Here is a 121,896-nt window from a genome sequence, read left to right on the forward strand (position 1 = left end):
AGAGCAGCAGAAAATCTCCACGTATCTAAAAGCCTGTGCTCAGATGTACACCACCTGGTCATACTCATTTGGTTGAAGCAGGTCACGTGACTAAACACAAAATCAAAGGTACATAAAAGGATATACATATAACAGAAATGAAGAAAGTGAATGATCATGAACAATAACATAACCTACAACATACCTGGTATTCAGGTCAATGCACCTCTAACTTAAGCAATTATTAGTGGGTACTACTACTATTTGCCACACTTTTCTATGCTTTTCTAACTAATCCACCTGCCTTTGGATTTATCCACATATACACACTTCAGACCTCCCACCTCCTTACTCTATCCCTGAGTGTTTGTTTCTTGGTTTCTCTACTGGAAGACTCTTTCTGTACTTCTAAGCCACATTTCAAATGCTACTTCTTGCTTTACTTGCAGCCTATAGTAATTTGCTTTTTATGAAATTGTACATAATATATTCTGCAACTTGCTTATAGTACTTATCATTTCCCATCTTGTGTTCTATGAATTTTACCTATCTACCAAAATATAAATACCTTTGAATCAAGAAATATGCTTTTAAATTTTGTTCTATGTATTTGTTGTCTTCTTTTACTTCTTAACAGAATACCTGCATAGCACAGAGATTGAGGTTGTAGGTTCTGATGCTGGACTACCTAGGCTCAAATTTCCACTGAAGCACTGCTCAGGGTGTGATTTTAGGCAAGTTTTCTGACTACATAGTACCTCAATATTCCCCTCATGAAAATATGGGTAAGAGTACCTAGCCCATAGAGTTATTGTTAAGAATTAAATTCACTTATATGGGTAAATTTGCTTGAAATAGTGCCTAATATAGAGTAAAAACTCAACTATTGTTAGCATTTCTTACTTTCCATATATTAGATACTCAAATCGTATTTAAATGAGTAAATAAGTTAAACTCAAACTTTAAAAAATTATTATGAAAATTTTCAAATATAAACAAAATTAGAATTATCTAATGGACTACCATCTCTTCAACAACTTTCAAGATTTTGCCATACTGGATTAATATGTACCACATCTTTTTTGCATGAAGTGTTATAAAGCAAATCCCAGACATCATAGTCTTAATTGAGTTCATTTTTTAAAAAGCTAAGTCATAAAGTAATGATGAGTAAAAATAATCATTGTCTGGAAGGAAATTAGGAAATATTACCAAATCTCTTTTCTCTCAATTATCTGATACTATTAGAGAAAATATGTTGGCCTCAAATATTTTGAAAATTTTCATTTCACATTAACATACTTAGTCTATAATTAGAGCCACAAATCACACAACTTTTGAAAATAATCATAAGAAATAAAATGGGAGAACCTGGGTGGATCAGTCAGTTAAGTGGCCGACTCTGGATTTTAGCTCAGGTCATGATCCCATATGGTCCTGGGATTGAGCCTCATGTCAGGCTGCATGCTCAGCGCAGAGTCTGCTTGAAGATTCTCTCCCTCTCCCTGTGCCCCACCCCCTGCTAGTGCTCTCTCTCTCTCTCTAAAATAAATAAATAAATCTTTTTATTTTTTTAAAGATTTTTATTTTTTGACAGAGACACAGCGAGAGAGGGAACACAAGCAGGGGGAGTGGGAGAGGGAGAAGCAGGCTCCCTGCAGAGCAGGGAGCCCGATGCGGGGCTCGATCCCAGGACCCCGGGATCATGACCTGAGCCGAAGGCAGACGCTTAACGACTGAGCCACCCAGTCACCCTAAATAAATCTTTTTTAAAAAGAAAGAAAATGATACTTTTAGTTGAAAAACTCATTTTCCTTTGCTTTTAATTTTGAATCCTATACATACAAGTATAAAGTTATTTAGTAATTACTATATGCTTTTTAAATATACACAGAGAAAACATAAGACAAATACAGACACAGGCACAAATATACATACATACATGTGTACGCACACGTTTTGTAGAATGATTTATTAGATTATAACTTCTTCAAAAGCAGGCATAATGCTTCTTTACATGTTACATGGTACCAAGTATATTAATTTATTAATCAGAGTCTTATGAATTGATGTTGCAGGCATCAGATATTTTACATTACATTACATTACATATTTACATTACATTTTATATTACACATTATATTAAGATATCCTGCTTAATGGTTTTTATCCATATTTTAACATCAGATTGATTTTGGACAAAGTAGTTATGGATGCTGATCCACTGATACATATTGTAATTTTATGTTCTTTCAACCAAAAGTTATTTATCTGTAATTCACTTTCAAAATCTTTAAAAAATTTTTATAGACTAAATGAACACTGTGTTGTTCACTAAATGGCAGTAAAATGATATAATACACATTTATTTTGTGATATCTGGAATAATGTATGAAACTTATGGGGATAGATATTTCCTAAAAATGTATTAGAATTTGAAGGTATTTTTTAAATTGTTTCCTTAAAATGTAATAAAACTAAATATGAAAATGAAAGTATATATGAAGTGTGAAAATGATAGTGAATATATATGGTTTCTCCAAAGACTTATTGCTGGGTATTCAATTCTGACCTTGAATTAATAATGTAAAATATATGTAAAAAATAATGTAAAAAATACATTATTTTTTTAATTTATGACCAGATACACAGTAGTTGAAAATACTACTGAATCAAGTATAGATGCACAAAGAACTTAGCAATTTGAAACATGAAGCTAGGGGCCAGAGTACCTGAAAGAGTATCTAAAAATGATAAAGCAGAAAATAAATCATTAACTTTGTGGTTAATCAACTCTACCTTTCCATAAGTCATCTACTTTTTCTTAAGATTACACTTCTTTCATTGGTTGGCTAATGTATGTTTCTTAAATCAACACAGGACCAGTGTTTCTATTTATTTTATGCAACAATTCTACCTACGCACCTATGACTGATAGCTCAGTGTAAATACTGTATCTTGAGACATGCTGTATCTAGAATTGACCCTACCTTTTCTTTCCTGAGAAACTGAGGTGAACGGTAGACATATAAATTTGATTGAACAGTGAACTTCAATTCTTTCTAGCTACATAGGAAAACAAGCCTATGCAATAGATCACTTACTAAAACTCTTTTGTTCACTCTGAAGTTAACCACTATCATCAAAATGTTCTGTGGAGACTATGTAAGTATAATGACTATTTCTATAAAACTTTTCCAGTCTTTGGAGATTTGAACCTTATTTATAAAATTTCATGTGTGGTGCTTGACATTTTCATCAGGAAATATTGATGTTTTAATTTATTTTCATTAAATTTTTAATTAGTAGATGTTCAATATAACTATTAAGCAAAGTTATATTATTAAATCTCAAACCTATGCTAATTTTGAAGTAATTTATTATTCCATAAAGGCAATTTAGACGCCATTACTTTCATAAGTAAACTGACTTCGAATTTTCACTAAAGTTATAAGATTTTTCCCCATATGTATTTCTGTAAGAAACCAAAAATAGGGGCACCTGGGTGGCTCAGTCAGTTGGACGTCTGCCTTCAGCTCAGGTCGTGATCCCAAGTCCTGGGATCGAGCCCCGCATTAGGTTCTCTGCGCAGCAGGGAGCCTGCTTCTCCCTCTCCCTCTGCCTGCCACTCTGCCTACTTGTGGCTCTCTCTGTCAAATAAATAAAATCTTTAAAAAAAAAAAAACTAAAAATAAATGTGATTGTTAATTTTTATTTTAAATCTATGATCTCTTCAGAAAATACTTTATTTTTGAATGATTATCTGTTGAATTTAAGCAATATATAACTCAGTTTAGTATTTTTTCTTATCTGAATCATTTTGATCCAACTGCTCTAATAGTCCACAAACTTTCGAAGAGCTGACATATACACTGAGTTATCTAAATGTACATTTCAAAAAAGATAGCCATTTCACATGGTCTTAGAAATTATATGTAATTGTGTTCTGTGTTGATGACAATTTTTTGAATCTATATAATAAAAAATACTTTCAGGAAGCTTTTTATTTTTACTGCAATTTTTTATGCAAAAAAAATCACAACAATTATTTGGTTAAACTTTGGCACAAAAATAATATTATTTACTCATTTAAAAAAGTATTAATTTCCAAGAAAATTTTATTTATTTTGTTTTTCAAATTAAATATCAAATGAGGATCAAAAAAGGGGCCAATTTTCATCACTGTTGCCTTAAGAAGCTTAATTTCATCTTGAGATTCTAGGATCTCATAGGCAGTTGAAACTTATCATTACTGTTTTATTAATTGTGCAGCAGTTACATTTCATCAAAGAGAAATGTGTCATGAGGTAATTCAGACCAGCATGGTAAATGATTTAATTTGTAAAAAGTTACTGTTTTCTCCCTTTCTATTCATTCAAGTATAATTATTTGGAAATAATATTATATCCTGTATGCTGTATATGCCAATTTATCAAAGGAACATTTAGAGAATATTTAAGTTATATTCCAGGGAATATTAAAAATTATGACCATGACAAGATTTTTATTTTTTTTTTATTTTTTATTTTTTTTAAAGATTTTATTTATTTATTTGAGAGAGAGAGAATGAGAGAGACAGCACATGAGATGGGGGAGGGTCAGAGGGCGAAGCAGACTCCCTGCCGAGCAGGGAGCCCGATGTGGGACTCGATCCAGGGACTCCAGGATCATGACCTGAGCTGAAGGCAGTCGCCCAACCAACTGAGCCACCCAGGCGCCCCGACCATGACAAGATTTTTAAAAAATGCAATGATGGGCTATGGTTCTGGAGCTGATAAAGAATATGAGAGACTAAAGAGTTGGATTTGAACAAGCTTAAATATTCATTTTAAGTATTTTTGATCATTTAGGAGATAAATGTTAGGTTTTATGTATTACCTAAATACATAGATATTTATCTATGTATTTCAGATATCTATCAGATATCTATCCAAAAGCACATTTTGGTGATAAAATTGTTTTACATAATCAATGTTATTATATTTTAAGGCAATTATTTATTATCTTGAAATATATGGCCCAAGTGATTAGAATTTGGTATTAAAGAGACCAACAGTTGAGGTTAAGTTCATCTGTTTAATCTCCATTTTGAGTCTGGTGTTCTCAAGCAAAAGACAAGCTCTTCCATAGGCAATAAAGCAGAAGTTCTCATATTTATCTATCTATCTAGCTATCTAGCTATCTATCTCTTTGATCCCCAAAGAGCACCAAAGCCAAACAACAGCAATTTAGGCAACGTCTAGTGTGGGCAACATAATGGTCTGCATTTTAGCCCAACTAATATGGAGTAAATGCATTGGTACTCATATTTTGGTGTGGATTACTGACTAGGTTGCTTCTTAAAAATATACTCGTAGGTCCTCTACTGAGAAGTTTCTATTCAATTATGACATCTGAAGTTATATGCTTGATATAAATATGTGACCATTTTTGAGAGCCACTGAGGTAATTCATTAGAATCAATTAAAAATATAGAAAATTTAAATATAAGTCAAGCAAGAGGCAAGAGTGATAGAAAAGTAGTTGCATTTCTGAAAGAAATAATTATATGTAATCCTTTAAAATTACTTCCTATAATTATGGAGGTAGATAACCCTTAATGATTAAAGTAGTTTAAGTGGGTTAGTTACATTAAGAAGGTAAATTTACCTTTAATGCAATAAGTGTATTTTACTTATGTGCTTGACCATAAGACTGTCTATTGAAAGCAAGATTTAATTAAATGATTATGGCAAGCCTGGAATTGTTTTATTAATTAGTCAGATATAAATCACCTTTCAGGAAGATGCTATTACAATATGCCTCCTACATTGAGGGAAATTGCACTGTAGAATGTTAATTATATATAAATATATATTTTATATAATATATAAATTATTAAATTTATTAATATTATATTCATTATATTTATAGTTATTTAATCATATTTATATAATTATCAATTATAATAATAAATATACTTCTTTAATTATTAAATATTTAAATTATATATATAACTTTATATATATATAATGTGGCTCCATGTGCTTGAATCCCAAATATATATATATACATTTGCCAAAGCCAGGATCCAAACCCAGTCATCCCTATGTCGTTATAATTTGAGCTCTTACCCACTATAATATACTGCCTCATCCAAATATATTGGCCTGATTCTTCTAGTGAAATTGTTGGCTGTTTATGTCCTGTTTCATCATTAACCAATCCCCTTTTTTATATAGTAGCATTTTATTTACTATGGCTTGATTTATTTGATTATACTCTTCCTTTTTGACTCAAAGTAAATTTTAATCCTCTTCTTTTTCCAATCTTTTCAACAACTTTCCTATTTTACCATATTTATTGATTGATAGAAAAATATTAATTGTAGGAGTATTACAAGCAATAAAACATACTGATATCATAGTCCATATCTGGATTAACATTATGTATTATACCTAAAGTAGAGAAACAATTATTAAAATTATCTGAATCTCTACTAGACATCAGGAGCTTTGCACACTTTGTCTAATTTAACTGTCACAGCATATTTTTTCACAAAAATACCATTTAACATGCAAAAGTTTTAAAACTCCTTTTGGAAACACCAGATATTCTGTTCAGTGGTTTTATAATATATTATTTTTAGTCTTCACAACCTTCAAGGAAAGTATTCCCATTTTCCACGTGAATATAGTGAGGTTTAGAGAAGGTCATTACTTTCCTCCAAGTGAAAAACCAGGAAGTAGTGATGCAGGATCCTATCCAACTCCAAAACCATTTCTAACACACAAAAAAGGGGAAAATGCCTAAGTGTGATTATCCTACATAATTACTGACTTCATGTTACAAAGCAAAAAGTAGGTCCTTTGGGAACCCAATTAAGAGGCAGAAAATTAACAGCAGTAACTTAACAAAGATGCTCTTACTCATAAATTTGTCCCTAGAATGGCTCCCCAAAGAGCACCAAAGCCAAACAACAGCAATTTAGGCAATGTCTAGTGTGGGCAACATAATGGTCTGCATTTTAGCCCAACTAATGTGGAGTAAATGCATTGGTACTTAGCAGTGAAGGAAGAGCACTCAGTAAATCAGAAACAAATTCAGGGCATTCTATCCAAGAGTGATTGCAAGCTGAGAGGACCTCCCATGGGAGCAGAAGCTGTTGATTAGGCAAGATTATTTTTAAAGCAGCCTTTTCCTATTGAAGGGTATTCCTGAGAGAAAAACTTCCATCCAAGAAATCTGACTTTGATTATTTATCTGCAATATGACTTACTGAACAAATATTAATAAAAGGTTATTCATACTTTAGATTGCTTTCTACTATCACAAGACTACATTGTCTGAACTTTACACACTTTGATTCAACAAAAGTTATGAATCATGCTGGTTATGCTTCAACTTTTACTGAAGCCTCTGTTGAATTGGACTGGAAAAATTAAATGTAGTAACTTTTTCCTTAAAGCGATATATAATCATGCTGTTAATTATTTTAAGCCCTCTTATAATAGCTATAGATTGCTTTTAAATGTAAAGGCTGAGCAAATACAACTGTACAATAGTAATGAAACATAAAGTCTGAGCCAGCTTTACCCCTTAGGATCTATATGACTGAGAACAATTTACTTAATCTTTCTGCATCTCAGTTTTCCTGTGAAATGGATGTGATAATAGCACCTATATTATAAGAACCTCTTGAGAATTAAGTGGTAGATAAAGCACTAAGGAGACTTGAAGCATAAACAGTACTCCAAAAAGGTATGCTGGTATTAGTGTTTATTTAGTAGCAGTCCCCACGCTTTAACCCTACTCTAACTCAAAAGCCCTGGCCTTTAGCAACCCAATGCACTACTTCTAGAAATGAAGTTAAGTTTGTTATTTAAGTTTACATATACACACATACATGTGTTCAATCATTCACATGCACATATACACATACACACATATATGTATGCAACTATTCATAAAATTTATTAATAAATTTGAATAACATCAGAAATTTCATTAATGGAAATATAGTTTCTTAAACTCAGCATAATCTTTATTTGTAAATAGCTTCTACCATGCTAAAATTTTCATAATCCCACTTTCCTCCCTCACCAGTTACTACCAGAATCACCTTTTTATGGCAAAATTCCTCAAAAGTGCAATGCATTCATTGTATTCAATTCCTCTCCTCCAATTCTCTGAATCCACTTTAACTCGTTTTCACCCAAACCCACTTCACCTAAACTGTCCTTATGAACATAAGCAGTGACTTCCATGTGCCTGAATCCCATGCCCAGGTCTCATTTTTCATCTTATATGTGAGTGTTGTTTGACACAGTCTCCTTTGCCAAGAATGTTCCAGGTTTCAATTCTTGAAACTTTTCTTTTTCCTATTTATAGCCTCTCCTTTTGTCATTATATCCAATATAATGGTTTAACTGCAACGTATACACACAGTCTTCCTTGAATTTGTATCTCAACTCAGCATAAGTTATCTCTGATTCCTCTCTTTCTCTCATATCTTAAAAACAGACTATTTATCAAAATCTTTTGGCTCTACATTCACAATATATTCATTATCTGACCACCTCTCACCACTTTCACTACAACTACCCTGGTCCAAGCTACCATTATCATCACTTACCACTTTATGAAACAGCTTCCTACCTGGTCTCCCTACTTCCATCTCTGCACTCAATTCTAGGTACTAGGGATACAACAGTGAATATGATTGTCAAAACCTCTGCATTATTGAAATCTGTATTCCACTGATATGTAGGAACCATCATTATTCCAGAATTAAACAAAGTCATGAAGTAGGAAGTAAAAACATTAAAGAGGCGATTGTGAGAAAGATTTTGGTCCTGGTTTACAAATTCTTAGAGCATTCACCATAATAGCAAGAACAATAATAAAACTTAAATTTGTAGAATCATTTCCATTTTCAAAAGTGCTTACAGTATACAGAACATAGGGCCTGTGGAAGATATGACACCACTTTTTCCTCTCTAGATCTGTTGACTTCTCTTACATGCCAGAGTGTCCAGATGATTTAAAGTTATTCAGAAAGTTATTTTGGCATTATATTTCTACTATTAACATACTACTGTACACTCATTTAAATAAATATTAGGCTAAATCCAAACCCTCTTCAAGTTTAAACAACTTTGGAAGCTGTAAAAGCCACAACAGAAAAAATATGACTAACTATATTTTTATTTTTTCTAAGTAATCAACCTATTTAACAAACGGCACAGGAAAAAAGTCATCAGATTATCACAAATCACTTTTAAAAACTATACTTCTTTTGTTAAATCACAAGACTAAAGTCAAGAAATTATGTTTGAGCAATAAGACTCATAGTTATTTTAATGAGTCATATATTTCTGGGACTAGGTGGAATGGAGAAAGCAAATAGAAAGACACTATTTAGAGGGCATTACTTACTGATTTTTCCTTTTGTATTACCACCTCTCAGACCAACACCCAGCCCACTATCCACCATAGATTTCTTCTATCAGCAGAAAGTCCTTGTAATCAGGAAAAGCCTAGCTTGATTCACCAAAAAAGAATGGATTGCAGGGTTTTTTTAGAAAGTATTTCAGAGTTGATGCTATCAATCTCCCTGACTCAGCTTCTTTTGAATTGTCTCCAAAGATTCTTAAAACTCTGCTTATAGGGGCATCTCTGTGGCTCAGTCAGTTAAATGTCTGCCTTCGGCTCAGGTCATGATCCCAAAGTCCTGGGATCAGTCCCGTATGGGGCCCCCTGCTCAGTGGGTAGTCTGCTTCTCCCTCTCCCTCTGCTGCTCCCCCTGCTTGTGCCCTCATTCTCTGTCAAATAAATAAATAAAATCTTAAAAAAAAAAAAAAAACTCTGCTTATAATTTGTGGACATGTTTTTCTCATTCAGGCATTTAAAAAACTGCCTCTTAAGACCTATTTTTCTTTGTCAACATCCCACCTTATCACAACACATAATTATGAATATATTCTTTCTAAATTACTCTTCTATTTAGGTTCTTCAGACATTCTGGTTATTATGCTAGAAGAAACCAGGAAAAAAAATGTTAAGAGTATGATAAGTATCAAGTATAAAACATAAAAGTAATTAATAGGCTATTTATACATAAGATGTGTTTCATGTACTATAAATATTATAGATAAAATGGGAATCAACTTTATTCAGAGGTTGCTTTGGATGGATTTTCCTCTTCATTTTGAGTCAATTTATAATAAAGCAACAAGATGGGGGCGCCTGGGTGGCTCAGTCGTTGAGCGTCTGCCTTCTGCTCGGGTCATGATCCCAGGGTCCTGGGATCGAGCCCCGCATCGGGCTCCCTGCTTGGCAGGAAGCCTGCTTCTCCCTCTCCCACTCCCCCTGCTTGTGTTCCCTCTCTCACTGTGTCTCACTCTGTCAAAAAATAAATAAAATCTTAAAAAAAAAGAAAGCAACAAGATGTCTTAATGTATTTTATCATCGTATTTCTTAATTGCAACATTTGTGCTATTTTATTTTTAAATAAGCCAGAATTGAAAGCATTGTAGAAATATTTTTTAAAGTTAAAATAAAAGACACTTTAACCCCAGTAGACACATTGTTCTAAGTAATGTGTATCAGTAATGGTTTAAAAATATATATGAACCATTATATTTGATAGTTGAATGATTCTTGTGTTGATGTCATCATTACAACAGTAATCTTCTTGAATTATTGTTCAATTCTTTAGAGATGTTGAATATATATGCATATTCTTCTAGGCTGTCATTTAGCTGTCAGTCTCAAAATGTCAGTGTTTTAAAGGATAAGTAAGAAGACAGACAGATGTGCTGTACGATAGAGGCATCGGTACCTGGAGGTACACACCCTCTGTGTACTTTTCATCACCTGCTGTGTTTAATCATGTAGCTTGTATATAGAAAAGTAAATATTCATAGTACAGTAGTCCCTTCAAAGCAAAAAAAAAAAGGTCAGATTTATGAACCCTCAAGATAGGCGAATTATTGGCTTTGAAATGAGAATTTTTTTGTGCGACCAAGTTCACCACTGAACCTTCACAACTTAGTGTCCACTAGAAACTCTTCGAGATCTCACTTCCCTACAGTCCTTATTTTGTTTCATCCCAGATATTGTGAATAGTAGGATGATAGTGTATGGATATGATACTCCTTCCTTCAAGATACTAAATGTCTTCTAATTTTACAATTTGGTGGACTTGGTCTTTTTCTTATGTATAATACTGATTTGGACTAATTCGAATGCTTAAGAGATGGAAATGGTTTTAGAAAATGTTATTTAACTTATTTAGCAGAGGGAAGTAAATATTAAATAACACCTCTTCTCAGAATCACAGGGTTATCTATAACTTGTCTGCCAATAACAAGAAACAGGTGAGTCAGCTTCCCTTTCAAATATTATGCTTCATCCCCTCTCCTAAAAAAGATGCAAGAGTGCAGCTTTATGATCTAGGTTTATTTCCTTTTATTTCCTATTTAATTATCTTTGTATATTTAGAAAGTATTCAAAAGCAAATCCATGTAATCTAAAATTTGATGTAGGAACTAATTGCTAGAATAGATATAATGTACACTAGTGTGCTAAATGGCCTACTGTACTTTTCCCTGCCCCAGTCCTGGAATCAACCACTCCTCCAAGGAGCCCTGATTCCCTTAGTTGAATAATAATATTTAAAAACTGAGATCTGGATGCTAGGTGTGCTCATTTCTACAGTGGAATCACTGTTTATAAGCTCTTTAACATGACAGAGCAGTGAAATACGTGAAGATACTAACCCATATATCTGTACACATCTATATTTATGTCTGTACATATGTATATGTGTAGCTCTATCTACCTATCCACCTATCTATCTATCCATCTATCCACTACCTACCTTTCTGTCTGTGTGTGTGTGTCTCTCTCTGGCTATTATCTATCTTCATATTGATAACTTCAATCTAACCCTGCACCAAAATTTTATCCTCCTCTATTATTTATAACTTCTCAAGCAGTAAAAATCATGACTATCAATACCTAAAATGTGCTTATTTGTTGAACACTAGCATACATACAGTTTAAAATGTGCTAAGCCACAGCCCTGTGAGAAACAATTTTGCCAAAATCAGGACATTGTTTGGGTTCTTTTCATCTTTAGCTTTACAGTATCCAGTTAAACCCTATTTGCCAAAGTTAAGACATGTCTCTTCTCCCAACCCACTTTACTGTGGTTATAAGATTCATTTGTAATTTAGATTTGTTTGCTACGATCTGCGTTCCCTGTTGGATTCCCTCTACATTATATTTGATCTTGTTAAATTTAAATTTATGTGTGGCAGAATATGTTCTTTGTGGTATACAGTTGTATGAGTTTTGAATCATGTATCCAATACTACATTTCCTTATAGAAGACCTTCATCAACCAAAAATCCCTCCAGTTTCCACTTATAGTCAACCACTCCCCAAACCCTCAAATCCGGGCAAATATTCATCTGTTTTTCCATTCCTCTAGTTCCACCTTTTCCAGATTGTCATATAAATAGAATCAAAGACTATGAAATCTTATGAATATAGCTTCTTTGACTTAGTAGAATGCATTTAACACGTATCCAAGTTTTGCTTGAATCAGTAGTTCTGTCTTTTTATTGCTGAGTAGCAGTCTGTTGTATGAATGTACCATAATTTGTTTATTCATTCAGTTTGAAGGACATCTGCGTTGTTTCCAACCCTTACCAATTACAAAGAAAGCTTCTATGAAAACTCAAGTTAAGGTTTCTGTGTGAAGATAAGTTTCCATTTCTCTTAGAGAATTATCTAGGAGTGGGATTGCCAGGTTATATGGTAAGAGTATGTTTAACATTATAAGAAACTGACAAACTGTTTCTCCAAAATGGCTGTACAGTTTTGCATTGCACTAACAATGTATTGTAGCAGTATCTCATTGTAGTTTTACTTTGTATTTCTTTATGTATAATGGTATTAGTAGTTTTTCATATGCTTATTTACCATACCTTCACTGGGAATATGTCTGTTTATAATGCTTACTTATTTTTTTAATTCAGTATTTTTTATTTCTTTTTTTTTTAAAGCTTTTATTTATTTATTTGACAGAGAGACACAGCGAGAGAGGGAACACAAGCAGTGGGAGTGGGAGAGGGAGAAGCAGGCTTCCCGCGGAGCAGGGAGCCCGATGTGAGGCTCGATCCCAGCACCCTGGGATCGCGATCTGAGCCGAAGGCAGACGCTTAACCGACTGAGGCACTCAGGCGCCCCAGTATTTTTATTTCTTATTGTCCTTTATATATTTTGAATAAAAGGTCTTCATGAGAAATGTGATTTACAAATATTTTCTCTGATTCTGTGACGTTTTTCACAGATTGAAAGTTTTCAATTTTAACAAAGCCCAATTCATTTTTTCTTTACATATTATATTTTTATTGTCATGTTTAAAAATTCTTTTACTAACCCAAAGTCACGCAAATTTTCTCCTATATTTTCTTCCAGATATTTTATAAAATTACATTTCTATTTAGGTCTATGATCAATTTGGGGTTAATTTTTGTGTAAGGTGTGAGTGTAGTTCAAGTTTAATTTTTTTTCATATGGACATCCAGCTTTTATAGCACCGGTTCTTGGGAAAACTATTCTTTCTCCATTGAATTGCTTTACAACTTTGTCAAAAGCTATTAGTTTATATTTATGCAGCTCTATTGCCAGATTCCCTATTCTATTCCACTGATCTATTTTTTCTAGAACATTAATCAATAGCATACTATTCATTCATTCATTCATTCATTATTGTGGCTTCAAAACAATTCTTAAAATCAGTTAGCATTATTCTTCCAATTTTTTTTTTTTCCCAAATCTGTTTCAGTTGTTCTAGGTCCATTGCATTTCCATGGGTATTTTAGAATCAGATTTCTCAAATCTACATAAAATGCTGTTGGGATTGTGACTGGGATTGAGTTAAATCCACAGATCAACTTGGGGAGAATTGACATCTTAACAATATTAAGTTTTTCAGCCATGAAAATGCTATATATATCTCCATTAAATTATGTCTTCTTTAACTGTTGTCAAGAGTGTTTTGTTTCTTCTCTTCCAATATATATGCTTTTTTAAAAAATATTTTTATTCCATGGGGTTCCTGGGTGGCTCAGTCAAGCATCTGACTTGATTTTGGTTCAGGTTATGATCTCAGGGTCCTGAGATTGAGCCCGTGATGGTCTCCCCACTCAGTGGAGAGTCTGCTTTCCCTGTCTCTCTCCTTCTGCCCTCCCCCACCCCACTCATGCATTTTTTCTCTCTCTCTCTAAAATAAATAAATCTTTAAAAAATATTTTGATTCCTGTGTACTTAACATACAGTGTTATATTAGTTCCAGGTGTACAGTATGGTGATTTAGCAATTCCATATACTACTCAGTGTTCATCAAGATACGTGTACACTTAATCCCTTTATCTATTTCACCAGTCCCTTCACCCACCTCCCCACTGGTAACCATCAGTTTGTTCTCTATATTTAAGAGTCTGTTTTTTGGTTTGTCTCTTTTTCTTTCCTGTGTTCATTTCTTTTGTTTCTTAAATTCCACATATGAATGAAACCATATGGTATTTGTCTTTCACTGACTGGCTTATTTTGCTTAGCATTATATTCTCTAGAGCCAACCATGTTGTTGCAAATAGCAAAATTTCGTTCTTTTTTATGGCTGAATAATATTCATATACCACATCTTCTTTATTCATTCATCTATTGATGGATATTTGGGCTGTTTCCATAATTTGGCTGTTGCAAATAATGCTGCAATAAATATAGGGTGTGCATATGTCCCTTTGAATTAGTGTTTTTGTATTATTTGGGTAAATACCCAATAGTCTGATGGCTGGATCATAGGGTAGTTCTATTTTTAATTTTTTAAGGAAACTTCATACTGTCTTCCACAGTGGCTGCACCAGTTTGCATCCCCACCAACATTGCATGAGGGTTCCTTTTTCTCCACATCCTGACCAACACTTGTTGCTTCTTGTGTTGATGATTTTAGCAGTTCTGACAGGTGTGAGGTGATATCTCATATGGTTTTGATTTTTATTTTCGGATGATGCGTGTTGTTAAGTATCTTTTCATGTGTCTGTTGGTCATCTGGACATGTTCTTTGGAGAAATGTCTGTTCATGTCTTCTGCCCATTTTTTTAACTGGTTTTTTTTTTTTTTTTTTGGTGTTGACTTGTATAAGTTCTTTATATATTTTGGATACTAACCCTTTACTGGATACGTCATTTGCAAATTTCTTCTTCCATTCAGTAGGTTGTCTTTTAGTTTTGTTAGTTGTTTCCTTTCCTATGCAGAAGCTTTTTATTTTGATGTAGTCCCAATAATATATTTTTGCCTTTGTTTCCCTTGTCTCAGGAGACATATATAAAAAGATACTGTTACAGCTGATGTCAGAGAAATTACTGCCTGTGCTCTCTTCTGGAATTTTTATGGTTTCAGGTCTCACATTTAGGTGTTTAAACCATTTTAAGTTTATTTTTGTGTATGGTTTCAGGAAGTGGTCCAGTATCATTCTTTTGCATGCAGTTGTGCAGTTTTCCCAACACAATTTGTTAAAGAGACTTTTTCTCATTGCATATTCTTGCTTCCTTTGTCAAAGATTAATTTACTGTAAAATCCTGGGTTTATATCTGGGCTTTCTATTCTGTTCTATTGATCTATGTCTCTGTTTTTATGCCAGTACCAAACTGTTTTGATTACTATAGCTTTGCAATATAACTTGAAATCTGATATTGTGATACCTCCAGCTTTGTTTCTTTTTCTTAAGATTGCTTTGGCTATTTGGGGTCTTTTGTGGTTCCATACAAATTTTAGAATTGTTTGTTCTATTTCTGTGAAACATGATCTTCGTATTTTGATAGAGATTGCATTAAATGTATAGATTGCTTTGGGTAGTATGGACATTTTAATATCTGTTCCTCTAATCTATGAGCATGGAATATCTTTCCATTTATTTGTGTTGTCTTCAATTTCTTTGATCAGTGTTTTATAGTTTTCACAGCTAACAACATAGTCAATGGTGAAAAACTGAGAGCTTTTCCCCTAAGGTCAGGAATAAGACAAGAATGTCCACTCTCACCATTTTTATTCAACGTATTACTGGAAGTCCTAGCCACAGCAATCAGACAAGATAAAGGAAAGAAGGCATCCAAATTGGTAAGGAAGAAGTAAAACTTTTACTATTTGCAGATGGCAGGAAAATATATATAGATGGCATAATAACACCTAAAGACTCTACCAAAAAACCACTAGAACTAATACGTGAATTCAGTAAGGTTGCAGAATGCAAAATCAGTGTACAGAAATCCAATGCATTTCTATACACTAATAATGAAGCAGCAAAATGATAAATTAAGATAATAATTTAAATAATAATAATACCCAGGAATAAATTCAACCAAAAAGGTGAAAGACCTGTATAATATATATGCCTTTTTTTTTTTTAATTTTCTTATTGCACTATGATTTTGAGTAGGATGTTGAAGAAGTAATGAGAAAAGACATCCTTGCTTTGTTTCCAATATGGGCAGGGCAGTGATGGGGCCAAATGGGTGGAGTACATCCATATTTCACCATTAAGTATAATGTTAGCTTGAAAAGTTTTTATATATGTCATTAATCAGATTAAAGAAGTTGTCTTCTAAAAAATAATAATAAAATAAATAAAAATAACCCTAAATTTAAAAAAATAAGTTGCCTTCTCTTTCAAATCTGCTGAGATTTTTAAACATGAATGAATGCTATACTTGAGTTTTTTTATATCATATTTTGATGATCATATGAGTTTTCTTCTTAATTAATATGACAAAATAAGTTGATTAATTTTTTAATGTAAAATCAGCTTTGCATACTTGGAATAAACCTCAGTCATGCTACATTATTCTTTTTATATATTTTTGCATTGGATTTTTTTATATTAGGTTGTGTGTGTTTGCATCTTTGTCCATAAGGATTACTGTTGTGTAAGTTTTGTTTCTTGTAATCTTGGTTTTGTTTTTGGTATTAGTGTAATTATGGCTCCATAAAATGAGTTAGAAAGTGTTATCTTCTATTTTCTTTATTATTTTATTTTATTTTTTATTTTATTATTTATTTTATTATTTTATTTTATTATGTTATGTTTCTGATGTACTGTTCCATGATTCATTGTTTTTGTATAACACCCAGTGCTCCATGCAATACATGCCCTCTTTAATACTCATCACCGAGCTAACCCATCCCCCCCCGCCAAAACCCTCAGTTTGTTTCTCAGAGTCCGTAGTCTCTCATGGTTCATCTCCCACTCCGATTTCACCCCCTTCATTTTTTCCTTCTCCTAATGTCCTCCATGCTATTCCTTATGTCCCACAAATAAGTGAAACCATATGATAATTGACTTTCTCTGCTTGACTTATTTCACTTAGCATAATCTCCTCCAGTCCCATCCATGCTGGGTAAAAATTGGGTATTCATCCTTTCTGATGGCTGAGTAATATTCCATTGTATATATGGACCACATCTTCTTTATCCATTTGTCTGTTGAAGGGCATCTCAGCTCTTTCCAGTTTGGCTATTGTGGACATTGCTGCTATGAACATTGGGGTGCATATGGCCCTTCTTTTCACTACATCTGTGTCTTTGGGGTAAATACACAGTAGTGCAATTGCTGGGTCATAGGGTAGCTCTATTTTTAAATTTTTGAGGAACCGCCACACTGTTTTCCAAAGTGGCTCTACCAACTTGCATTCCCACCAACAGTGTAAGAGGGTTCCCCATTCTCCACAACCTCTCCAACATTTGTTGTTTCTTGCCTTGTCAATTTTTGCCATTCTAACTGGTGTAAGGTGGTATCTCGAAGTGGTTTTGATTTGAATTTCCCTGATGGCTAATGATGATGAACATTTTTTCATATGTCTGTTAGCCATTTGTACGTCTCCTTTTGAGAAATGTCTGTTCATGTCTTCTGCCCATTTTTTGACTTGATTATTTATTTTTTGGGTGTTCAGTTTGAGAAGTTCTTTATAGATCTTGGATATCAGCCCTTTGTCTGTAGTGTCATTTGCAAATATCTTCTCCCATTCTGTGGGTTGCCTCTTTGTTTTGTTGACTGTTTCATTTGCTGTGCAGAAACTTTTTATCTTGATGAAGTCCCAAAAGTTCATTTTTGCTTTTGGTTCACTTGCCTTTGGAGAAGTATCTTGAAAGAAGTTGCTGTGGCCAATGTCAAAGAGATTACTGCCTATGTTCTCCTCTATGATTTTGATGGATTCCTGTCTCACATTGAGGTCTTTCATCCATTTTGAGTTTATCTTTGTGTATGGTGTTAGAGAATGGTCGAGTTTCATTCTTCTGTATATAGCTGTCCAATTTTCCCACACCATTTATTGAAGAGACTGTCTTTTTTCCATTGGGCATTCTTTCTTGCTTTAGTGAAGATTATTTGACCATAGAGTTGAGGGTCCACATCTGGGTTATCTATTCTGTTCCATTGTTCTATATGTCTGTTTTTGTGCCAATACCATGTTGTCTTGATGATCATGGCTTTGTAATATAGCTTGAAATCAGGCAATGTGATGCCCCCAGCTTTGTTTTCCTTTTTCAACATTTCCTTGGTGATTCGGGGTCTTTTCTGATTCCATACAAATTTTAGGATTGTTTGTTCCAGCACTTTGAAAAATGTCATTGGAATTTTGATCGGGATGGCATTGAAGGTATAGATTGCTCTGGGCACTCTCGCCACTATTGTTCAATAGTACTAGAAGTCCTAGCAACAGCAATCAGACAACAAAAAGAAATAAAAGGTATTCAAATTGGTAAAGAAGAAGTCAAACTTTCTCTCTTTGCAGATAACATGATACTTATGTGGAAAATCCAAAAGACTCCACCCTCAAATTACTAGAACTCATATAGCAATTCAGTAATGTGGCAGGATACAAAATCAATGCACAGAAATAAGTTGCTTTCTTATACACTAACAATGCAACTGTAGAAAGAGAAATTAGAGAATCGATTCCATTTACAATAGCACCAAAAACCATAAGATACCTTGGAATAAACCTAACCAAAGAGGTAAAGGATCTATACTCTAGGAACTATAGAACACTCATGAAAGAAATTGAAGACACAAAAGATGGAAAAACATTCCATGCTCATGGATTGGAAGAATAAACATTGTTAAAATGTCTTTGCTTTGAGTATAATTTTCTATTATTTTTCTAATTTATTATGATAAAAGCTTAAATTTTTTATTTGGAAACTTTCTTTTGTTTTAACATATGCATTTATGCTATAAATTTTCCTTTAAGTACTGTAGACACCAAACTTGCATGATGAATGTAGATGGTTGATTTTGTTTCTCTTGTCTATTTTTTTTTTAAGATTTTATTTATTTATTTGAGAGAGAGAATGAGATAGAGAGAGAAAGCATGAGAGGAGGCAGGGTCAGAGGGAGAAGCAGACTCCCTGCTGAGCAGGGAGTCCGATGCGGGACTCGATCCCGGGACTCCAGGATCATGACCTGAGCCGAAGGCAGTCACTTAACCAACTGAGCCACCCAGGTGCCCCACTCTTGTCTATTTTTGATCACAAAAAGTCCATTTGGTCTTGAAAGCTGCTAGGATCTGTGATCAAGTTCTTAATGTTGCACAGTATAAACAATTTTAGATCAATAATATTTTAGAGCATTTATTATGAATTTACAAATTTCTAAGGTACCTAAGAAATGGGAAAATACTATAAATATATATGTGGGTATCTAAAAGACTGCAAGTTTTAATTTTACAACTCAATTATTATTTCTAATTTTGTATCTAAATGATTTTTGAAAATGATATTGTCCCATGGAACTCTCATAAGAACAATTAAAACCTAAGCGGGATTATAAATTGAAGCTAATGATAATTAGGAAGAGGAAGAGGAGGAATAGGATTAATAAAAACTATTACTGACTTGAATATATATCCCATTAACCTCTAAACAACTTAAGTGTACAAAGTATCTATGACTGTAACTCCACAAAAGGTGAATCAAGAGAGTTTAGATAATGTGCTACATTGTCCAACAAGGGATAATGATTATTTGAAATCAAGCCAGCCTTATTCTAGTGAGATATATGTGTTCATCAACAAGGGAAATGGAGAGAAGGCCCTAACTTTTACTGGCTACCTTTTATTTTTTTATAATATCCAGAAAAGGTAATTATCAGATGTTTCCTAGCTATATGCTACATGATATTTGCTTCACTTTTTCACTTATTTGATAGATGTATGTTTCTCCTTACCCCACCTCCTCTACTCAGGAATATGATAAACCATAGAAAATAAAGATGCATTAGATATAGAGACGGAGGTATTTAAATTAGTGGCATAAAGCACTGACAACTTCATGCAGTTCCTAGTATAGTTAACACTCCATGTTAGGTGGGGGACCTCTTAACTTTTCTCTGGAGAGTCATCTAAAGACCAAAATACACCATGAAATCATTGCCATATCAGTATTCTTTTCACATGGACCCCACTAGCACTGGTATAAGCAGACCAATCAAAAAGAGAGTGTGGATTTACTTGATAACAAACCAAAGACTGAATAATTCCATTTAAAAAAAACAGGAAGGACAAAACTTTGTAATTTGTAGTCAAAATGGCTATTAATTGGTTTCACTTCTCACTGTTAAATATTTCTTTAGGAATGAAATAAATATAGACTGAAAGTCAATTAAGGGGGGTAATGGAGTGAAGCAGAACAAAGAATTTCAGTGAAAGATACAAAGCAAATTAAGCTTCAGAGTTTTTTAAAATGAGTATCTCTGACACATTGTTAATTTAATCTTCTGATGATATAAACTAATGCACTATTACATTATTTATCTTTTTTTAACAGGTATTTTTGGAAAACAGCAAAATAATTTTTCAGGTAGTTAAGTCTGGGCTATTAATTAAAAACAAAAATATATGTGGCTTTTTTTTAATCCTACACTATCCATTTAAACTCTATAGGGCTAGTTTCCCAGAGGTCCTGTCTTAGGTCAGGTTGCTGTAAGAAAATATAATAAATTTGGTAGCTTAACCAACAGACATTTATTTCTCACAGTTTAAAGCCTAGGAAGTTCAAGATGAAGGTGACAGTAGATTCCGTTTCTGGTGAGAGCCGTTTTTCCTGGTTTGCAGAAGGGTTTCTTCTCACTGGGTCTTCACATGACAGAGAGAGACTCTGTTCCGGTCTCTTCTTCTTCTTACAAGGATATTAATCCTGTCATGGGGGCCCCACACTTATTACCTTATCTAAATCTAATTACCTTTCAAAGCCTTCACCTCCTAGTACCATTACATTGAGAATTAGGGCTTCATCATATGAATTTGGGAGACACAAACATTCAGTTCATTGGAGATACCATGACTTGATGACGCTCACCTAATTAAATATTAGTAAGTCACTTCTACTCACAAAAATTTATAGAAATTAAAAAATGTCTATGTTTGTGGAGGTAAAATTTTGAACATTTCTTTTTAGTTAAAGCTTCTTTCCCTCACCTGTTCCTGCCAGCTTCAGGCCAAACTCCTACATTAGAAAAGAGGGCAAGATTGACTTTTTTATCCTTCTTTGGGTCAGTCTTTCACGCCTGAGAGCAGTCTGACAGGCTTTCAATACCTCCAGGATTAGGGAAGCGTGAGTATGTGGGAAAATGTTCAGGAATGTCTTTGGTCTTATTTAACAGGTATTTTAGTCCCATAGCACTGATGCTCTCTGGTCAAAGATGTTTCTTTGGAACCACAGTAGGTTTTGGGGATACCTCTCATTGCCAGGAATCTTCTCCTCAAGTTTATCATTGTGCTCCTAAAGTTCTTATCAGTCCTTCCGAAAGAAGATTTGGAGCCAGATCCTTCAAAATGACTTATGACTAACTCTTCCTATCTTGTGGCTCTCAACTGGCCTATGATAAACATTCAAGAAATCCTATGTCCCAACAAACTCTGGGAATGTGACAAACTCTGGATGTACATAAATTCTTGGGAGTTCAGGCATTCATTGTGAAGCCACCCTTCTTCACGTAAAGCAGCTAGTTATCCATGCAGTCTCACCTTCAGTCTTTCCCATTGTGAGTCCACTGTGCTCCCCAAATTCCATGAACATGTATCGGGTTCTCTATGTGGTCTCCTTGATGATATTACCATCCTTCAGCTCACCTCACTTGCCATGGCACAGCAGAAAGGTCTCACAGAACACTATCATTTCTACCACAATAAATCCCACCTATAGTTTTAAATAGAGCCTCTTCAATCCTCTAGGTTGGTGAGCGGCTAAGAGTTAGAAAACTGGTTTCTAGAATTTTCTTTGCAAGCCCCACCCAGATGGTTTATCCTTCACTTTGGAATATGGATGCACTTGGCAGCAGGTTAGAGCCTCAATGAAAACTGAATTTAAAGGGAGCAAAGTTAAAATACTGTTATAGTATTATATAAACATGTTGACTTTTTGCCCCTTCTTTTCTGGTATTTGTCTATCAAATGAATATTTCCATCAACCCTCACTTTCCAAAAAGGAGATTAATATATGTCTTGTGTGGAGCAACCCATAACTGATTCGTATTCAACACACCATATTTATTTGGCAGAGATTTTCCCTTAAGATACCATATGAACATTGATGAATTTTAGCATATATTCTCAATTTTTGTAAATTATCTAAATACTAGTACTGCTTTAGCTCTTACATTTAGCTATTACATTTTTTAAATGAAGAAAGGAATGTAAAAACATTCCAAATGCAATTTAGAACAGAAAAAGGGATTGTACTTGAGTACATATTACAAAAATTTTAGGTGCATTACCAATGCTTTGAAGTATAAAAATAACCAATTATTATTTTTAAAAATAAAATAACAAGATTGGATTCCCCCTTTATGTGGATGACTATCATTTCCTGAATCGATCCTGGTATCATTGTGTGGTTTGACAAATGGTTGACAGATTACTTCAAAAATTAAAAAAACAGTTGGGGGGCACCGTACCATATAATTTAGTGATCATCAATATTTTATGAATCATCTTTTACTTCCTAAACATTTGATGACTTCGGAGATGTATACTTCACAATGAAATCACTTATTGCTATTTATCAGAATATTGATGAACTTTTACAAGGAAAAGCATAATAAAATTTAAGTCCAATGTCCTTATAAAACCAGATACTTTTAAGAAATTCAAAATTACATTCAAATACTTTTAAAAGCCTTTAGCTATTAATAAAATTATGATATCTCACTTAGATTCTTTACTATAATGCCATCAAAGCATTTCATTAAAGTAGAAAGCTATGAACCAATTGACATAAAACCAATCAAGATATAATGTGTAATGTGCTCCTTTTGGTCTCTTTCATCCCTAGAGCAAATTATGGCTAGATGTACAACTAATGTCTATAAAGAAAACTTCTAGTAATGAATGCTTTCCCCCTTTATTATGATACCCTTTTTCTTCATTTTTTCTTTTTTTTCTTTTCTTTCTTTTTTTTTTTTTTAATATTTGTACATCTTCACTCACCAAACATAATAAAATGCCATGTAGGACATTTATTTTTAAAAGTTCAAAGCAAATAAGTCCAGCAGAGAAAGACAATTATCATATGGTTTCACTCATATGTGGAACATAAGGAATAGCACAGAGGACCATAGGAGAAGGAAAGGAAAACTGAAGGGGGAGAAATCAGAGCGGGAGATGAACCATGAGAGACTATGGACTCCAGGAAAAAAACAGAGTTTCAGAGCGGGGCGGGGTGGGGGGATGGGTTAGCTGGGTGATGGGCATTAAGGAGGGCACGTGTTGTGATGAGCACTGGGTGTTACATGCAGCTAATGAATCACTGAGCACCACATCAGAAACTAATGATGTGCTATACAGTGGCTAACTGAACATAATAAAAAAATAATAATAAATAAAATAAGCAAATATTACCCTAAACAAACTGACCATTATTTTAATTCTGCAATATATATTAGTCATATGTGTATCAAGATTAATTTCAAAGTTCTAAAACTTGTTTGGGTTAAATTTCCTTTAATACAGAAATATAAAAGTTCCTTATTATATAAAAGTTCCTTATTATATAGGTAACCACCTTATTTATGGATTACCCAGCCAAGATTTTATTTAGCTGCAAACTGGCTTTTCCTTAAAATCATATTCTCTTGCTTTAGTTAATACTAACTCAGAGAAAGGAAAAAATGTAAAACCAGCTAAAACCAAGAATTATTATAAAGGTAAAATTGGGTGGAAACAGAACACCATATATTCCATAATTGTCTTACAGTGTCCTAAGAGTAAGTAAAATGGTAGGCAAAAGAGGCTATTTTTTTCTCATTACCATTTCAAAAACACACAGTTCACTAGAAAACATTATCTTTGATTTCTGTATTAAAAGCTAAAGAAATTTTCATTACTAGGAGGCTGATTCTATTTTTGAAATAGATTACTGTGCTTTGAGAATACAGGTTAATAACGGCTCCAAAAATATCAAATTAGAGGAAAGTTGCTGAAATTTTAGAATCACTATTCATCTAATAATTGTAACATCATTTTATAGAAATTGTTTTAATAAATCCATGAAATTCAATTCTTCACCCATTAAATAGCAGCATAAGTAGGAAATCCACCACTGCATATGTTCCATGAGTATGAGCAATCACTTAGAACCTATACTGAATGCACTTCTCATTTAACCTTCCCAAAATTTTAAGTTATTATGTTTTACGCCCTCTAGATTACATTATATGCATTAGAAAATTTTAACCACTTTATGAGACATAAGCAAATATGAAAGTAGCATTAATGTTTTGAAATATGAGAATAATAATCAACAAAGAATAAAGAATGAATAGAATTGAAAGATAAGATATACTGGAAAAGCACTGGGTTTAAAGTCAGAACTCTATTATTCTGAGTTGCCAATTATGAAACCAATGGGTTTGCATAAATACTGAGTCATCTTTATATGTAATACAGAAATAAGAACACTTATCTTGCCAAATCCAACCTTGTTGATAACTTCAAATTAAATAAAAAAAAATAAAGTACTATTTCAATTACAAAGTAGCTATACAAATAGTAAGAAGCAAAATGTCTCCTTCACCTCTAGAATGCTATGGTTTGCAAAATACATTTACACATCATTTTATTTTGGGGCATGGATATGTTCATTAGACATAAATGTTATTTTAGTTCTTTTTAAATAATATATTATCAATGAAATTAAAAGAGTGTTATAAGAACTTATTATTAGACCATTCATAAGAGGTTAAGTAGTATTTTTAGATCTGCTCCATGATATTTTTATCTCCAAAGATAAGAAAAGAGCAGAATAGACTTTAATACTTGTGGAGTGTTACAAAATGAAAAGAAAAGACAGATTACCACATGATATGTAATATATGACCCCACTTGGCAAAATGTAGCTATAGGTAAAGATATGAAAAGCATAAGAAGAGTACTTGGCAGATGTTTCTGTTTATTACAATGATTAAAATAGTTAACAATAATTTGTAGACAATAAGATGACAAATTATTTTTTAACCTTTTTCTGTCAGAGATTTCCTTATTTGCCAAATTGATTATATTGAGTGTATGTTAATTATTTAATGATAAAAATTTTCCATTTGTATTTCTTCTATATATGGAGTATAGTCTAGCAATCAGACAGATCTGGGTCTGAATCTGAGAACAATTATTTACTAACCATGTAACCTAGAAACAGAAATTAACCTCTCAAAATCTCAGTTTCCTTATCTGTGGTAATAGTATCAACCTCACTTCTTTGCATATTTGTTTGTTTAATTCCTAGGAGTTAAATAAGGTAACATAAATTATTTTACCACAATTCTTGGTATATACTGAAAATTCAATGAGGGTTGATAATTTTTGAATTGTGGTATTAATAGTATTAAACTACTTTTGTTCACTTACTATGTTACACTGATTCAGATTTCACTGGGTTGTAATCATTCTTGAGTATTATAAGGACATTTAGGACATTTATGGTTTACCCAGGTAATCCAGGATAATCTCTCCATCTCAAAATCCTTAACTAAATTACACCCTCAAAATCTTTGTTGCCTAATAAGGTAACATTCACAAGCACCAGGGATTAGGAATTAGCTATCTTGAGCCTTAAAGAGTAAGTAGTCATTCAATGCTATCAATTTTACTTTAATTAGGTTAACTGTAGTAGTGTTCTATTATATATTATTAGAATAAAGTTAAAACTGTTACTCGGATAAGTTATTTTCAATCATACCTTCCTAGGAAGTTGTTTTATAAAAAAGTAAAGTCATGTTAATGAAGAAACTCTCAGATCTTAGTTATAAGGGGCTGTGTGGGTGAATTCAATTCTCTCTTTCTTAAACCACTTGACATCTATTCACTAAGTTGTTAAGACTTTACAGTGACTAATTTAGTAATTAGTTCATATTTATAAATACTTATGCATCAATTTGAAAAAATAGTGTAACTAGGACTATATTAATATCATCATCTGTATTAATCATCTGATCATCAAGTTTTATTTTGATTATATAATACATACAAATTTTCTTTGCAAGCATAACCCAGATATAAACTGAAGTCATACTGTCCTTTAAGATTCAAACTAAGTCCACAAAAATATTATCTCTGTGACTCTGTCTCCCTAACGATGCTTGTCTGAGGCTAGAGGAACACAGGGAATAAAGATTTACAGGTCTCTCACTTCAAGCTAGGTTTCTATTTTTTTTAGTCTAGCCCATGCATTCTATCCCCTCTCCATGGTTGGTAACCCTATCATGGACACAACCCTTTCACTCTTTCAAAATACCATCAACAAAAAGCCATCCCAACCAACCTTTATTGAAGATTCATGATTACAGATGTGTTATAATTGGGGTTCTGCAAATACCTTGAATTTAAATATTAGGCATTCTGTTCTTAAATGCATTTTGGTGATCCAGCCAATGGAAATCTATTTTTGGATATCTTTTTCATATTCTCTCAATCCCTCCTTCTAACATATGCATGCACACACACACACACACACACACACACACACACCTTTCTTTTTCTCTTAGGACTGACTTAAGAGTAAGAGCTTATGCTTTTAGAGTTTTGTTTTTACCTGCAAGATCCTTTGCAAATAGAATTTTTTCTTGCAAAAATGAAAAAAAGGCCTTAATAGTACATGCTATTTTATTTTACATCAATTACAGCTATAATGGAAAGGGCAGTAGCCATGAAGTTAAATTTGGATTTGAGTGTTGGCTTCATGACACACTACTTCTATGGCTTTAAACAACTTACTCAGCCTCATAGTCTCATCATCTGTGAAAGAAGATTAGTATTATCAGTCTCACAAGACTGCTGAGGTGATTACCAAGGAAGTGAAAGTGAGAATACATGAGCATAGCCTGCTTATATGAATAATGAATTTTAAAAACCACTGGGTAGGGGCGCCTGGGTGGCTCAGTCGTTAAGCGTCTGCCTTCGGCTCAGGTCATGATCCCAGGGTCCTGGGATCGAGCCCCACATCGGGCTCCCTGCTCCGCGGGAAGCCTGCTTCTCCCTCTCCCACTCCCCCTGCTTGTGTTCCCTCTCTCGCTGTGTCTCTCTCTGTCAAATAAATAAATACAATCTTTAAAAAAAAAAAAAAAAACTACTGGGTAAACTAAAGATGTCACTATGATACATGTATTTTTATACTTTGTAAACATTCCAAGAGCCTATATTATATCTAAGGCACTAGCTTAAATGCTTTGAAAAGCAAGAAAAAAAAATGTACCTGCCCTCCAGAAGATTAAAATTTAGAGGAAAAGACAAATGCAAAAACTGCAAGGCCAAGTATAATAGAGATGTAAAGTAAATGATAAATAATACTTGATACAATCTGAAAAGACTTCACATAATAGGCAGAATTTGAGGTGACTCTAGCATTTGGGTGGGACATAATCCATGTAGATGGAGCAAGTGGAGAATTTTGTTTTTTAAATCTAAGTCTAAGAAGTATGTGGTCAATGAATATTAAACAGTCTACTGACAAGTATGAATGAAACCTAAAGACTGAGATTAGAGGTTGACTAGCTTGGAGATTTTGCACAAAATCATTTATTACAGCTTGTTTTCCCTGCATCTATCCCTCTGAGTACAAATTATATTTTCAGTTTCCCTCCAAGCCAATTATATTACACATCATAAAAGGTCAGTGACCATTTACTTTCACAGAAGTGAAGGTGTGATGTCCACCACTGCCTTCTCTATCACCAGAATAACAGAGCAAAAGAAGAATTAGTACCTTCAACTATCCCAAAGTAAAAGAAAGAAAATAAATAAATTTCTGTGACTTAGCTACTAGATCAGATATGTCTGAGAGTAACTACAAGTTAACAAAAGGAACTATTTTTACATTTCATATGTTTATTATAAAGAGAGAAATTTTTTTGATTTGCAACCGCAGAATATTCTAATAACTAAGAAAAGATTCTATTATGATAAAATGGTAGTGTTAGAAATTTGTGTCATTCCTCCTAGAGGATGACTACTGACCAGGACTCAGTAAGACAAATATTTTTCCAGAAGTTGGGATAGGTTTAAGCCAAATCCATTCACATTTTTTAATCCATTCTTTTTGTGACCTATCAGCTAAGTGAAGTTTTGTTTATTGAAGCATAGGGTAATGAAACACTATGCAACTTATTATCAAAATTTTATTTTTAATTTTAGTAATTGCCTCCAGGTTCACTAATTTCACAGTATATTTTTCACCAAAGGAAAAAAAATGGGGAATTATCCAGCTATATTACTTTTCATATCATTAGTCCTGCCTTCAGCTAATTAGAAATATCAAATCCATCATTAACTGATAAATATTCAAATAGCTCTAAAGGCAATACTGAAATAGTTGCCCCCATAAGGATATTTGAACAACTGGAATAATAGTGTGTACTCCAAAATAACTTCTTTTAAAAATGTACCAGACTATTAATAAACACATGTTGTATTCTTTCAGTTTTAGCAAGAATAAATCCTATCACTTCAGGTTTCGTATAATCTTTGTCTTACCAACTAAGTACTAAGCTTCTGGTGAACAAGGGACCCACCTACATGTAGCTCTGCCGTTGTATTAAGGGCTGGGGAGTGTTGTGAAGCTATAAAAGAAAAGGGGAAAGTGCACATTTAGCCTTATTAGCATGGGACATTAAACAATAGAGCTTTCAAAAAGATCATATAAAAACACAAGTTCCTCTCTTTCAGGTGAAATAGTTATGTAGAGTACCATCTGATGATCAGTCTCACAGTGGTCCCAGCCATGTGTTTCTATTTGGGGGAGGAAGCTATTGTAACCCTGCAGGTTCTTCTTGTTCACTTTGATTTAATGCTGTGTTCCCAGGTCCTGAAAAATCCTTTAGACCAAACTGAGCGTAAAGTGATTGTAATGTAATTGCTCTCTCAGAGCAGGAGGGATTGCATGATGGTACCCGTATTCTAGCTTTTCTAATAAGTCTTAATAATAAGTGGGGAGTTGTTGCCTAAATTATTCAGAATCCTTCCGGTGTTTCACTCAGAGAAAGATACTAAGCCTTATAGATTATACTCTGTTCTACAGAGAATTTCTCCCTCAAAACCATTTCATGATGTGGAAGGAGGTTTTCAGAGATCTGCTTAAAAGAAAGAAAGAAAATATATATTAGGTGAGAAGAAAACAGTTCTGAAGATATTGTTGAAATGCATAATGATACCTTTATGGTATATTCTATTAACTTGTGGGGTTTTTTTTTTTAATTCTTTAAATTTCATACTATTAATTCTAAACTATCTGGCTAATACAGAATATTTGTGCAAATGATCAAAGATAATAAAAACTCTACTAGTTGAATACATTTAGCATCTATAATGCTTGTTTTATATTTAATTATGAATAGCTTTATTTTTATCTAACATTTTCCCTAGAAACATTATATATAATATAAATATATGGTAAGATGTATATTTTTTCCATGATGTGTAAGAATATTTCATACGTCTTTTGTTCTGTTAGTTTCAAGCATTTAATATTGTTTATAATTGTGATGAGAAAATTAGGCTAGAAATAATATGAAATAGCAAAAAATGAATAATGTCAGCCCATATATCTAAGGAAATGAGATAGAACCTCATGAAAAAACATGAGACTTCCAAACAACATATTTCCACTTGTCAAAATCTAATCAAACATGAGATTTTTGCCTCAAAACTTCTTCAAGAAAACCTCCCTTATACTCTTTCCTATTTTCACAGATTATCTCTTCCTCCAAATTCTGTGGTATTTTATGAGATTTTTATAATATAAGTTATCATCTGCTTTGAATCAGTTGTGTATATGCATTTCATTTACAGTAGTAAACTAATGATAATATGTAATATGTAGCACAATCTATTACACATATTGTTGTTTATTTTAACTTTCCTCAAAGAATAACTGAATAAATTGACAGGGGATATGATGTTATTATATGTAAAGCTAAATAAATTAGTATTTAAAGTACCTTTAATTATGTAGTAAATAGCTACATAAAAATATTTTACCTATGAACACAAAATAATTTATCTAATTATTCAATATAAGATAAATTCTGTAAGACTACAATAAGTATGAGCTACAATTATGTATATCAATATACACATTCCTTCAAGCTAATTGTCTCATTCTATCTTATGATAATATCAAAGTTAACTCCAAAATTTCATTAAAAACACATTACTGATATACTAAATACTTAGAGTTAAAAGTTGAGAACATTTGCTGTGCTACTCAACTAAACTCCAAGTTTAAGTCTTTTAGGATATTAAAGATCACAGTCTTATATTCTAGAGTATACACTAAAAATATTTTTATTTCCCATATAATCTCAATTTTTCCCCTTGAATGTGTTTTTTATACAGATTCATTCTCTTTTAGTTGCTCAACTTTTTTATCCTCCATTTTCACCCTCTACTAATAAGACCCATTCTCTAAAGTCCATGTCAATTGCAGTCTCTTGGATCAGTGACATCTTAACTTTGTTTCCAAACCTCCTAATCACATTAGAAATATAAGGGTAAAGAGGAGGGAGAGGGTGATTCTGACTGAGAGAAGGTGATTAGGAAATAATTACCATTGTATTGGATTGCCAAGTAAGTAATTTTTTTCAAGATTTATTTATTATTTTAGAGAGAGTGGGAGGGGGCACAGGGAGAGGGAGGGAGAGAATCTCAAGCGGACTCCCCACTGAGCACAAAGCCAATGTGGGGCTCAGTCTCACAACCCTGAGATCATGACCTGAGCCAAAATCAAGAGTCAGATGCTTAACCCCCTGAGCCACCCAGGACCCCTGCCTAGTAAACAATTTAACTGGGAATTTGCACATAAACTTGAAGTCCAGTCCATCACATTACATAGTGTAGAACTAAATTCCAATTGTGAATTTTAAATGCTGAGAGGCAATACTTAGAACTGATGTGAGTTATATCATATTTAGCCAAATTTTAAGTCAATTTGGTGAAATCAAAATTCTTACAGTCTATTGAGAACTTTGAAAAGGCTAAATCAGCAATGATGTCAAATCATATATAGCACCTCTAATAAAATAACACCATACAATCTATGTTTTGGGGGACTTAAAAGTCTTGAAGGAGCAGGTAGACACATAAGCCAGAGTCTGTGTGGAGGGTGTACACATGAGACTGCCTTAAACACCCTGATTATGTGATGTAAAGTCTAAAGCCTTCCCTAGGCTTCAAATTTTTAGCACCTTATGTCGTCAAGATCTTTTTCCATATGAACCTGTACAGCAACACATTATTTTTTTTCACCCGGACTGAACCCAAATAACTCATCCTTTTCCCTAGTCTGAAAAAAAATCCATATACAATACCTTTTAACAAATATTAATTAAAAATTGTGAATATCAGGGAGAAATCACAGAAAGTAATTCTCCCTCGCTGTCCATTCTTGTTACTCATCACAGCTCTTCCCAAATTGTTTCCTGGAAATCCAAATATTCTTCCTTTATTCATGAGAACAGTTCAATCTCCAAATTTGCACAACCACTCACATTAAGTTTCATTCTCAACAAAGCAAAGGAAGGTAATTTGACTCATTATTCTTAGAAACCTGGTAAAATTAGAAATGAATATTTTCTGCCAACATACTACCAGTGCTCTAACAGGATATACTACAGCTCTGGTATAGGATAAATTGTAGGCACCAGGGTAGGAGCAGACAATTCTACTAGAAGCATCAGGAAGGGCTCCCTGTGAAGGATGACACTGGAGCTAAAGCTTGAAAGTTAAATCTTGAATAGATGTTTACCAGAATCGTAAGATGGAGGCAGGAGATGAGTATGTGTGTTGTGGGAGGAAGGGGGGATATTCCACACATATAGAACAGAACAAATAATGATACAGATGTCCCTTTTAGCTGGAGTGTGTAGGTGTGTGTGTATGGCATATGAGTTGAGAGGTTCAGGAGAGAGAAAATAAAACATAAACCCACACAGATAGTGAAGGACCAGGTCATAAAGAACATTGCTTATTCTGTTAAAATATTTGAATTGAATCCCACAAGTCATCTATTCTCAGTCATAGGAATGAGTTGCAGTAAGCACTGAAAATAAATATTGCCATTAATACTAATAAGCCAAAGTATGAATGTATTTTTCTATTCCTTACAATTCATGTTTTGCCCTATAATATGAGAGTCTCATTCAGCATTACAATATACCCTCTGTTGAGTAGGCAAAAATAAACTCTCATTAAGGCTAGCATACTGCTATGTGTTCATAACCCTAGATGTTCCTTTCATGTGAAAATCATCCATTCTGTGCACCACAGTAGAAAACAAATATTGAGAAGCAATGTTTTGCATATTAAGAATTTTAGGCATGGAAAGACAAATGATGTGTTAGATCTTTTAGAAGGATCATTCTAGCAGTGAAAGGAAATTGGACCTACTTAGCAGCATATTGAAATAAACCCAGAAGAAAAGTGGTAAAGACTAAGGTAGTAGGAACAGAAATTTTAAAAAGGGGAAATACATGAAAGCTTTTGTGAGGATAGGGCTGACAGGACTGGACTGAAGGGCAGATTGGTTGTGGAAGGGTAAGAGAGAGGAACAATATGTTTGTTAACCCATCTTTCGGTGTTGTGTTTAAAGCCACTGAAACCCCATCGGCACAACTCTTGTCAGATATGAGTCAGAGATTAGGTGGCTGAAGACCTTCAGGAGAGTTTAAGGCATTTGGGACTGAGCCAATGGAGATCCAAGGACCAATGCCCCAAAGGTGAATAAATGTCTGGCTCAAGGAAGTGCTCTGTAGAAAGGGAATCCTAAGATTCCTGTAGATTTTCCTTTCACGGCTCCAAAAATCCTAAATATCACTAGAGATCTAGTCATCTCAACAATACCAAAACCAAGGTATTTCAATGATGCTGAATTATTCATTGAAACCTGTACTCTGGGGCACTTGGGTGGCTCAGTCTGTGAAGCGTGTGCTTCGGCTCAGGTCATGATCTCAGGATCCTGATACCCAGTCCCCATAGGGCTCCCTGCTCAGCGAGGAGCCTGCTTCTCCCTCTCCCTGCTGCTCCCCCTGCTTGTGCTCTGTCTCTGACAAATAAATAAATAAAATCTTAAAAAAAAGAAAAAAGAAAAAAACCTGTACTCTAATAAAGCATCCAGTCAATAAAATTGTCAACCTGCATGGCTAATAGTTCAAAGTCAAAAGTCTTGAGGCATTCAGATTCTCAATATGAGTGTAACTGAAAAGCCACATGAGAAAAAGGATTAAAATGTGGGTAGCTTATCAGTGTTGACTTTGGAGGGATATGGTTTTATGGACTCTAGCCCCTGGATTAGCTGTGAATAAATGAAATATGATCTACTTTTTGATGTACCTATTGATATGAGATGATGCAAATAATTTTATCAACTTCATGAGCAAAATATATGTGAATTTTTTTTCAGTCTGTATTCAGTTCCAGATAATAATTTTAAAAATTTTCTGTCAGTTAAAGAAATCTATTCATTATTTATTCAGGGTAGATTCTAGAACCAACTTTAAATCTACAAATTACTCATGCTCTTCTGCTTAGTGAGTTTATGAAGCAGTTTATTCTGTCTTTCAAAAAGGGAGTATTTTGTATTCTTCTGTCAAAACCTAAATTCACAAATGACTAGAAGCAAAGATTATATTTTGATTACCTTGTGGTAAGAATTTAAATTGAAATGACAGGCATTAGAATTTATTTTGCCTTAGACAAGTGATACTATTTCTAAATCTGTCAATTTTCAGAGCAAGAAAAATAAAATAATTTTACCATATGCACATTATTTTTTGTGTCACACCGGAAAGTGTCCAATTTTTCAAAATTTCCAATTTGCTCTAAGATATGAACAATTAGGAACATGTATATAAAAAATAACATTGCTTTAAAAGGCATATATGCTCAAAAACACCTGAAACAAAAGTCTCTGACTCTTTCAAAAGATTTAACTACTGTTACTGTGTTAAGTTAAAATAAATCTTAAAAATTAGTAAATTAAATTACATTCAGTTAACTAAGCAATCTATATTTATTAAGAACATGCTATTTGTCTCAGTTCAGGGGTGCACTGAATTTCAACTGGGTTTCCAAATTAGCTACCCCTGCCACCTGTATAACTCTTGTGAGAGTAAAATAATCTGTATTATTATAATATATTGCATATTGCATATTATAATAATACAGATTATTTTACTCTCACAAGAGAGTCTTGAGACACTGTGCTCCCATTTCCCAGATCACTTCAGTTCATACATATGGCTGGAAAAAATTGTGCCCTATCAAACTAGGAACATCTCTCTCCCCTGTACCCTCTTCTCCAGGGTAATTTTTGTTTGTCTGTCTCATTTATTTGTCTCTGTTCAGTTTTCCTAATACAAAGCAACAAATATGAAAAATATAATGAATAAAAGAATCTGCTTAATTCATGTATATCCCGTATTTGTAAAAAAAAAAAGTTTATCATATTTATTGTGTATAAAGCCAGGTCATTCAGCCAAAAATCTCATTTTTTTAAGAAATCATTTAACTTAAGTGACATCACCAGTAGATGAAAACATTTTATTTTTTTTTTTAAGATTTTATTTATTTGACAGACAGAGACACAGCGAGAGAGGGAACACAAGCAGGGGGAGTGGGAGAGGGAGAAGCAGGTTTCCCGCCGAGCAGGGAGCCCAATGTGGGGCTCAATCCCAGGACCCTGGGATCATGACCTGAGCTGAAGGCAGACGCTTAACGACTGAGCCACCCACGCACCCCTAGATGAAAACATTTTAAAAAGAAGTCTCACTACATAGAAAATCATGGTATAGATTTGATATACTGTAATCAAGAGACATAAAATATAATTAGAGGGACAAGAAATGTAGCCAAAGAATAACTACTTGGTACAGCACTATGTTATAAAATAACATGTACTATGTATTACACAGCGAAATTCCCAGTTTTAAGAATAGGTAGCAAATGGGAAAACATAAGGTACTGATTTTAAATACAAATGCAGTAAGTTCTAGGGAGTTAGTAAAAGAAGTGGTCAGAATAGATTCATTTCATCAGAGACTGATGTTGGCTATTAAGGAATGCATAGACTATGGTTGAGCACAAATTTTAGAAAAAAATATCCAAAGGAAAGATCAAATTACCTTAAAGTAGATGAATATATATCTATAGGTATATCGTAGTCATTTGAAAAAGTTTTATGGCCCAAAACAATCAATCTTTTTTTTTCAAATAACTGCTTAATTCAGGGAACAAAATTAAAACTGATAATTGACTGTTTCAATAGACTTAACTGGTCACTTTAGTCAAAATGATCATTAAAAGACTGGTGATTGCCAGGGGCTGGCTGGAGTGTGTGTGGGCGGGGGGGGGATTGGGAGACGTTGGTCACAGAGTACAAACTTCCAGTTATAAGGAAAATAAGTTTGAGGATCTAATGTACAGCATGGTGATTTTAGTTAACAATACCATATTGTATACTTGAAAGTTTCTAAGAGTAGCTCTTAAATGTTCTCATCAGAAAAAGAAAAGGCAACTGTGAGGTGATAAATATGTTAATCAACCTTATTGTGGTAATCATTTCATAATATATACATATATTAAATCACGTTATACAAATTAAATTTACACAATGTTATATATCAATGACCTCTTAATAAAGCTGGAAAAATATTGTCATTAAAAGACAAAATCAGGGGCGCCTGGGTGGCTCAGTCGTTAAGCGTCTGCCTTCGGCTCAGGTCATGATCCCAGGGTCCTGGGATCGAGTCCCACATCGGGCTCCCTGCTCGGCGGGAAGCCTGCTTCTCCCTCTCCCACTCCCCCTGCTTGCGTTCCTGCTCTCGCTATCTCTCTCTCTGTCAAATAAATAAATAAAATCTTTAAAAAAAAAAAAAAAAAAAAAAGACAAAATCAGTATTCCAATGACAAAATAAGTAAAAAGAACATTAAGTATGTATCTTATATAGAATTAAGTTGCTGACCTGAGCTTAAATGAAACATAATAATTGGCATAAAAATAAATATAATGGTTTACTATATTTAAATAATAAATATATTCAAATGGTTTACTATTATATTAAAAATAAATATAAAGGTTTACGATATAAGTGGGCATAAATGACAAATACTTACTAGAAAAATTGTGTTTTGTGAATTACTAAGCATTTATAATTTTCTTTACTTTGTCTTGAATTTTTTTCCAAAACATTTTTAGTGTATTATTTTAATGCCAGTTGACAAGGAAGTAAGGATTTGAAATGACAAAGAAGATGAGAACTGTAATGAAAAAAGTAATTTTTACATTATATTGTAAAAATATGTTGCACTAGTAATCTGTACAAGGATTAACAACAAAAACTCCAAAGGAAACAACTGCGGACTTTTTCTTTCACCTACAGATTGCATCTAACAAATCACTATAAACATTTACTACTTCCTTTATCTATAAATTTTAGAGGTTTTTTTCTTCTTCCCTATAAAGGTATATGCTTTTATTTTATAACACTGACTCCAATAGAAATTCTGGAAAATCCTAGTCCAGCCAGGACTGAAATGCTTTGTGGCAAACATCTGCATATTCTGTGCTTTAAAACTGCCTAGATAACTTACACATGTTTAACAATATGTCTTACTATTTTCAAAAACATTTTCTTTTATAGTTTATTTTTTTAGATTTTATTTTTTTATCTGAGAGAGAGACAGAGAGTACAGAGCGAGAGGGAGAGGGAGAAGCAGACTCCCTGCTGAGCAGGGAGCCCAGTGTGGGGCTCAATCCCAGGACCCTGGGATCATGACCTGAGCCAAAGGCAAATGCTTAACTGACTGAGCCACCCAGGCGCCCCTCTTCTACAGTTTAAAACAGCCCTTTGGCTGATGAGCAGTCAGCAAAATTAAGGTCGCCAGGCAAAAAATGGTATTATCCACACAAAACTTGTCCAAACAAGTCTTCCAAGTCCTAAAATAGGGGAAATAAAGTATCTCTTTTTCCATGCCTCAAAAAAAACTTTATTTTCCCAATGGGGGAAAAAACTGAGAAAGAGATATATAGACAAAAAGGCAGTGACAAATAGCAGAAAACAATTTTCACATTCAATATATTACTGTTCTTTCAAAAGTTTAAAGCATTCATTTTTTCTAGGATAAAAAGATTCAAAGGAAAATGCTTCAGGTGAGGAGACCTCAACCTAGGAATTTACACTAGAACCTGCTATCTAAACTTAATTTAATAAATAAAAGAAGAACCAAAGTCTATCTTCTTAATAGAGTCCCAGTGGAAAAGGTTAGTGGATAAAGGAGATAACACTCATACTGTCTAATATATAGCTCACAGAAGTGAGGATTGGCTCAAGAGAACTTAGTCTCTAGATCATCTCCAATAAACTTGAATATCCAAAGCAAACTGCATGCACTTTAGCAATGTAAGATGCAGACCATACTCTTATTTTAATTACATATATCTATCCATACAGGCATTTAAAAAGAATGTTTTATTAACATGGCTGTACTTAAGAAAATATGGATATATCACAATTATTATATGGTTTCCAGTCTACTTCAAAGAGACAACTTCATCATCATTAATATTAATGAAATGAAATCCAAACTGAATTTTTTTTTTTTTAGTTTTAACTCAAGTGAACAATGTCCTTAGTCCCCCAAAAGCTTTTCATAAATATTTCGGTATTAGTATACGTATATTTCTTGGACTAGACATTATGGTGTCATCTTCTTCTCATTAATTAATTTTCTACTGTAAGAAAATAGGCACTAGAAAACTTCATCTTCCGCTAAGAGACTATTCTTGTAGAAGAGCTTGGTGAATGCCTGAGTTCTCAAGGCCTAGTAGACCCATTGGCTATGGGAAGGCATCTTTTCCCAATGTTTCTGGGCACACTGACAACAAACAAGGGAGAGGGACCATTCTTAATAAATTTTGATTGATAGCTCTCTTGTGGTGAGTATGATGATATGGTGCCTAGTCCTGCCTGGCTCTGTCTGAAATAATAGACCACGTGAATTCAAAGTCTAACATAAATGTTCTGCTATTTTATTATTAGCAACAAAGAAAATTTAAATGGAATGTCAGTCAGGTTTTTATGTTTTCCTCTGCAGCTGCAAGCTTCAGCTAAAAAAATCTCTGCCCTATCTATATCGCCTAGATTTTTATGAATCTCACAACCCAAATTCAAATATTTTGATTTTTTTTTAGTATGATTTTAGGGCCCCTGGTGTGTGAAAAAGCTATGGTGGCAAGTGCCACTTCTAATCCATATAAATGTCATGAATTCCCGCAATAGATTTCTCCTTTCAGTTTCTTTAAATAGCCACAAATTCCTAAGAAAATGTTTACAGTTTATTACCAAGATTTGTATTTATTTGATTCTCACATTTTCTACTATTGGTTCTAGTATCTCAAATTCCTAGATGAATAATAGAGCCAATATAATAGAGGCCATTGGATTAAAAGAAATTCAACCAAATTTGCTCCATACAATTAACACACAACGCATTTGTTTAATAAATTTGTATGTATATCTTAGAGTAATTTAAACACATAGAATGTTTTTGTTTTCATTTATCTGCAAAAAAATGTTGAAATCTTTCTTATAAAATACTACAGTCTCTTTCTCATTGACTATTCCCACCAGGTGCAAGGAACCATTTTCCCAGCTCCCAATTTCAATCCCATAATGGATGCCCAAATGCTAGGGGGAGCACTCCAAGGATTTGGTAAGCCTGATTATTTCTATTATCTTTTGTTATAATTTTTTTTCACTTTACCTTGTTTTAAGATTGTAATATGGGTGTAAATAGCTGATGTCTAACAGAAGGAAACACAGATTAAAACAAAAAGCTGGGCAAAGAAATAGAATAAGAAGAAAAATAATAGAAAAGGACAATAATGGTAAACCAATTTGCTCTCTCAATTGCAACTCTGATCTTGACACGTTTTTGCCTTAAATCCTTAAATGTCTCATCACTAACTACATTAAATGAAATCCCAAACCAAAAATCGTCCTAGGAAAAAACATCCTTCTTTGACCTTGTTTGTTTACTAGCCTTTTTTCTTTTCTTTCTTGTTTTTTTTTTTTTTTTTTTTTTTTTTTTGCTACTTCCATTTCCAGCCAAATCAAACATTCTGCTGTTCCCCAAACTGGATCTGTTTTTCCACATCTCTATAAACTAGTCCAATAATCCCCTGCCTGGAATGCTATTTTCTTCTCCTGTTATTTTGCATCCAAATTCTTTTCAAGATTCTCTTCAAATAATTCTTCCTCTTTGAATCATACTTTGGGCACTCCAAACTCAACCAGCCATGCCAACCCCTAGGGCACCCTCTTCTGCACTCTTGTGTCACTGATCTCATTTTCATTGTACTTGTCCTTTTGTGTCACCTTGGACTTCAGAGAGCTCCCAGAGTGTGGTGTCTGGCATGCAGGTGCTTAATAAATGGATGTTCAATGAATGAAACTAGAGTTTAGAAAAGGACTGTAGAGATAAGGGAGGAAAACTGTTGAGTTCTTTAAAAAAAAGATTTAATCTTTAAGAAATGAAATGGAGCTGGTAAATATCCATATATTTTCCTTAACTAAAACCTGTTTTAAGACTTCTGATGAGCATGAAGATAAACATTGAAATTTTGCATAAAACATGCAAAGCCTCTCATAAGAAACAAGCTCTTAACTTTAAAGACAAAATCGCCTTTATGATAACTATGCTCTGTGTGTGTATGCCTGTGTATGTGTACGTGAGCATGAACACATGCATGCATGCTCATTTTTGTGTTTTATTCACCAGCAGAATCTCACAGGAAAACAATAAAGGACTTCAAATATGCTCTCTAAAGCTGACTTGAGGAGTTTGCAATGCTTTCATGCCTTTTAAAATATCAGTCATCACTAGAAAAATAGAGACAAGTTAACAAAAAGTTATGGATTAACTTTGTCTTCAGGAGAGTAATTTTTGCTTTAAAACTATACATCAATATATTCATTGAAAAAATTTTTCTTTGCTCCAGTTTCAATTCTCCTGTCATAGCAACTTTAGGGTCAGAATGTAGGTTCAATTTGACCATTGTAATTTTTTGCTTGTCAGTGTTTTAGACTGAAGAATTCCAGGAGGTTTAGGATTTGATCGCATACTGTCCACTCCAGCATGCCACAGCAAGAATGCATCTCAAAATGCTTTAAAGTCTATCCAACCTGATGACCCTGGCAAAGTGTAATTTAAAGATAATTGTTCATGTTTTCCTTGGCTACTGTGGGTTTTTTTTCCAGTTTTACAGAGATATAATTGATATCTAACATTGTATAAGTTTAAGATGTACAATGTGATGATCTGACAGGTATATATATATTGTGAAATTATTACACAATAAGGCTACTAACCTCCCTTTACCTGACAAAATGATAATTGTTGTTGTTGTTGTTGTTATGGTGAGAACATTTAAGATTTACTCTCTTAGCAACTTTCAAGTATACAACACAGTATTGTTAACTATAGTCACCACACTGTATATTAGATCCCCAGAACTTATTCCTCTTATAATTGAAAGCTTGTACCCTTTGACCAGCATCTCCCCCATTCCCCACCCTTCAACCCCGGCTGTTTCTGAGTTCAGCTGTTTTAAATACTACATAAAAGTGATATCATACAGTATTTGTCTTTCTCTGACTCATTTCACTTAGCATAATACCCTTGGGATTTATCCATGTTTTCTCAAACAGCAGGATTTTCTTCTTTTTATGACTAAATAATATTCCACTGTATGTATATATGTGTGTGTGAGAGAGAGAGAGACAGAGAGAATCACATTTTCTTTATCCTTTCATCTGTTGATAGAACTTCAGTGGTTTGCACTACAGTGAATATGGAGGTGCAGATATCTTAATGAGATAATGATTTCATTTACTTTAGATAAACACCCAGAAGTAGGATTGCTGTATCATTCTGTTTTTAATTTTTTGAGGAACTTCCACACTGTTTTCCATTGTGGCTGTACCAATTTACATTCCTACCAATGGGAATTCCCTTTTCTCCACATTTCTTCTTGTCTTTTTGATAATAGTCATTCTAATAGGTGTGAAGTGATATTTCATTATAGTTTTGATTTGCATTTCCTTGATGATTAGTGATATTGAGCAGCTTTTCATGTACTTATGGGCCATTTTTATGTCTTCTTTAGAAAAATATCTATTCAGGTTCTTTGCCCATTTTTAATTAGATTATTTGGTTTTTGCTATTGAGTTGTATGAGATTCTTATGTATTTTAGATATTAATCCCTTATCAGGTATATGGTTTGTAAATATTTTCTCCCTTTCTGTAGATTGCTTTTTCATTCTGTTGTTTCTTTTGCTCTTCAGAAGCTTTCTAGTTTGATGATGTAGTTCCACTTGATTTTTGACTTGGCTACTGTGTTTTACTTAGAAAAATCAGAAAGCAAAAAAATACTCTAAAGCAAATGAAAATGAGTAGTTTTAACAAAAATTGTCTTAAATTGTATAAAAATTCACCAATCACACTAAAAAGGAATAACTCTCAGTTAATATTCCTTAATAGTGCAGTCCAGTATCCTTACCATTAGAAGCTACTTTCCCAAGCTGTGCAGTCTTAGAATAACTGTGTTTATTTTGTCTCAATTAACATATGTAATTCCCAAATCATCCCTGTGAGATGCTAGACAACTGGAACTATTTTTAACCTACATGCCTAATTCTTGACAAAGCTACATCAAGTCAAAATCTTTTTTGAAACAGTCAGTGCTATTTAGAGTGGACGTCCTTGCTTTGTTCCTTATCTTTGTCCCCATTAAGTATATGTTCCCTATAGGTTTTGCTGAGAGTTTTCATCTTAAACAGGTGTTAGATTTTGTCAAAGGCTTTTTCTTCATCTGTCGATACAGTCAACAGTTTCTATTCTTTATTCTATTGATGTAATAAATTACGTTAATTGATTTTCAAATGTTGAGATAAGACTTGCATACCTGAAAGAAACACCACTTGGTCATAATGCACAATTCTTTTTATACAGTATTGAATTCAATTTGCCAATTTTTTTGAAGAATTTTTACATCTGTATTCATGACAGATATTGGTCTGTAGTTTTCCTCTCTTGTAATGCTTTCTCTGGTTTTGGTAGTAGGGAAATGCTGACCTCATAGGATGATTTAGGAAGTATTCCCTCTGCTTATATCTTCTGGAAGAGACCGTAAACAAACAAAAGAATCATATAATTTTATTCTTTAAAAGTTTGGTAGAGTTCACCAGTGAACCCATCAGGGCCAGGTGATTTCTGTCTTGACAAGTTATTTAATATGTGTTTAACTTCTTTAATAGATATAGGCCTATTCATACTGTCTATTTCTCTTTGTGTAAGTTTGGGTAGATCGTGTCTTTGAAGAAATTGATCCATTTCATCTACAGTATCAAATTTATGGGCACAGAGTTGTTCTTAGCATTCCTTTCTTATCCTTTTCATATCCATAGTATCTGTAGTAATGTACCCTCTTTCATTTCTGATATCAGTAATTGTATCTTCTCTCTCTTTTTTCTTAGTTAACCTGGCTAGGGGCTTATCAATTTTATTGATTTTTTCAAAGAATGAGCTTTCAGGTTAATTGATTTTCTCTAGCAATTTCCCGTTTTCAATTGAATTTATTTCCACTCTAATTTTCATTGTTTATTTGCTTTGGCTTACTTTAGACTTAATTCATTCTTTTATTCAATTTCCTAAGGTGGAAGTTTATATTCGTGATTTTAGGTATTTATTTCCCACATATTTATTCAGGGCCATAAATTTTCCTCTAAGCATTTCATTTCCTGCATCTCACAAATTTTAATAGTTTATATTTTCATTTTCATTTAGTTTGAATTTTTTAAATTCTCTTGAGTCTTTTTTCTGTTATTTGCAAGTGTGTTGTTTAATCTCCAAGAATTTTAGGTTTTCCATCTATCTTTCTGTTATTGATTTCTGGTTTAATGCCACTGTGGTCTGAGAGCTTATTTTGTATGGTTTCTATTATTTTAAACTGGTTAAGGTATATTTTATGTAGTCTACTTAGTATTACATGTGAGCTTGAGAACAACAACAATCTGTTGTTGTTGGATGAAGTATTCTATAGATATCAATTATATCAAATTGATTGATGACGTTATTGATTTCAAACATGTGCTTTTAAGTTTTCTGCCTGCTGGAATTGTCCATTTATGATAAAGAGGTCCTAAACTACTGATAAAATAGTGGATTCATCTGTTTCTTCTAGCAGTTCTATCAGTTTTTGCCTCATGTATTTTGATGCTGTTTTATTGGGCTCACACATATGAAGATTTATAATATCATCTTGGAGAAGTGGCCCCTTTATCATTATGTAATGGTTCTTTTTATCCCTGATAATTTTCCTTCTTCTGAAGTTTTTTGTGTTAAAATTAATATAGCTACTCCAGCTTTTTTTTCAATATGTTAGCATAGTATATCTTCCTCTATTCCATTATAATCTATCTGTGTAGACCACTCAGTGCTATTTAGATATAATTTGAAATTTCAGTAATAATTATTTTCTTGCTTAGTAGACCACTTTTACCTATTTGACCATATAATCAATGTTTATTATTCACAGATTCCACATATGCTAATTTGTCTACTCGTAAAATTCATTCATAACACCAAAATCAACATTTGCAGTACTTTCATGGTCATTAACAGGCATATGCAGAGAGGTGTAAACTTTGAGTCATCAGAGTGCATATTCCAGCTGAGATTAGACAAGATGATGCTTTCCCTTCTTGTTTCAGCTCTTACACTATTAACAAGTGTCCTTTTTGTGGTTTATTTAATGCTACAATTTTTTTGTATCTTTATGCTTTTTGTTGGTGATTGTGTTCTTTAAAATGCCCCCCAAATGTTGTGATGAATGTTCCCAAGCACAAGAAGAAATATTACGGAGAAAATATGTGCATCAATAAGCTTCATTCAGACATGAGTTCTAATGCTGTTGGCCATGAGATTAATGTTAATAAATCACTAATATAGTGCATCCAGAAAAAAAAGATAAAATTCACTGTCTATGCATGAAGCCGCCCAGAAAAATGCTAAAGTAAAATCTGATCTAAGTTATAAAGCTATGGAAAAGCAGCTAAATTTGTGAGTTCATGAGAAAAAAACTAATAATATAAAAAGTGTAGTGATCAGCTTTCTCTTGAAAGTAGTGATAGATGCCTTGCATGTTTCAAAAGGTGATACGGTGAGGGGAGGAGCAAGATGATGGGGGAGTAGGAGACCTAAATTTCGTCTGGTCCCAGGAATTCAGCTAGATAGTTATCAAACCATTCAGAACACCTATGAACACAACAGGAGATTGTAGAAAAGAATAGCAGCAACTCTCTGAACAGAAAAGCGACCACTTTCTGGAAGGTAGAACGTGTGGAGAAGTGAATCTGAGGCGATATTCGGGAAGATAGACGGCAGGGGAGGGGGCCTCCATCAGCCGCTACCGACAAGTGATAGAGCAGCGGAGCACAAAATCAGAACTTTTAGAAGTCTGCTCCGCTGAGGGACGTCGCTCCAGTGGCTAAGCGGGGATGGAACCCTCGCTGGGACAGTGTGGTCTCAGGACCCTCGGGGTCACAGAAAGACCAGGGGTGCCTGAGTGCGACAGAGCTCCCAGGTATTGGGGCACGGAAGCTGGCTGCAAAGACAGAGCAGAGGAGTGGGCTCTCAGCTTGGGGTTATCATAAACAGTGATCCACGGCACAGTCAGGCCACTGCTCTTCCAGCAGAGACCCAACAAGCTGCAGATCCAGGGAGATTCCCCCTCCTCCCCCGGGAAGAGCGGTGTGAGAGTGCACTGCAGGAATCTGCTGGGTTTGGAGACTCCACACGGGGTCATGAGCCAGAGACAGGAACGCTCGGTCACAGGCTGGGTGAGCACGGAGTGCGGCCGTGGACCGGGGAGACAGGAGTGATTGACTGCTTTTTTCTGGGGGCGCACTGAGGAGCAGGGCCCCGAGTTCTCGGCTCCTCCAGAGCGGAGATTGGGAGGTCGCCATTTTCACTCTCATCCCCAAAGCTGTACGGAAAGCTTGCAGGGAACAAAAGCTCCCGAGAGCAAACCCGAGCAGATTACTTAGCCCGGACCCAGCAAGGGCAGGGCAATTCCCCCTCCGGCAAAGACATTTGAGAACCACAGCGACAGGCCCCTCCACCAGAAGATCAGCAAGCATAGCCAGCCAAGACCAAGTTTGCCGATCAGTGAGAATGACAAAACTCCAGGACTAGGGGAATATAGCACATAGAATTCATGGCTTCTTTCCCCCCCCGATTCTTTGGTCTTTCAAAGTTAATATTTTTAATTTTCTTTTTTTAATTTTTCTATTTCTTTTTTAAATTTTTCTTTTTCCCTTTTTCAACCAACATCATATCACTCCCTTTTTTAAGAATCTTTTTTATTTTTCATTTTTAGAGTCATATTCTATCCCTTCATAGTAGTTAACCTTATTTTTGGTATATATATAAGTTGTTCTCTCTTTAAAATATGGGATACATTTTCTTCAAACAGACCAAAATATACCCTAAATCTCTATTGTATGGCTTTGTTCTAGTCTCCTGCCTGATCACATTCTCTCCCTTTCTTTTTTTTTAATTTCTCTTCTTTATTTTGTCAACCAACTTCTTATCTTATCAATTCCTTTTATAAAATCTTTTATAAATTTCTTCTTTACAGTCACATTCCATCCCTTCATCATATTTACCCTTATTTTTGTATATATATAAATTTTTCTTTCTTTAAAATTTTGGGAGGCACGTTCTTCTAACAGACCAAAATACGCCCAAAATCTAGTGTGTGGCACTGATCTATTCACCAGCCTGATCATATTTGATCATATTCTTTATTTTTTTATCTTTTTCTTTTTCTTTTTTTTCTTTCTTTTTTCTTTCTTTCCCTTTCTTTTCCCCCATTTCAAGTCTCTTCTGATTTGTTCAGTGTATATTTTTCTGGGGTCCTTTATACCCTGTTACCATTTTGTTCTCTCAATCATCTATTCTCCTCTGGACAAAATGACAAGATGGAAAAAATTACCTCAAAAAAAAGAACAAGAGGCAATACCGACTGCCACGGAACTAACCAATACGGACCTTAGTAAGATGTCGGAACTGGAGTTCAGAATGACGATTATAAAGATACAAGCTGGGTTTGAAAAAAGCATGGAAGACACTAGAGAAACCCTTTCTGGAAAATAAATTAAATAAAATCTAACCAAGTCAAAATCAAAAAGGCTATTAATGAGGTGCAATCAAAAATGGAGGCTCTAACTGCTAGGATAAATGAAGTAGGAAAGAATTAGTGATATAGAAGACCAAATGATGGAAAATAACAAGCTGAGAAAAAGAGAGATAAACAACTCCTGGATCATGAGGGCAGAATTCAAGAGATAAGTGATACCATAAGATGAAACAATATTAGAATAATTGGGATCCCAGAAGAAGAAGAAAGAGAAAGAGGGGAAGAAGGTATATTAGAGCAAATTATAGCAGAGAACTTCCCTAATTTGGGGAAGGAAACAGGCATCAAAATCCAAGAGGCACAGAGAAACCCCCTCAAAAATCAATAAAAATAGGTCAACACCCTGACATCTATGGGTAAAACTTACCAGTCTCAGAGACAAAGAGAAAATCCTGAAAGCAATCGGGACAAGAAATCTGTAACCTACAATGGTAGAAACATTAAATTGGCAACAGACCTATCCACAGAGACCTGGCAGGCCAGAAAGGACTAGCATGATATATTCAGAGCACTAAATGAGAAAAATATGCAGCCAAAAATACTATATCCAGCTAGGCTGTCATTGAAAAAGTTTCCAGGACAAACAAAAACTAAAGGAATTTGCAAACACGAAAACAGCTCCACAAGAAATATTGAAAGGGGTCCTCTAAGCAAAGAGAGAACCTAAAAGTAACATAGACTAGAAAGGAACAGAGACAATATACAGTAACAGTCACCTTACAGGCAATACAATGGCACTAAATTCATATCTTTCAATAGTTACCCTGAATGTAAATGGGCTAAATGCCCCAATCAAAAGACACAAGGTATCAAATTGGATGAAAAAACAAGACCCATCAATATGCTGTCTGCAAGAGACTCATTTTAGACCCAAAGACACCTCCAGATTGAAAGTGAGAGGGTGGAAAACTATTTACCATGCTAATGGACACCAAAAGAAAGCTGGGGTGGCAATCCTTATATCAGACAAATTAGATTTTAAACCAAAGACTATAATAAAAGATGAGGAAGGACACTGTATCATACTTAAAGGATCTATCCAACAAGATTTAACAATTGTAAATATCGATTCCCCTAACATGGGAGCAGCCAATTATATAAGGCAATTAATAACAAAAGCAAAGAAACATATTGACAACAATACAATAATAGTGGGGGACTTTACCACCCCCGTCACTGAAATGGGCAGATCATCTAAGCAAAAGATCAACAAGGAAATAAAGGCTTTAAATGACACACTGGATCAAACAGACTTCACAGATATATTCAGAACAGTCCATCCCAAAGCAACAGAATACACATTCTTCTCTAGTGCCCATGGAACATTCTCCAGAATAGATCACATCCTAGGTCACAAATCAGGTCTCAACCAGTACCAAAAGATTGGGAACATTCCCTGCATATTTTCAGACCACAATGCTTTGAAACTAGAACTCAATCATAAGAAGAAAGTTGGAAAGAACTCAAATACATGGAGGCCAAAGAGCATCCTATTAAAGAATGAATGGGTCAACCAGGAAATTAAAGAAGAATTTAAAAAATTCACGGAAACTAATGAAAATGGAACACAACTGTTCAAAATCTTTGGGATGCAGCAAAGGCAGTCCTAAGAGGAAAGTATATAGCAATACAAGGCTTTCCCAAGAAATAAGAAAGGTCTCAAATACACAACCTAACCCTACACCTAAAGGAGCTAGAGAAAAAACAGCAAATAAAGCCTAAACCCAGCAGGAGAAGAGAACTAATAAAGATCAGAGCAGAAATCAAAATGAACTAGAAACCAAAAGAACGGTAGAACAGATCAATGAAACTAGGAGCTGGTTCGTTGAAAGAATTAATAAGATTGATAAACCCCTGGCCAGAGTTATCAAAAAGAAAAGAGAAAAGACCCAAATAAATAAAATCATGAATGAAAGAGGAGAGATCACAACCAACACCAAAGAAATACAAACAATTATAAAAACATATTACGAGCAACTATATGCCAGCAAATTAGATAATCTAGAAGAAATGGATGCATTCCTAGAGATGTATAAACTACCAATACTGAAACTGGAAGAAATAGAAAACATGAGCAGACCCATAACCACTACGGAAATTGAAGCAGTCATCAAAAATCTCCCAACAAACAAGAGCCCAGGGCCAGATGGCTTCCCAGGGGAATTCTACCAAACATTTAAAGAAGAATTAATACCTATTCTTCTGAAACGGTTCCAAAAAATAGAAATGGAAGGAAATTTTCCAAACTCATTTTATGAGGCCACCATTACCTTGATCCCAAAACCAGACAAAGACCCCATCAAAAAGGAGAATTATAGACCACTATCCCTGATGAACATGGATGCAAAAATTCTCATCAAAATACTAGCCAATAGGATCCAACAGTACATTAAAAGGATTATTCACCATGACCAAGTGGGATTTATCCCTGGGCTGCAAGCTTGGTTCAACATCCACAAATCAATCAATGTGATACAATATATTAATAAAAGAACAAGAACCATATGATGCTCTCAATAGATGCAGAAAAAGCATTTGACAAAGTACAGCATCCTTTCTTGATCAAAACTCTTCAGGCTATAGGGATAGAGGGGACATACCTCAATATCATAAAAGCCATCTATGAAAAACCCACAGCAAATATCATTCTCAATGGGAAAAAACTGAGAGTCTTCCCCCTAAGGTCAGGAACACGGCAGGGATGTCCACTATCACCACTGCTATTCAACATATACTAGAAGTCCTAGCCACAGCAATCAGACAACAAAAAGAAATCAAAGGCATCCGAATCAGCAAAGAAGAAGTCAAACTCTCACTCTTTGCAGACGATATGACACTTTATGTGGAAAATCCAAAAGACTCCACCCCAAAACTGCTAGAACTTATACAGGGATTCAGTCAAGTGGCAGGATATAAAATTAATGCACAGAAATCAGTGGCATTTCTATACACCAACAACAAAACAGAAGAAAGAGAAATTAAGGAGTTGATCCCATTTACAATTGCACCCAAAACCATAAGATACCTAGGAATAAATCTAACCAAAGAGGCAAAGGATCTGTACTCAGAAAACTATAAAATACTCATGAAAGAAATTGAGGAAGACACAAAGAAATGGAAAAACGATCCATGCTCATGGATTGGAAGAACAAATATTGTGAGGATGTCTATGCTACCTAGAGAAATCTACACATTTAATGCAATCCCTATCCAAATACCATCCACTTTTTTCCAAAGAAATGGAACAAATAATCCTAAAATTTGTATGGAACCAGAAAAGACCCCGAATAGCCAGAGGAATGTTGAAAAAGAAAAGCAAAGCTGGTGGCATCACAATTCCTGACTTCAAGCTCTATTACAAAGCTGTCATCATCAAGACAGTATGGTACTGGCACAAAAACAGACACATAGATCAAGGGAATAGGAGAGAGAATCCACAAATGGACCCTCAACTCTACGGTCAACTAATCTTCGACAAAGCAGGAAAGAATGTCCACTGGAAAAAAGACAATCTCTTCAACAAATGGTGTTGGGAAAATTAGACAGCCACATGCAGAAGAATGAAAATGGACCATTTCCAGACACCACACACAAAAATAGACTCAAAATGGTTGAAAGACCTCAATGTGAGACAGGAGTCCATCAAAATCCTAGAGGAGAACACAGTCAGCAACCTCTTTGACCTCAGCTGCAGCAACTTCTTCCTAGAAACATTGCCAAAGGCAAGGGAAGCAAGGGCAAAAATGAACTATTGGGACTTCATCAAGATAAAAAGCTTTTGCAGAGCAAAAGAAACAGTCAACAAAACCAAAAGACAACCGAGAGAATGGGAGAAGATATTTGCAAATGACATATCAGATAAAGGGCTAGTATCCAAAATCTATAAAGAATTTATCAAACTCAACACCCAAAGAACTACGAATCTAATCAAGAAATGGGCAGAAGACATGAACAGACATTTTTCCAAAGAAGACATACAAATGGCCAACAGACACATGAAAAAATGCTCGACATCGCTTGGCATCAGGGAAATTCAAATCAAAACCTCCATGAGATACCACCTCACACCAGTCAGAATGGCTAGAATTAACAAGTCAGGAAAAGACAGATGTTGGCGGGGATGCGGAGAAAGGGGAACCCTCCTACACTGTTGGTGGGAATGCAAGCTGGTGCAGCCACTCTGGAAAACAGTATGGAGGTTCCTCAAAAAGTTGAAAATGGAGCTCCCCTATGACCCAGCAATTGCACTACTGGGTATTTACCCCGAAGATACAAATGTAGTGACCCGAAAGTGTACGTGCACCCCAATGTTTATAGCGGCAATGTTCACAATAGCCAAACTATGGAAAGAGCCAAGATGTCCAGCAACAGATGAATGGATAAAGAAGATGTGGTATATATACACAATGGAATATCATGCAGCCATAAAAAGAAAAAAAAAAAAAAACACGAAATCTTGCCATTTGGAACAACATAGATGGAACTAGAGGGTATTATGCTAAGCGAAATAAGTCAATCAGAGAAAGACATGTATCATATGATCTCACTGATATGAGGAATTCTTAATCTCAGGAAACAAACTGAGGGTTGCTGGAGTGGTGAGGGGTGGGAGGCATTGGGTGACTGGGTGATAGACATTGGGCAGGGTATGGGCTATGGTGAGCTCTGTGAATTGTGTAAGACTGTTGAATCATAGATCTGTACCTCTGAAACAAATAATACGTTATATGTTTAAAAAAAAAAAGATAGTAGGAAGGGAAAAATGAAGGGGGGGAATCGGAGGGGGAGACAAACCATGAGAGACTACAGACTCTGAGAAACAAACTGAGGGTTCTAGAGGGGAGGGGGGTGGGGGGATGGGTTAGCCTGGTGATGGGTATTAAAGAGGGTACATACTGAATGGAGCACTGGGTGTTATACGCAAACAATGAATCATGGAACACTACATCAAAAACTAATGATGTAATGTATGGTGATTAACATAACATAATAAAATAAAATTTTTTTTAAAAAGTGATACAGCATAAAAACTATTAAACTTTCAGGTGAACAAGTTCTATAGATCAGTAGGCTATAGAAGAATACCTCCTTAAGATATTCTTTAAAATCACCTCCTAAATTTTATACAGGAAAAGCATACGAGAAAAAAAGGATTTCAATGCTGATGAGACAGGCTTATTTTTTTAAGGACATTGGCAAACAAACATATTAGTTGTAAATGGCATTTCTGTTGACAAAAATATTGTGATCAGAGGTTGTAGAAATCTGTATTTCCCTTCAGAGCAATAGTTCAGCATCTATTAATTCAGTGTTCATAACAACTTTGTAGAAAACTACCACAAATAACAAGAATCACTGTGTATCATAGAAGCCTATAAAATTGCTATGGTTTGTTATGCCAGGCTTTTAGTTAAACCAGAAAATAAAAGAATTACCTAGAAATTCTTGTCAGAATGCAATAGAATAAGAAAAACTTAAAATGACTATAAAGGAGAAATCAAACATTTTATTATGCGCAGAGTATATTGTTTGTATCTCAAAATCTAAGCTAATCAATGAAAAAGTTATTAAAAATAATGAGAGTTCAGTAATTTTTTTGAATACAAGGTAATTTTATGTTTATAAAATTCAATGTCACTTATTTAATTAAGCAACTATGTGTTAGGAAACAAAATAAAAATAAAGTAACTTTAATGTCAATATAAATGCAAATATGAGTATTTTTTAACAAAATAAAGTCTCTTGCCATTTATAAAAACTCCACAAACCTTTACTAAATCTTTTAGAAAAGAAAAACTGAAATAATTCAGCAGATATAGTGACAAAAAGACAACTTTTCAAAATGGATTCCTAAATTTACAGTTATTTTAATAAAAACTTTTAATAAAGTTTTGAGATTCATATAAAATTAATCTGAAATATCCTGGTAGAATAAATGAGCAAGAATTGCTATGAACACTTTGAAAAATGGAGATTCAGTCAGAGAGGTAGGTTGTAGATAATCTCAACAGAACAACACAAAAAAACAGAAGACTATAATAATAATATAAATATGAAGACAGTAAAAATAACAATGGATATAACTGAAAAAATCTTCTATTTATTATTAAAAATTTGTCCCCTTTGGAATTCCCATCATGCAGTTAACAGACTCCTACAAAACTCCTTAGTGTCCTTTGAGTCCAGGGCATTAACAAGCTAGCCCCAGGGCGATATGTTGCTCTATGCCTCTCACAAACCAGAGATTTCAGTGTTTGGAGCTGATTCTATGCCTCCCTCCTTCCATTTTACACATCCTATCATTTCTCTCACCTGCATAAAACACCCTGCTCTTTCTTTTGTTTCACAGGGCATAGTTATCTATGTAAATTCTAGTCACTAGCCCTCATTCACTAGATATTTCAGCACCTGACAGCTTTCCTAAGAACCAAGGGCATCCAGGATGGCTTTAATTTCCAAAAAGATGATCTGCTTAACATCCTAGCCTTTCAATTCCTTTTTCTCCTCTTCTCCATTAAATATCTACTTTTGTCAAAGAAAATTTGTAACACAGAATTAAATAGGCAAGGAAGACTTTATTCAAGACTATTGCAACAGAAATCAAGACTTTAGCAACAGAGGAAAGAACTCAATTCCTCTGAAACAAAGGGCAAGAGAGTTTTTAAGCACACAGGGGGAGGTGAGAGACTAGTTGAAAAGTACTGGAGAACACTGGGAGTTGGGGGTGTTTGTCAATGCAATTAGGTCATCTGTTTTTGCTAGTCAGTTCTTAAGAAAGTTAGGTTCCTATCTACCCACAGAGACTAGGAGATAGGGATTCTATCTTTCTTGATGATTATATTTCAAAGAGATGGCTCCCAATATTTTGGGAAAGACATTTCTGGACTGTAAAACTGGCAAGTGATTGGCAGATTTATATCTCAAAGGAGTAAAGTATTTATAATACAAGTTTTCCAAAGTAAATGCTCTCAGAAAAGGGGGATCAAGGCACACAGTCACAAAGAAACCTATCTAAATTTTAGTCAAGCTGAGGGAAATGTTCAGGCCTTTTTGTCACTCTACTATGACTATAGTTAGAGCTAAATTTGTCTAAACTAGTTGTGCATTCAGGTGTTACAGCAGTGCAGTGAGTTGGCATATAAGGAAGCAAAGGCCTCATACAGCCCAGAAACAACCTCAGTTACAGGAGAAAGAGGCCATATTCCATGCCAACCATAAGAGGTTCACACAGTCCCTCAGAAGGTTACACAGCCCTCGCTCGTACTTTCATACTTTCCTTGTCCATTACTCTTCCTTCTTCTGGAGGTTTTGAACTGTAGCTGTTATTTTTGTCTTAATGTATGTTCATTATAAATTCTATCTCCTTAACTGTAAAATGAGAAAGATGTTGTACCCGTTTAAATACTAATCAGCTTGAAGGTCAAGGAAGCCTTTTTTGGTGGGTAGGAAAGGTGGCTGAAGAAAGACCATATTTTTATTCTTCTGTATTTTTTAATTGGATCTTTTTAAAGGAAAATCTGTAGGCATAGCACCAAAATGAGAGATAGGAAGAACCTAGCGTTCATCAAGTGTTGCTCTGTGATTTCCGATTTTAGTTAAAATTGCTCACTGCTTTAAAGTACCATCAGGGATAATGCCTGCACCATAGTTTTTGATCCTTAGATAATGGCTCCTTCCAAACTACAGAATAGCAACTTTACTAATCTTCAAATATTATTCTTTTCCAGGCTGTGACAAAGACATGCTGATCAACATTCTAACTCAACGCTCTAATGCACAAAGGCTGATGATCGCGGAGGCGTACCAGAGCATGTATGGCCGGGTAGGCTCTCTTCATCTTGACCTGTTTCTAGGGCAAACTCCTGGGAAATAACAACCCTTTCAGAAAACAGATACTGTTATTCTTTTCAGTCTCACAGATTACAAAGATCTCAGACTCCACTGTATGTCAGAAACAGTTCCTATGCCTCTACCATGTTTCAAGGAATGTAAGAAAGATGTATCTATGTGTGAGGTATGTTCACACTTACAGTGACTCCATCAGTCCTCTCTCAAAAATCATTCAGCTCCATAAAATGAAAGTTCTGATAGTCTTACACTGCTAGTTGGTCCAATTAGGCTAAAAATGCTGCGCTGGAAACACCCCTGTGTCAAGCTTTAGGGAAGGCAGAGAAAGGGCTAATGATCGCTGGCTCAAAAAAATAAGATCTTTCCTGCAATTCTCCACAGGTCTTCACCTAACTCTCAACCAAAGTGAATTCTGACTAGCTTTTCTTCTCACAGCATGCAGTTGTAGAGACCATTAAAAAAGAATGGCAGTTAAAAATAGTTTAAGGCAATAAAACTATCCATAGTGCTTTAAAGTAATCACATTCTAATTTCAAAGCAAGTACCATTAAAGATTCCTTTCTTTTGTTATGCATTTAAACCACAGATTCAGAACAAAAACTCTTCAGGCCAAAGGGCCTGAAATGCAATTACTTTGTCAACTGAGCATTACTGATGAAACACTATCATAAAACTTTCTCTATAGAGCTAGCTCTTATAAATTCACTCCATCTCTAAACCTCAGTCTTTGAACAGCTATAATACATGAAATAAAGGAGAGCTCTCTGTTGTAAAATAAATTAATAATCGAAGAAGCTACCACTACTAGTTATATTAGTTGAATTTAGCCATAAAAGGAAACCAGTTATGCTTTTTTTTTTCAGGTAAAACTGCTATCGTAGCTTATATTCCTATGATACCAGTGCTAGTTTTCTTTTGAAAGAGAACATAAAAACTATAAAAGTTCTAGCATCACTAATCTAATATTGTTTTAATATGCATATGTCATAAGAATGGTCATTTTTCAGTGTTTTTTTAACCCAAAGGTTTGCATACATCTTTGCATTTTATACATCAAGTTAATTTAGGTTGAAGGCATTACTTTACTATATTCTACAAAATTACACTAAAACAGATTAAAACATTAAGAAATGAGATACTCAAGGAATGTAAAATACATTGAACAATTTATACTCTCAAAGGTCTCAAAGTTTGTTAAACTCTACCTTCTGTTGAACAATCTATATTGCATGGAAATCTTGGCTAACAACACAATCTCACCGGTGGAAGACAATGAGTCATGCTGGCCCCTTTCCTCCAAAATATCCTTGTCATACAGTCGGTTATCAAGCCTTGAAAATTATTTTTCCTCTCACATTTCTCTCTTCTTCTCTCACTTACGCAGTCTTGATTCATTTGGCACCCAGACTAATGTGAAACTTATAACTGGTACCTACCTTCGTGCCTTCCCACTCTGGTCTAGCCTCCACACTGAAGCCAGAATGATTCCAAATCTAGATTTTTGCCTCCCTCATTCCGTCCCTGAATGTTTATCTTATTTCTGCCTCACAAATATCCACAGGTCCATGGAATAAACCAATACCTTCCCAGGGCATACAAAGCCTTGCTTACCTTATTTCTGTTCTCCATTTTATTCCCTCTCCCCCTTCACACACCATCGACTGCAGCCAAACTGAACTAGTTGTACTTCTACAAATTAACTGTGCCTGCTCCCTTACCTTTAATCAGGGTGTTTTATCTATTTCAATGGCCTGACTGCCCCCCTCCACAAGCTGCACGCCTGCCCATCGTCCCAGACACTGCACACTTCCTCACACCACTAACCCTAAACAGAGTGGAATGGACTCGTGCTGCTACTGCATTCTTTACAAAACTTCCCCCCCACCCCGCCCCGGTACCTGATGACATATTAGTGAGCTTGTTTATATGTGTTTCCCTTTACCCAAGTCTAAATCCTCAAAAGTTGGAATGCATTTCATCCAGAAAGTTTAGCACAAGTGTCTATTTAACATGCCAAGATTGCTTAATTATGTTTATTGAAAGAGTGTGAAGGCATAGTTTTGGCTGCTCTTATAAACCTTTTCTGCCTGTCACATTCACCCTCTGCCCTGGGCTAGGTGCTTCCTGCTGGGGTCCCAGAATTCCCTGGACATACTGCTACCATGGCCTTGACACACTGGGTTGTGTTGGTTTACTTTTTTCTCTTGATGACTAGACTGTAATCCCCTAGAAAATCAGGGACCAGGTTATTTGCTACTATCCCTCCAGAGCTCAGCCCAGGCTCTAACATAGAAGATGAATTTCATTTACAGAATAAGGGAATCTAAGAAATTATATTTTGCTTATTTACATTTTTGTTTAAAAAAGAGGAGGGGATATCCCTGTATTATCCACTTTATACTTTTGTTATCTTCTGCTATCTTTCCCTTTCTGTGGTGAGAGTTTATAGATTTCCTGTATGTTAGTCTTTGATATTTTTATTTTTTATTAATATGGATAATTAAGATTTGACAGAATTATTTTTTTTTAGCTGCTGAGCAAAGTGCAAATCTAAGCATGCTTCATAAATACTTATTACTTGATATTTTACATTAGTGAAGAGCCGCTGAATTTCATCAACCACTTTTCCTCACCCAAAGCACACTAATCCCTACACTCAAATGAAAAGCCTTTTGGAATGCCTCTGACAGACATATTTATCAACATAATTTTTTTTTAAGATTTTATTTATTTATTTGACGGAGAGAGAGAGCTAGAGCAGGAACACAAGCAGGGGGAGTGGGAGAGAGAGAAGCAGGCCTCCCACTGAGGAGGGAGCCCGATGCAGGACTCGATCGCAGGACCCTAGGATCATGACCTAAGCCGACGGCAGACGCTTAATGACTGAGCCACCCAGGCGCCCTTTTTTATTTATTTATTTATCAACATAATTAATGAGGTCACTCCTATCTTCCACACCAAAGTAAGTACTAGGCTATAGCCAGGCAGTGAAACCAAGGGAACAACGAAACACATCTGGGGCTAGGCAGAGAAACTATACATATCTGATAAGTTTAGCAATTAGACAGTGATTCCCGAATGGGGTTCAAATTCAACCTTGCAGTAATTTATTCTCTCAATGTTCATCTGAAACAGGGATAATCAGCTCTGAAATATCCTGGCATCTGGAATTCATTACAATTGTGGTGTTGGTTATATAATTTAGTGCAGAGGCTAAGTTGCCCTGAGTCACACAAAGTTAGAACTTAAACCAAGGTTATCTGGCTCTAAATCATGCCTTTCAAAGTTTCTCAATAACGCCTGTTGTTTTCAACTGAATAAATACCAGATTTAGCAAGAGCAGATATCTATACTGTTAACTCCCTCATATTCTTCAAGGCTTTGCTCAACGTCAGCTACTCAAGAGGGCCTAATCTGATTGCCCTTTTTAAAACTGTCACCTACCCCAAAGCCTATGCCAGCACCCCAGATCCCTTTCACCTGTTTTGTTTTTTTTTCTATAACACTCACTGCCTTCTAACATACTACATAATTTATTTATATATAATTATTATTTATTGTTTGCCACCTCTCCCTAATACACGCCCCACAAGGAGAGGAATCTTTGTTTTGTTCACTAATGTGTCCAAAGCACTTGTGACAGTGGCAGGAACATAGCTGGTAGTGCAGACTCAACTGCAGCCCCTCAAAATTTAAATGTTGAAGCCCTAATCTCCCAAAGTAACTGTGTTTAAAGATAGGGCATTTAAGGAGATGATTAAGGTTAAATGAGGTCATAAGGGTGGGGGCCTAATTCTATAGGACTGCTGTTCTTAAAAGAAGAGAAAGAGATACCAGCAGTGCATGCACAAAGGAAAGACCATGTGAGGACACAACAAGAAGGCAGCCATATGTAAGCCAAAAAAAGATGCCTCACTAGAAACCAGCCCTACCAGGACCTTGATCTGGGACTCCCAGACTTCAGACTGTAAGAAAATAAATTTCTTTGGTTTAAACCACCCACTTATGGTTAGCTGTTAGGGCAACCTGAGCAGACTAATGCAATTGATACTCAATAGAGTGATGTGGGGAGAAGTTTAGATGACAGAAGAATAGGGGTATTCTAAGCTTGCCTCATCCCTCAAACACAGCTAGTTAAATATCAAATCATTTTGAACACCCAAGAAATTTATCTGAGGACTGAGAGATCAAAACTGCACAACTAGAGATAGAAAATCAGCCACATCATGGAAGGCAGGAGCTGTGGAGAGTTGATTTTGGGGAGAAAAGAATCACAGGTGCTATGAAGGGGAAGGAACCCTGATCACAGAGAAGCGAGAGAGAGAGAGAGAGAGAGAGAGAAAGTGCACACAGGGGATTGCACAAGAAAAATTCTTCCCCAAAACCACTGACTGGAAAAAGGAGAGGGACTATCTACCACAAGATTTTATAAAGAGTGGAGCACAAAGTCTGAAGTTTTGATGGTCCACACCATCGCCAGGGTCATGCCTGATGGGCTTGGCAATGCTCCGGTGGGAGAGGAAGGTGGAAATTTGGGAGTGGGCAGCATGGTCAGAGGATACCCTGAGCCACACAGGGAGAAACATTTCCCCTGCTTGGAGTCAATTTGGGAATGGTAGCACAGCCTCTCTAGGGACAAAAATACTGGTGGTGCCAACATGCTGCCCTGTTCCCTAGCATAGGAACAAAAAGACCGGCTGGGGACAGCAAACCTTGTTGCCGGCTTTTTGGCTGCGCTTTACCATAAACTTAGAATGGTTGAGGGGCGCCTGGGTGGCTCAGTTGGTTAAGCATCTGCCTTTGGCTCAGGTCATGATCCCAGGGTCCCGGGATCGAGCCCCACTTCAGGCTCACTGCTCACTGGGGAGTCTGTTTCTCCCTCTGCCCCTCCCACTCCCACTGGTGCTCTCTCTCTCTCTCTCAAATAAATAAATAAAATATTAAAAAAAAAAAACAACTTTGAACAGTTGCATGGTCACACAACCAATTTCTGGGACAAACCAGCACCAGCTACAGTGCGGCGAGACCCTCCCCTATAGGATCAGCATGGATCCTTACCCCACAGATCTCTAAAATTTGGAGTTGTGAAACTCACTGTGTGCCTAAGATAAAACTCAGAAGTATTGTGCCACTTGGCAAGTGGACAGCTCTGATGCAGGCAGGGATCTGACAGAAGCCAGGGACACAAGAGAGGTGCTTGTTTGTTCTTCTTTGAGGGCTTCCTGAAGAGTAGCAGATGCGAACTCCCTGCTCTGTGGACAAGAGAGAAAGAGACAGGCAACTTCATTTCCCACTATCTCCCCAGCACTGACTGACTTCAGTGAGCAAAATAGCATCACCCAATGGAGGCTGGAGCCACTTACGTCAGCCCCGCCCCCCCTGCGCCCTTCAGGTGTATCTCCACAGGACAAGTCTACCTGAGAATCAGCACAACAGGCCCCAACCCCAGAAGAGTAGCACAAACCCCTTGCAAGCACCAAGTCTACTGATCATAGAGTGCTGCAAAACTTCAGCTTTAGGGGAAACAGGATCTAGCTTCCTTTTTTTTTTTTTTTTTTATATAGCTTCTTTTAACAAGCAGACCAAAACACACCTAGGATCTAGCTTTTTTTTTTTTTTTTTTTTGGACCTCTTTATATAGCCATTACTCTCAGGAGCAGGTATACAACAGGCTTTCCTAACAATCACAAACACACACACACACACACACACACAAAGTGACCCAGACAGAATGACAAGATGGAGGAATTCACCCCAAAAGAAAGAACAGGAAGTCATGGCCAGGGATTTAATCAATACAGATACAAGTAAGATGTCTGAACCAGAAATTAAAACAATAATTATAAGGATACTACCTGGGCTTGAAAAAAGCAAAAGAGACCCTAGATAATCCCTTATTGAAAAGATAAGAGAACTAAAAACTAGTCAGGCCAAAATAAAAAATGTTATAACCGAGGGGGCGCCTGAGTGGCTCAGTCGTTAAGCATCTGCCTTCAGCTCAGGTCATGATCCCAGGGTCCTGGGATCGAGCCCCGTGTCGGGCTCCCTGCTCTATGGGAAGCCTGCTTCTCCCTCTCCCACTCCCTCTGCTTGTGTTCCCTCTTTTGCTGTGTCTCTCTCTGTCAAATAAATAAATAAAATCTTCAAAAAAAAAAATGTTATAACCGAGATGCAAAACTGAATGGATGTAATTATAAGGATGGACGAATCAGAGGAATGAATCAGTGATGAAGATAAAATTATGAAAAATAATGAAGCTGAAAAAAAGAGGAAAGAAAGGTAGTGGGTCACGAATCTAGACTTAGGGAACTCAATGACTCTTTAAAGCACATTAACATTTATATTATAGGAGTCCCAGAAGAAGAAGAGAAAGAAAAAGGAGCATAAGGTTTATTTAAGCAAATTATAGCTGAAAATTTCCCTAATCTTGGGAAGGAAACAGACACTGAAATCCCAGAAGCATGGAGAACTCCCATTAAATTCAACAAAAGCCAGCCATCACCAAGACATATTACAGTCAAATTCACAAAATTCACAGACAAGGAAAGAATCCTGAAAGCAGCAAAGGAAAAAAAGCCCTTAACCTGTAACAGAAGACAGACTAGGTTTGCAGCAGATCTGTCCACAGAAACTTAGCAGGACAGAAGAGAGAGTGTCATGATATATTCAATGTGCTGAATGGGAAAACTACGCAGCCAAGAATACTTTATGCAGAAAGGCTATCATTCAGAATAGAGGGAGAGATAAAGAGTTTCCTAGACAAACAGAAACTAAAAGAGTTCATGACCACTAAACCAGCCCTGCAAGAAATATTAAAGGAGACTCTTTGAGTGGGGGGGAAAAAAAGACCAAAAGCAACAAAGACTAGAAAGGAACAGAGAACATCACCAGAAACACCAACTTTACAGTTAACACAATGGCACTACATTCATATCTTCCAATAATCACTCTGAATGTAAATGGACTAAATGCTCCAATCAAAAACATAGGGTATCAGAATGGATAAACAAACATGACCCAGGGCGCCTGGGTGGCTCAGTCGTTAAGCGTCTGCCTTCGGCTCAGGTCATGATCCCAGGGTCCTGGGATCGAGCCTGGCATAGGGCTCCCTGCTCCGCGGGAGGCCTGCTTCTCCCTTTCCCACACCCCCTGCTTGTGTTCCCTCTCTCACTGTGTCTCTCTCTGTCAAATAAATAAAATCTTTAAGAAAAAAAAAAAACGACCCATCTATATGCTACCTAGAAGAGACTCATTTTAGCCTAAAGACATCTGCAGATTGAAAACGAGGGGATGGAGAACCATCTATCATGCTAATGGACAACAAAAGAAAGCCAGAGTAGCCATACTTATTTTGGACAAACTAGATTTTAAACCAAAGACTATAACAAGAGATGAAGAAGGACATTATATCATAATTAAGGGGTCTGTCTATCAAGGAAATCTAACAATTGTGAATATTTATGCCCCCAACTTGGGAGCATCCAAATATATAAATCAATTAATAACAAACATAAAGAAACTCATTGAAAACAATACGATAACATTAGGGGATTTTAACACCCCACTTACAGCAATGGACAGATCATCTAAGCAGAAAATCAACAAAGAAATATGGCTTTGGATAACACAATGGACCAGATGAATTTAACAGATCTATTCAGAACATTTCATCCTAAAGCAGCAGAATACCCTTTTTTTTTTTTTTTGAGTGTACATGGAACATTCTCCAGAACAGATCACATACTGGGTCACAAATCAGTTCTCAACAAGCCCTCAAAAAGATTGAGATCATACCATGCATATTTTCAGACCACAATGCTATGAAACTTGAAGTCAATCACAAGAAAAAATTTGAAAGGACCAGAAATACATGGAAATTAAAGAATATCCTACTGAAGAATGAATGGCCTAACCAGGAAATGAAAAAAGAAATTTAAAAATACATTGAAGCAAATGAAAATGAAAACACAACAGTCCAAAACCTTTGAGATACAGCAAAGGCAGTTAAGAGGGAAGTATATTGTAATACAGGCCAACTTCAATAAGCAAGAAAAGTCTCAAATATACAACCTGACCTTATCCCTTAAGGAGCTAGAAAAGGAACAGCAAATAAAGCCTAAAGCCAGCAGAAGAAAGGAAATAATAAAGATTAGAGAAGAAATAAATATATAGAAACAAAAAAAAACAGTAGAACAGATCAATGAAACTAAGAGCTGGTTCTTTGAAAGAATTAATAAAATTGATGACCCCTAGCCAGACTTATCAAAAGGAAGAGAGAAAGGAGGCAAATAAAATCACGAATGAAAGAGGAGAGATCACAACCAACACCAAAGAAACACAAACAATTACAAGAGAATATTATGAAAAATTATATGCCAACAAACTAGGCAATCTGGAAGAAATAGACAAATTCCTAGAAACATACAAACTACCAAAACTGAAACAGGAAGAAATAGAAAACCTGAACAGACCCATAATCAGCAAAGAAATTGAATCAGTAATCAAAAATCTACCAACAAACAAAATTCCAAGGCCAGATGGTTTCCCAGGGGGTTCTACCAAACATTTAAAAAAAGAGTTAATACCTATTCTTCTCAAACTGTTCCAAAAAAATTGAAATGGAAGGAAAACTTCCAAACTCATTCTATGAGACCAGCATTACCTTGATTCCAAAACCAGATAAAGACCCCACTAAAAAGGAGAATTACAGACCAATATCCCTGATGAACATGGATGCAAAAATTCTCAATAAGATACTAGCAAGTCAAATCCCACAGTATATTAAAAGGATTACTCACCATGACCAAGTGGGATTGATTCCTGGGCTGAAGGGGTAGTTCAATATTCACAAGTCAATCAATCTGATACATCACATTAATAAAAGAAAGGTAAGAACCATATGGTCCTTCAATAGATGAAGAAAAAGTATTTGCCAAAATACAGTATCCTTTCTTTTTTTTTTTTTTTTTAAGATTTTATTTATTTATTTGAGAGAGAGAGAGAAACAGCATGAGAGGGGAGAGTGTCAGAGGGAGAAGAAGGCTCCCCGCCGAGCCGGGAGCCTGATGTGGGCCTCGATCCCAGGACTCTGGGATCATGACCTAAGCCGAAACCAGTCGCTTAATCAGGTGAGCCACCCAGGCGCCCCTACAGTATCCTTTCTTGATAAAAACCCTCAAGTAGGTATAGATGGAACATACCTCAACATCATAAAAGCCATATCAAAAGACCCATAGCTAATACCATCTTCAATGGGTAAAAACTGAGGGCTTTTCCTCTATGGTCAGGAACAAAACAGGGATGTCCACTCTCACCATTACTATTTAATATAATACTGGAAGTCCTAGCCTCAGCAATCAGACAACACAAAGAAATAAAAGGCATTCAAATCAGCACGGAAGAAGTCAAACTTTTGCTATTTACAGATGACATGATACTCTATGTAGAAAACCCAGAAGACTCCACCAAAAAATCGCTAGAACTAAAACATGAATTTGGCAAATTCACAGGATAAAATCAATGTACAGATATTTGTTGCATTTCTATACACCAATAATGAAGCAGCAGAAAAAGAAATCAAGGAATCAATCCCATTTACAATTGCACCAAAAACAATATACCTAGAAATAAACCTAACTAAAGAGGTAAAAGATCTCTACTCTGAAAACTATAAAACACTTATGAAAGAAATTGAGGAAGACACAAAGAAATGGGAAAACATTCCATGCTCATGGATTGGAAGAACAAACATTGTAAAATGTCTATATTACCCAAAGCAATCTATACATTTAATGCAATCCCCATCAAAATACCAACGGTATTTTTCACAGAGCTAGAACAAACAATCCTAAAATTTGTATGGAACCACAAAAGACCCTAAATAGTCAAAACAGTCCTGAAAAAGAAAAGCAAAGCTGGAGGCATCAGAATTCCCAGACTTCAAGGTACAGACTACAGAGCTGTAGTGATCAAGACAGGTATGGTACTGGCACAAAAACGGACACATACATCAGTGGAACAGAATAGAAAACCCAGAAATGGACACACAACTATATGGTCAACTAATCTTTGACAAAGCAGGAAAGAATATCCAATGATAAAAAACAGACTTGTGAATGTGTGCAGAGTTCAAGTTCACTCTTCAGACCCATCTTGTTCTCTTAACATTTTTTTCTTTTCCTATTACGTCTTAGCTTCATGGTTAAAAATATCGATCTTGAACTATCAACATACCTAGGAAGTAGCTGGCTAGAAAAATTACCTTAGCTACTTTAGAGGTAGTATTATCACGTCACTAGCACAAGTAACAGGTGTGGCATCTTTTCCTCTATCCTCACTTTTACTTTAGAAGTGAGGGGTAGATGTAGTTTTAGCCTCAAAAGCTTAAATTCATTACACAATTTATCACAGATCAATTATATAAGCATGAATTAAGTAATTTAAAATGGTCCAACTACCTTATCTTTCAAATATATAATGGATTAGATATATTCCTTTTGGTGAAACTTAACTACCAGGAAAATAATTTATAATTTCAAGATAATTTTCTATAAAATCAATCAAAATTTTGTAAGTTTAGAAAAACCTCTATATATGCTTGTTACAGCCTGAGCAATTGTTTGCCTTTAAAATAACATATAATCTGCCAGGGAGGAATGGAGGAACAGAGAGCTGGAGGGAGGAAAGAAGAGAGGAAAGGAAGGAAAGAGGGAGGAAAGGAAGTAAAAAGAAAGGAGACAGAAAATTAGATACTCCTAAAGCCAGGCCTAATTAGGCTTCAAAACACTCTCTAAAACAGTTCTGTAAATTTGCACTCCCACCTACAATAAATATATAATGGTTCTCATTTCCCTTAAATCTTTATAAAACTTCTGAAGTTGTGACCAATTTTATGGATATAGATGGGATCTCATTATGGTTTTAACTTGCCTTTTTCCCTGATAAAATGTAATGTTGAGATCTTTTCATATTTTTTAACCTCCTGTTTTCTTCCTCTTTTAAATTAACTCTAGATTCTCTTATTTTTCTTTCAGTAGCTTGTCATTTATTGATTTGTAGTTATTTATATAATTTGGACATCAGTTATTTCTTGTGTATGTAGACTATAAATATTTTCTCCAAGTATATGGATTAATTTCAAATTATGTTGTACAAACTTCTGTCAAAAACGTGAAAGGTAATGAGACTCTGACATACAAGATAGCAAGCTAACAAGCCAAGATAACATAGATACTGGTAGAAGACAGGAGACTCTGAGTCAAAGACAAAATACAGTTTATCACTCATGGTCATAGTAGTTGCCAAAGCGTCAGAATTTTTGCAAGAGTTCCCTGAGCCTCAATCCCAAAAGTCAAGGCAAAGATGACCAAATAACACCTGCACATGCAGTGGGTTGCACTGCAGAAGAGAAACCATAAGATAAGAAACTTAAATCAGAATGCATGGCTGCCCATTGCTCGTAAGGGAAACACTATCTCTACCTTATGATACTATTCACTATATAAACATCTTTGGAAAGCTAGTCTAGAACAAAGGGCTGTCAGCGCCTCACTCTGTGTAACACTCAGAAACATGAGACCTACAGAAAATGGTCTTCCAACAACATCACAACTCATTTCATTTCACTACATGCCATTTTCACTACTGGCTTTTTTTCCTACGAGCACACCAATCCCCGAGCCATTCCTATCATTCTGACTAACAAAGGCTGAGACTAAATCCATCAATTTGTCTTATACGGCATTTAATTATCAAAGGATTCCAAGCAGCAGGGGGAGGTCAATTGGCAGTATTGATTCCAACCATGCCCCCATAGGGGGCCTAGACCCAATGAACTCAACCAATTCCATAAATCATCAAGGCCTATCTTAAAAAGCTGAGTGGCTTGTTCTTAAGTTTTAGTAATGACCTTTCTACTTGGTTTGAAGTTTTCATTTAGATACAGCAAGGGGTATTTACTGATGGCAAGGACTTCACCTTTGCCCACAAGGAAGAAGTCTAGAACAAGTCTATCACCCATAACAACGTTGGCCAGTGAGTTGAGGTCGTCCTAAATACCTTCTAGAGCCAAAGTGGTGTGATTAGGTATTCCTTCCCCAGGTGCCAAGATTGTTGTTCTTACTCCACCATTATAAAATTGTCACTTTTCTAGTAGTTATAACTTCATCATTTTTCTTATTTTTTCTAACTCACACCCAAAACTTTCTTTTGGAAGGGTCAGATGCAGGAGGGACACTTTTTCTTAGACTGCCACCCACAGAGTAGACGAACCAGTACACCCTGAGGTTGACAATGTTGGAGAAAGAAAAGGATCATCATGCCCAGGAATGGTCAGGATAGAATCCCAATTTTTCAAAATAGATCTACATAATTATAAGAAAACTCCTGTTTCTCTCTGCACTATTCAACACTTCATTTCTGACACCAAATGTGTGGATTATTTTCCTCAAGCTAAACAATTCTCATACTAACTACCCAGAGTTACCACAGATCCTACAGGTTAAAGGCTGTCTCACAAAATTATCTCCCACTTCAGACATCCTAGATTGTCACCTGTACTTCTGACTGACTGGCTATAAATTGGAGGTTCCCAGATCTTCTTCCTTGAGTTCGATAATTTGCTAGAATGGCTCACAGAACTCAAGAAAGTGCTATGCTTGTGATTATTAGTTTATTATAAAGGATACAACTCAAGAACAGCAAAATGGCAGGGATGTATAGGGCAAGGTATGTGGGACAGGATGAGGGATTTCCATGCCCTCTCTGGGCATGGCACTTTCCCAGAACTTTGATGTGTTCACCAACCTGAAAGCTTCAACTTTAAACCTGTATAGTTAGAGTTCTTATAGAGGCTTCATCGTATAAGCACAATGGATTGAATCACTGGTTACTGGTGAATAAGTCAGTCTCCAGCCTTTCTCTCTTCCCTAGAGATCAGTAGGGCTGAGGATTCCAACCCAATCCTCTGGCAATCAGCCCCCTTCCTCTAAGATCACCTTATTGGCATAAACTCAGATATGATTGAAAGGGGGTTATTATGAATAACAAAAGATTATCCTCTCATTCCTATCAGAAAAGGACAAGGTTTTAGGAGCTCTGTGCCAGGCATGGGGGTTGTAGACCAAATATATATATATACTTCATTATGATTATTATCCAGGAGTGAAAACTGCATTCAGTGACCAACTGCCCTGCTAAGCTGTGTACATCAGAAGGAGGTAAAGAAGACGAAGTCAGAAATTTTACTGAGTCAATCAATTATCACCAATACCAGAAGCCTATGGATGGTGAAGACTATGGAAGGTCCATCAGATAGCTTAACTATCAGTCTATTGTTGAGTGATTTTTGTAATAAACACTGAACCATGGTGAGACTGCAAATAGTCTGGAAAGTCAAACACATGACACAGATTAGATTCAAGGACCACATTTGTATCCAGAGTCAGCTGACTGAACAGGAACAGCAGTGCTATAATTTGAAAAAGTGTTAACAATTCCCATGACTTCTAGTAACCTCAAGAGGGGACCAAGTCTGATGCATTCCATCTGCCAAGGCTGTGCAGGAGCAATGCCCTCTGAATGATGATTTCCCTCACAATGAGTAAGGCAGGTCAAGTTCTGACTAGACTCACAAAGCTGGCAAGAAATGCTAACCTTGGCATCAGACACATAAGATACTTTACTACATGTCCAGTTTATGATGGCATATGTGTTATGATGTCCAGTATGATAATGGATCCAGGTAGCAACAGTATAATCTGGGCAATGCAGGCTTGATCAGGGTCTCATCAGGGAATAAGCCTTTAGTATGGACATCTGTGAGAGTGACACCAAAGTTCCTATCAGCAGCCACAGTTTGTTTCAACAGACTACTGCCCCAGAGAAACTCCTTTTTCATATGGAATCTGTACTTTTCTAAGTGTTAAACCAAAGAGAAAGGTCTAACAGTCCAAGAGTGAATAAAAAGATGAAAAAGTTTATCAAGGGGGATACTGGCCAGAACTATGAAAACAGCCTTGATCTCTGCCCATTGAACAAAAATGGTCCATTTTTGGTTTTTCACAGCTATCACTGAGTTGAACAACCACAGCAGCCCAGTGGACATCATTTGGTTTTAGCATATCTGAACCATCAATAAACCAAGTCAAGGCATTTAGGGCAACTGACTGAAGTCTCCATTGATTCAGCAGCTTGTTTCAAGAAGCAGAATAGGGTTAAAGTTTCCCCAAATGAAGAGCTGCCACTTTTTCACGTAAAATCATGATACTTCTGGGGCCAGGCCAGCTGTTTTCTTCGGTGTGCCATTTCCATTTGATGAGACTTGTTGATTTCTTCCCACCTTGCTGGTCATTGAGTCCCAGTTGACCCACCAAAATGAGACTATCAGGCATTCAGTTTCTGAGTCCGGCAGCAAGCCGATAGCTGCTTTTCAAAAGTGGCGTACCCAGAAGTTGTATCAGGAAGGCAATAAGTTTAAGACACCAAGAGGCACCTCCGAGACGCTGCCTCTTCTTGCCAGAGGTTCCAATCAACAAACCGTCTGTCACAGAGATGGGTAGCAGATAGTAATCACTGCGGTTATGGGACCTTCCCCATTTGTGCTATAGGCAGAAGCACTTCCCTATATGTGGCTCATTTCTTATCAAGAGCATCTCCTTTGGTACTTATAAGCATTCCCAGGAGAGACAAATAAACATAAGTTCATCATTGCTGATGAACTTGGTGCACTCTTTTTTTTTTTTTTTTAAGATTTTATTTATTTATTTCACAGAGAGAGACACAGCGAGAGAGGGAACACAAGCAGGGGGAGTGGGAGAGGGAGAAGCAGGCTTCCCGCGGAGCAGGGAGCCCGATGTGGGGCTCGATCCCAGGACCCTGGGATCATGACCTGAGCCGAAGGCAGATGCTTAACGACTGAGCCACCCAGGTGCCCCAACTTGGTGCACTCTTGACTCAGTAGCCAGAGCCGCATTTTGTTCTGGCCACAGGCACAGGGTTTGGTCCTTTTGACTGATTTGGAGTTGGCTAACATTTGAAAAGGTTTTTAGTGAGTCCATCTTTGAAGTGGATTCTGTAGCAGTGCGGCTGTTGTCTCTGTGATGACACCTTGTGTTTGAATGGTATTAACGTAAGAGCTAGGGGACTTTTCCAGGCAGGATGCTATTATTGTTGAGTATTTTTATTCTACCTTGTTTTATACTCCCCCAAATTAATCCTTATTATGCTTTTGATAAGTTAATGCTTATTAACTTTTATTCATAATTTTCTATTTCTTTGTTCATTTTTCTTCTAATATCCAACTCCATGTCTCTGATCTCAATGTCATTTTTCCAAAGGACATTTCTTAGCATTTTTTTTCCAGAAATAACAAATGATTATTAAATTACTCCAGTCTTCTCCTTAAGAATACCTTTATCTTTTTTTCTTCAGTGTTGAATATTAGTTTAGATGGCTATAGCATTCTTGGCTGAATTCCAGTTACTTTTCCTTAGGTTTTTGCAGATATAATTTTAATTTTTTTTCCTGGCCTTCACTGGTAACTTTTGAGAAATCTCTTCTCTCATTAAGAGTCTTCCTTTGTAGATTACCTTTTATTCTCTGTTTGCTTTTAAGATTTTTTTTTTATCTTTGGTATTCTGAAGTTTTACATTATTAGTCAATAGGCTCATGTACTTTTATCTACATAACTGAGGATTCACATATTATATGATAGTTGAAATAGTGTCTCCCTGGTATTGTCCACATTCTCTCCTGCTGTAAATCCTATCCAACAAATTTTGTTCTTGCCATTCAGTCTTCTAAGTCTCTTAACCTTATATTCATATCATCTATTTCTTGTCTGTTTCTGTGGGATTTTTTATAATTTTTTTCAGGTAGTTTTCCAATTTACTAATTCCAGTTCAGTTGTTTATTAGCTACTCTTTAAAGAATATATTGTGTTTTTAAATTCTAAAAGTTTTTCATTTCTAGAATTTAATTTGTTTTCTTTTTAAGTGTCATTTTTTTTCATAGTGTTCTTTCCTATTGTTATCAATTGTCTCAAATTGAGGTTTTAATTCAGTTGTTTGTAGAGTCCATGGTCTATCCACTAGAAAAATTGATTCCAAGTGCATACCATATTTTTATTGTGAGAACTTTTAAAGTGATGCTCATTTTTTTCAGTGAGAATTTTTTTTTCCTGGAGAGTCAGAGAATTTCTCTAGATTTGTTTGGCATTTGCTTCTTCCTGGTGTCCCAGGAGAATCACCAGCCCTGGATCAACTTTCATGATGATTTCTCCTCATAGAGTTCTCAGTTCATATGGGTACAGTAGAATAAATTTAAAAGTTAAGTCCAAGGGAGATACAGCTCCATTATTCTGAATTCTCAGGGAAAATATCCTTCTACTTAAAACCCAGACAATGAAAGGTTAGCTTTCTGCTCATCTTCCAATGCTGAATGGTATTTTTTTTCCTAGTTCATACTTTTACTGAGGATATAATTCTTTGAGGTTCCCAACCTCATAGAGGTTTCAGACTTAGTTCCTTGTATTACACTAGCCCCATAAATGCTCTCTTGTCCTCATATAATGTCCCACATTGGGCACTAAAACCCAAAACAAATAGTTCTCAAAACCAACCCCTACTTTCCCCAGTCACCTGCAAGGTCATCTCCAAGATCAGCTCCTTTGCTTATCCTCTGATTTTCATTTATCCCTTGGTTTTTACACCCAGATGTTTCTCTTTATTCTGAGATCAAGCATACTTTTAAAAGAATGTTATTGTTATTATGGTGTTTATGGGGGAGGACTTCAGTTTTAATATACTATGTTTCTCCAGGAGACCAAAGTATTATCATCATTACCAGACAAAAATTAGCTCAAATTTCCACTGAAAACTGAATCATTAAGTAAACTGTGAAAACATCTACAAAGTGGAGCTGTTCAAAAGAATATTCACTTACCACTGTGAGATGACAATGCAGCTTGCACGAGTGTTTTTATGATAGAATAAATAAAATCATGTGAGTATTTATACAATGAATATTGGGGAAAGTAGAATTAAGAGAAATTCTAAGGCACACTTTATATGGGCCTACATCACTGAGTGTTTAAAGAGCAAGTATCATTTTTTACGGTAATAGAAAAAGGCATATAAGTTAAAAGCATATAAAAATGTTCCCCTGAGCATATTCAGACAAGCAAAATGTTAGTCATATGTCTACTTCTTGCCCCTGATTACACATAATTATATAAAGGTAAGAGGAACAAGGAAGAAGAAACTACCATTTTACTTTTAGTTTAAATGGAGTGGTCAGAAGAGCTGCACCATGGGTAATCTACAGTTTCATCAGCAGCATAGAGCAGCTCAATTTGAAGAGCAAGTACTCATTAGCTTAATGCAAGGCCAAGCTGTGATTCCTACAGAGTTCCTTTAGGGCAAATTTTTGGCGAACAAGAAAGTAGAGGCAGTCAGGCTGGGGAAAGTAACACTCCAAAGGTTGCATCTGCAAAGTTATTTATATAACTCCCAGTGAAAATTTAAGGCTTTAATTAGAGCACCTATTTGAAGGCTCCTCTTTGAACATGCAGAGATTAGCTATTTAAACATATTATTCAATATTTATCTTCCCCACAGAAAGTAATATCTCCTTCCAGATGTCCTGATAATATCATACTATTTCTACCACGATAGCACTTAGCACATTTTGCATTGCAAGGTAATTATAATTCCTGTGTTTCTGCCCCCTCCACTAAATAAAACTGCATGGGGATAGGGACCTTCACTTGTTCATCTTTGAATAGCCAAGAATGACTCCAAATAAATAACTGTTGAATTATAAGTAGTCTTCATTCATTTATTTATCGTATACCAATTTTGTAAGTGCTTACTATGTAGCAGGCACAATGCTATGGGCTGGTGAAATAGCCATGAATAAAACAGACCAAAAGCCCTGCAATGATGGAACTTATATTCTACCTGGGCAAGACAGATAAAAAAAAAATTAGTAAAATGTGTCTTGTTAGAAAGTAACAGTGCTATGGAAAAAAGATAAAGGCTGATAAGTTCCTAGCAAGTACTAGGGAACCAGGTATAATTTAAAATAGTGTGACAAAGGCAAGCTTTATTAAAAAGACAGGGAGGGGGCGATCCATGTGAATATCTAGAGAAAGAACACTAAAGGAAGAGTGAAAGGCAAAAGCAAAGGCCCTGAGGTGGAAATAGGTCTGCTATTCCAGGATCAGTAAGAAGCTGGCTTAAGTGGGAGAGGAATCAGGAGCATGGAGAAGAGGAGTAGGAGATGAGGGCAGAGAAGTGACCAAGAACATACTGTGTACCTTGTGAGTCACTGTAAAGACATTGGCATTTGCATGGAATAAAATACCTGGCTCATTTGCTTAATCTGAGATCAACTACATGAAAACAGTTGTAGTTTATCCTGGAGTGTAGAGTGAGAAAGGACATTTCGAGCAGAGGAGTGACTGATCTGATTTGTAGTTTTACAGGATCGCACTGTCAGGGTGTGTTGAGGGGAGACTGTAAGGTGCAAAGACAGAAGGGAAACTCATTTGGAGGCTATTACCTTAACATAGGGGAGTGACGGTAGTGGCCTGGATGAGGGTTGTAGCAGTGAAAGTGGTAAGAAATCCTCAGTTTCTGGATATATTTCTAAGTTAGAGACAACAGAATTTACTGACAATTGAATAATACAAAAGTTGTGAGAAATACAGTATAATAGACGAAATTCTGATGTGGAGAGCAAAGAGAGATAGAGAGGAGAGCGAGGGAGACAGTCTGGTATCAGCCATTTTTGATCTGTAGCAAATTATTTCGTAGTTTTTGAAGAAAATAAAAAGACATTTTTGAGTACCTAATATGTGCCAGAAAATATTTTAAGAATTTCACTTGAGTTAAATATTTTTATACTTACATCAACCCGTGAAGTAGACGCTGTTGTCATGTTCACTCTGCAGATAGGGAAGCAGATACAAAGAGATGAAGCAACCTACCTGCAATCTCACAGCTGCCACTTCACACACCCAGGATACAAACCTAAATACTTTACCTCCACAACCTGTACACTCTAATGGCATTAGCCGATATCTGATACTGCTTCTTTCACAGAAATTACATAATTTCATTGACATCTTTTATAAAATCGGTTTACCATAGCCGTGTACAGGCACACGCACGCACACCTGAGTTACAAAACAAAGATATACCAGCGCCATCTAGTGGCATTACTAATGTCGATCTGCGGTGGAATACACAGATCCGCGTTCAGTGTTCCTATGCATAGGATGACATAATATGCAGAGTAACTGAAGATGTTGTTACAAATATTTGGGAGGAATGGTCATCACAGATACTGTAGACAAATAAATGACTTGCAATGCCCAAGTGACTGTCAGCTTGAACACTGACTTTATCCTTTACATATAATCAGTAAAATAGGGTTTTTTCTCTTAATGAATGAACATTCATTCATTTATTCTTACATTTGTTTATATATTCACATATATATATACACACACATATATATATATTCTCTGCACATTCTATACTCAGCACTGTGCTAGAGATCGATGGTGAATTTAGTAAAATTTACGTGAAAGTCTGTGTCCTGATAGACTTTTGGGGGAAATAAATGCATATAATATAGTCAGGAAAATCTAGTGTAATAAATGCAAAGATAGAGCAATGGTGGCAAAGAAATAATCAACTTCAGTTAGAGTCAGAGGAAAGCTCATAAGAAATGATAATTCTAATATTTCTACCTTTCCATCAGCTGCCAGCTACCATTATCTTCTAAAAGTATATTACATTGGTCCGTCTGCATTTAAACCTTCGATGCACTGCCACTAGATTTAAAAGTTCATAAACACTACATTCACCACCTATATGTTTTGTTATTAACTTGCTTATATATCACTCATGGCTTTCTATGGCATATATAACATGGAAAAAGAGACCAGAAGGCCAGAATCCCAGCTCTGTCACTTACTTGTTTAGTTATACGGAACTTGCTACTTAAGCTCTATGTGCCACAATTTTCTCACCTATATCATGGGATGTTTATAGTTCCGTGTTGTAAAGAACTATTACTGTTATTCTAACATGCAGAATCCTGTCTAACAGATAGTAAACATTAAATCTTAGTGGTTAATATAATCAGCACACTCCTCTGCTTAAATCTCCACTATTAGGACATTTTCTCTCTGAACTAGAAGGGACATTGGAATAACTGGCATCCAAGTCTCTCTCAAAACATTCAGATTTCCAAATCAATTCAATGTTCATTTAGAGCTAGAGTTAACTGCATATGTCCTGTTTTTCTCCATTTCGGTAATGTTCAGTTGGAATGAAAGAACAAGCATCCTACCTCCAAACAGGATATTATATTACTCATCTGAATAAATTTACAAACTCTTCCTCTCACCTAAGATTCTCATATGGCCCCCCACCCCAGCCTAATTAAAGAATCATTGCTTTATCACACCAGTGTTATGATGGGTGTATAATTCTAGTGTGGAAAAAAAAATGCTAAAAACTACTAAATTAGATGATACTTTGAAACTAGGTATTAACTAGTACAGCATATAAATATAGTAAAGTAACTCTATTTGAAAGAGTTAAATAAATTGAAGCCTTAGAAAATATTCACTTTGTAGATGCCAAAATAACATGTTAAAATAAAATTTAAAATCCACAATATTGAGGTACAATTTATATAAGACATTCATTTCAGTACAACTTGATGAGTTTTCACAAATATGATAGTTCCAGATGATCCACATCCTTGCTAATACCTGATATGATCAGTCTTTGTAATTTTAGCCATTCAAAAGAATGTGTAGTGTTACCTCATTGTGGCTTTACTTCCTATTATTTTAATGACTAATGGTAAGTATCATTTTGTGGGCTTATTTCCCATTTGCTTATTTTCTCAGGTTAACTATCAGTTCAAATCCTTTGTATTTTTAATCAGGTTGTTGTCTTATTATTGAGTTTTAAGAAATTTTTATACCTTCTGGGCAAAGTCTATTGTCAGACATGTGAAATGACACCCGTGGTTTCCTTAGAAGAACTAAAGTTTTTATTTTGATAAAGTCAAATTCATCATTTATTTTTTCATTTATGGATGTTACTTTTATGTACTATCCAAGAATTCTTTGCTACACCAAGACTCAAAGATTTGTTTCTATGCTTTCTTCTACAAGATTTACAGTTTTAGCTTTGCTTTTTAGGTGTATACCTCTCACATAATGTTAAATACAAACAGTAAGAGCAGATATCTTTGTCTTGTTCCCAATCTTAGGGCATGAGTATTCAACTTTCACTCCTAGGTATCATCTCAACTCTAAAGTTTTTATAAATGCCCTCCATCAACATGAAGGAAATTCCTTCTATTCATTCTTTCCTAAGAGTTTTTACTATGTTTATGTGTTAAACTTTTTTCAAATGCTTTTGCTATATCTATTGATATCATGCAGCTTTTCTCCTTTACTGCTAAAATGAGGAATTGTATTTATTGATTTTCAAGTGTAAATTGACCCTGCATTCCTAGTCATTACATGTCATTCTTTTAACATATTTTATATATTGATGGTTTTGATTTATAAATATTTGGGCACACATTGTTTTTTTGCATCTGCATTCATAAGGAATATCAATGTGCAATTTTCTTTGCATGTGAAGTTTTTTTGATTTTGTTATTAGGGCAATACTGGCCACATAAAATAGATTGCGAAGTCATCTTTCATCTACAATTTTTTTTTTTTTTAAGATTTTATTTATTTATTTGACAGAGAGAGACACAGCGAGAGAGGGTACACAAGCAGGGGCAGTGGAAGAGGGAGAAGCAGGCTTCCCACGGAGCAGGAAGCCTGATGCGGGGCTTGATCCCAGGACCCTGGGATCATGACCTGAGCCGAAGGCAGACGCCTAATGACTGAGCCACCCAGGCGCCCCTTTCATCTACAGTTTTCTATAAGATTTTGTATAGAGTTGACTTTATTTCTACCTTAAATGTTTGATGGATTTTATCAGTGATTCCACCGGGGTCTAGAGATGGGCAAGGTGGGGTTAATTATGAATTCAATTTCTTTAATATAAGGAGATTCAAATTGAGTGTAAAATTCTGCTTGAGTTTTCTTTGATAATTTCTATCTTTCAAGAAATTGGCCCATTTCAACTAAATTTTAAAACTTAGTGGCATTGATGTGTTCATAATATTCCTTCTTCCTTTAATGTCTGTAGTATTTGTACATGCCACTCTTACATTCCCAGTATTGATATTTTGTATTTTCTCTCTTTTTTTCTTGATCAATCTAATTAGAATTTTATTAACATTACCGATTTTAGAGAATCAGATTTTTACTTTATTGACAGTTTCTAGTATTTATCAATTTTCTATTTTATTGGTTTCTGATCCTGTTATTTTCTTCCTTCTTATTCTGAATTTAATTTTCTTTCTAGTTTTTTTGATGTGGAACCTTAGGTAATTTATTTCATATGTTTTTCTTATAATATAAATATTTTAAAGCTAAAAATTTATCTTCAAACACTGTCTTAGCTGCATCCCACAAATTTTAACATGTTGCATTTTCACCTTCAGTAAATTGAAAGTATTTTCTAACTTCCTTGTGATTTATAATTTTATCCTTGGATCATGCAGAAATACATTTTTTAACTTCCAAATATTTGGGATTCTCCAGATACATTTTATCATTACTTTTGAAGTTAATTGTGTTGTAGTGAGAGAACAAATTCACAAAGAGGCACATTACAAGCCATATTGAAGGAAACATCTCAAGGGGCTACAGGTGGGCATGGGAAAGAGTGAATGGGCAGAGGATTGAGAAAGCAAAGAAAGCCCAGTCAGAACAGCATAGCTGGGGAGTTAATCTTCTATTTTCATGTCTAAGACAGAAAGCATGATCCTAAGGACAAAGTTGAAGTTTGAGTGTAGGTTGTCAAGAGCCAAGTACCACACCTACTCGACTTCACCCTCAAAACACCTATGCAAGGTAGAATTGACTTAGAGATGAGGAAGAGTAAGGGAGATTAAAATTACTTTGTAATTTTTTAATAAAAGGTAGTTATTAGGTCAATTGCAGACTTTGATAAGAGTCCCTACATGAATTTATGAGTCCATTTAAAAAAGTATTTTCTTAAAATTTTATCTGAGAGAGACCATTAAGAAAAAAAGTAAGCATTGTATCCTAGATGTTTAAAACAACTAAATAATGGGAAATTATTTGTGGAAATAATTCCAAGGGCACAGGTTTGGTATTTTGTTGTTTTGGTTTTTTTGTTTTTGTTTTTGTTTTTACATAAAAGATACTACATTGAAAATTTTTAAGGAGTAGAAATTAAAGTTAAAATAGTAATATTAATCAAGATTTATATCTCTTGATAATGCATATTGAGAAAAAAATCATCACTTTTGGGGCACCTCTGTGGCTCAGTCAGTTAAGCCTCTGCCTTCACCTTAGGTCATGACCTCAGGGGATGGAACCCCACATTGGGCTCTCTGCTCAACAGGGAGCCTGCTTCTCCCTCTCCCTCTGTCCCTCCCCCTGCTCATGAGTTCTCTCTCTCTCAAATAAATAAATAAAATCTTTTTTAAAAAATCATCATTTTAAGAAGCATAATTATTTGGTGAATTAAAGGAACATAGGCTTAGAGTTCCTTTGTCACCAAAAGCTGCCCTGCTTCCTGAGTCCCCACAGGAGCAAAGATCCAGTCATCACATAATTCTGTGCTATAAATCTAATTTAATACTCATCTTCTCCTCAAGCGGATCTTTCAGTCCCTTCAGATTGACTTATTCACAACCACATACGAAAACACACATAGGCAGACACAAGGACTACCCCCAGCTGCGCGCTTCTCTTTTACTGACTTACCTTTTCGAATGTGGATTAGTCAGGGTTCTCCAGAGAAACAGAACCAACATAATATGAATATATGTGCACATCTGCTTGATAGGTGGCGTGAGCCAGACTCCTTACGGACGAGCCTGGGAAGGGGGTCTCTGGCACCTGCGGCACGCAGGTGTTTCTCATCACAGGAATCCCCTGCCGGCGCTGGGCTCCGGGGGAGGAGCTGCGAGATCCCGCGAGATGGGGCTCCCTCTGGGGAGAGCTGTTCACCTGCGCACCGCAGGCCTGCTTCAGCCGCCCTCTGAGCCACCTCTGACGCTCAGCACATCCCAGCCCATCCTGGCCCTGCCCTGCCGTCCAGACCCACAGCTACTCCTACATATCAAATTAAAGGAAAAAAAAAAAAAAAATAAAAATATATATATATATATATATATATCTCCCTCAATCCCTCTCCCTCACTCGCTCTCTCCCTTTCCAAGTCATGTAAGACCTTATAGCAAGGATATAATAAGGAGCTCAAAATTTCCTGTAAGAGCAATGGAAAACAGTTCAAGGAGAGTGACATGATCTATCTCTGTCTAGCTAGAGAGAGAGAGAAAGAGAGAGATTTTCAGGAATTAGCTCACGTGGTCATGATGACTGGCAAACTCAGAAATCCATAGGTAGGCCTGCAAGCTGGAGTCTCAGGGAAGAGCGGCAATTGAATTCCAAGGGTGGTCTCTTGGCAGCCTTCTCTCTTCTTCAAGGGAGGTTAGCCTTTTTCTATTAAAGCTGTTAACTGACTGGATGAGGGCCACCCATATTTTGGAGAATAATGCTTTACTCAAAGCCTACTGATGTAAAAATCTCATCTACAAAATACCTTCACAAAAACATCTAGAATCATGTGTGACCTGATATCTGGGTACTGTGACCCAACAAGGCTGACACATAAAATTAACCATACAAATGGCTTCTGCATCTCCTGTCACAGTGTTACTTGTCCTTTCTGGTCTAAAAGTGACCTGGTTCCCTAATCCTATAAATCTATTCTGATCTTTTATCTGAATTCTTCTAACTGTTTTGTACTACTACTTTAGGATCTTATGCTGTGAAAAATGACATTTGAAAGCCTTAGAAAGTGTATTAGCTCACATTTTTACTTGTTATCTCTGGGTTTGTGGAATGTGAATCTCCTTGAAAACAGAGACTCTGTTGCATTTCTCCAGCACCTAACACTATGTCTTGGAAACAGTATTAAATCAAACAGCATTGAATAACTGCGATCTTTCATTCAAAAAAATTTTTATGCTCCTGCATGAGAATGCATAAGAATATGTTTCACAGGCTCATATGTATATATATGATATATATGTTTTATTCATTGATATAGCCCCAGTACCTAGAAGAGTGCCTGGCTCATATCACCTTAACAGCCATTTGGTAAAGAAATTAGAAATAGTCAATGGTGCATAAGGAGGGAATTAAATACAATATAAGTTCTATGGAAGAGGGGATCTTATGCTTCTGGTATATACTCCAAGCACCTGACACAACTCTAGACATGTATTAATTGCTCATTAAATGAATTGTACTGACCCTAGCAAAAATTCAACAGATTCTCTGTATTACCAGTTACCACCTTATGGATAAGTGCTTTTATTTGCTAAAAAGAAAATCCACAATATAGGAATGGTGTTGTCAGATTATAGTAAATAAAATGAAAATAATGACTATTTCATTTTTTTATTCCAATAGAGCTTATTATGCCTCATTGGCATCTTTAACTTGAATTCTATTATTGAATCACCTCCAAACTAAAATATTGCATATTTTTAAAGTAAAACTGAATATACTCTATATATTTTAGCAAGAAATGTTAAGTTTTAAACATCTTTCAGATATCTTTGTAACCTTACAAAAAATACAACTAACATATATTTTTTTAAAGATTTTATTTATTTGAGAGAAAGAGCATGAGCAGGGAGGGGGCAGAGGGAGAGGGAGAGGGGTGGAGGGAGAGGGAGAAGTAGCTCCCCCACTGAGCAGGGAGCCTGATTTGAGGCTCCAACCCAGGCTCCATCCCAGGACCCCAAGATCATGACCTGAGCCGAAGGCAGAAGCTTAACCGACTGAGCCACTTAGGCATCCCTAACATATGTTTTTTAAATATCCATTCTACACTAGTAAAATAAAAGTCAAAATTAAAATGATCAATTTCATACTTTTATAATATGTATTCCAAGAACAAACATTCAGCAGGCTTGTTTTTCTCCTTAAGTGTTTAACTTTCAATATTTAAAAAATGTATGTATTAATGTGGCTATTTGATGAAAGTTCTTAGATTACTTAATCCATTTACACAAGCTTTTTGGCGATAGGATAACCAGAAACTCCTGCTAAAAGACACTGCTGCAATGATAAAATAAAATGCATATTTTATTTAAGGTCTAATGTTTCATTAATTCCACACAAGAAAACTAAGAGCTAAAAACACAATGTTTTTAGGTTTCAATTTTTACTTATTTTCATAATGAGATCAACAGAGAAGTTGGTGTTAGAATTGGGGAAAGAAGATCATTTTATATTTACACGACTAAAATGTCCATGTAGATGACCTCTCATGCAGAGATGTGATTACATCAGTCATCTCCAAACCCTCAAGTCCATCGTTCCTATAATCCCTGTATGTGCATATTTTTATGTGCATGTGTGTGCATATATGTGCATCAAAACCAGGCTTTTTACTACATGAAATGAACATAGAAAAGGAAGTCCTAGTAGACAACTTTCTGTAATTATCTCATTTCTCTTGTAAAATTGGTAACTAATGTAATAAAAGTATTTACTTTTCCATCCATAGGACCTAATTGGTGACCTGAAGGAGAAGCTTTCAGATCACTTCAAAGAAGTCATGGTTGGCCTCATGTACCCACCGCCATCTTACGATGCTCACGAACTCTGGCATGCCATGAAGGTAGTGGTCTGACACAAAAATATACCTATAATAGGGGCGCCTGGGTGGCTCAGTCGTTAAGCATCTGCCTTCGGCTGAGGTCATGATCCCAGGGTCCTGGGATGGAGCCCCACATCAGGCTCCCTGCTCAGCGGGAAGCCTGCTTCTCCCTCTCCCACTTCCCCTACTTGTGTTCCCTCTCTCACTGTGTCTCTTTCTGTCAAATAAATAAAATCTTTAAATATATGTATATATATATATATATATATCTGTAATAAGTACAAGGCAGTATTTCAGTAGAGAGGAAACTGCCCTGTGATGTTGCTGTATGTGATCAGGGGTTGGGGAGGGAATATCTGAGCAAAAATAAAACAACGAAAATGTTGTGCTCAGGAGAAGTGACCCTGTTAAGAAGAAGGGCTTCTATACCTTAGTAGCTGGGATCAGCCTGTTCTTTTGCTGTACAAACTCAGATCCACTGACCCAGCTCTATGCCAAACTACCAAAAGAAAAAACTAAATAAGCTTCCAGGGTTGTTCATATTCATCTCTCCCTAGTATGTATTCATAAATTAAGCAAAAATGTTCTAAGTCATGTGAACCTCTTTAAATTATTTGTAAAAATTGGACTCACTAAGTAAAAATGGGAAACTGAGTCAGAGACAAAATATAAATGACATCTTTATTTTTGTGACCCTAAGAGTCCTTTACAAAAACCATTGCTCAAGTGTATAAAAATTTTACTTCTGAAGAATTAAAAATAATGTCCTTACAGGAAAGTCATTTCCATGAAATAAATTGACTACAGATTTGTTAGAGACTTTGTTGGCTACGGATGGGGTACAAAAGGCTTTTTACATCTTTCCAAATACTGATATTAAACACCTGCAGAACTGTTGCAATCATTCCAATACCATGCCTGCCAATGACCAGATTACTCAACCTGTGAACAATGTGTGACAGGAAAGAGGAAAGGGGAACAAATTAAGGGAACCTGGATTTTGGCCATCATATTTGCAGATGAGAATAGACATTGTATAAAATTCATATGCATTTCAACCAATCGCTTTTTTATAAATTGCATATGGCAATTCCTACCTCTTGCAAAATGATGTGACTACAAACTATAAGAAGGAAGTCTCAGGTTACTGTTTAGATAAACTGTTATATTTTATCAGTATCACATGGAATGGTAAGGATTTATGAAACTTCCTGGAAGAGGTGTTGTCTTTATGATCACTAGCACAGAAAAATAGATGCATATAGCTGTAAGAGACCGTAGAAAGTACCCAGTCCAATGCTTAGACAGTTGGTACAAAAATCCACATTTAGGGAGAGGCAGGGAGCAGGCCCTGAAACATCTTTAGGAAACTAGCAGACCCTGGTTCTAATTTCAGCTTTCCAAAGACTGATATTCTTCTAGTAGCAAAAAAAATCAGTGTCATGAGCCTTGTTCAAACATCTTTTTCCACATTATTTAGAAATGCCTATGTTGTTTTATTCTAAATGAAGGAACAGGGTTTCAGAAAATAGTATCCTCCCAGGGTCAAGTGGCTAGTAAATAGCAGAGCCAGAACTGAATTGGGCCTATCTTTATCCCAAACACGCTTTCTTTCTCCTCTGCCGCCTCTCAGAATACCAGGAATGTTGTAAATCCTTATTATACATAAGATGCACTATTATTCCCAATACAAATGCCTTTATATTTCTCCCTTTCTCTGTATTACAGGGAGCAGGCACTGAAGAAAATTGCCTCATTGATATTTTAGCTTCAAGAACAAATGGAGAAATTTTCCAGATGCGAGAAGCCTACTGTTTGCGTAAGGAAGTATACATATGTACATATATTTTACACACATAAGCTTTATATTTTTCAAATAGCACACAAAATATTCCAGTTTATGTGTTTTTAAAAATTTTCTAAGACCCTTATATTTGAAATATCACTCACTCAGACCAATTAACTCACTAAGTAAAATTGATGATTAGGTTATCAAAACTGAACCGATTCTCTAGACAATCAAGTTAAGCAAAGTTTCCAGGAAAATAATTGCAAGTTTCTATGAGGTGAATGTTTACATTAATTCAGGCAAGTGCCCAGCACCATGTGTAAGGATCATTTTATTTCTTACCCAGGAGAAACCAGGTATCTAGACAAAATAGAGCAAAGAACAATAACTGCTTAGCAAATTTGAATATGGTTAACTACTTCACTTTATGTAGATCTCGTAATCACTGTGATCTATCTTAAAATCAGATTTTTACACATTTTAAAAGTAGAAAAGTTAACTATTTTCATTTTCAAAAAGTTTAATGCCTTAAGTTGCATCGCATTATGTATTACCTCTCACTGAATGTCAAGAAACTATTCTAGACAGTTACCTCTGCTGCATTTGAGCAAGAACAAGGGGAATTTCCCAAAGGGAATGAAGTAAGAACCTTCATTTAAAATATTAAAGGAAACAAAGCACTTGGGGAAAGTGCTGGGCTGCGTAGCAGTCTATGGAAATAGAATGCAGAATTCCGAATTTTGAGAATTAGAGAATGTGCGATGACTCTCGTGTTGTTTTTCAATTTTGGAATAAAGATAATAGCTTTTTAAGAAAACAGACTTGTGCCTATGTTACTGTTAGGTGTCCACATTTCCTTGGTGGACTCTTTAGGAGATTGACTTCATCTGAGTAGAAGGCAGTAAAAGACAAAGAAATGTCAACAGATTGATTGTATTTCCTGTACTTTCCCCTCACAACTGAGGAAATAATATTAACTTACTCAAAGTATGTTGATATGTGGTTCTATAATAAATCACACCTTTAACATGGAAGTTTTTTCCTAGAATATAGCAGCAACCTTCAAGAAGACATTTACTCAGAGACCTCAGGACACTTCAGAGATACGCTCATGAACCTGGTCCAGGTATGAAATTCAAAAATTCACACCATTTTGCACTAGTAAAAAATATATATGTTTCATTTTCAAAAACTAGGACAGAAAACTCCAGTTTAAAAGTAAATTCTGTATAATAATATTTACTGAATACCAGCTAAATTCAAAGCACTATAATAGAAACTTGGCTTGGATATAGAAACAAATGAATATGAATAATGCACCATTTCTATTCTAAAAAAATCTACTATATATAAGACGATTATGATTATAGACACATACATAAATAATTATGTTAGGTTCTAGCTCTCTGTCTAAAGAGCTAATAAGTAGAAATCCAGAATTTGAATTGAATCCTTTAGACTCCCAAGTGCCAGCATATGATCCTCAGCGCTGCCTCTGAAAATTCTGTGGTACCATTCATCACCACAAAAGAACACTACTTCAAATTAAAATTAAAATTTGACACTTATTTTGTTTTTCTGCACTGACAAGATGGTACGTAATTATTTCATTCAATTAGTATTTCTTGAAAACATCCCACATACTAGCATTGTAATAATATTTTTAGATATAATTAATCTTTGTTTTATGCATATTCTTAAATATGCCTGTCATCCAATTCAGCAAAGACATTCAGGAATGTAAAGAGAATCAATGTGCAGTTCTTTACTATCAAAAAAAAAAAAAAAATCTACTATCTTTTTTTTTTTTAACATATAATGTATTATTTGTTTCAGAGGTACAGGTCTGTGATTCATCAGTCTTACACAATTCACAGCAAACAATCGATCATGGAACACTACATCAAAAACTAATGATGTAATATATGGTGATTAACATAACATAATAAAATAAAATTTAAAAAAAAAAGAAAGAAAATCTAAAAGTTCATAGCTGGGAAAAATGTCTCAAGAACCAGTATTTTGGTTTGCTTTATGTTGTATGAGTGTGTGTGTGTGTGTGTGTGTGTGTGTGTAATGAAAGAAGCACTTCTAAATCCCCCAAACTTGGGATGCTTGGGTGGCTCAGTCGTTAAGCGTCTGCCTTCGGCTCAGGTCATGATCCCAGGGTCCTGGGATCGAGTCCTGCATCGGGCTCCCTGCTCAGCGGGGAGCCTGCTTCTCCCTTGGCCTGCTCTTCCCCCCTGCTTGTGTATTCTTTCTCTCTCTCTCTCTCTGACAAATAAATAAATAAAATTTAAAAAAATAAATCCCCCAAACTTTTCTCTTTATGTCAAGAACATAACCAAGTAGTTGGTAGTTAGCACAAAATTTCACTTAGAAACATTAAGTAGATAGAATTTTATACATGGGGATGTAAAATTAAGAAAAGACTTCATTGCCTTTAAAGAAAAAAGAATAAATGATAGCCCTTTTAGGGAATAAAGGTGGAAGAGCAATACCTAGAAAGAGAGCAAAAGACCAAGAAGGAGGAGACTAGGGTGAGAATGCTGCCAGAGGACCTGGGAAACCCAGGGCCCCCCACGTTCAGGAGGGGAGTCCAAATCACCAGATGAAAACATGGGATAGAACATGGAATGTTCTTTCTTCCTTTTCCCTGAGCCACTCCTGTACCAACTGCCTCTATGAGTCGCTAGATTTTTTTTAACCTAAACATTTCTATGGCCACTATTGCCAAACTCTAGATATTCTTCCTTGTCCTGTATCCTCTTCTGGTTTATCTGAAGTAGTACTGTGCAGTATGTCCTCTGTGAGGGTTGTATCTCTTTCACAGCTCAATTGTGGCAAATTTAGAGATCTAGCAGTTTGTTTGCAGCTTGAGTGGCCCACTTTTCTTTAATCTGGATTCATGATGTCCTTGAAAATGTAAATATCTAAGAAACTTAGAAGAATTCTAAGGTAATTGCTTCCAGGGAATACTGTATACCACTTAGCCACACCCAAACTTCTCTCCTAGACGTATTTCTCTGCATCCTTTCACTCTCCCCGACCGTATTTCTTGTTTTTCACGACTTAAAGCCAGTTCCTTGGAAGTCCTCTCAGATAATAAATTTAGTCAGATACTTGCTGCAGGGGTGAGTCTTAAAAGATGTTTGCTTTTCAAATCTTCGTCAAGATTGCTTGGAGTCAGTGGTTTCCCCTTTGAACTGTTAGAGACACCAAATACCTGGACTTTCTCTCTACTCTCTTTTATTTCTGCTTGCAAACCAGCCAATTATTTACTGAGCTCATCTCTTTCTGGTAATACATGGCCAAAAACATAAAGTAAATGCCATTTCTCAAGCTCACATGGAGACCAGAACAGGTGCTACTGATCAGAATACAGCACTCCTCCACGAAGTGATTCAGAGACTCAGTCTCTTTCCATCTAGTGGCTAATCCAGCTTTCCACCTTCCCTCTAATTTCATCATGCCTGTCCTCAATCTACAAAAACAGAAAAACACTGGAGGATTGTTCCTGGGAATTTTTATGGGCCTCGCTGTGATGTCTATCACTTTTGCTCACATTTCGTTGGCTAGACCTCCATCAGATAACTCCCCTTAATATCAAGGGTCGCTGTAAAATATATCCAGTTGTTTGTTCTCAAAGATGAAACAAGTTTGGAGATCAGCTATCAATGTGAAAATGAGACTTAAAAAGCTGCAACCAAAACAGGCCAGTGAGCAACAGAAGATGGAAGAATGAAGACATTTATGGCAATAAACAGGAAATCTATGAGGATGACTATTTTGGGCACAAAATAGAGAATGTCCCAAGGGATAGCAATGAATTAAAAAAGAAACAAATAAAATGTCCGGCATTATTTCTTAAAAGTACTTTAAAGGGTAAATGTCTTTGCATTTTTATTCATGCTTTAAGTTTTTTGACATAACCTTATTGTGTCACCATTTTTGATCTTTAAAAGATGACTGTTTGAAAGTTTCTTGGCCCTACTTCTAATCTTACCTGTAGAATGATGATGTTCATCATACTATATACTATGTAATAGTATACAATTTTAATCTGAATATATTAGCTATATTTTAAATTTCTATATAACTAATCCTATCATGGATAATTAATTCATATGAGATGAACAAAAACCCAACTCCATTTTAATCTTTTATTCCTTCTGTTTTGTTTTCAGCCTTGATAAACTATGTATGTGTAAAAAAATATCAGTCCAACATTTACCTATATTTGATTGATTGATTGCTGAGTTGTTCCAACAAGCAAATTTCAGAAAAGCTAGTATGAAAGCTAGTATGGGAGTAATCAGTTCCCATCAAGCCTCTGATTGACCCTACTCTTCAAAGCCTCCTTCTGCTCCATGGGAATTGCTCTCCTCCGAGCCTGTTTTATGTATTTCTAGTCTATCTTACCATATAATGTGGGATGTGTATACATACCCACCTATCCCAGTAGCTTCAGTTTCCCAATCATGAGAACTATGTCCTATTCAACTTTATAGTCTTAGAACAAGGGTCTGTGTATGATACGTGGAAACCAAGTCAGATTTTTTGGAAATAAATGCTGCAAAGAACAAATTCTTTAAAAAGTCTGAGTGAATAAAGAATAACAAGGAAACAAGGAAGCATTCAGTATGGGAAAGAAAATACAGAATATTCCCCAGCTATTCAGGAAAACACACCCATAGCCATATGCTGATTTTTTCCCGAAATTACAAATTCAAATATTTACCTTACAGAGATTTCTATTTTTTAATTCTACAAAGCTTAGTTTTTTAAAAAACAAAGTTTTTTAAAATTTTCTGAAGTTAAAGTATTGTATTACTGTACACAAGAAAGTTAAAAATTAAGAATTATTTCTACCTTGTCTAAAACTAGTCTGTATACAAAAATAGTTAAAGTGAGAGCATGACTATTATTAATGAATTTTTCTTCTAAGATATCAATGGCAGTGAATTACTACTTCATTTTCCTTCTTTTCTTACTTATGTTATTTTGCTGTCTTCTTCATTTGGGGTGGATTAACATGTCCAATCAAACACGGGTGGTATGGTTTCCCTTAATATACATTTGTTATGATTAAAAACTTCATGTTGGGGCACCTGAGTGGCTCAGTCATTGAGCGTCTGCCTTCGGCTCAGGTCATGATCCCAGGGTCCTGGGATCAAGCCCCGCATCAGGCTCCCTGCTCCGTGGGAAGCCTGCTTCTCCCTCTCCCACCCCCTCTGCTTCTGTTCCCTCTTTCGCTGTGTCTTTCTCTGTCAAATAAATAAATAAAATCTTTAAAAAAAAACTTCATGTTGTACTTCACACATATTTTGTATGATTGAATTCAAGAATTAATAAATATATTAGATTGGAGCACTAACTCTCCATTCATTACCAGACAACATGGATTTTACTTCTTTTTTATCCTTTTTATGCAGTATGGGTGTGTGTGCCCAAGTTATTATCAGTTTTGAATTAGGAATAAAAATTCCTAAGGAAAACATTGTTGAGGAAGCCAAGTATTAACTGCACCAGATCAAGGAGAGATTGGTAATTTGGACTGACTGGATTTCTTCAAATTGTTCACTTGAAAAAGGTGATATAGTACTAAGCAAATCCACTGATTTTCAATTAAATTAAAAATTTTCAGGAGCTCCTGGAGGGCTCACTCGGTTAAGTGTCTGCCTTCAGCTTGGGTCATGGTCCCAGAGTCCTTGTGATGAGCACCCAATGTCTTATGGAAGTGTTGAATCATTGTGTTGTGTACCTGAAACTAATATTATACTGTATATTAACTAACTGGAATTTAAACAAAAACTTTAAAAAAATTCTCTCAATTTAAAAAGGTCATAATTTTTTAATTTTCAACTAATGATGCTACAAAATATAAATTAAAACAACAGTTTCCCAGTCAGAAATTCATATTGGCATAGGCATTGCCCCTAATAAAGGAAAGCCAACGGTCCCATTGTAAATCCATGAGTTGCATCCTAGTATCAAACAAGTTTTTATTTTCTTAATATCCAAATAGAAATTTATTTCAATTTATTGATGAAAAATATACATTCTCTGGTAGGAAACAAAATGTATTTTATTAGGATAACTTTGCATTCCATTAAAGCTATATCACAGTCCAGCTTCTGCTCCCGAATCCTGCTTCCTTCCTCTCCCTTCCGTAAGTGTTTCTCCCAAGCCCACTCCATAATAAATAAGACACGTGCTGATCTCCATCTCGGAGTCAGCTTTCCAAGGAACCCAAAGGCTATACCCCCTCCTTGTAGAGACAAGGATACCCAGACTTAGAGGGATTACCATTACACATCTACTGAATGAGAGGGCCGATATGAAAAGAGGCCTAAGTACGCTATCACCCCATTGTTTAAATCTAATTTCTCCTGTCTTCAACCCCATTTGACTCCACTCCAGTTCTACTTCTATTTTGTAAAACATCAATGACCAGTATGCAAATAACCTCTTAATATCTCTGTGCCTCGTAAATGGTTGAGCTATAAACCACTTAAAAGTACTGACATCTCAGAATCAAGATTGCAGTGGATTTTTTTAAAGCAAAGATTCTTATATTCCAGAAAAAAAAAAAAAAACACCACACAGTTCTGAAAATTACGCATGACAGAAAATAAGTCATGGGGGAAATAATCAGTGAACAATGTTTTCTTAGTGTAATAGGGCAATCAATCGTATTCATAATTGCAGTTCCTTTTCTGTGAAATTAAACAATGCTTTATTATTGATAAAGTCTATATGTGAGTATGTGCATTTGTATATAAAGTAATATTATCTATATAGATATACATATTTTAAAACAACGCACTAATTTACGTCATCATGGGGTTTTATCTAATTTGGATTATGACTTTATAGTATAAAGTATTATTTATTAACTTCAATTTCTAGGGTTGGAACATTAAATTGTGTTTGTGTGTTTAACTTAGAAATAGCTTTTCAATGTAATAAAGTTTTCCTTCCAATAGAGAATATCAAAAAATGAGGGTGAACAGAGACCTAGATTTTATAAGAAGCCAAGGAAAATTAATAAAGTTTACTTAAAAATTAAAAACTTATAAGGTTTCACAGTACATTTCTCTTTTTTTTCTTTTAAGATTTTATTTATTTGATAGAGAGAGACACAGAGAGAGAGGGAACACAAGCAGGGGGAGTGGGAGAGGGAGAGGCGGGCTTCCCGCTGAGCGAGGAGCCCGATGCAGGGCTCGACCCCAGGACCCTGGGATCATGAACTGAGCCGAAGGCAGACACTTAACGATTGAGCCACCCAGGCGCCCACAGTACATTTCTCTTAAAATGTAAAACACACTCTACAAGTATAAAATAATATGCATTTCATAGAAAATACTTAAATTACAATAGAAAATGGAAGTAAAAAGAGGTATCTTAGTATAATCTCCTTTAATAGTCTTTTTGAAGATCAGAAGTCTCATGGTAATTCATAATGCTTATGCATAAATAATTATATATATAATTAAATGTATAATTTCTTTTAGATTTTTTTAATATTTTGAAGATTTCCCATTGACTCCCAACTTCTACATTAGTGGCTCTTCAGTTTTGAGCCTCTGATTTAACATTCGGATTAGTAAATCTAGAAAGTTGGGAAAAGATAAAAAGTGAATTAGGGAACTGAAAAAGTTTATCACTTCCCCTGACCACTATCTGTGGTATACACCACTTGAGAGAGAATCTGTCTAGACATTTTACAAAAAGGAAATGGAATTCCTTCCTAAAGGTTGTGCAGTTTAGACTGATGAGTTGCAACCAGATAACTGAGGGCTACTTCCGTGTAAACAAGTCTCTTCTACCCTATAGTTGGGATCATTATTCTCTCTCTCAATCTCTGTCTCTTTCTCTCTCTATTTCTGTCTGTCTCTGTCTTTCTTTTTCTCAATTTCCCTCATATATTTATATATATAAATGATAGATATTCTCTGTGTAAAACAAGGTATATATCTACATATCTTTTCCTCTTAACCATATTATAAGTCAGCTGTATGTTCTTTATTATTTTACCTTCTTGAGATTCAGATTAGGGAGATTTACTTTGTAAATTAAGGAATATGAACCCATTATTCTCTTAATTCCCTCTCAATACAAATATCCTAAAATTCTTCAATTATTGTAATTACATCCACTACTTCTCTCTGCATTTTATTTGATTTTCAGAATCAAAGTAAAGACTGTCTTTGGCTTTCATCTTTTTAACATCATGAAAATCAGGCACACCTCTTTTGTGAATTAATAGAGATTAAGGGAATTGGAGCATAGGAGCCTTAAGATATTCATGAAATGGAAAGTGTTGAAAATTATTGTCATATTTTCTGGGAGAGAAGATTTTTTACTTAATCTTTAAAGTATTTTCCAAAAAGGATATTTCTAATAAGGAAACAACTCAGCCAGAACACCTTCTTGAAAACTAATGCCAATCATTAAACGTGCTTACAACACTTCATGCATGCTTTTATTAACTAGATTTACGCTAGATCTAATTATCTGTCAAATAATAAAAAATTAATCACTTGGAGACTAATTAATCAGTATGTGCAAATCACACTGGAGATGATAAATGTTTTCACAGAAGGAGAGGAAACGACCCAATTGGATGCTTACTCTTCATCTTAGCTGTTAGGATTTTCCTTACAATGGTTTCTCAAACTTGTACAGTGAGATTTCTGGGGATGTTATTGCCATCAGATTTCAGTGATCATCTGTAGTCAACTTACCTGTTTCAAATATTTTCAGCTAGGTTTTCGTTCCCTTAATTTCTTCTTTCCACAGTTTTATTTTGCCCCAACCCAGATTCTGTACTCATTTATGCTATTTCTCTAGCATTTACATCAGTTGCACACACCATGCTGCTCTCTTAGGCTTTTTACATGACAAACCAGCTTGACTCTGCCTCGGTGGAAAAAGCTAAATCACAATTTACTTATTCACATTTTTTAATCCACCAGTCTGCTTAAAGTGCTTTTGGTAATTAACTGCACAAAGAAATGAACAGACAAGCACCATTTCAAGTTCAATGTCAAAACTTTTGTTTCAAAAAATATTTCAGATACAGAGAACTTCAGAAAATTCTTAAATATTTCTCACAAACTTTGTAAGGGTAGGTGTTTACTTAGCTATGTAGTTTAATTGGAAATCACTCAAAATCTCAATGATCCATAAAATTTTCCTACATCTACTAACTGATTTTTTTTATTATTTATTTTAATTCCAGTGTAGTTAACATATGGTGTTATATTAGTTTCAGCTCTCAATATAGTGATTCAACAATTTCATATATTGACTATTGAGTCCTCAAGATACTTACTCCTCAAGATAAGTGTATTCCTTATTGGCTAACTGAACATAATAATAAAAAAAAATAAGTGTACTCTTAATCCCCTTCACCTATTTCACCCATCCCCCACCCCCACATCTCCTCTGGTAACCATCCATTGGTTCTCTATAGTTAAGAGTCTGTTTTTTTTATTTGTCCCTTTTTTTTTTTGCCTTTGTTCATTTGTTTTGTTTCTTAAATTCCATGTGTGAGTGCAATCATGTGGTATTTGTCTTTCTCTGTCTGGCTTAGCATTATACTCTCTAGCTCCATTCATGTCATTGCAAACAGTAAGATCTCATTCTTTTTTATGCCTGAGTTAATATTCCATTGTGTATATACACCACATCTTCTTTATCCATTCATCTATTGATGGATACTTGGACTGCTTCCATAGTTTGGCTGTTGTAAATAATGCTGCAATAAACATAAGAGTGCATATATCCCTCCAAATTAGTGTTTTCATATTCTTTAGCTAAATACCCAGTAGTGTGATTAATGGATTGTAGGGTAGCTCTATTTTTAATTTCTTGAGGAACCACTATACTATTACACAGTGGCTGCACCAGTTGGCATTCCTACCAACAGTGCATCAGGGTTCCTTTTTCTCCACATCCATGCCAACACTTGTTTATTGAGGTTTTTATTTTAGCCATTCTGACAGGTGTGAGGTGATATCTAATTATGGTTTTGATTTGCATTTCCCTGATGATGAGTGATGTTGAGCATCTTTTCATGCATCTATTGGTCATGTGGATGTCTTCTTGGGAGAAGTGTCTGTTCAGGTCTTCTGCCCATTTTTTAATTAGATTACTTGGGTTTTTTGGTGTTGGGTTGTATAAGTTCTTTACGTCTTGGATACTAACCCTTTATTGGATATGTCATTTGGAAATATCTTCTCCCATTCAGTAGTTGTCTTTTAGTTTAGTTGGTTGTTTCCTTCAGTGTGCAGAAGCATTTTATTTTGATGTAGTCCCAATACTTTATTTTTTGCTTTTGTTTCCCTTGCCTCAGGAGACATATCTGGAAGGATGTTGTTATGGCCAATATCAGAGAAATTACTGCCTGTGCTCTCTTCTGGAATGTTTATGGTTTCATGTCTCACATTTATGTCCTTAATTCATTGAGTTTATTTTTGTATATGGTGCAAGAAAGTGGTCTAGTTTCATTCTTTCACATGCAGCTGTCCAGTTTTCCCAATACCATTTGTTGAAGAGACTGTCTTTTTCCCATTGGATATTCTTTCCTGCTTTGTTGAAGTTTAATTGACCAAGTAATTGTGGATTTATTTCTGGGCTTTCTATTCTGTTCCTTTGATCTACAGAAATCTGTTGCATTTCTATTACACTAATAATGAAGCAGCAGAAAGAGAAATTAAGAAAACAATGACATTCACAATTGCACAAAAAATAATAAGATACCTAGGAATAAACTTAACCAAGGAAGTGAAAGACCTATACTCTGAAAAATGTAAAACACTGATGAAAGAAATTGAAGAAAACACAAAGAAATGGAAAGACATTCCACGCTTATGGATTGCAAATATTGTTAAAATATCTATACTACCCAAAGCAATCTACAGATTTAATGCAATCCCTATCAAAATACCAACAACATTTTTTCATAGAACTAGAACAAACAATCTTAAAATTTATATGGAACCACAAAGGACCCCAAATAGTGAAAGCACTCTTGAAAAAGAAAAACAAAAGTGGAAGTATCATAATTCTAGACTTCAAGTTATATTACAAAGTTGGAGTAATACAACTGATCTTTGAATTCCGCTATCTAAAAGTCATTTCTTTAGCTTTCCTACATTCATTTAGTATTGATTCAATTAGTATTTGTCAAGTGCCTGCAATGTGCCAAGCATGATTCTAGGCAATAGGGAATTGTCAATGAACAAAAGAGACAAGGACCTCATCAGTGTTTAAGAAGCTTACAATCTAGTGGGGGAATAGGAACAATTCAAGAGAAATCTAATGAACAGTTACATTATATAGAATGTTAGAAGGCAGTGAAAGATATGGCAGAGCAGGATAATGGGGATAGAAATTGTTGGACTGGGCATAGTAGGTAGATTGCAATATTACATAGGTTGGTCAGGGAAATCTCATTGAGAAGATGAGATATGAGCAAACATCTGGAAAGAATGTGTCAGCAAATGAATGGTAATAATAGGGCATTCCAGGCAAAGGGAAAGTTAGGGGAAAGTTCTAAGGCAAGGGAGTGGCTGACAGTTGTGAAGAATAGCAAGAAGGCCAGCTGGTGCCTTCTGAGCAAGCCAAGAAAATGTTCTATAGTAGTGGTGAGTAATGTCAGAAAGTTCAAATCTGTGCCTTGTAAGGACTTTTGCTTCTGCTCTGAATGAAATGGAGAGAGGAAAATCATTACTGGATTTTGAGAAAAGGAATGATATGATTTTTTTTTAATATGTACAGTTTGTTGCATGGCAGTTATACCTCAATAAACCTGTTCATTAAGAAAACCAAACTCAATAACAAACCAAAGACTCTAATAACAAGAAAAAAGATATTTGAACATACATTTCACCAAAGATAAAGGGATGACTAGTATGTGAAAAGATGTTCAACATCATTGGTCTTTAAAACTATTGGTCTACTTTGAGAAAAGACATACACACAGAGACAACTCATTTAAATAAAAAAAATATTCACACTAGATGCAATGTTGAGGAAAAAGTAGGGAGACAGGATAGAAACAAGCCTGTAAGGATGCTATATCAGCAAAAAAAAAAAAAAAAAAAAGTCAAAATACAATATTAATTTGGACCTATAGGAAAGCTCTGGTAGTGATGAAAAGTGCCCAGATTCTGCATGTATTTTGAAGGTAGTGTCTATATTATTTCTTGAGGAACTGGATGTAGGATATAAAGTAAAAAAGAAGAAATAAAATGTTACTCAGTTTTTTAGTCTGAGCAGTAGGAACAGTGGAGTTGTCATAAACTGAAATGTGGAGGGTTATGGATATAAGAGGTTTTTAAGTTGGAGGGAGATCAGGAGATAGATTTTGAACATGTTGTGTCTAATATGTATATTAGAAATCCAAGTGAGGATGTTTGGTTGGCAAGTGGAATATATGCCCCTGACATTCAGATGGTAGATCTAAGCTAGTGATGTAAAATTGGGTATCATTACAACATAGATGGAATAGAAAGCCACATGAACAGTAAAGATTAACAAGGGAAGGATTGTACATGCAGACAAGAGCAGTACTAAAAACTGAGTACTACAACTTTCCAGTATTAAGAGATTGAAAAGTAAAAGGGGGACCAATACACAAGATGGAGAATGAGTAACCAGGGAAGTAGAAAGAAGGAAAATGAGAGTGCAGAATCCTGGAAGCCCAGTGATGAAGGCATAGCAAGGAGGAAAGAGTGAGCAATTGCATCAAATCCTACTGATATAGGTCAAATAAGATGAAGACTATGAATTGCCATACTAATGTTTTTGATACTGATATTCAAAAGAGTTCAAAGGAGAAGAAAAATGCCACGCTTTTAAGTTTTAAGGTTGGAATAGGCAAAGTCATCAGAAGATGGGATGAAGCACTCTTGACTATGAGTAAAAGAGAAAAGGCTCAACTAGAGATGGAATGAGAGTGGGCCTATGGAACTAAAGGACAGCCTGATGTCAAAATTCCACCAAAGCAAAACCATTTCTGAAGTGGAATTATGGCTATTGATTGAAATAGCAATGCTTCAGACATAAAGAAATCAGCAACAGTAAAACATGGCCTTGACGAAACTTATGTAACTAATTAGAACTGGTTACTGTTGTAAAGGAAGAGTCAACAGGAACATTCAAGAAGTTGGATATTGTTTATTCAATCCCCAACTTTTAAGATACGTAATCCATTATGATTCCCTAAAATTTGAAATATTTTACTACATTTGTGTAAAATATTGGTTAAGGAGAACTGGCTTTCCTTTTACCTCATGTTTTAAACTAAAAGGTTCAATAAAAATGTATCCAGTGTCTTGAAAAAAAAAAATTTGTATCAACTTTTCCTTAGGGGGACACCTCTAAGTGATACAGAACTTCTAAGTTATAATTAAAACATATTAAATTTTCCAGGGGTACAAATTTACTCACAAAAGTATGTAGTTTATTTATTTCTCTATGAATAAATTGATCTTTCTCATATGCTTCCAGCTTTGGATTAGCAAGGAAGAAAGCCTAATATTTAATTTAATAAACAAATTTAATTCATACAATACTTTGAATAGTCAATGTGAGTACGTGTTCAATATCATTTACACAGTTATTGATTTAAATACTCAACTCTCAGATTTCTGGCCCTGTTGGTGGAGAGGCATTTGTGTGTGGTTTAGGAGATATCTTTATGAGAGTGATAGTGCCTCAGATCGTGAAGATATTTTCGGCATCCTTGCTCATCTTGACTATGGAATGGTAGTTCTGAACAACTCTGGACATGCAGCTGATGAAATATAGATGTCCAGGGTATGAACATTTCTCATTATCAGCTTCCAAACCATGCAGCTTGTTAACTTATGATCCTTTTTCTGTCTCAATTTGGTCAGAGCCGAGTAACCTTCTATGATGGTTTAGCCTCATCTTTACTCTCACTGGAGCTGAAGAATCCCCTAAGTTCTAGGTCCCACACAGTCTGCCAATGTGGTCTACTTTATAGCTCTTGGCTACTGGAACAGTCTCTCCCTGCCATGGTCATAAATGACTCCATCTGTCAAGCTCCCCAGCCAGGTTCTCAGCTAGCATGCAAGTTCCTCCATCAGGAGCAGATAAGAAATTTGGGACCCATTAATGCTACTTAGGGATTGAGGTCAATTCAAAAAAGTTGTATTTAGGACTTTCCTCAGCCTGATCTTGCTATATCACTGAGTTCCTTGCAATGTGGGGCTATTTCCGAGTCCAAAATGATGATGGGAGCAGAAGCCACTGTATTCTCAGTGTTCTCTCAGCATAGGAAAGAAAGAAGAAAGAAAAAAGAAAGAAAGAAAGAAAGAGAGAGAGAGAGAGAAAGAAAGAAGAAAGAAAGAAAGAAAGAAAGAAAGAAAGAAAGAAAGAATAAGAAAGAAAGAAAGAAAGAAAGAAAGAAAGAAAGAAAGAAAGAAAGAATAAGAAAGAAAGAAAGAAAGAAAGAAAGAAAGAAAGAAAGAAAGAAAGAAAGAAAGAAAGAAAGAAAGAAAGAAAAGGGAAGGGGAGAGGAGAGAAGGGAAGGGAAGGGAAGAGAAGAGAACAGAAGAGAAGAGAAAGAAGAGAAGAGGAGAGAAGAAGAGAAGAGAAGAGAAAGAAGAGAAGAGAAGAGAAGAAAAGAGAAGAGAAGAGAAAAAAACATTCCCTCCAGATCTCAACCCAAAGGAACATTAAATGAACTATCTGATCACATATCTCTCCTAACTCTTCCCTCCACCCCTTATAGTCATAATCCTTGGAGACCAGAAGCTCCTGCACTGGCTAGCCCTCCTTCCATCCTGTTTGCAATGGACATCTCTGATCAACTTGACCATGTCTGTTCTTTATATGATAAATGGGTGGAGCAGTGGGCATGATACAAATTTGTAAAATATTCTTACTCCACAAAATCTGGATTTCATTATTATTTTATTGTTGCATGTATCCTATTTGACAAGTCAGAAACTGAATATTAACTCATTCTTTCTCTCTGAATTTTCACTCTAAAATGCTAAATCCATTTGTACTACCCACTGCCAGGCCTTGGATGCTCAGTTTGATGGGAAGAAGAAACTGCACAGAAGAGTGAAAAACATTTCAACATCTTTGAAAGATGACCACTGGTGCAAAGAAAAGATAAAACCCACATTTTTTAAAAAGACCTATGTTTCATATAGTATTCAACAAATGTAAACTCCAAATAATGATAGAATTTTCTTAGGAATTACCAATGTATTTGGTGGTTCAAAGATTTTTGTCCCAATAATCCTATATGGGTTGTTAATTAAGAAAATTTATAAAGGAAAACCTGTGCTTATTTTACAGGGAACCAGAGAGGAAGGATATTCAGACCCTGCTCTGGCTGCTCAGGATGCAATGGTAACAAGAACCAGAGCTCAGAGTGACTATGAAAACCCTTTGTTAAAATGGTCTGGGGTGGTTATGGGGCTACTTCCTAGCGGTATGATGTTTCAGGTCCTGTGGGAAGCCTGTCAGCAGAAGACAGGGGAACACAAAACCATGCTGCAAATGATCCTGTGCAACAAAAGTTATCAACAACTGTGGCTGGGTAATTATTAATCAGGTTTCTTTTCAGCTACTTAACTGATAGTATAATAGGAAGCAGGTAGTTAATTGGAAGGGAGAAAAAGGGAAATATTACACATAGAGGAAAGCCAGTCATCACAAAGGTACTTATTTTGAATTACATTTATACAGACATGTCTCATCTAATAACATTACTAAGGAATAAAATTTTCTTATAATTTTATTTTTTCCAAAAACTGAATTATATAAACTTTAAATACTGAATCTTTTAAAATCATCTCTGTTTCTGATGGAGAACTTACTCAAATAAATTAGCTATTTTCTATTAGGCATATTATATGTTTTCTTGAAGAGAATATAGTAAACATGGTTTAATTCGTCCATTACAAGTCAAAGAGATTATTATTAATGTCATGATTTGTGTGAAGCTGCCATATTTGTCTTAGAGGTGCACTCATATTAGTTTGCACATTGTTTGACCTCTATACTTTTCTGTTTCTTTTAGTTAAAAAAATTGTTTTATGTTTTTTTCTACATAAATAAAACGCTATAAAAAATTATAAAAGACAGCCTACTCCAACTCAACCTGTACCCCTATACTTTATTTACTTTCACTATTTGTAGCAATCTAATCAATATTTATATTTTAAATTTATAATATTTATATTTTAAATTTATAATATGTACAAAATCTCCTTTGAATTATATCAATTTGTTGAAGTTTTCCAGGAATTTCAAAATATTTCTGGGCAAGACATGGTAGATGCCATTAATGAATGCTATGATGGATACTTCCAAGAGTTGCTAGTTGCAATTGGTAAGTAATAATTTACTTGGTGCACAGCAGACCTTTGGTGTATAGCAGACCTTTCATTCCACAATAAATGCCGATTAGCTTGATTGAATTAAAGATGCATGACTTTGCTCTTCATTGAGTCACTTTCCCCTGAAGTTAATTATTTAGTAAGGATGTTAACTCTATAGAGGAAAGTACATTAACTCCTGATACAATGCACTAAACTGGCAACTTGGTAACTTTAATGAACAAATACCCTTCTCTAATAGTTGGTTCAACTTTCATACTGGGAAACTGAATTCTCAGATATTCTCTCAGGTAACTGGGATCTCATACCTTTAAATTCATTTTATATGTACTGATTTCCATTCTCTTGTTAAAGAGCAGATAAATGCTAGAAATATGGCTCCCTTTTCTCCAAGAGGAAGAGTTTTTTTTTTTTTTTTCATCATCTTTAATATTTTGCCTTTAGGGGTAAGTTCTACCATAAAAATTTACCAGGTTGTTACTCGGTAGTGATTTCTGCAGGCTACTGTGAGAGAGACATACCTCCATCTCTTTCCTAAGGAAAGATATCTTCCCATAGAGAGGAAAACAGTGGGAGCTATCCATAATGACTACTATTAAACTACTCATGCTGTACCTTGTGCTGTGCTATGACTTGACAGCATACATTGTAGGAACTACAAATGAAGGGTCTTTGTGAAATATCCCCAGACAGAACACACATCAAGTAATCACTTATATTTGTTGGATAAATGTACATTATGATTTTCCATTCCTAGAATGGCACAAACAGACATGGGCATTGGAGACAGTAGGGAACAGAATTTTTATAGCTTAGTTTGTAAAGGAGTTTTAAGCGAGGGTTCCATTAAAAAGGTTTGGTGGGTTCTATGAAATCCTTAAAACAGTATACAATATATGAATATGTGTGTGTTTTTCTGAGAATATGGTGCATTTATTGTGGCTAATTCTCAACATAATTTAATAACCACGTATCACATCACAACTCATTTAACAACAAAGGCCCAAGGAGGTTAATTGACTACTTCAAAGTCTATCAACTAATGAACTAAAGTTATGAAAAGCACTCATGTCATCTGAATTTCAAGATAGCTCTTTCCGCTATAGACCATACCACAAACAAAGCAGTGGGTGAGAGGAAATAAGGAAATGAGAAATACCAAAAAAAAATTTAACTGATTCATTCATTTATTCCATAAACATTTATTGAGTCATCTACTATTCTCTCTATTGATTCAGGCCCTGCAAATGGAACAGTAAAACAACAAAAATAACACCAAAACTCCTTCTCCTCAAAGTGCGCCACATTCTAGCAGTGACTCAAGAGTGCTATGAGGTTCACAGTTATAAATAAAAGTAAAAGATGAAGGCATGGTCTTACAATCTAAAATTATCATTTGAACTATAGAGAAAGCACTGTTGTGATGACTTTATTTTGCCCAAAAGTTATAGCCTCACATATGTTACTCGTTTATTTATTAACTTATTTACTTATTCAAATAAACATTATTGAATGTCAATAATCATCAACTGACCTCCATCAAGGACAACAGTTCACTAGGCTGTAAGTGGTTCTAATGCCATAATGCTTTTGATAAGATGACTCCTAACACTGGTCCAGGCCTCTTATCGCCCATCCATTTTTCTTTTTTTTAAGAGACCTCAGATTTGGGGTGCCTGGGTTGCTCAATTGGTTGAGCATCCAACACTTGGTTTCGGCTCAGGTCATGATCTCAGGGTCGTGAGATCCAGCCCCATGCAGCAGGCTCCACATTCAGTGGGGAATCTGCTTGAGATTCTCTCCCTCTGTCCCTTCCCCCACCCACTCTCTGTCTCTGTCTCTCTTTCTCTCTTTCAAATAAATTTAAAAATCTTTAAAAAGAAGAGAGAAGGACGTCAGATCTATTCATAAGTCTACAAGGGATTTAAAAATAGTGTTTGGGAAAATGAATCAATTGCATATTGAATTCTATAATAATAAAAATCTATAATAGTGGTGATAACCTGGGTCTCTTTGAAGCTTTATTTAACTTTCAGATAAAAGGGAAACATTTTTCTTCACTAGACACTGTGAAGGAACTAAGAGATCTCTAAGAGATAGAGATAGACTAAATGAAAATCTGAATGAGTCATTATAATATTGTTACTTTACATTTTTCTATAGGTTATGGTTTTACCACCATTCTAAATATTGAAATTTTACTACAATGTACAATGAGGGTCCCACATAGGACTCAAAAAGTTTCACTCTCCCAGGATTTTAACAGAAAAAAAGAAGTGTTTTCATTGTTTCCCAAATTCTGAAGAAAATATATATCGTCACTTTCAAACGTTCTTTTTTTTCTCTGATTTTTCCTAGTTCTCTGTGTTCGAGACAAACCAGCCTATTTTGCTTATAGACTGTATAGTGCAATCCATGTAAGTATGACCCACATATTTTTTAAATTTCCCCAGAAAATCATGTCTACTTTCTCAAAGCACTAGGTTTACTTTTATTATTTAAACATTTTTGAACTTGTATGCAAATATATTCATTTCAAACAAAATATGCTCAAGTGGAAAAAAAATGTATTATACACCAAAACGAGAACCACCAAATAAATAATGCTCTGCTTTCTGCATCGAATTGAGTTACCTGAGAAGTATGACTCTGTGGGGCCTATCTCCCCCACGTGCTTTAGCTCTTCTTAGCATATGAAGAAACTGGCAAATCCAAAAGCTTTTGTATTGTGCCAAAGGCCCTACTTCATACTTAATTCAAGTACAAAACATAAACTATCAAGCAGGAAATGTCAAAACATTATAAACCCTTAGTAAGAAATTACTACATTTCTGAAATTTAAAAATATGAAATAATGGCAGTGGTTATTTTTAAACCTAAAGTGTTATTTTAAAAAGTACTTTAAAAAGAGATGGCTGACAACAACAAACTCTAAATCTATTTTGTAATTAAATGAGAATGTTGTTCATAGTTCAGTGTGATAGTCAATCACACATCCTTTGGTACATTTATTTTTAAAGAAACAAACACTTAAATGCATGAAACAATGCACATTTTATCCATAATGTGCATAACACATTTTTAGAAAAAGAAAAGTTCTGATACAAATCATTATACATATATCATACCTTCAAAAACTCAGTGAAAATTATTTTTTTAAAAAGTCAGTAATACAGTAGTTTTAAGAGTCAGTGTTTTATCCTCAAAGTAATTTTTCCAGACCAACTTATTAAAAGTAGCTAGCATGCTGGGATAATATGATAATAGTCGAGAATATTTCTATTACATATCTTGTGTAAAGAGTATTTTTTATTTATGTACAAGAACCAACTTATGTATCCTCAAAACACATGTATCCTATGCTCACAGACTTCACTTCTATTTTTTTCTATTTCCAGGCAGAAAAAGCTGACTTGATTTAAAAAAATTTTAAATAATATATTGGACAATGTTATGGAATGATTTTAACAGTGTCCTTCTCCAAAAATAGAATGAAGTTTCACTTGTGAATGACCATGGAGAAATAAGCATAATTAGTCTGATTCTAAATCTGTCCAAATTGAGGCCTACTTATTCTAATAATAAATAAAAATTCTATTCCTTCTGTGTGTGTTTCAATGCAAAAATGAATATACATGTGCTCACAAGAGGAGGATTGTATATTTAAATAATTGAATTTTTGATATATGATGACCTCAAATGTAAAATATTGCTCAAAGCTGTTTATATTACCCTTAACCAAAGAAAACCTCAGGTATTTTTCTCTAGTGCACTTTAAGTGAATGATATATAACTTAAATATGGAAACTTGGGTAAATCATTTAATTTAATCACATCAAATTGTGAAAAGATTGCTTAGAGGTCTATATCCAAAACATTCAGACATCAAAAATTTTATTATCTTCAAAAATATATATATATACATATATTTATATTATGCTCACTGGCCACTGGATGTCCCCATTACTCCATTTGAAAAGACAAATTGAAATTGGTTTATAAAGCAATATTCTTTTCGGGAGCTAGTATACAAAAATTGATTTTTGTATTTTTCAGTATTTGAGTTTAAATCCAAAAATATTTCAAATACCTGGAATTTTTATTTTTACAATTTTTAGTAATAGACTGTGAAATAAAAATGTAATTGCTGTCTCACTCAGACATATCAAAGTTCATCTAACATAATTCAAAACCCACCTCCCTCCCTGGCCTAGAATTTTTACTAGAAAGAGCACATGATCAGATTTGTATTTTATAATGCAGTGTGAGGGACACTAGGCTAAAAGGAAGGAACTGTTGCAGAATCAGGAAGGAGAGAGTGTGAGGTTGGCCAGGTGGTAAAAGGAAGGAACTGTTGCAGAATCAGGAAGGAGGGAGTGTGAGGTTGGCCAGGTGGTAAAAGGAAGGAACTGTTGCAGAATCAGGAAGGAGAGAGTGTGAGGTTGGCCAGGTGGTAAAAGGAAGGAACTGTTGCAGAATCAGGGTGAAAGGATAAGGGCCAGCATCAAGGCAGTGACACTGGAAATAGATATGGGACATTTAAGAAGTAACATAGAAAGGGGATGTAGGAAGACCCTGAACTCACCTCCTCCCACCGACACACCAAATCTACACCTACATATAGAGCAATTCTGCCTGAAGAACTGAAAGCTGAACAGCTTCTGCACAACAAATAATGAAGGGTCCACACAGAGAAGGATAAGAGAGTTGGAGACGTAGTAACCTCTACACAAAGACCTATAGTAGGGAGGGATATCACTGAGGTGCCCATGCACAGACTCACCTGCCCTGGGCACAGTGAAGACACAGCAGTTTAAAGGGCAACTAGACTATAAGTAAAGGAAATCCATTCATTAACCTTAAAACATCCACCAAATGGGTGAGGAACTGTGGGAAGCCTCTCTAGGGTCATAGGTGTGAATGAGCACCAATTTTCACATTCCCCCTCCACCTTGATAGCAGAGACAGAAACAGGGTCCAGATGCTCTACCCGGCTTGCTAGGGTGGATTTCCAGATGCTCTACCCGGCTTGCTAGGGTGTGTACTGTTTTTCATACTGACTGCACACCAGCTTCAGCAGCCCCACCACAGGCAACATACAGATGGCCAACTGGCCAACAGGCCCATGAAAAGATGCTCAACATCACTCATCACCAGGGCCATGCAAATCAAAACCTCAGTGAGATATCACACCTGCCAGACTGGCTATTATCAAAAAGACAAAAAATAACATGTGTTGGCAAGAATGTGGAGAAAAGAGAATCCTCATACACTGTTGGTGTGAATGTAAATTGGTGCAGTCAATATGAAAAACAGTATTGAGTTTCCTGAAAAACTTAAAAATAGAACCACCATACAATCCAGCAATTCCACTTCTGAGTATTTACTCAAAGAAAACAAAAACACCAATTTGAAGAGATATAAGTGCCTCTATGTTCATTGTAGTATTATGTACAATAGCCAAGAAATAACCTATGTGTCCATCAATAAAGACTGTGTCACACACACACACACACACACACACACACACACACACTGGAATATTACTCAGCCATTAAAAAGAATGAAATCGTGCCATTTGCAACAACATGGATGGACCTAGAAGGTATTATGCTAAGTGAAATAAGTCAGAGAAAGACAAATACCATATTATTTCATTTATGTGTAGAAGCTAAAAAACAAAAATACTGAATCACTATGACGTACATCTGGAACTAAGAGGCAATAGTATGTCAATTATACTTCAACAAAATACATAAGTAAAGCAAGGGAAAGAAGTCAAATAGATAGAATACTTCACCGTATGTACACCGTATGAGAGAGGGAGAAGTCTCAGAGGAGACGGAGTCAGACTTCGGCCCCCACTCCCCCGATCGCCATGCCAGTGTTTGAAGAGTACAGGATGAATAAATGGCCACAGAAAAGAGGATGAGTCTGTATTAGATAGATTAACTTTAAACTACTGTTTTCTAATTTTTTTCTCTCCTATTCTGTATCTTTCAGGACTTCGGTTTCCATAATAAAACCGTAATCAGGATTCTAATCGCCAGAAGTGAAATAGATCTGATGACCATCAGGAAACGATACAAAGAAAGATACGGAAAATCCCTGTTTCATGACATCAAAGTAAATCTCCTACACGTGATTTATTTTGTCCCAGATTCTATCCTTTTTGAAACTGAAATAAGAGCGTTAATTTAAGTAACTTCGTGTTGGAATCTAAAAAGCGAACTATTCTGACAAAGATGATGTACTTTGGTACTTCAGACAGCCTTTAGTGTCTAGGTAGGTAGGTCAACCGGGGGCTACGTTAGGGAACCCCTTCACCTCAGTAACAGAATTTGTTTCTCTTCGATGTGTTTCAAACAAAAATTGTTGATGGAGTCATGTAAAACATTCCTCCCCTAATTGTGTAATTGTGCTTCGTGAGTTAAATTTTGAAGCATGATCAGTATCAGGAAAAATAACGTTGGGCAGTAAGGCTACACTAGTTGTGAAGGGGCTTCTTAGGTCAGTTCAGCTCTCGTACTGTCGCAGAACGCAGGGAAGCAGGTCGGATCCCATAAACCGGTAACTTGGAGGGATCTAACCCTGATAGTTATGTAAAATTCTATGCACCCCTATCCCTTTAGCCCTTGAAGGGCAAAGCAGCAATGATTCAGAAGTAAACAAACCAACTTACTCATTCTGATATGTCTAAATTTTATTCTGGATTTTGGTAAAACCTAGCAAAGCATTGGGGCTACATATGTAATTTTTGGCACCCAATCTAAAATTAAAATATTTGACCTCTCGTTCAAAAATTTATAAAGAATTTAGGGATGGCATCAGCAGAGCATTAAACCAAGCACAGGGCCCTGAGAATAAATCTTGCCTTATAATTTGCACATAGCTAAGTGCTGTTACCTGTTCACATGGCTTTACACTGAAATTTTCAATTGCATAAAATAGCTTTTTAGTTTATTAAAAGTGATCCAGAAGCAACTTGACAACCTAAGGACAAAAGGACCATAAAAAAACAGAAGACCCTGTAAGCCTTTGCATAGCCAAAGTGTTTTCTAAAAAGGCACTGCAGCAGTTAGGAGAAATTTTATTCCTTTGTTTTGATAAAACTCTCCTTGCACCTACCTTCAAAACCCTAAACTTTTAGTGGCAATAAACATTTCTCATTGAGAAATACATGTCATAGCTCATTTTCTAAATAAATAAACTAATTCTAACATATACACTGCAATTAACGAAGCCACCTCAAAGTCTACATGCAATTAATGTAACTTTATGATATGGATTTAAAACAGTGAATTGTAATTGCATGACTTTGTGTGAGAGAACATTAATATGATAGTTGATTTTTAACATAGGTTTTATAATTCCATTTATTTCTTACTATTATTGTTTTGAAAAACCTAGAAACTACAGAAGACCATAAAAAGAAGATAAAAATTGCCCTTTTTCTCCACCATAGACAATCAGTAATGAAATGTTATTGTAGGTGCTTTTTAAAAATATATGTAAACATTAGTATGTTTTACTACATAAAGGAATACTTTTATTGAATCATGGTATTCCACTGCATAAGTTATAAAATACATGAACTACCCCACATTATTAAATACTGCTTTTTACTTTTTCACTATTATATATAATGGTGTCTATATTTTTGAGTGTAAATTTTTGTGCTCTTCAATAATTGATCATTATCTCCTTAGGATATATTTCTTGAAGTAGAATTACTGCACTAGGAAGTATAAACATTTTTAAGTCTTTGGAGGCATATTGTCAATTTGCCCTCCAGACTCTCAACTGATTTATAACAATAATATTAAGACACTGCTTTTAAAGTTGAGGAGATTTAATTCTACTGTGAGTTATTCTTCTCATAAATACACATTAGGGTTCAATCAACTTTATATAAACCCTATTCTATTGACTATAACCATGGTATTATTTTTCAATAACTTCCCCTGGGAATAGTTCTCAGAACATATTAAATCTTTAGATGAAAAGAGTCAACAATTTCGGAAACGCTAATGGCCCATGGATCTTTCTCACTATAATTCAGAGGAATCATGCTTCTTTTTAGAAATACTATGACATTTTATTTCAAATACATTGTTTTTTTGTTTGTTTGTTTCAGAATTTTGCTTCAGGGCATTATGAGAAAGCTCTGCTTGCCATCTGTGCCGGGGATGCTGAAGACTACTAAGTCAAAAGAAGGATGTGGAGGACACGGCACTCCTATTTACAGACATGTCAAAATACAGAGTTTGTGATACGTTTGCCTTGTTAGATGCATTATAGCAGAACGACAGAATCATATTTTCTCTTCTATCTTTAAAATCATTCTAAGCCAAAAAAGAATCTATTGATAAAAGCATGTGAGACTGGATTTGTACTTATCATTCAAATCAGCAATTTACTAAATGGAATAATGAAACAATGGAATAATAAAAACAATTTCATTGAAATATATTTTATTTAAATGTGAATTGTCAATTCCCTACAACAAGAAAATCTGCTTACAGCTGTCCTTAGCATGCTTGGGAAGAGGAAAACATGGTGTGTGACCAACCCCCTTAGAGAAATTTTCAAGATTTTTGTACAAATGCAATAAAGCTAAAGTGAACATCTAAAGCTGCCTTTATTTAAAAGAAAATGAAGATATAAAACAGCAAAGTGCAGCCATATAGATGCTTGTCAGGCTTCGATATGTAAGAGACCTGGATGTAAAAATGGGTGTATGGATCTGTGTGTGAGTGCAGACATGTGTTTGAGGTGGGGCTGTGTGTATTTGACAACCATTCTGGTAAAGGCAGTTTATCCCTAGCTATTTTTTTTTTAATGTGAGTGCCTAACCAACCCAATATTTGTCCATGCAGTGTCAGAAAAGTCATTGCTCATTGTTTTTGTCTTCCCTTCTTAACATCAGCATCAAAGCCATTTGGAAGTTATTATGTGCTTTGTACCATCCGGAAAGCCTGGCCTGAAGATTCAGTAAATTAGGAACAGCAAAGGAAAAATGCTGAGGTCAGATTTGGGAGAGAATCTAGATTGATGCCACAAACTAGCCAAGAATAAAGGCAGACACAGGGATGGGTGAGTCCACAACAGAGGGCTCCCAATATATGCAAAGGAAAACACAAAACTCAAGATCACAGGAAGCAGCAGTTAATGAAGTCAAGCTAGGAAAATGAGGACACATGCAATAAATCTAGATGACCTGGTGAAGTTGATAGGAGTGCTCTGTTCCACGTGGAATGTTTTTGTTTTTTTTTTTTCAATAGCCTGTAGCCCAGTCCCTGTAGATCTGTCTTCACCAGTCTCAGGAGAAGTGAAAACTGTATTCAGAACCTGTTTTCTTACAGGTGAAATGATTCAGGACATTTAGAACACAGTGATTGGGCACAACATGAAACATTTAAGAATAATTAGGCTTCTCAAATTACTTTCAAGATTTCAACTTACTGCTATGATGTATGATGTCATACCATTTTAAATTGACTTTAATTTTTATCTTTAAAAAAAATCTTTAACATTTCAGTCAAAGGTAGTAATTATTTGAGATATTTAGCATAGCTATTCTTCCAGATAATTTTTTTAAGATAAGAGTTTTAATACAAGAAAAATATTAGAATTCCTACTGAGAATTTAGGTATTTAAATAAAAATTTTCCTTGCTAGGACATTTTTGTGTAAATAGTTCAATAAATTGTGAAATTTATACTTTTGCCAGGTAATACCTTTCATTTCTTTGGTAAGGCATGCCGTTGTCGAATCAAAAACAAATCTGGACTTATATAAGAAGGGATTTTATTCAAAAAGTCTATTGCAATAATTGGGGATAGGGGCTGCAATAGGTAAAGAAGGGCTACTGCAACAAAGAGAATGTTCTGAATGTGGGTTTACAGGGATCTCAAGGGTCAGCCAGAAAAGGATTTTTAATTTATAGGGATGAATAAACAAGGCTAGGAAAAATCAGGTGTGGGGGAATGGGATGAATTTGTGGTATGATTGGACAATTCCTCTGGGAATGTCTTGGTTAACAATGACAGTCATTGATCTGAGATTGGACAGTTGATCTGGGACAGTTGATCTGGGAATGCCTCTAGTTAGTTTCAGCAGGAGCAAAAGGGTGGATTAAAGTCCAGGGACCTGTGGTGAAGGAAGAAACCTGAGTAAAGTTTAGTCAAGTTAGCATGCATTTTGTCCAGATTGGTCAGTAGGAGAAAACAGTTCAACTAATCATTTATGAGGCAAAGAACAGGAGTTTGAAGGGTGTGTTGAGGACTGTTATTGGTAACAGGGGGTCATCTGCAAGTCTTATCTGAGTTATATAAGAAAGAATGGTTCTATGTTATAAGCCATTTTCTGAAACACAAATGGGTGGAAAAATTTCTTGATCATCTCTATTTTCCAGGATCACAGAGTTTGGGTAAAGATCAACATTGTGAATGTCTTTTTTTCCAAAGTTTTGTCTTGAATGCTTCACTTAGTTGTTTAAATGCCAATACAACATTATCATCTTCACCATTACATAATTCACTTAGTGAAGTCCTGTAAAAAATTAAGTGTCTAAATTATTATCATTGTTATTTGTGTTTAATGTTATCTAGCTATTTATATCATCTTCAAATGTTTACTATACCTGATGGACTGAATAACAAGTGAAATATCTCTGATTAAATTAAAAAACATCTCCCATATTTAACCTATAGGGAAAAAAAAAAACAGTTAAAGGAATAAATTTGCTTTTGGTGTGTTACCAATCTACAGTAAAGGAAAGTAAATTACCAATGAATTGCTGGCCATTCCAGAGACAAAATAAAATCAGATATGGAAAGGCTGCAGAGAGGTGTTTATGTCCATTGTATTCAGTATTTTACTATGCTCAGTTTAGCCCTAAATAGGTTAAATTTGTAAAAAGGCTAATAATTTAGCTAAGAAAATATGACTTTTAGTGTTCTTATATAATAGCATATTATTATCACCAAAGTTAAATATTTCACATATGTTAACAACAGTGCCAAATATGTGATGTTGCTGAAAATGGCAGAGTAGGTTGCTGTAAGGGCCCATCCCTCCACAGAAGCATCAAAAATAATCATGCAAAAACTGTCAGAATTAACTTTGTCAGAACTCTGGAAAATAGTAATTATGTCTAAATCAAGAAAAAAGTTACAGAAGGTAGGAAAAATTTGTGACATTTTTATTTGTTCTTTCCCCATCATCCTCCCAGCTCAGTTACAGTTTTGAAGACAGCAGCCTGTCCCCAAGGTGGACCTCTGGTTCCTTGTTCTAGAAGGAGCAGATCTGGCTTATTAACAGAGAATATGTTTATCTGTCTGCTCTGTCTGGGAGCTCCTTAAAGGACCAAGTTGAGGCACTTGTCTTTGTTTTGTCCAACTCAGAATTCACTCAAGGAGGAAAAATCATAAGATAAATGAACCGCTTGCAGCTGTCTAGGGCAAAAGATTACAGTTGAAGCAGTAATTAAGTAATTAAGTAATGAGAACCTATGAAGAAAATTTGGGAAATCTATACATTCCCCATACATAAGGGGATTTAGAAAGCCATGCACATGCCTAAGGCAGGACACATGGCTAAAAACACTTGAGAAGATCCTAAGCTTTCAACTGACTGGTCTCTAGGATTAGTCCAAGCAGAAAGTGAAGGGCAAGGCAGAACTGTAAATCATCTAAATATTGAAAGGGTATCCCAGCACAAAACCAAGCTACAAAATGTGGGAGAAATATTTTTCTTAATTCCTCCTTCTCCCCCTCTTCTTCTCTCATTCTTGTTCATTCCTGTGTTCAAAGAAATCTGTCAAAACAGTGGCAGAATACAAGCTAAAGAAACAAGGACTTCAGAGACCACACATGATGAAGAATATAGACATTAAAAAATTGTTTAGAAAAGTCACTAAACTACAGCTACAGTGAATAGCTAGAAACAAAAACAAATGTTAAGAAGAAAAAAAAATTCTAGAATTACTGCATCATAATATTCAAAACATACAATTCTCAAAAAAATGTATGAAGCATGAAAAAACATAGAAGTACACTCATTAACAGATGAAATTACTGGAAACTATCCCTGAGAAACAAACAAGACAAAGGCAGAAAACTTATAAAAAGCAAATATTAAAACAACAAAAGTAAGTTCTTCATTATCAGTAATTATTTTGTATATAAAATAGATTAAATGTAAATAGATCAAAAGATAAAGATTGCAGAATGGATTAAAAAAAAAAAAACATGATTTAACTATATACTGACTGTTAAGAGACTCACTTCAGATCCAAAGACACAAAGATGTTAAAAGTGAAACGATGGAAAAACATATTCCATACGAATAGCAAATAAAAGAGAACTGAGTAGCTTACACTAGTATCAGACAAAATAGATTTTAAGTCAAAAACTGTCACAAGAGGGGGTGCCTAGGCGGCTCAGTCAGTTAAGCGTCTAATTCTTGATTTTGGCTCAGGTCATGATCTCAGGATTGTGAGATCAAGCCCCACGTTGGGCTCTACACTCAGCAGGGAGTCTGTTTGGGACTCTCTCTGTCCCTCTCCCTCTGTTTTTCGCCCCTGTCCCACTCTCTCTCTCTCTGGAATAAATAAATAAATCTTTAAAAAAACCGTTACAAGAGATTTTAAAAAGACATTATATATTGATAAAAGGTTTAATTCAGCTAGAAGATATAACAATTAAAAATATATAAACCCCCCAAAAAAGAAACCTCAAATATATGAAGTAAACATTAACAGAATGGAAGGAAGAAACTGACAGTTCTAAAATAATAAAGACTTCAATACCCTACTTCCAATAATAGATAGAACGTTTAGATAGAAGATCAGTAAGGAAATAACTAACTTAAACAACACCATAACCAACTAGACCCAATGGACAACATACCCAACAACAGCAGAACATGTACAAACATTATCCAGAAGACACCATATGTTAGCCCACAAAACAAGTTTCAATATATTTAAAAATACTTAAGTCATACAAAGTATCTTTTCAGGCCATAAAGGAGTGAAGCTAAAAATCATTAACAGAAGGGGCATTGGAGAATTGACAAATATATGGAAATTAAACAGCACACAAACAATGGATCAGAGAAAAAATCCCAGGAAAATTAGAAAACACTCAGAAATAAATGACATTAAAGCACAACATACCAAAACTTATGGGACACAGAGAAAACAGTGCTCAGAGGAAATTTATACCAGTTAATGCCTTTTTCATTGAAAAGGATGAAAGATCTCAACAACCTAATTTTATACCCTAAAAAACTAGAAAAAGGAGAGTAATCTAAAATCTAAGCTAGCAGAAGGAAGGACATAAAAAAGATTAGTTGGTGATAAAACAGAGAACAGGAAAACAATAGAGAGCTCAATAAAACAAAATTTGGATCTCAGAAAAAAAATCAACAAAATTGACAAACATAGCTAGATTGACAGAGAAAATAAAAGAGATGTAAATAAATAAAATCAGAAATGAACATGGGGACATTACTACTGATGCTGCAGGAATACAAAGGATTATACGGAGTACTATGAACAACTAACAGTACACCAAAAAAATTATATAATCCAGGATAAATGGACAAATTCCTAGAAATACATAAATTATCAAAGCCAACTTGAAATAGAAAATCTAATAAAACTTATAATAAGTAAAGAAATTGAATCAGTTATCAAAAACCTCCCAACAGAGAAAAATCCAGACCAGCTGGCTTCACTGGCAAATTCTACTAAACATTTAAAGAAGAATTAGTACCAATCTTTTTCAAATTCTTCCAAAAAACAGAAGAGGAATAAATATGTCCTAACTCATTATTCTATGAGCCCTGTATTGCCTGATACTAAATTCAGACTGAGACATCACAAGAAAAGTACACACCAATATCCCTTATAAATATAGATGCAAAATCCTCAACAAAATACCAGCAAAGAGTCCAACAGCATGTTTAAAAGATTATACACTATAACTCAGTGGGATTTATCCAAGAATGCATGAGTGATTCAACATAAGACAATCAATCAATGTAATATACTACATAATAGATGAAGGTGAAAAAAAAAAGCTACATGATCACCTGAGTTAATACAGGATAACATTGGAAAAAAGCCTTTTTCACGATAAAAACACTCAGCATACTAGGAAAACAAGAGGACTTCCTCAACACAAGAAAGAACATTTATGAAGAACTCACAGCTAACATAGTGATAAAAGACTGAAAGCTTTTTCCTAAAATCAGCAACAAAACAAGAATGTCTACTTTCACCATTGCTATTCAACATTTTACAGGTAGTACTAGCCCGAGCAATTAGGTAAGAAGAATAAAAAAAAAGGCATCCAAATTGGAAAGGAGAAAGCTAAACATCTTACAGATGACATGATCCCGTATATAGAAAACCCTGAAGAATCCACAAAATAAGCATTAGAGCTAATAAATTTTATAGTTGTAGAGTTCAATAATAACACTCAAAAATCAGTTGTGTTTCTATACATAAGCAAGGTATTTCCTGAAAAGTATATTAAAGAAAAAAATCCCATTACAATAGCATCAAAAAAAAAAATACTTAAGAATAAATTTATCCAAGGCTAAATAAAGACTTGTACACTGAAAACTACAACATTGCTGAAAGAAATTAAAGAAGAGTTAAAAAATGGAAGTACACATTTTGTTTATGAATTGGGAGAGTTAATATTGATAAAATGACAATGCTACCCAAAGTGATCTATAGATTCATTGCAATCCCTATCAGAATTCCCATAGCCCCTTTTGTAGAAGTAGAAAAGACAATCCTTGAATTAAATGGAACCGCAAAGGACATTGAATACCCAAAACAATGTTGAATACAAGGAACAAATTTGTAAGAGACACTTCCCTGGTTTAAAAGCCATATATAAGGGTGCCTGGGTGGCTCAGTCGTTAAGTGTCTGCCTTCGGCTCAGGTCATGATCCCAGGATCCTGGGATCGAGCCCTGCATTGGGCTCCCTGCTCAGCAGGAAGCCTGCTTCTCCCTCTCCCACTCCCCCTGCTTGTGTTCCTGCTCTTGCTAACTCTCTCTCTCTGTCAAATAAATAAATAAATTTTTTTAAAAAGCCATATATATATATATATATATACACCAAAATTTATTCAAAATGTATCAGTGATATATATCAAAACTTATTCAAATGGATTCAAAAGCTAAACCTTAACATTTCTATAAGAAAACATAGGTAGAGGGGTGTCTGGGTGGCTCAGTTGGTTAAGGGTCCAACTCTTGATTTCGGCTCAGTCATGATCTCAGGGTCGTGAGATTGAGCCCTGTTTCAGGCTTTGTACTCCGCAGGGAATCTGCTTGAGATTCTCTCTCTCTGTCTCTCCCCCCACCTGCCGCTCCCCCCCACTATCCCTCTCTTTCTCTCTTTCTCTCAAAATAAATAAATCTTAAAAAAAAAAAAAAAGGAAAGAAAACGTAGGGATAAATCTTCATTAATTTTGATTTGTAAATGAATTCTTAGATATAACACCAAAAGCATGAACAACAAAAGAAAAAATAGACTGGGCTTCATCAAAATTAAAAACTTTTGTGTACCAAAGAACATTATCAAGAAAAGGAAAAGATACCTTATAGGAGAAAATATTTGCAAATCATGTATCTGGTAAGGGTTTATATCTAAAATATACAAAGAATATCTACAAATCAAGAACAAAAAGAACAACATAATTAGAATTGGGTAAAGGACTTCAATAGGCACTTTTCCAAAGAGCATATATACATTGTGTCATAACATGAAAAGGTGCTCAACATCATTAGTTTTTAGATAAATGCAAACCAAAACCACAATGAGATATATATCACTTCATACCGCCTAGAATGGCTATAATTTTTTTTAAAAAAGGAAAATTACAGATGTGGTGAGATTTCTCAAAAAGTTAAACATATGGTTACTATATGACCCAGCCATTCTAGTCCTAGGCATATACCCAAGGAATTGAAAGCAGGTACTCAAATAAATATATGTACATGTATGTTCATAGAAGTACTATTCACTATAACCCAAAATTGAAACAACCCAAATATCCATCAACGAGGTAAGCAAATTGTATATAACATACAAAAGAATAGTATTCAGGTATAAAAAGAAGTGCAGTACTGTTAATGCTATAACAGGTGTGAACCTTGAAATATTATAGTGAAAGAAGTCAGACACAAAAGGTTACCTATATTGTGTGATTCCATTCATATTAAATATCCAGAGTAAGTCAATCCATACAGACAGAGAATAGATTGGTAGTTGCCAGAGGTTGCGGGAATGAAGGAATGAATGAGAGAATGGGAGTTACCATTTAATGGGCACAAAATTTCCCTTTGGGTTAATGAAAATGTTTAGTAACTAGATAGAGTTAATTGTTGCACAACTATGAATGTACCAAATGTTGTTAAATAATTCTCTTCAGAGTGGTTTATTTTATTTAATGTTATGTAAACTTCACCACAATAATAACAATGGTAAATCGTATTTTAAAAATAGTCTAAAATAATTTGGATCTTAATGACCTCTAAAATTATTGCATCTTAAAATTATTCTCATGTCATAATGTCACACCACATTAAACATTAAGCAAATATGTCTATAAAGAATGTTAAAATAGAAAAGGTCATAAAAATTAACCTCAATCAGTGCTAACAGGGAAACATGTTTGTAGAAGTCCAGTATGTAAGCATTCAGTGGACACATTGTTTACATTCACATCAACTGTTTGTAATATGGCCTGTGGATATGCAGAAATTTTAGCTTGGTTAGCATTTTTCTTTGCTTACATGTAGCAAACTAAAGCAATAAACCAAAACATTTTAATGAAATATTGTCAAATGTTCAGTATATTAAGATGCTCCAAACTTTAAATGACCAAATAAAATCAGTAAAAATGCCAGTACTTAAAATATTAAAACTATTTTTGAAATCAGAGAAAATATGTCTCTAATTTATTCAAAATTTGAAGCTACATAGTTATTTTTATAACCTCAGAAATATACTGCATTTTTAATCCATTTTTCTTGAAAAAATATTTGTGAGCCCACAAACTTATATTGGTATCAGATACACATAACAGTAATAGTGCTTGTTCTTCCCCTTTCCATACACCCCTATTTTTTCTTAAACTGTTTTTCAGAATGTAATTGTCTGATTTGGGCAAATGATATAAGTAGTCATTAGAATTTATTTCCTATCAGAGTGCTATGGATATGCTGTCAGGAGTCCAGCGAGGGCTGGCTGTGTCATTGTTCCCAATCACGTGGGGCAGTAAACAAAGTGGTTCTTACATTAGTTTAAAAAATTAAAGTATTTTATATATGTTTATTGAGTTTCTACTCTGTACCATACACCATTTTTAGGTGCAAGGATCATAAGAATAAACAAACACAAACTGCCCTCAAAAGACTTATAGCAGGTCATGGCTGCCTCGAGAGACTAGTACGAGTTAGCACCTGTGGTGGGAAGGGTCCGAAGCCCACACCCGGGAACCTAGCGAGTCACCATTACTTTAAGTACTGCAAAATCTCAGCATTGGCTCTACTGAAAATGGTGATGCATGCCAGATCAGGAGGCAACTTGGAAGTGATGGGCTTAATGCTGGGAAAGGTGGATGGTGAAACCATGATCATTACGGACAGTTTTGCTTTGCCTGTAGAGGGCACTGAACCCCGAGTAAACGCTCAGGCTGCTGCATATGAGTACATGGCTGCGTATATAGAAAATGCCAAACAGGTTGACCGCCTTGAAAATGCAATTGGCTGGTATCACAGCCATCCTGGCTATGGCTGCTGGCTTTCTGGGATTGATGTTAGTACTCAGATGCTCAATCAGCAGTTCCAGGCACCATTCGTAGCAGTAGTAATTGACCCAACAAGAACAATATCTGCAGGAAAAGTGAATCTTGATGCCTTCAGGACATATCCAAAGGGCTACAAACCCCCTGATAAAGGACCTTCTGAGTACCAGACTATCCCACTTAATAAAATAGAAGACTTTGGTGTACATTGCAAATAATATTATGCCTTAGAAGTCTCATATTTCAAATCCTCATTGGACAGCAAATTGCTTGAGCTTTTGTGGAATAAATACTGATTGAATATACTGAGTTCCTCTAGTTTGCTTACTAATGCAGACTATACCACTGGTCAGGTCTTTGATTTGTCTGAAAAATTAGAACAGTCAGAAGCCCAGCTGGGACAAGGGAGTTTCATGTTGGGTTTAGAAACACATGACAGAAAGTCAGAAGACAAACTTGCCAAAGCTACAAGAGACAGCTATAAAACTACCACAGAAGCTATCCGAGGATTGATGTCTCAGGTTATTAAGGATAAACTGTTTAATCAAATTAACATCTCTTAAACAATCACTAAGTAGTATTTTTGACTGAAAGCCAGTATGAGAAAAATACTCAAGTAACACTTTAAAATCAGTTACCAAATATCTGATTAGAAGTATAAGGTACTCTGAAGTGTCCTGAATATCAACATCGTGTAATAAAACTCTTTAAAATGAAAAAAAAAAAGACTTATAGCAGGGCTTCTCAAATGTTTGTGTATTTTGGACTCACTAGGTTTGAGGTGGCTCCCAAGATTCATCATTTCTAGCAGGGGACACTGACGTTGTTGGTCTTTGGTTCACACCTGGAGAGGCAAGGGCTTACGGTACAGTGATTCACATAGTAAGACATAATTCATACATGATGATTAATTGAGAAACTATCATTCTTTTCTTTATCTGTATCAATTCCTTTTTTTTAAAGATTTTATCTATTTATTTGACAAAGAGAGAGAGAGCACAAGCTGGTGGAGCGGCAGCAGAGGGAGAAGCAGGCTCCCCACTGAGCAGAGAAGCCGACATGGGAATCAATCCCAGGACCCTGGGATCATGACCTGAGCTGAAGGCAGATGCTTAACCAACTGAGCCACCCAGGTGTCCCTATATCAATTATTTTTATCCTAAAACTACTCAAGTAGTTTAAAAAAAAATTTTTTTTTCCACTTCAGTACAAAGTACTACTATTCTGGAATAAGAGTAAGATGGCTTTGTTTTTCTAGACACTTTGCTAATATTACAATGACATAAAAATTATTTCCCTTAAATGAATAAACAGGATAAAATAAAGTTACACACCAAAATTCATATACATCATTTATCACATTCATATCAAATAAATCTTGATCAGTTATATTGGACAGGCAAACAAATGGGAAGACAACCATTCTATTTTCAGTCCCAGGCAGCAAATGAGAAACCAGTTCAGAGTCTTTACATTCTTTACCTAAAAAGTCTAATAAGAAATTAATTAGAAAATCAAATAAATGAATTGAAAACAGTTCTATTAAACACATATTATTTAAAACAAGTCATACTTTTTTATGCCACTATTACTAGGTGAATTATTGACTTTTTTTAAAAAAAAGGAAAATAATGAAGATGAAAATTTAAGAATTATATTGCTGGATTATCGCTGGGAAAACTTTTTTCCCTACACTAAACTCATTCTGGCAAGTGCTAGTGGCATTATTATTTGTAGTCATCAGTTGGTCCAGTTGGATAATTCCATGTCTATCCACTCAGAAATTAGATAGACACCATTTGTAATATAAAAAACACACTTCATTGGACACTAGTGGACCTCAGGATCTCAGGTCAAGAACCAGGACAATCCACTTGTCCTCTAAAATATGATTCATTGTCAGCTAATTCTTCTCAAAATGCTATGAAGCTACAAAAACTGCAAATTTTCTCATAATAGAGTTAAAACTGACATCATCACCCACTTTCTTATGTTAAGTCTCATATTGTAACAGAAAGGAAGAAATTCCTGCTAGTCACCAGGAGGCAAAAGCAATAGAGGAATATTTCTAGCCCTTGTCAAACTCACTCCTGTCACCCCAGGCCTGAGTGGTGAGTTTGGGAGAAGAAGCTATTGTCTTTTGACTCAAATCCTTCTCTATGTCTTCCGCCTCTCTTCCTCCCTCCAGTTCCTCCTTCCTTTCTCTTCTCTGACTTCTTTCTCTGACAATAACACACTTGGCTCTGTGTGTTTCATTGTTTCTCTTTGAATGACCTGCCACCTCTCTTCTGTTGCACTCTCTGCCTCTTGGTCATGGTTGTTCCTCTTTACTCCTCTCCTTTGTACTGTGTCTCTCTTTTTTCTGTCTCATTCTCTTTATCTTTTTCTGTTAATCTCTCTGTCTGTCTCACTCCGTCTGTCTTTTTTGCCCATATGTTCCTCTCTATTTCTATTTCTGTCCATCTCTGTCTGTCTTTCTGTGTTTGTGTCTCATTTCTTTTTTTTTTTTTAATATTTTATTTATTTATTTGTCAGAGTGGGGAAGGCACAAGCAGGGGGAGTGGCAGGCAGAGGGAGAAGCAGGCTCTGTGCTGAGCAAGGAGCCACATGAAGGACTTGATCCCAGGACCCTGGGATCCATGACCTGAGCAAAAGGCAGAAGCTTAACTGACTGAGCCACCCAGGCATCCCACTGTGTCTCATTTCTTTATCTCTCCCCACTTCTCTCTCCGATTGTCTATCTCTATATCTGTCTTTGTTTCTCTCTCCTTATGTAGCTCTGCCTTTCCTACACAGACTTCTTTGTGTCTTCCTCTGCCAGTCTTTCTGTCTGTCCCTTTCTCTTTGTCTTTCTCTCTATTTCAGACCCCCCTCCTACTAAGAAGATACACCTTTGTATTTTCCCTATTATGTAGTAACGTAGAAGACAGAATCTAAGGAGGGGGACATTGCTGTTTTATTTAGGGGACAGGTAATTGCAGTTTCACTTGGGATTATGTTTTATAAACCACATTTGACTGAGAATGCGACTCATGCTAATTCAGTTTCATCCATATCACTTCCACATTAATTGTTCTGTTAATCCCAACTTTAGAGGAAAAACACAAGGGTTTAATGCTTGACCCTTAAGCCCCCAAAATTAAATGCATGACTTGGATTTATTAATAGAAACTCTAAATAGTTTCTATTTAACAGTTACAATCATCTGATCCTGTTAACCAGCTGGAATTAAAAGAAAAACTAAAAAAAAAAAAAAACCTAATTGTCGGATTGTGTTTGTTTTAATTAGATAGAAGTGGTGATCACACAACATTTTTACCATACCAAATGCCCACAGGACTATATACTTTAAAATGATTAATTGTATGTTATATGAATTTTACCTCAATTAACAGAAACTTAAGAAAAAATATCGCTTATTATTTGTCATTCTTTTTTATGTACTTGTCCCTTTTCTCAGAAACTGTATTAGTTTCCTAATGCTGATGTAACAAATTACCACAAACTTTTGGCTTAACACAACCTAAGTTGGTTATGAAAGTTCTGGACCAAAGTGTAGTCAGAGCTGTGTTGGTTCCTTCCTTGCCTTTCCCAGCTTCTACAGGCTGCTGCACAGTCCTTCGCTCACAGTCCTTGAGCCCTTCCACATTCAAAGCAGGCAAGGATCAGTTAAATCTCTCTCATATCACATCTCTCTGACTCTCCTGCCCCTCTCCTTCACTTACAAGGACGCTTGTGATTACGTTGGATCAATCCAGAAAATCCAGTCTGCAATGTTAGTTCTCCCAAAGATAAGGAAAAATCTGTGTCCTAAGATGGCCGACCGAGCCAACGAGGGAGTCCCAGCACCTGTCCCGGGGTTCTTCTGGGTTCTTCTCTCTCTGCTCTGCTTCCCATGCATGGCCAATCCGGGTTCCTCTCCCTGCCCCACTTCACGCACACACCAAGAGTGCCCAGTATGTAGAAGTGTATAAATTACTCCCTTTGTTTGTGCTCAGGGCTCAGACCTTTGGAGATCACTCTCCTCTGAGCTCACCAGCGTTAAATAAACCTCCTATTCAAGATCTCCGAGTGCCGTTTGGTTCTTCCGTCGGGCAATCCAGTCCAGGTTCTGTAACTTTTGGTTCCCTGACCAGGAAACCCAACCATGCTGGCCTATTGTTGCCACCGGTTTGGGGGCAACAGCGGGGCAGTGACAGAATGAGAGACCGTAAAGGAGAAGGCACACCCTGCCTAATTTTCGGCAGCCTCCTACCCTGGTCACCTTGGGCCAGCCCCGCTCCGCTGTTCCCGCTGGACTCCAGGAGACTTGGCAGGTGAGGACCTGGTCCTGACGTCAGATTACAGTAAGGCCTGGGGCCCCAGGACCCAGATAGGCCCACCCGTGGGAGT

The 121,896-nt window shown here is 35.4% G+C and overlaps 1 protein-coding gene and 1 pseudogene across 1 annotated transcript; both read left to right on the forward strand.

Annotated features, from left to right (window-relative positions):
• The first annotated feature begins 19,974 nt into the window (after nucleotides 1–19,974).
• ANXA10 (annexin A10) lies at nucleotides 19,975–107,872 on the forward strand. The gene is made up of 12 exons (XM_032412710.1): nucleotides 19,975–20,168; nucleotides 39,169–39,278; nucleotides 54,556–54,650; nucleotides 81,388–81,501; nucleotides 83,209–83,299; nucleotides 84,316–84,395; nucleotides 98,621–98,674; nucleotides 98,771–98,864; nucleotides 99,564–99,659; nucleotides 102,025–102,083; nucleotides 105,670–105,792; nucleotides 107,804–107,872. The coding sequence occupies exons 1-12, from the start codon at nucleotides 19,975–19,977 to the stop codon at nucleotides 107,870–107,872; spliced, it is 1,179 nt and encodes a 392-aa protein (XP_032268601.1).
• Nucleotides 107,873–115,693: 7,821 nt separating this feature from the next.
• LOC116637344 lies at nucleotides 115,694–118,067 on the forward strand (annotated as a pseudogene).
• Nucleotides 118,068–121,896: the final 3,829 nt, after the last annotated feature.

This window comes from Phoca vitulina, unplaced genomic scaffold (assembly GCF_004348235.1).
Source record: "Phoca vitulina isolate PV1807 unplaced genomic scaffold, GSC_HSeal_1.0 scaffold14, whole genome shotgun sequence".
Taxonomy (NCBI): domain Eukaryota; kingdom Metazoa; phylum Chordata; class Mammalia; order Carnivora; family Phocidae; genus Phoca; species Phoca vitulina.

What these genes read in the sequence shown, in the direction of transcription:
- ANXA10 (XM_032412710.1), top strand. Translation starts at nt 19,975, where the DNA reads ATGACTGTAACTCCACAAAAGGTGAATCAAGAGAGTTTAGATAATGTG. An exon ending in GCGAGAAGCCTACTGTTTGC is followed by an intron (nt 83,300 to 84,315) that starts GTAAGGAAGTAT and finishes GTTTTTTCCTAG; the next exon opens with AATATAGCAGCAACCTTCAA. An exon ending in CGCTCATGAACCTGGTCCAG is followed by an intron (nt 84,396 to 98,620) that starts GTATGAAATTCA and finishes CTTATTTTACAG; the next exon opens with GGAACCAGAGAGGAAGGATA.